The 142,434-nt window shown below is 45.1% G+C and overlaps 5 protein-coding genes and 1 non-coding gene across 6 annotated transcripts; 4 read left to right on the forward strand and 2 right to left on the reverse strand.

The window, feature by feature from the left end:
* Window positions 1–279: 279 nt before the first annotated feature.
* Window positions 280–8,886, reverse strand: DHCR24 (24-dehydrocholesterol reductase). Its single transcript, XM_068406897.1, has 9 exons — window positions 8,630–8,886; window positions 7,175–7,330; window positions 6,631–6,736; window positions 6,240–6,358; window positions 5,886–6,149; window positions 4,687–4,830; window positions 3,594–3,791; window positions 2,670–2,848; window positions 280–563 (listed from the first exon to the last, which is right to left on the reverse strand). The coding sequence occupies exons 1-9, from the start codon at window positions 8,858–8,860 to the stop codon at window positions 410–412; spliced, it is 1,551 nt and encodes a 516-aa protein (XP_068262998.1). The 5' UTR covers window positions 8,861–8,886; the 3' UTR covers window positions 280–409.
* Window positions 8,887–21,038: 12,152 nt separating this feature from the next.
* TMEM61 (transmembrane protein 61) lies at window positions 21,039–28,454 on the forward strand. Its single transcript, XM_068407151.1, has 3 exons — window positions 21,039–21,084; window positions 25,660–26,070; window positions 28,169–28,454. The coding sequence occupies exons 2-3, from the start codon at window positions 25,721–25,723 to the stop codon at window positions 28,452–28,454; spliced, it is 636 nt and encodes a 211-aa protein (XP_068263252.1). The 5' UTR covers window positions 21,039–21,084; window positions 25,660–25,720.
* A 1,576-nt stretch (window positions 28,455–30,030) lies between these two features.
* On the forward strand, window positions 30,031–32,968 carry BSND (barttin CLCNK type accessory subunit beta). Its single transcript, XM_068405738.1, has 4 exons — window positions 30,031–30,207; window positions 31,252–31,331; window positions 31,696–31,944; window positions 32,680–32,968. The coding sequence occupies exons 1-4, from the start codon at window positions 30,031–30,033 to the stop codon at window positions 32,966–32,968; spliced, it is 795 nt and encodes a 264-aa protein (XP_068261839.1).
* A 1,742-nt stretch (window positions 32,969–34,710) lies between these two features.
* Window positions 34,711–34,781, forward strand: TRNAG-CCC (transfer RNA glycine (anticodon CCC)). Its single transcript has one exon. It is a non-coding gene; the product is annotated as a tRNA-Gly (tRNA).
* Window positions 34,782–36,845: 2,064 nt separating this feature from the next.
* PCSK9 (proprotein convertase subtilisin/kexin type 9) lies at window positions 36,846–41,435 on the forward strand. Its single transcript, XM_068406631.1, is given in 14 exon segments — window positions 36,846–36,968; window positions 36,970–37,014; window positions 37,071–37,223; window positions 37,308–37,496; window positions 37,643–37,766; window positions 37,967–38,100; window positions 38,736–38,877; window positions 38,981–39,177; window positions 39,299–39,482; window positions 39,776–39,946; window positions 40,153–40,301; window positions 40,413–40,578; window positions 40,796–40,977; window positions 41,268–41,435. Coding segments are annotated over 14 exon segments (2,127 nt in total).
* A 2,724-nt stretch (window positions 41,436–44,159) lies between these two features.
* USP24 (ubiquitin specific peptidase 24) lies at window positions 44,160–109,366 on the reverse strand. Its single transcript, XM_068405772.1, has 67 exons — window positions 108,943–109,366; window positions 96,384–96,549; window positions 95,331–95,398; window positions 93,704–93,847; window positions 93,067–93,189; window positions 92,150–92,185; window positions 91,505–91,570; window positions 89,915–89,980; window positions 88,889–88,963; window positions 87,958–88,116; window positions 86,519–86,633; window positions 85,886–85,989; window positions 84,600–84,707; window positions 84,009–84,104; window positions 83,727–83,888; window positions 81,776–81,883; window positions 80,963–81,112; window positions 80,059–80,190; window positions 79,417–79,528; window positions 79,085–79,161; window positions 77,982–78,122; window positions 77,773–77,826; window positions 77,462–77,577; window positions 76,771–76,837; window positions 76,489–76,599; window positions 75,992–76,090; window positions 75,741–75,911; window positions 75,011–75,096; window positions 74,769–74,862; window positions 74,357–74,512; window positions 71,973–72,070; window positions 71,120–71,215; window positions 70,736–70,964; window positions 69,647–69,806; window positions 69,209–69,364; window positions 68,568–68,638; window positions 67,643–67,803; window positions 66,717–66,778; window positions 66,158–66,349; window positions 65,737–65,854; window positions 64,258–64,402; window positions 63,684–63,803; window positions 63,302–63,427; window positions 62,999–63,097; window positions 62,706–62,788; window positions 62,335–62,476; window positions 61,785–61,904; window positions 61,173–61,393; window positions 60,617–60,741; window positions 59,836–59,977; window positions 59,350–59,500; window positions 57,919–58,014; window positions 57,181–57,284; window positions 56,646–56,759; window positions 55,778–55,874; window positions 54,503–54,619; window positions 53,830–53,922; window positions 53,383–53,485; window positions 52,376–52,497; window positions 51,745–51,858; window positions 51,416–51,481; window positions 51,084–51,150; window positions 48,963–49,041; window positions 48,288–48,363; window positions 47,217–47,303; window positions 46,783–46,893; window positions 44,160–46,620 (listed from the first exon to the last, which is right to left on the reverse strand). The coding sequence occupies exons 1-67, from the start codon at window positions 109,249–109,251 to the stop codon at window positions 46,558–46,560; spliced, it is 7,797 nt and encodes a 2,598-aa protein (XP_068261873.1). The 5' UTR covers window positions 109,252–109,366; the 3' UTR covers window positions 44,160–46,557.
* Between the last annotated feature and the right edge of the window lie 33,068 nt (window positions 109,367–142,434).

A 142,434-nucleotide genomic window follows, 5' to 3' on the forward strand; every position in this document is an offset into this window, starting at 1 on the left:
TAACATCAAGATTAGTTTGACAACGCGTTCAGCTTTGGCACCTAGTCCTGAGCCCTCCCATTTTCAAAAGAAATGTTAAACACAGCTATAGCACACAGCTGGTGTAACCCCAGTATCTTCTTCCTTTCCAATTATGCTTGGAAATAGGTGAACTCGCTCATGTCACTCCCTTAGATACAAAGGCTAGCACTTCGGATTTCTTAAAAACAATCACTTTGAGGTTGGAAAACTGGTTTTAAAACATATGAAGAAATATTAAACATAAAATTTATAAAGCAGGAATTCATACCTTTAAACATCAACAAGAAAGAGCATATTTGGAGAGCAATAAAGCTTTTTTTTAAAGGATATACTGACTAGCTATAGGTAAATTCATCTTTCCCTGATTGCTCCACTAGATCATCCCGGCTCAGTGCCTCGCAGCTTTGCAGATTTTGTCATACACTTCTGGAAAGGCGTCCTTGCAATTCATTTGCTCCCTCAGCTTGTGGTATAACGAACCATCAAACATATCCCAGAATTCCTCACGGGTCATATAGCAATCTGCATACAGCATCTGGAAACTGGAGGGGGGAAAGAGATAGAGATTCAGTATTAGTTGTGCCACAAGATTTTAAATAGAATATTAAAAGGAAAATTCAGGGCAAGCCATGAATAGCAAATATTCAACAAACAACATCAACAATGCTTTTTCAAAACAAGCAAATGTAACTGTTCACATGGGTTACACTGGGACATTTGGCTTTTCATTAGTTTTGCTACTACAAAGAGAAAAGGAGAACGAGTAAAAAAAGTTTATAAAACGGTGGTTCATGTTTAGACATCCTAACCACGTGCAGCCAAATCTTCTGACAACTTGTATCTAACAACGTGTGTTCACAGAAACACAAGGCTAGAGAGAACTTCAACAGTTCCCCCAAATCAGGAGTCTGGCCCCTTGCACCGAAAATCACACATAACCTAAATTCTCCCTGACAAATACTCTTCTATCTGCTTTTGAAAGCCTGCTTCCCTTTTTCTTACATTCAAACCCTTTTAATTCCAGCTTCAAAAAAATGAAGTATTTTTTCTGCATGCTTTCTTATGATCCATGGAGGTACACTCACGGTGTCTCGTACCAGCCTGTGTTACAAAAAGCACTCAAGGCAGATGTAACAATATGATCTTTGACTTTTTAAGGTTTCTTTGAGTGGGACATTGAGAATATAACTGGGAAGGCAAAAGCCTGCCAAATCAGACCAGGCTGAGAAGATAAATTTAGTATAAATGAAGCAAAGTATAACAAAGGTCCATTTACAAAAATAAATGAAATCATTATTTAGCTGTGGACCCTTCCTTACTTTCATACTGTGTGCTCTGAAATGCAGCTGGCATCAGAGTACAGCAGTAAAACACAAACTGTTGCAGAAAAGCCCTATTGTTGTGTGTGATTACGGAACTGTAAGAATAAGCATTTATCCATTGTTCATTTCCCAGTGACAGGTAGAAAAGAGACAAAACTCTGTTAGTAAGGAGCTTTAAATTAAAAGCTTAATTTCAAGTTAATTTAAAAAAGCTTAAAATTAACTTTCCGTTGCTTTGTTCTCTAGCAGATCACTTATTGCAGCTAAAAGTCATTTCCACTCTCCAAATCATCTCAAAGCAGACTCACCAGTGTTACTCAGCCACATGGGATATAATCAGTTAGACTGAGAAGTAGGTCAAAATAGAAATGTGGATAAATTATTCTGACAGTGTAGAAATACCACGTAGTTGTGTTTTGTTCCCGAGAAACAAGTCTGTGACTGCTTCTCCGCTGACACTACCACAGCAAATTAGGCTGGCACGAGTCTGTGACAGATGGTGGGCACATACCTCACGCCTACTGCGGTCCTGTGGAATAAGAATCAGGGCAGGGAAAAGCAAGCTACAGAAGTACAAGTTGTGAGGGAGGAAAGACTCCCACCACCGTGCAGGGACTGCAAGGAAGAGTCAAGGCTGGCCTCCCTGTGCAAGGACACACAGCACAACGACGGGGCAGAGCCGCAGCATGACGCTGCAAGGACTGCAGGGAGCAGGACAGCCCCAAGGGCAGGCAGGGAAGCTGTCCAAACTTTAACAGCCTGTGTGATTCCTGGAAGGACTGTGGCCAACTGCGGCCAAAACAGCACTTGCTCTGCCCCTGCTCTGAACTGGCCTGAAACAAGTCAGCCTCAGTATGCAAGTTCAGTGGCTACCTTCCTGAGGGCTGGGCTAGCCAGCCTGGCTGAGAGCGGTCACTGACCCACGCTAACACTGCTTCTGGACAAGCAACTGGCCAGTACGGACTTGCTGAGGTCTTTCTGCACCTGGGTGCATGGATGTATTGTTGCAGCAGACACTCTGCTCCCAGAGCAGCCTGGAGCTGGAAGGATGCACAGGTGACCTGAAGCTACCCAGCTCCCAAATACACTGTGAGAACTTCAGCCGGTGCTCTCGTTTGTTTGTTTAGTTGGTTTTACAATCAAATAACTAAAGTGAAATCACATTTAAAAATCCTAACATCAAAACCAGACATTAAAATTAGTTTTCAATTATTGTGGTTGTTAAATTACTGCAATATTAAAGTGCTGTGGGATTAAATAACTGATTAAACCAGACAAGTGTCAATTATATGGCATTATTACTAGTCTAAGGAGTGCGATCCTTACCCATGCACACTTCTTACAAACTTTTCCATTTGCCTCATCGAAGCTCTGGCTTCAAATTGTTTCCTTTTGGGCTCTCCATAAGCTCCTATATCCACGTAGAGTTCTGCTTCATCCCCTTTTGGGTGGACCATGCCAGGATTATTGGGCAGTATGAAAGGACATAACCAAAGAGGGTACACCTGCAGAGGCAAGAAAACACTTTATCACTTATTTTTAACAAAACAATCCTTTAAGCTATCTTTTAATAAAGGTGACAGAATGAAGAGTTAAGAGGACTCCTTCCCAATTTGGGATCGAAATGTACACCCTCTTCCTTTCCAGTTCTCTTGATGTGGTTCTTAGCTCCACTTTGTAATGACCATAACACCAACAGATTGAGATGCTCAGAATATGTGCAATGTCGTCCTAGAATTACATCTCCTCCCTCTTAAATATTTGAAATGAAAAAAAGATATCCCTGACCCCAAAGCAACAGCTGAATACACATACTGAGTAAAAAGGGAATGAAGAGTTTTCTTTTCGAGGTCAGTCCAAAAGTGAAATTGCCAAGTTTGTACTTCTTACACTAAAATAAATTCAGAAACAAAAGCAAGGAAGGGAAATGAATTCGCACAGTTTGGGTTTAGTGAGACCACCAGTGATTTCAGGGGAAAGAAAAATCAGTTCAAGTTTACTAAGTGATGAAATCTTTTAGAAATGTTTGCCTTCTACTAAAAGTTGAATCTCATGGTTTTATTCTTTTTTTCAGAATGCTGCATTGATTTCTTCTGCTGCCTCGTGTCACAGACCTGCGAAGCACAGTACTCCCCAGGATACAATAACGACCTTTTACACAAGCAGACTATAATGCCTTAAGACCAACAGTCACAGTTCTTATGACACACAGTCCAAGATTCACTGCATTTTAAAAACACGTGTTCTTACGTTAAGGTCAACATGGAAGGTTTGGATAGATTTTTCAAGGGTCTTCACTGGCACCAACATGTCCTGTACAACATGGTGTTGCTCGTACAGCTTCCGAATAGCTTCTCCTTGGGTGAGTTTTAACAAAGAGATTTTTGGAGGAACCATCCAGCCAAACAGGTAACGGAAAACAGGGTTATTGCCAAAAGGAATGATATCCTTTAAAGAGGAGAGAAAAAAAGTTTGACTCAAGAATGCATAAATGAAACAAAAGACAATACTTCAGAATCCTCAGAGCAATATTAAGCCAGATTTTCAATAAGTTTAACTGCTGATACTTTGCTGAATTGCTGTAATACAAATATGAACATATAAGAGAGGCCTGGACTGACCAGCCCTGCCCTAGGACTCCTCTAGTTACAACGACTGATTTTCAGCCATATAAATCACAATGTTCTCCGCCCCAAATACTTTCAGACAATGAAGTTCAGAGAACAACAGGCTATTATCTTAACACAGCTAAGGGAGAAGTGCATGAGAAGCTGAACTTACAGAACTCTTGCAAGAATAAACACATACAGAGCAGGTCTTAGAAGAATTTTAAAGCTATAAAATTTTAAGTACTTCCTGCACAGTCAACTCCTGTTTAACTTCTCCGGGAGCTGAAGGGATTTGGTTTTGTGTAAATGCACACCACAACAAATACATTTATGCAATTCAAAGTAATGACCTTACTGCATAATTACTATTCTGAGTTTCGGCGGGGCAAATTTTCAGCCATAATTTCACATCCACATTTTTTCCACCTGTCAGTCTTTCAAAACCACTTAGTAGGTACAAAAGCTTAATGCTGAAATGTGTACTTAAGGTCTAAATTCAGAAAAGTACTAAAACAGAAATTAGGAGGTTATGATACAACACCTTATACATAAAGAAGTGCCTTTGGATTTGTTTTGCCCAAATGCAGGACTTTTAATTGCTGTAAACTTCACTGTTTTTTTCTGCCATGAAAGACAGAAGTGCTGCAAAGGGGAAGAAGGTACATCGTGCCTACACTGGGCAAGAGCAGAGTACCTTCCTGCAGATGTTATTTTCATTTTGGAACTGGTCTTACCTGGAGCTCCCAGAAGATACTGCGTGTATGTCTATGGTAATACTGTCTTGAGGGAATGTATTCTATTCCAGTCCTGTCAGCTTTCAAATACTTCTCCACATGTTTAAAGAACCACGGCTTATAGTAGTTGCCAATTCTGTTTATCTACAAGAAAACGTTCATTCATTAGCAAACACCAACGCAGGTAACAGTTGCACCTCACTAGACAACATTAAGTATGGCCCCAAATTCCTTTACTGTGAATAATCAATGTTATACCCTCGGTGACACTTTGAACAAGACTGTCACAGGAGATCTAGGGAGCCTTCATTTCTCCACGTGCATGGCTCCTTCCTACCTTTCTTGCCATTAAGGTTTAATTTACATAAGGTTTGCTAAGGCTTGCCTGTTACCAGCTAATTAAGGCACCAAGGACAAAACCGGATTCCTAAAATACCGATCTCTCAACCCATCATGAATCCAAAGTCTCATTATGGCAGAGGAGAAACATCGAGGTTGAAGGTTGCAGTCCCTCCTGTAAATGTCCCTGATGTGTTTTACCAGTATTAACTGTATTAAAAGCTTGCTGGGAAAAGAGTTACTCTGCAGTTTAAAACAGCATTGTTCTGTATATGAGAAAAGATACTTCTCTTCCTCCTTTAGGTACTGCAATGAAAAGGCTGTAGACTAAATTATTTGCTAGAATAATGAAATCAGTGGGTCATTCTCCTCTCTCCTCCCAAATAACAAATGGTAGGATGAGAGGAAACGGCCTCAAGTTTTGCCAGGGGAGGTTTAGATTGGATATCAGGAAAAATTTCTTCACCAAAAGGTTTATCAAGCATTGGAACAGGCTGCCCAGGGAAGTGGTGGAGTCACCATCCCTGGAGATATTTAAAAGATGTGTAGATGTGGTGCTGAGGGACATGGTTTAGTGGTGGACTTGGCAGTGTTAGGCTAACGGTTGGACTCAATGATCCTTTCCAACCAAAATGATTCTGTGATTTCTTATCAATTGAAGAGATTTAGAGTTCAGACTTTCTTGTAGTAACAAAGAGCTGTAATTTAAAATATTCTGATGGACAGATCTAACATTTAATCTCCTGTTAAGAGTTTGTTCCAATCTTATAATGATTCTGGGTTTATATTGGCATATAGTACAGCTTCAGCCAAACTTTGGGGATATTCTTTATCTTTGTGAGTAACTTCCCTCTAGTTACCTTGCTTTGCTCAGCTTCATCAGTCAGGACTCCTGTCATGATGACCGCTTCTTCCAAAGAATACACAAGCCCTTCCACAAAACTATTCTCCTTTTTCTTAGATTCTTCAGTAAACTTGTCACAAATCTTCCGCAGTCCTCTCACAGGCTCATAATGTATTTTGACGTATTTCTTGGCAGGAATCATTTTTATTTCTGCTGCAACCAGGAAACCCAGAGTACCACAAGACCAAGGCACTGCATAAAATAGGTCTGAATTTTCAGTCTGCAAAAAGTATGTCATACTAAATCATATATCCATACTGATAACTCTCAACAACATTGTAAATGATAGCAAAATAACATTTTGTCTTACTGGTGAACATCTCACAAGGCTTCCATCAGCAAGAACAAGTTCATAGGCTGTGCAGGTATGTTGAAAAAGTCCATAGATATGGGATGAAGACTCAATGCCAGTTCCCATGATCAGGCCACCTTGTCAAGAGAGCACATAACAAATCAAATGAAACACACTCCAAAATGAAGGTGGTTTACGAGAATAAAACCCCATTTTTAAGCTCTGGGCACGGCTTTTAAGACTACTTAAAAAAAAAAAGGAAGTGCTTATAACATAAATACCACAACAGAACATAAGGTTCAACAGAATATTTCAGGAACTTTTAAAATAATGCAACATGTTACTGCAAAAAAATCTAATGAAAATGCAGCAAAATCAGTGAGTCTCTTGTCGTCACAATGACTCTTACCTACTGTAAGATCATCAAGCTCTGGTACCACAGGAATAGTCCAGCCCATAGGATTCAGGTGTGCAGTCAACTGGCCCATGGTGACCAAAGGTTCCACACGAACAACCTAAAATGCAGAAAATCCCAATTCCCCCCACCAAACACAATTAAGTGTTCAGCATTAACAACCACAAAACATGGCGAACTGGATTGTACTTCCATCTGTTATCAGAATTCAGAGGCTTACTTTCCTAAGGGCACTACTAAAAATAGTTGAAACTGTTTAGTGATTCCTCCTCTGCCTCAACATCTTGTTGCTCAGTCCCCAAAACCATAAATCAATCTGGTCTTTGAGACTTCAGCACATAAAAGCTAAGCAACTCCATATGCTGTTTTTTTGGATAGAATGATCCAAGCACACATTGTAAAACCTGAAATCTGATGGGTCTACTGCTACAAAAATCCTTTGTTCTTTATGAAATCTAATCTCCTCTTCAGCTACCAACACAGTAAAAAAAAAGCCATAAACTTCATTATCACGAAAGCTCTGTGATGAATTTGTTACCTGTCTTTCACTGTCCACTTCCAGAACATCCATTAAGTTGATCATGATGTTCTTATGAGTCTTCTTATACTTTCCAACACGAAGTGATACAGTCAACCAGCCAGGACGGCCAGTGCACATGTATCTTTTGCTGCCTTCATTTTTCCATTCCCGAACCTGCAAGAGGTAACAAGTGAAGTGATGCTGTAAGACATACACGTCGTCAGTAATGAATACCAGAAATATTTCTCCCTCGCTGTGAAAAAGCATTCAGGAATATTGTCACTCCTCTACACGCATGTTGCCTGCAAGTAACAAAGCCTGGGTGTCTCTCTGTTTAGTAGTGATGCTTTAGAAGTCTTTCTGCAGACCTCTGAACTTCTACATAAAATACCACCAGAGCCTAGTCTAGTTTTGCAGAGGAAACATTTCTAATACTCTGTAGCTTTTGGGGTTTTTTGGAGATGGGATTCAGAAAACTTGCAAGAAACTAACAAAGTTTTACTAATCCACAGGAAAACCTACACTCTAAGGGAGGTATTATCACTGTCATAAATAATCTTAGTTCTGTGAAGGTTAATGAATCAATGCCTCTTCCTAAACACACAAAAAATGGTCTGAGCCTGCAAATGATCGGGCAAAGGGAGAAAAGTTGAGAAGGAAAATGTGTAAGCTGTAAACATGATACAGGAACTTTGCAAAGCCACAGTGGTTAACTTGGGAGAACAAACATCAATTGTAGCATTTTCTTTAAATCTCAACTGCTACTACAGCTGGTGATAAAAAACCCAACCCCAAACTCTCACAGAATATCTCTGTGCACATTAATATCCATCTGCAATGAACATAAGAGCCAAGGAAGAGAACAGAAGCAGAGCTGACAGAATTACCATTAATACTAGAGAGAACAGAAACACTGAGGACACCTGCATTTCTGGGTGGAAGAAAAGTTTCGGCTCCCCTTCAATCATCTCTTGGAACTAACAATGCTGAGAACCTGGATGTAAGTGGTATTAAAACACGGTATTAAGGCAATCATCCAAAGGGTAACATTTTCATGTTACGCACACGCACCCACGTACGTGCCTGAGCTGTGTGAGTGTACAGAGGTTCAGAGCACATCCCTAAGGATGCTGCAGCGACAGCAGCCGGACAGCCGCTCCTGCACTCGCCAGCTGTTGACGCCGCAACTTCGAGAGGAGTTTCAGACGGGGAAAAAAACCCCACAGGGGCAGAAACACCCGCTGGCTTTTATTCCTTTTGCTTTTTCCCGCTCCCTCTGTCGCAACCGGATTCAAGGCTGGATTTTGCCCCGGCTCCGGGAGAGGCAGAGGCGGGGGGGGTGGGCCTTGCTGCCAGGCCCCGGGCAGCCCCGGTGTGCACCGCTGGCAAGGAGCGGGACGGCAGACGAGCTCTCCTCCCGCAGAGCCGCCCCCCGGCCCGGGGCGGGGGTGCGGGGGTCCGGCCGGGCCTCACCTGCGCCTGGATGTGGCGGACGCGCTGGGCGTGCTGCCGCGGGGCGCTGTGGAGGCGCCAGACGGCCCAGGCGCGCAGCTGGTAGTAGACATCGAAGAGGATGGAGAGCGGCATGAGGAAGAAGCAGACGAAGACCCAGCGGTGGTGCACCAGCACGGCCTCCAGCCCGCGGTGCCGCACCCATAGCAGCAGCAGCAGCAGCCCCGCGCCCAGCGACCACACCGGCGACATGGCGCCCGCCGCCCGCCCGCGCTCCCTCACGGCCGCCGGCACCCCGCCATGCAGCGCCCGCCGCTCCCGCCTCGCCGCTCGGCCCCGCCCCGCCCCCGCCCGCACGCCCTCCCATTGGTCGCCGCCGGCCTCCGCCGTGAGGCGAGGGGAGGGGAGCGGCCAATCGGGACGCTCCGGCGAGATCGGACCAGGCGCTGAGGCCGCCGATTGGCTGCGCGCGGCGGGCCCCGCTCTCCCCTCACCGCCGCGGCCGCCGGCCCCCCCTGGCCCGCTGACCGCGCCGTGCGGTGGGCCCTGCCGTGGGGCGTGGGGGGGCCGAGGGGACCCCGGCCAGGGCTGGCAGGGGGCCCGGGGCACGGTCAGACCCCCGGCCGGGGCTGGCAGGGGTCATGAGGCGTGGGACAGGGCCTGAGGGGGAGCATAGGGCAGGGACAGGCCCTGGGGCAGAGGACCTCCCAGCAGTCAGGGTGGAGGGGGAGCATGGGGCTGGGGACAGGCCCTTGGCAGCTCTGTGGTGGAGGTGCTGTGGTGGCCTGTGTCCTTTGGGCAAGGGGCTCACCCTGGTGCCTTCGGGTTGGCGGTGCAGGAGCAAAACAGCTCTGTGAGCCTCTCTTGGGCACCCTCATGGTGGTGTTTTAGGTACCAGTGAACCTGGCAGTGCAAGTGTCTCCCACAGAAACTCAAAAGTGCCATGCAGTCCAATTTCTAGAAGGAAGAAAGAGATATCCCCCTCCAAAACCTGGCTTGCTCTCTAAAACCCTGGTGCAAAATTCCTCTCCTCTCACTCTCCATGATGGAACAGCAGGAGGGAAAATTATATAAAGTCTGTGAGGAAGATAAAGCATTTTTTAAGCTAAAATCCGTGAGGTCCCTCAAAAGGTGTGCTGTTTGAGAGGACAGTGGCAGAGCTGCCCCACAGTCAGTGACCGCTCCAGGCGATGCTGATGCAGCGCAGTGCAGTCAGGAACCCGGGAGTTCAGAGAGGAACATGGTGTTCTAGGTGTTTTGTGAGGGTGCTACCACGGTGACGTGGCACACTGACGTGTCAGATGGTGCCTCTTCCTCTTTGTCAGCAGGACAAATAATCACCTTTGTCTTTAGCTGCCACAGGAAATACTGGGGAGGGATCACTGCGTGGAGGTTCAGAGATCAGCTGTGGCAGGCAGCCACACCTTGTGGGCTCCTTCAGACAACTCGCAGGCTTTGTTTTGAAACCAGTTCATTTTTTGTCCCCCTGCTTTTATCGAAAGACTGGTCTGAAACTTCCCTGCTCTGACGTTTGAAAATGGTCCCCTGATTTCCAGCCTAAATTTATTCACGGCGAAATTCTATTCATTGCACTTGTGCCTAGTCTGCCCACTAGCTCTTTTCTTTCTTACATCTGAGTTGATGTTACCTGCTTTTGTTTACCAATTTGTCTGCTGACTGGAATTATGCATGGAAAAGAAGTTTCCCATGCCCTAAGAGAGGTTATTTTAACCTCGCTGAAGGAGATTAATAAGTATTCTTGACCTGAGCGTGTTCGAGTGCAGGGTTTATTGGATAACACCATCATTTATTCACAACGGGATATTTATACCTTCAGTGTAAATACTATTTTGAAATTGTTTTTATGAAGGCTCATTAAAATGTTTATAATGTTTTCCGTGTTCTACTCTTGTTTTTGTAAGGTCCTAGGCAGCAAGAAGGGAGTAGGTGAGCTGAAAGATTGCGTTGTGAAACCACTTTAAACTGAGGAGTGAATCACCATTAAGATGATGATGAAATCGCCTGCATACCTAGTGGGTGATGCCAAACATCAAAAACACAGCAATCAGAAGGGAATGAGGGAAGGGGAGACAGATGTTTTAAATGCTGATGTTTTTCAATTTTAGTTATTTTATGTGTGAGCAAAATTCAGCAGCCTAATTAGGCTTAGGCTCATCTGCAAATGTGGTTTGAAAAGCTAAGATTCCCTCAGTATCTGCAGTAAGACTAAAATCCTTGGTCTCTTCAATTAAATTATCATTTTAAGTGTGTTTAAGCTGTTAGTGCTTCTTAAAAAAGCAGTCCTCTTCCCTTCCTCTCCTCCCTCCCTCCCCTGCCATCCCGTCCGCCCACTCATGCTGTTCTGGGCAGGCTGTGCAGTACAAATGCTTCTGCTGTCTCTTAGTAAAACAGGTTGGAGAACTGATGTGACTGAAGAATTGAACTGGTTTTTACATCATTTTTTCTCTGCCTGGATCAGCTCTCTGGTGGAGTTCACCCCACCCATGCTTGTGTAGGTGGGGCGCAGGGAGCAGGGCAGGGGCTTCTCATTGACTGTGCCCGAGTTGCCCATCTCCTCAGTGAAAGCTCATCACAGATCGCCCTGCCGACGCTGTGCAGGACTCTGTCCATTACCAAGCAGGATTTAGTAATAACTAAAGGCTTTTGGATGAGGAAAGAATGAAAAGATGCAGCTGTTTGTCCAAGGAGACGGCTAAAAGGGACAGGATAATAATGTACAGAGCATCTGAAGTAGGCTGAAAACTTCTGTCTCCATAAGAAAAGTATCCAGAGGCATTCAGAGGAGCCAAAGAAAGGCGCTGAAAAGCGTTAGAAAGCCCTTTTTTCATGCAAGCTCTCATAGCCCTGGCACTGACTGCCACTGAGCTGCTGGTGAGTGGTACCAGCATGTCGAAAGAACGGGCATTTTAATAGTAATCATTATGAAAACTAATCAAGAATGCTGGGATGGCTGCAAGCCTTCGTAATTCAATAAACAAACCAGGCAACGGTAATGAGGGGTTAGGAGTACATTTCCCGAATGACCTACCCTCAGGTTTCCTGCATGTTTGTTTGGCAGAGAGCTGGTGCTGTCGGAGATGGTTTCAGAGGGCTGGAGGGCTGTGGTGCTCAAACTGCTGTGTGAGAAGCTCCCTCTACTGAGAAAATCAAAGTATGTTCGGTGGCCTTGAAGGAAAAACCTGCTGGGGGACGTAGGCTGGAGCGGGGCTTTCTGTGTGACGCTGGCAGGTTGGCACGTGTCGTTCTGGGTATGGGCTGAATGAATCTTGAGAGCTTTTGTACGTCCAGTAATTGAAGAAAAATGTCAAATTTTGGCTTGAAGGAAAAAATAGAGGGGAACATGATCAGCTGTTTTATAGACTGGTGTCAGAACAACTGCCAGGATATTCCAGAGGGATGACACGTATTGTCTCTGAAAGGAAAAAGTCACTTGGTGGCACAGTAAGATTTAAAGCCAGCCTGGTCTGGGGAGCGCTCTGTGCCTTTCTCAGGGGGAGCAGGGCTGCACCGTGCAGGAGAAGCACATACCCCACCTCACACCTGATAGCCATGTGCTGGAATTGGGGTAAATTTCCAAGGAATATGGGGAAGCGCAGCCAAACACTGCTAAGCCCTTTTGATAGTGTAAACCTACATGGAAAATAGCTGGTGTGATGGTCCTACCTGTCAGAAGAGCAGGGACGTAGGAACTGGAGTGGCTCCCTGTGACATTTCTCCACCTGGAGGCATATTTGTGAGGCCAAGGAGATTTCAAAAGACAGCAGAGATGTTTCTACTGATGTTTGATTCATCAAACCTGCATGCTTGTCCCTTAGAAAACCTTCTTTTTGTGGGAAGAATGTCATTTATCTTATGTTGCTCAATCGCCCGGCTTTCAGATGTTTTTTGAAAGGTCTTTATCAATAGAATATCCATTATCCAGGACCTGCTTCTCAGGTTTCACAAATATTTCACGTGAGGGAGTAGACATGCATGACGGCTTGAGGAGGAGGAGGGCAGATGGTTTAGTACAACAGCTGTAGCTGTGGTGGCTGTTATAAAACCAATCAAAAAGGGACAATGGGATTATAGTTACTTTAGAAACTGCCAGGTAGCTCTCAGGGAAAGTGAAACACCATCCAAAGGCTTAGACAAGGATCTTCAGGATGATGAGGCTATTTTAGGTGTAGGTGGACCTAATCTGATGTGGAAGGACTTGTTTAACATCTGTGATGGGGAAGGGTCTCCAGGTGGGTGTCAACCAGCCTGCTCAGCACACCTAGTCCTCAAGGTGACTTTGCTCTTTCTTCCTTGCCTTCCCCTTGTCCTCTCAAGGCTGCACTCACCCTGTTTGCACTGGGAAGGACTTCACCAAGACAAGGAATAGCTCTGGTGCTTCAAGGCAGGACAAGGAACCAAGGATGCCTGGGCTGTACCCTATGTGCTTGCATACTGGCCGTGTCATGTGCCTCCACTCTTCCAGCAATGAATTATTGTAGATAATGACTGGTGGGACCCCAGATGTAGAGAGTGAAGGGAAATCTGGAATATTAGTGAATGGCAGAATGGGGCCCATATCAGGAAAAAATTATTCACCAAATAGTTATCAAGCACTGGAACAGGCTGCCCAGGGAAGTGGTGGAGTCACCATCCTTGGAAGTGTTTAAAAGCCGTGTGGATGTGTTGCTTAGGGACATGGTTTAGTGGTGGACTTGGCAGTGGTGGTTAACGGTTGGAATCGATGATCTTAAAGGTCCTTTCCAACCAAAATGATTCTGTGATTCTATTATTTGGTGGCCGTGTGCCGTGTCAGGAGGCAAGGTCGGCTGCCGGTCAGCACGTTCGCAGAGCTGCCGAAAAAAACCCGTGCCGCAGAACGTGCGAGAGCTTTCGTGTGTTCTCTCTGACGTGTACTAAATCCAGCTTTACAACTGCCTGTGAAAAGACACACTGTCTGGGATTTATAAAAAGAATCACTTGTCAAAACAGCGAGCCGGGCTGGGAAAGGAATTCAGCCCTCCCTTCATTGTCACTGGGGCCAGTGTCCTCAGCAGCAAAAACGGGACGGCTGTGGCAAGGTAGCAGGCATGGTGAGCTGGTTGCTGAAGAACCTGGGGATCCAGCACCGAAACTGCGAACCGTGGGAGGCCACAGTCCTCATGGGTGAGCAGGGGAGGAGAGCGAGCTGGTGGCAACCATCAGTTGGCCTGGGGCTGTCTGAGAGTGAGGAGGGGCAGCAGTCGGGGAAGCAGTGATGGTCCCCTGTCTCCTTCCATCGGTGAGATCCTGGAGACACCAACTGCGCTGGGCATCAGCAAGGAGCTGCAGGCACTGAAAGACAATAAATATATTATTTCAGACTCATGATATAATGGACACATGTGCCAGTGGCCTCCAAGGTGCCCAGGGTGAACTTTGTCGTGAAGACAGTTGCGAACCACAGCTGGTGATGACCTTCTCCCATCGTTTGCGGCCAGCCTCCTCCTGCCTGGAGTGGCAAATGCTGTGGGAACATGCAAAAAGCACTCGGGGCTAACATGACGGTGAAGGCTTGCCAATGTCACCAGAGGAAAACACTGGGAGTTATTTTTCTCTACAGGCCACATTTTTCTCCCCTTTTGAGCTCCCAGCAGATCTGCATGTGTGTTTAGTCTCCCGGTACCAGATGTACTTGCGGGCCCTTTTCCTCCAAATAAAGTGAAGGCTTTCGCTGCCTTGGCCGTCACCATTCTCTCCGTCTGGTGCTGTCACTCCGTCACCTGTCTGCTTTCATTTATTTCAACCTTTTAAAAATTTCATGGGCCCACTCCCAGATGATGTAAACTGGTAAAACTCCAGGCCATGCTCCAAAAACATCAGTGTAACTGGAGGATCTCGCCCTTTGGGTTTACTTACCTATGCCAAAGAAAAATAGAGAAGCTGTAAGCAAAGCGAGAAAGGAAAAGAAGGGCTGAAAAAGAAGAGTTTAAAATGTTGGTTATGTAAGAGCTGCATAGCTATTATAGTTACCTAGTGTATCCTTTTCATGAGCGAAGCAATCGCAGCCAGATAAGTTAATAATTAAGGATGACAAAAATATACCATTGTTCCAATAATAAGGAACTGCATTAGTCTTATTGAAGAGGAATGGAGGCGTATTTCATATGGTTCAGTGCTCTGCTGATAAACTACAAATGCCCCTTTCTCACTAGAAAACTCAGTATAAAATCAGGTCAGAAGCTGCCTGACTGTATCTGTGAAGCCATTTTACTTCCCTCCAAGTCGCTCCTTTTGACAGCAGATGGGCTTTTGTGGCAGTCCACGTTGGGAAGCGACTCCCACCTGTGTGGAGCTGAGCAGAAGGAAGCTGGAGGCTTTGAGAAGAGGTTCCTGCCCCTTTCTATCGAGAGGGACAAGACGTGCTCCCGCATGTGGAGCATCTCACAGAGATACACAACACTTTCAGACTGAGGACTGAATAAAGAGACTGGTCCTCACCCCTGCAAATAAGTGATTGGCAAAGGTCTCTGCAGGCAAAGGTGATGAGGGTGTGATCACTCAGTCTCCTTTAATACAAGAGATTCCTGTAAAATTCAGGTAGGAATACCTCGTAAAATGAGACAGCAATTCCAGTACCTCCTGACACAATCAAAACCCAATATTTTTGTACCTCTTGCAAGTGCAGAAATGTGGTGGCTGCCGAACTGCGCCGATGGGGAGCAGTGGCCTTTCCCTACCCACACACAGAAATCCTGTGACTCCCAAAACAGATCTGAGAATGGGTAAAGGCACAGATCGTGTCTGCAGCTCACTTTAAAACCCAGGCGCTCTTCTCAAGCCTTGCATGCTGAGCTGTAGACTCACACATCTGCTTTCTGTCTCCTTCTGCCCTCTCCATCCTTGGCAAGGCACATTTCTTTACCAAATGCTTAAGAAAAGCATCGCGAGATCAGCCAGCAATAAACCATTGTCATCCCAGAGTGGTTAATTACCATTATCTCTAGTATCAGCTGAGAGCCTGTAACAAGCTCTGAACTCATTGCACTGAGGTGTCCATTCACATCCAGACTGATGCAGATTAGAGGGCTGGGATGAGCTCTCCCTCCAGCTGGAAGTGGCACAGTGAATCACCGAGGGAGGAGAGTTTCCTCCCTCTGGGAGGCAAGGAGTCACCCGCCAACGAGAGCTGGCAGTTTCTTGGCACAGTATTTATACCTCCGGGGAAGTGAAACTACACTCTCTCAAATGAGTAGCCAGCCTAGCTCCTAGCTAAGGAAAGGACAGGTACATTTTGGGGAGAAAGATTAACTCTCTGGGCCCCGGAAGACTTCACCGAGAGGTCAAGCCCAGAAGGCAACGTTCTCCATCAGGGATGGCAGGTCTCTGTCTCAGGGCTGCTACTTCTTACGGGCGCTTTTTCTGAGGGCCTCCCAGAGCCTGAGATGCTGATGGTAAGTCAGCTGGGTATGGGAGATAGAGACCTTTTTTTTCAGTCTGAAGGTAAGTAAATCAGGCGATGTCTTCCATCTGTTTCTTCACATGCACCTTTATACCCATCTGTTACTCACCTTCATGTCCTTCTCTTCCTCCCAGGCCGGTGTAGGGTCTGTTTTTCTCTGACTCATTGAGGGAAGAGAGAGGAGGAACCTGCTCCTACACCTCCATAGGAGAAAGCTTCTGCTACTGCTGTTTCTTTCAGGAGTAAAGCAGAACATGTTTGGATTGGGGTCTCCACAGAGCCTCAAACTACAGAGCTAATTGGAGTGCGAGCCAAATTCACCGTTGAGGGAGCCATGGCACTGCTGTTGGTTTCACTGGAGACGAGTGTTGATATCCGCGGTCAGCCTGGCTCTGACACTTCTAATGCCACTACCGAAAAGTTGCAGCCCTTTATTTCCCAGCCTCACCTCTTGTCATTTTTGCAGGACTTCAAAATTTTACCTAGAACCTTGGGAAAGAAGATGTAAATGTTCCAGGTTAAGAGCGAGGCAAGGTGTGCAGGCAGAAGTGACAGCTTTTACTAGGTCAATAGACGACACTGCAGAGAAGCTTTGACAAGATTTTGGGCACAGCAGTACAGCCAGAGCAACATCACTGCCACTGGAAGGGAGAGAGTGATGTTTGCCGTTTGAAACGGAAACCACACGGCATGGAGAAAAGAGAAGCAAGCTGAACAACACCTACCTGCTAAGCTGGTGTAAGCAGCACAGCACCTTTCCCAGGCGCCTCAGCACCTGTAACCCGCAGACACCAGGTGCTGCCCCAAATACTCTGACCTGCAGAAGGGCTTTTGTGCCTCAAAGTGTGTTCATTTTTTTCCCCAGCTATATATCCCTCAGACTAATAAAAGGTCCTCCCTCTCCTTTCAGCCATACCTTGCATATCTCCTCAGGCTGTCATGCCTGCAACAAAAGCTTTGTGCGGTTTGCTGGCAGCATAATATCCCCCAGCCACCTCCCAGCACACCACACCGATGTAAGCAAGCGCTTGTGGGCAGCCTGATGCCCAGCCAGGCAGTGAGACAATGCAGGGGGCACTGGAAAACCAGCTGTGGAGCATCTGGGACCGCTGTGTGTTGGACACCGAGGGCTTCCTTGTGGCTCCACACATAGCGGCAACAAGAGGAGCTAGTTGTCTGCTCTATCCTTCTTCTAAAAATCCATATTAATGCTGCTTTTAAGCTTCTCTTTTTTGCATTTCTGTGCTGAAAATAAAAAAAAACCCACACCATTAACTGCTCCCTGGAGACATTTAATAGCTGAGCGCAGCACAGACATGAAGACTGCACAGGGTCTCAGGGATGTCAGGGTAGCTGGAGTTCATCCCATGTAATGCTGAGTTTGCTGAAAGCAAATTTAGCCAGTTTTGTCTTTGATTATAAGTGCTTGCTACTTTTTTGATCGTCAGGATCTGGGATCAAGGCTACACAGGAGCTCCAGCCTCAGCTATTCAACGTGTGCAGCAGAGCTAACACTGGCGTGTTTCAGCAGCCAGCGCGGATCGTTGCTAGCTCTCCGCTCAGGTGTGATGAGGCACTCATGACCGGGATCAAGCCTGACTGAGGAGCCTACAAGGCTGAAAATCGATGTGTCTTCACCGTGACCCAAATGGCAGCTCATGCTCTAGCAGAGCTGCAGCATCTGCAGCGTGTAAAACGTGCGGGGTGGTGGGTTACACACGAGTTAGCACGACGGTTGTGTTCCTTCCCAGAGAAAGAAGCTCAGACCTGAAATGTGCAGAGCACACAGGCCCTCCCTAAGGCAAAAATCTCCAGGAGCTCACGAAAAGTTTTGCCTGACTAAAGATTGAGCAGAGTTGTCAGCGTTTAACTCTTTCTTTCCTCCACCCCTTTTTAAGTGAATTTCAAATCCTTTGCAGATTTTGGTGGAAAGCTCCTAGGAAGCTCTTACTGTCCCCATTTGCAACACAGAAATTTCCCTTGCAGGAAACCCAGAGCTTTACCATGCCCCTTTATCTACACAACAGCCTCAACAGGAGGTAGCGTGTCAGCCTGGTCCTCCCATACTAATACAAGTCCTGAAGGAAGAGCAGAAAGAATTTGAGATCGTTGCTCATCCATAAAGCTCTCTGTGGATGAGGGTATCGGTACTTCTCCCTTCCCAGGACTTCCCACCACAGCCACGTTCCTCAGCATGGTGCAGCTTTACAAACTGCTGGTTAGGACACTGTTACGGTCAGGTTAGCACACTGTTAAGCTTTAAAACACTCCGAGGCTTTGGGTCCAGAGGCTTGCTAGGTGATGGACACAGCTAGTGCAGAAACCACTTCAGAAACTGGTATTAAACAAGTGATGGAGCTGAATGTAGTTTATACACCTCTTGCTCTTCTGTTAGAATTCAAATCCAGTAAAAGCCACTGGAACTAAACAATAAGGTATATTATGTACAAAACGGGCTTTTGCAGTCAATGAAGTCTCAGGGCAAAAAGAATAGCTGTCCACACAAAGAGTACTTCTTGGTGAACCTGGCCACAGCAAACAACCACCGCTTTGTGGTCAGGGGGATGATCACATTTCACATCCAAATGCTGGGCTTTTCCTGCTGGAGAGCAAGAACAAGTAGTCCCAAACCCTCCAGCTGCCCATAGAGCAGAACCACGAAATGGCCAGCTGCAGGTTCAACCCAAAACCAACCGGAGGACACGGGTGAAAATCGCATCGTTTGAAGATGTAGGACAAATATTTTCAATGCCTTGATTTACTTACTGGATTAGGTAGGAGTGCCTGAGCCTGTATATCAACTAACACAGCTAATTAGGCATTTTAAGAAGATGCAAATTAAGGCAAAGATGAACAGCAGGAGGTTTCTCCCTTGCTTTATGTGTGCTGGGTGCAGGAACACCTTCCCATCTGCCCATCCTCGTGGCTGCGTGCTGTAGCCCCTTAGCAGCTTGGCAGCTTGGCCTGGGCTCCTTTTCTCTGGGCTTGGTGCCCTGGTGCACCCAAATTTACTCTTGACTTGGTGCTCTGGTATCAGCCGCCTTGACGCGATGGGGCAGAAGGTGCGTGCATGTGCGCACACACACACACACACACACACAGAGGTATTGAAAATGCGAATTTATTTAGCCTGATTATGCAGTGAAATACACTGTTTTACATGTGATTTGCTGCAGCAGCAAAATGTGGTGAACGGTGAATCACAAAGCAGCACTTTTCCGTGCCAGCAGAGTTGATCAGGCACAGCATCCTTACCTGGAGGAGGCAATTACTGGAACAATCTCTCTTTCTCCGTTCCTCCTTTGTTCCTGTTCTTGCAGGGGCTGTAACTGTCTTTTATAACTTCTTCTTTTCTCCAACGCGGTTTCACCGTGCACGGGATGTTTTACAGATTTTGCCCAGATATTCTGCCTTTATTCTGGAGAAGCCCTTTGCCCGTGCCCCGTGATGTGTTGCAGCACCTTGTCCACCAGCAGGAAAAGTTCTCAGGGAGGGAAGGCGAAGTGTGGCCAAGGTGCTGCTAAGCAGGCAGAGGGGCTGGCACTCTTCTGTGGTGGGCACACTCCACCCTCTTGTGAAATGTTTGCATGGGTTTGTGTCTGCCTGTAGGCAGCTGTCAGGGGAAGACAGAAGATCCCACCTGGTTATGGGGCTGGAGGACCCAAAGGCCAAAGCACTGAGCCACTTCACTCCCTGTAGCTCTGTGCTAGCAAGTACACACAGAGCCGTGCAGTAACACTGCCTTGAAGTGCTTCAGAAGCCATATGACAATCAAATTTCAGTTAAATATCATATCTGAGCAGGTAATGAGCTCATGTCCTTTAATGGAAGATGTCTCATTGTCCTTCAGTAGGGGAACTGGTGATTCACAGTGCCCACGTCACTCATGGATGGCAGGCACTGGCAATACAAGAGCTCACCACCGGTGTATCTGCGACAGAGGAGTCCAGATGTTCTCTCCCAGGATCCTCAGGGCCAAACTCTGTCCTGTTGAGGAGTGAGGATCACAGTGTTTGGAGGACACCTGGGATTTGTTGTCAGGGATTGGACCTTGGGGTTCAAGGACCCCTGCCCCATGCTCCTCTGTGATGGAGACAGAGAGGTGAGGAGAACTGAAGTGGTCACCAAGCCAGCTTGTGGCAGAGATCCCCCCGTGCTGCAGCGTGGGTGTCCCACCCATTGGACAGCGGGTCCCACGCGTAGGGTAGTGGTGCCCATGTGTCCCAGCCACAGGGTACCTCTCATCTCAGCCCGAAGCTCTCTCCAGGTCCCTGATATCTCCGTTCCCTGACCCCTGCGCCCCGGGGGGGCCGGGCCCCGTGCTCCCCATCCCTCAGCAGCACGGGCAGTGCTGCCCCAGCTGAGTTTACCCACCGCCGCTCAACCCAACGCAGCCGGGGCCCTTCCAGCCGTACCCACCTTCCCTCCCAGCACCCACGGACCGCGAGATTCCCCCAGCCAGCCACCTCATAGAATCACAGAATCATTTGGTTGGAAAGGACCTTTAAGATCATCGAGTCCAACTGTTAACCCAGCACTGCCAAGCCCACCACTAACCCATGTCCCTAAGCACCACATCTACTTGTCTTTTAAATCCCTCCAGGGATGGTGACTCCACCACTGCCCTGGGCAGCCTGTTTCAATGCTCGACAACCCTTTCGGTGAAGAAATTTCCTGATATCCAATCTAAACCTCCCCTGGCACAACTTGGGGCCGTTTCCTCTTGTCCTATCGCTTGTTACCTGGTAGAAGAGACCGACCCCACCTCTCTGCACCCTCCTTTCAGGCAGTTGTAGGGAGCGAGAAGGTCTCCCCTCAGCATCCCTTTCTCCCGGGGGGGTGTGTGTGTGTGTGTGTGTGTGTGTCCCTTTGCCTTTTCCTTTATTTATCTCTTTTTCTGTTGTCCCGGGGCAGACCGAGCCGGGCCGGGCCCCCCGCAGCGCTCCGAGCCCCGCCCCGCCCGCCCCGGCCCCGCCCGCCCCGCGGGCCGGGCTCCCCGGGAGCCGCCGCTCGGCCGGAGCGGGGCTGGCGGCGGCGGGTGAGTACGGCGGCGGGGCCGGGGACACGGACCCCCCCCACCAGGGAGAGGCGGCGGGGGCGGCGGGGAGGGGTCCCCGGGGTGCCGCCGGGTGCCAGCCGCTTCTCTAGGGCGGCCGTCGGGCTCGGGCATCGCCGCCGCGGGGCGGCCACGGAGGGGACCGGGGCGGCGGGGCTGGGGGATGCAGGTGATCGCTCCGCGAGGGCTCCCCTCGCTCGGAACCTGCGTTCGGGGGCTGGCAGCGGCAGGGCTTCTCGGTGCTCCTGCAAAAGCTTCGTTATTGCTATGGTTTGGATGGTACCAACCCCCTGACTAATGGTAATGATGATAATGATGGTAACAGCAAACCGATAAAGGCAGGAAGGCATCTCCCTAATGACACGCTCGCGTCCGGCGCGTCTCTCTTGGCACGTCTGCGCGTGGTTAAAGGTCTCCAGCCCGCGCGATGTGGAAGGACAGGCTGGACGTGCCGGTGTGGACGTGGGCTTCTGCTCCGTGGCGGTGGGAGAGGTTCAAAACTCTTTTCGTTTCTTGTGCGGATGGAAAAGAGTGTTTTTCTGAGTAATGCTCGGTAGACCCCGTGAATCACCATCTGCATAACTTTATATGGGGGCTGCTATTCTCAGCATCTTACTGGAACTATGTAAACTATTAACATCCGTATCTGCTTGTCCGTGCAACGTGCAAATCTGTTTCCCTGGAAAGACTGTTTCAGAGCAGGTCAAAGGAGGAGACGGGGCAGAACAAAATGTCGGGGTGGCTCGGTGGGTGGAGACGGGTGTCTGGGAGCCAGCAATTGCCGTCTTTGGAGGGGCAGCCCCTCTCTGGGAGCCTGCGCTGGAAGCGCTCACCAGGAGCCCTGATGTGTGGGATGCTGAGTGCCCCGGGAGTGGAGCCAGGAGCAGGTTTGGGCAGCGGGGGCTCGGGTCCTGCCCCAGCACCACGCCTTGCTTCCCACCCCTGCTCCTTTGGCCTCTTCTTCCAGCGGTTGGTGCACTGGGAAAAACATTGTGGGTCTTTTAAAGAGGCTCAGGAGAGCCGTGCGAACCTGGGACGGGGTTTGGCAAGGGGATGGTGCGATGGCAATGTCACCCAGCACGGAAGAGCAGCCCCCGCACACACGCTGCAGGAGCACGTGCCGGGTGGGCTGGAGGAGATTTAGTGTTGCTCCCCGCGCTGTGCAGGTTTTGTCAAGAGAGAAGAGTTTATTCTCTCAAGCCGTCAATCCGTCACCTGCCAGAGGCTCTCCGCCTTCCCTTCACGTCCGCCTCCCCCTTGCTGCCAGCGCTGCCAGATGTGCTTGGTGCTGGGGGCTGTAAAATTCCCCATGCCCGGGCAGGGGAGTCACAGCATCTCTCAGACCTCACCAGGGGAATCTCAGCATCTCCCAGACCCCCCCAGGGGAATCTCAGCATCTCCCAGACCCCCCCAGGGGAGTCGCAGCATCTCCCAGACCTCACCAGGGGAATCGAAGCATCTCCCAGACCCCCCCAGGGGAATCGCAGCATCTCCCAAACCTCACCAGGGGCATCGCAGCATCTCCCAAACCTCACCAGGGAAATTGCAGCATCTCCCAAACCTCACCAGGGGAAACACAGCATCTCCCAGACCTCACCAGGGGAATCACAGCGTCTCCCAGACCTCACCAGGCTGACCCCAAAACGAGGAGAGTGTTCACTGCGGGAGCTGAACATTTCAGCTCTCGGTGCTGTTTCAGTCCAGGCTTTCAGTGCAGAGCGACCTGTCATTTCCATGCAGTTGGATCGAGAGTTTTGCTGTAGGGCTTTTGGGTTCTTGGGTTTTCTAGTTTGTTTTTTTTTTTTCAAATAATATTGGCTGAAAATTTTCCAGGAAAATGCGATGCTCTCAAAAGGAGCTGGATTCATGGGTCAGCAGAGTCCTTGCGCTCTCCTGAGCATCTACTGCTGCAAGGCAACCTAAGCCCAGCTCGTCTGCTGTGTCCTGCTCGTGTTCGGTGGTGAGTTGGAGGATGCTGATCCCTGATAGCATCTCTAACCAGTCTCTGTCAGTCCCTTCTTTGTCTCAGTTCAGCCAAGCCTCTGCCATTCAGGAGGGAACATCTAAACATGTCCCCTCGTTATGGGGGGAAGCTCTGCCTCCTCTCAGCCCAGAAACACCACCTCCTTCCCGGCGGGTGGCTGCAGCTGCTGGTGGGACCACTGGCCACTGCCCACCCGGGCGGTGATTCGGGCTCATGATCGTGGGACGAGAGCCAGAGCATGTTGTCGGAGCTCCCAGTCCTGCAACCTTCCTGCCGGTTTCCTAAATCCCACTTCTCATCGGATTTCTTCATTAAGGGTAGATTAGATCAGGTGGTGTTTCTTTCACTACGAAGTAATTTGACTTTCCATTTAGTGGGCCCATCTGATAAGTAATGGCTTGAAATAATGTAATTCCACCTGCCCTTGGTCACACTGAGTCTGTGCTGGACTTCTGCTCCCTCCGTAGGTCTGGCTTGGCCCTTCCACATCTCAGGGTACAATCTGAGTCCCTGCTGTAGGAGGAGAGCCCTGCCTGGAGGAATGGAGACCGAAGCCACCGGTTTATCTTCATTTTACTGACATACAGGCAAAGTGATGAAGGCAGAGGTGGGGGCTGAGCATGGGTCACCCAGCTCTCCATCCACCTCTGTGCTTGAGCCACATCTCCGTCCTGGACAGCCCCCAGTGTGCAGGCTCTCCACTGGCACTGCCACCGCGAGAAGCCCTTGCAGAGGAGTCACCCAGGACTGAATATGTCAGGGGGTGCTGGTGCTTCATTCCCACATGTTTCAAAGCTTTTTGTTCATCAAGCAGTGGGAGCTGAACCTGCATCTTCTTGCTGGGCAGTGAGCAAGGCCAGAGAGGATGTGGTGGGACCTCTCTGCCTTACCAGTTGCTGGTGCTGTTTGGTTAATTGGGGACTGGGGATCCCCAAGCCCAGAGCAGATGCTTGTTGTTTGCTGGAGGAAGCAAAGTGGGAGCCTCAGAGATTAGAAACCAGCTCCCACTCCCCAAATTTTCCTGCGCTGGGGAAGGGCGCTTGCTCTCAGCATGTGACATTGAGCTGAGAAGTGCCACCCAGCAGGAATATGTGGCACTGCCTCATCTCTTTGGTAGTCAAACCAACTCCAAACCACCCTGATAGGGATGGCGAAGGTGGTTGATAACAACTGTGGGATTGATCATGCCAGGGAGCTGAGAAGGTGTGCGCCGGAGCTGAGCCAGGGGAGCAAGATTTGATGTGCAAAAGCTCCTTTGGATGAAGACTGAGCAGACTTTTCCAGCACCAGGGTATTTACCCCACCTTCAAAACGAACTGAAGCCCCTCTGTGCTTCTGGAGTGTCTCGAAATGGGACATCATAGCTGGGTCAGCAAGAGCATCATAGATCTCCGTGGTCTGTTGCCTCAACCCCCCCTGACCAGCATAGCAGAAACACCTGCTTCAGCAGTAGGTCATACCCTCTCCGAGGGTTTAGCTTGTATCCAGAACAGTCCTGACTTTTAACAGAGATACAGAGTGATTCCTGCTCCCATCCTTGCTCCAAGCTTGGTTGCGGTGGGGAGCGCAGCTATTGTGGGCTCCATCAGTCATGGGAAAGCTCTTTGGGGTCCCCACTTGCTTGGCGTCTTGGGAGCCATCCCCAGATGAGGTACCCTGCGTTGCCAGCATCTGAAATAGCATCTCTGTGGCTTTCAGAGATGGTACTTGGCCCTTTTCTGTGAGAAAGCAAGAGGCAGTGCAGCCCCGAATCCCCTGGCCTGCGGGCTTTCGAGCAGTGATGCCAGACACCTACTGTCACCGCAGGCCTGATTTACCTCCAGTTTCAGAGGAGAAAATGTGTGCGTTGATAATTCGGAAACGATGACATCTTGAATTTATGTCGCCCTCCCTAACCTCTTCCATAAGCCTTGCTTTGATCAGAAACCCAGCTGGCGTTCCTCCGCGCTTGGGAGGAAGTCTGGAATAAACCCCAAAGACAAGAGCTGTGCAAGACCCTGGAGCCGCCTCTGTAGCTCCCCTGGACGGGGTTTCCATCCTGTCTCCATGGGAGCGCTGGGTCATTTCTTGAAAATAAGGATGTTTTTACGAGGTTGTTGGGAGATTTATGGGTCCAAACTGGCGGCTGACTTCGCTCTGCACATGGGCTTCCCATCTGAGATGGTAGAAATACCCCTTCTCGTGATCAAGAAGGACGAGAGGAAATGGCCTCAAGTTACGCCAGGGGAGGTTCAGGCTGGATCTTAGGAAGAATTTCTTCACTGGAAGAGTCATTAGGCATTGGAACAGGCTGCCCAGGGAGGTGGTGGAGTCACCATCCTTGGAGGTGTTCAAAAAACATCTAGATGTGGTGCTTCAGGACATGGTTTAGCGGGCATGGTGGCATTGGGTCAATGGTTGGACTTGATGATCTTTTAGGTCTTTTCCAACCTTAACAACTCTATGATTCTAATAATAAGTAGCTGAAGAGTGTGCAACCCCCAGAGAGGTCCTAGCTCAGTGGCTTTCTCCTCTGGTGTGTCTTCTTCCATGACTGTGTGCCATTTAAACCTGGTGCCTTTCTTGTCTTGCAGGACGTGGGCTCTCTCATGCCCTGTCTCACTCTTCTCCCCTCCTAGAACCTCCTCTGGAAGGATGGCAGCCACCTCTTTACGCTACGGCGTGACCATCACTGGGGCCGTGCTGCTGGTGACGGGGACGCTGTGCTTTGCCTGGTGGAGTGATGGGGAGGTGGGCACGGCGGCCAGCAGCGGGGCTCGCCTCCTGCCTCCCCGGGAAGCCGAGGCGGTTCCTGGCTCCTCCTCCAGCACCCTGCTCCGCTCCGTCAGCTTCTTCTGCTGCGGCATCGGCGGCATCCTCCTCCTCTTCGGGCTCCTCTGGTCCGTGAAAGCCAACACCAGGGTGGTCTCCCGCCGCTACCAGTACCATTTCCCCAGGGACCTGCAGTACTTCACCGCGGAGCCCCTGGAGAAGTGGAACTGCAGGTGGGTGCCACGTCCCCACACGGCACTTGGGTGGGAAGGAGTCGAGGGTGGGTTTGACGGTCCCGTGTACCTAAGCCTGCTCTCAGGCTTGCTCGTGGGTGAGCTCAGATGAGCAGTAATGGCACCACGCTGCTCTGACCCCATCCTGTGCTCTCCTCCTGCTCCCTGAGCAGAAGCTCTTCCTGATCAGTGTCACCCCAAGTCCCCTCATCCCCCATCCCTGCAGGCACCCTCCGTGCCCACGCTGGCTGCTCCTGCGGCTGGCTCAGCCGCAGACGGCTCTCCTTGCCCTGCGGGGCCATCACTAGCCGCATCTCCTTAACAGAGCCACCGAGCAGAACACCACATTGGTTTTCTGGATTTGGGGATGGGGGGTCACCCAGACCTCTGGCTGTTGAAACCTTCCCTGGTGCCACAGGTCTGCACCGCCCTATAAGGATGAGGGGGCTTATGCCGTCTTTAATGGAAGCAAAATCTGTGTTAAAAGGGGGTTAAAAGGAAAAAAAGAAGGAAAATAATCCTTGGATTGGCATTGAGATGGGAGTGTAGGCAGAGGATCCTTCTGTCATGCCTGTTTTGGGGTGTGGGAAGACCCTTCGCCCCATCCCAAACACCACTGCTGCTTGTCGGGTCCCCAGACTCTTCCTGTGTGAGCCTGAGATTCGTTCCCACTTCTTGATTTGAAAGTTTTTTGATAAAAAGGGTTGTTTTTTTTTTTCCAGAGACTGCTGTGGAAGCCGAGCCAGGCGGCCCTTCCCAGTGCTGTTTTATGGGGTCACAGCAAAGATCTTGGCTCCAGCTTAAATCGGGCTCTGGGGAAAAGCAGCACTAAAAGAAACTCTTAAGAACATAAAACCATAACAATTCAGCCAGGGCAGGAGGCACGTTCCCGGTTCTCTGGGGGTTTCGGTGCCCAACTGAGTATCTCGGGGTGAGACCGTGAGCTGGTCTGGGCAGTCTGGGGGGGTTTCCTCCTCCCATGGAGAGCTTTGCTGTGTCCCCCCTGGGGAACATCCCCTTCCCTGAGCTCCGGGCTCCCGTGCTGCGTGGGTCGGCATTGCCCCCGCGTTGCCCCTCCGACGCTCACAGCCTCCCCGAGCATGCCTCGCTGGGTTGTCATCTGCAAAAGCAAGCGGACAGTGGGTCGCTTTCAAAGCCTCCCTGTCTCTGGGGCTGCCCCGTTTCGTAGGGTGCCGAGCGAGGCCATACACCGGGCAAAGGTTGGGCGGAGGTTTTCCCTGTACACAAGCCGTGTTTGCTCAGCAAAGCGCTGCTGGAAGTGGCACCAGGCTTGGCCGGTGCGTGGAGGGCTCCGGCAGGCACGAGGGTGGGGTGCGACTGCGTTGAACCAGAACGCCTGGATCTCACCCGGCCGCTTGTGCCAGACCGCTCACTCGGCTGGCGGCAGCCTCTGTGCTTCGGGGGGTGAGTTTGGGGGTAGGCAGATGACGAGGATGTGCTCCTGCCTGTGGGAAGCAGCTCAGGGATTCTCCAGCTGATGGGGTTGATGGGTGCTGGGATGCTCCAATTGATGGGGCACTGGGATGGCTCTGGTTGACGGGGCACAGGGATGCTCCAGTTGATGAGTACTGGTGTGCTCTAGTTGTTTGGTTCTGGGATGCTCCAGTTGATGGGTGCTGGTGTGCTCCAGTTGTTGGGTGCTGGGATGCTCCGGTTGTTGGGCGCTGGGATGCTCCGGTTGTTGGGCGCTGGGATGCTCTGGTTGTTTGGTGCTGGGATGCTCTGGTTGTTGGGTGCTGGGGTGCTCCAGTTGTTGGGTGCTGGGATGCTCCGGTTGTTGGGTGCTGGGATGCTCCGGTTGTTGGGTGCTGGGATGCTCCGGTTGTTGGGTGCTGGGATGCTCTGGGTGTTAGGTGCTGGGATGCTCCAGTTGTTTGGTGCTGGGATGCTCCAGTTGTTTGGTGCTGGGATGCTCCAGTTGATGGGTGCTGGGATGCTCTGGTTGTTGCGTGCTGGGGTGCTCCGGTTGTTGAGTGCTGGGGTGCTCCAGTTGTTTGGTGCTGGGATGCTCCTGTTTGGTTCTGGGATGTTCCTGTTGATGGGGTGTGCTGCTGGCTTTCTTCTTCTTCCCTCGCAGCACCTGGGATGCCAGCACCATCCCCACCTACGAAGAAGCCCTGACCTGCAGACCTGCCCACGGTGCCCCAGCCTACGTCCAGCCCCGGGGGAGGAAGGAGGAGCTCACGCCGCCCCTGTACAGCTACCTGGAGGAGGACGAGAGCTGGCAAGGCGGCCGCCGGCGCAGCTCCTCCGACAGCGCCTTGTTCCGCCCCAGCCCGTCCTGGCTGGAGACCCAGCACCCCGGGGAGCCGCAGGAAACGCCTCCCCCCAGCTACGAAAACATCAGCGTCCGGGGTGTCTGAACTGGCAGCGGGGGGCCGGGACTCTGCGGGTGGCTGCCCAGTCCCTCGTCTTTAAACCGAGCCCCTTCCATTGCCGGGGTGAGAGGAGGGTGGGCGAGCAGCGGGGAGGCGGAGGGGTCCGTCTGGCTTTCCCAGCGAGCGGTGCGGGGCTGTCGGGGTTGTGGGTCCCGTGGGTGATGCGTTTGGGGTGACTGGCGTGTGTGAAAGCCTTGGTGTTTTTAATAAAACCACCGCTGGTTGCAGATGCTTTGCACTCCTGCTCTGACCGCCCCTGCGGAGCTCACATCAGGCCAGGGCTGCCCGCTCAGAGCGAGAGCTGTGTGAGAAACGCTGCAGCAAGGGATGAGGAATCCGGCAGAGACAAAGCAGCTCTGTGCTGCCCCGTTCGCTCCTCTGCCCTTCCAACGCCCCTTCCAGCCGTGTCTCCATCCCTTCCACCTGCCTTCCCCGCACACTGACTCCCACCCCTCGCTTCATTCACTTTAGAGATGTTCAGTGGCTCGTGCGTGCGCTCGGGGCATCCCAGGGTATCCCAGGGCATCCCGGGGCGCTTGGCCTTTCAGGCAGTGTCCTGTCAAAAGGCACCCGAGCGGCTCACCCCGCTCCCCGCCCGCCACGCGCGGGTTTGCAGCCTTGGCCAGAGGAAAGAGCGGCTGCATCGGGGGCTGCTGCCGGCTGCTCCGTCCCACCGAAATCACGGGCTGCCCGGGGGCCCCTGCACACCCGCAGGGCTGCAGAGCCACAGCCAAATATAACGTATTATTTATAATAGAATATATTATTTTTCATAAAGCGGGTACACGCTTTCCCACGCGGGCAGACAAACAAAGGCACAAATCGAAGGCTCCTTAAAGCCACCGCTGCTGCCTGGCTGTCAGGTGTGCGGTGGGAAGGGGACACCTTCTCACACCCCTGCTCCATCTCAAGCAAACACGGGGCATGCAGATGTGATGTCCTCACTCCCCGACCCCGCTCCATCCTTCCCCGGCTGCTGCCCACCGAGGCAGCCCCGCCGGTGGTTCCCCAGCACCCGGCCCGACTGACATGGGGGGCTATTCCCAACCCACCTGCTTCCAAAAAGACCCCGGATCGCTCCTTCCTCCCCTCCTGCAGCCCTTGAACACACGCTGCGCCCTGGCGTCCCCCTTATTTTGGGGCTCTGCCAGCTTCGATTTATGGCCAAGTCCAGCTCCAGCCCCCAGGGCTGGAAAAGGCCCGCGGGCACCAGCCGCTGGCCGGGTCCCATCTGTGCCGCCGTGCCCCCCTCTCGTGCCCGGGCGTGGGGTCCGGCCCCGCGTGCCCGCAGGGAAGGTTACCCGGACACGTGCCGGGCAGCTTCACTGGAGTGTGACCGGCGGGTGGGTGTTTGCATTCATTACAAACCCGTTAAAAACTGGCTGGCTCAGCCCTGGGCAGGACCGGGCTCAACGTGCGGCTGATCCTCAGCCCCTGGCAGCCTCCAGAGAAAGAATCCACCCCTCGCCTCACCCCGCAGGTGTGCTCGGCGGGCAGCGGCCGCAGGGAAACGGGCTGCCCCGCATCTCCCCTCCTGCCCTGCCTCTCCCACCCGGCGCCCATGGCCGAGGAGAAGACCTTTCGCTACGGGTTCATCATCCTGGGGTTCTTCCTGGTGATGACGGGAATGTTCATCATGAGCGTGGAAAAACCCCAGATCTACATCACCTTCTGCGCCCTGGGCGTCCTGCTCGTAGCCGTGGGCATCGTCTGGAGCATGTGCCAGTGCTACCCGAAGGTAGGGTCCTCGGGGGGCTCGAGGGCTCAGCTGGGTTGGGGGGCTTTGGCTGCTGTGGATGTGTAGCATCAGGCTGTGCCTCAGTTTCCCCATCCGTGGGCAGATCACAGGGGAAAGCTGGCTGGGGCGATCCGAGGGGGAAGCGTTGGTTTGGGAGGCTCGTGCCCTGCTACAGGTCCCCGCTGATGCCTGCGGGATGCGGCCCTGCTCCCTCGCCCTCTGTACCCCTGCACCCCCCAGCCTGGGGCTTTGCTGTCGAGCAGGCAGCGGGGAACAAGCCCAAGGAAATCAGCTCCTGTTCATCTCTCCCATGCAAAGCCCCCCCAAACCAGCCCCTTCCCCACACCCGTGGGGGCCAGGAGCTCAGCGGGCTCCCAGCACTTCAAAGAAGGGGCTGTGGTGGCCATGGAGGTCCGGACGGGCTCGGCCCCCCCGGCACAGCCCCCACCGGCCGGTCTCCTTGGCAGAGGGCACGGCAGGGCGGCCACGCGTCCCTGCCCCGGGACACCGAGCTGGCAGGAAAGGCTTTTTTCCCAAGGAGACGGCGGCTGTGGCACCGATCTCAGTGGTGCAGGGTGGCCCGGCAACAGCTTGGCTGCACCCCAAAATGTGGGGTGGTGCATGGGACCCCCAGGATGGCTGAGACCCTCGGGACTGGGACGAAGCCAACCCCAGCTCCCTCCAAAGCCGAGCTCAGCCCTGGCGAGGAGGGAGATGTGGCTTTGTCCCTGTGCTCAGGGCTCAAGGACAGGGCACACTTGGCCATTGTCCCTGGCCACCAACCTCCTCCACGAGCCCTGAGACCCCCCCGGGCTCAGGGACACGCGTGACCCCACTGGGGACAAGGCTCTGAGAGCGGGGCCACCCTGGGTTCATTCAATCCCTTACTGATCTCCCCCAAAAGTCCCATTTCCAAGCAGGACATCCAAATGTGCTGCGACAAAACCAAGAGGGACACTCCAGCCTTTTCGCCACCAATGAGGGCCGAGGGTCCCCGAGATGCCCAGCGCAGCCCCCTGGGCTCTGCTTTTCTTTCTCCACCAGATAACCTTCATCCCTGTGGACCTCGAGGCCAAGTGGTTCCTGGACCACAAGCCCATCGTGCTGCCGGAGGGGAACACCCGGTAGGTCCCAGCACCACCAGCTGCCCGTTTCCTTTCGTGGGGGGGTTATCTGCGTGCTCTGGGGACAAGGGCACCGGGGACAACTACACCCACTGCAGTAAAACATGGCAAGCAGGGGCTGGGGGGGAGGCCAGGGCTGGCTGAGGCCCGCCGGGGCCGCAGCCTGGGCGATGCCGGGGGGTGCAAAGCATCCATCTGCATCCCTGAGGACACCCCCCTGCGAGGGCCCACTGGCTCTGCTGCTGGCGTGGCCTCGGTGGCCTCTAAAGCACCTGACGGAGTCCCATGTGCGTGTCCTCGAGCATCTCCTGGCTCCGCGGGGGTCCAGGTCCTGTTCAACACCCCGTTCCTCCTTGGCCCGCAGCTTGATTGCACCCTGCCCCAACGCCGAGGCCACCAGCACCGACGAGAAGAGCCTGCCGTCCTACGAGCAGGTCCAGGGGCAGGCGGTGGGCTTGGCCCTGCTCCCACCCACGGCACAGCCCAGACCCCGCAGCTACTCGCAGCCAGCCGTGCAGGCCAGGGCGGAGGTGCACCGGGAGCTGGGGGATGCCGGAGATCCCCCCCGAGAGCCGGCGGCACGCAGCGGGTACGTGGTGCCCGCGGGGTCGGGGTGGCACTGGTGGGATGTGGGGTGAAACTGGGAGGGTGTCAGACCCCGGCATGGGAGGAGGGAGAGGAGGCAGAGGGGTGTCTGCTGCGTGCACAGCACCAACCCCAGCCCCCCAGCCCCACCAGAGCCCAGATGGTGTCTCAGCCCCCAAATTATTTACCAGGGTGAAATCAGGAAGAAATCTGGATTGCCTTTGGTTGTGACTTACATTTTGCTTTTATTTCATGTTATAAATATAAACAATGTCCCTCACCACAATAAATCCCAAGTTCCTGGTCAGACTTTGACAGAAATGAGACACTCAGTGCAGGTCCCTCAAACCAGGTGCTTCGTGTGGTGCCCATGCATTGGTCCAGGAGACCCCAAAAGCTCTTTGCAGGCGATGGGGGTCACCGTGCAGCCTCAGGGCGTAGGACTCGGGCACCCCTCTGCCAAAACGCAGCTACAGCTGGGACAGGGCGCTCTGCTTTATCCCCGGGGTGTGAGCGCAGCCACTACCTTGTCCCATAGGCAGGAGAAAGAACCTGGCAGGCAGGTTGTCCCCACAAAGACAGGCACTGGGGGCTGAGATAGGGCCCTCCCGGGGTGCCCCAGACACCCAGCAAGGGGACTGGTGATGCTGGGACGCTGGCTGAGCAACGCCGAGCCCAGCGCCCGGTCCAGCAGCCACCAGCTCTGGGGGAAACCCCATCCCAGCTGTGTTTAGTGTAACCTCAGCCCTCTCTGTCCCTGCAGGCCCCCCCGGCTGGGCCCTGGGTACGCACCGCTGGCATCCCTCCTGGAGGACATGGACACGCCGTCGCTGGAGGGCTCCGTGCCCGGCAGCCCCGTGCCACGGGGCCAACCCCCCTCGCCGTCTGCCACCCGCTCCAGCTGCACCCCGACCAGCTCCCCGGCGGGGGGAGAGCACCCCGGTTCCCCCCACAAGGGCACCGGGGAGGAGGATGACCTCTATTACGGGCTCCGAGAGGGGCCGGACGCTCTGCTCGAGGACAGCAACGGCCTTTTTGAGCCTGAAAACTGATTTCCCGGAGAGGATGGCTGCTTGACACAGACCCGCAGACGTTGCAGCCTGGAGGAGAGGGGCTGGGGCTGCGCCCCTCGCGCCCACCCAGCCGCACGGGAGGCTGCGGCCCCGCAGAGCCCGACAGGAGCATCGCCACCTCCTGCCCCCCAGGTTCCCGCAGCAGAGGGGAGAGCCAGCAGCACGGCCCCCCTCGCCGGAGCCCGTCGGGTGGGCACAGATACGTCGGGCTGGGCAGGATCTGGGCTAAATAACGTCCTTAGGGAGGGAAAAGATTCGCTTTGCGGCTTGAAACAGGATCAGCGCTTAGGTAGGCAAAGCTGTGTTCACCCCAGGTGGGCTTCACGAGGCAGAGATGTCCACAAAGCCTTTTTCCCACTTATCAAAGCTGCCCTGGAATTAAAATCAGACCCTGAGACTCTGGCAGCAGGGCAGCCTTCACGTCCCCAGGCTGGGAGGGGGGTGATGGAGGGCACAGGCTGTGCTGTCCCCCACGTCCTGCAGGAGGGCCAGCTGCCAGCGCCGGCGGGGGCAGAGGGAGGAGGATGCGGCTGAGCCCAAACCCCAGTGACGGCTGTGGCTTCCCGAGGGCTGCTCGAGGAGGTGGCTTTGGGCAGCATTTTCTCTCTCTGCCGGGTCGGTGTCAGCAGCTGCAGCGCTGCGGGTGGCTTCACATCCCGGCGCCCGCCGTCCCCAGGCTCCCTCTGAATAATAAGCGCTCGTTTCAAGTCCCGTTGGCAGAGCTAAGCCTGGTTTGTCGCCATGACAGGGGACACGCAGTGGCTTTTGGGGAGCTGATTACAACACAGAGACGGCAGTGCCCGTGGGAGCTGCGGCCTCCGCCTGCCCTTTGGCTGCTCGGGGCTGCGGGGATCTGCGGGGCTGAGCCTCCCCGGGGCGGCTGGGTGGGGATCAAAGCATCAGCAGGTCCAACAGTGTGGGGATGCTGAGAGCCCCTCGCCCTGTTTTGGGGAAGCTGGGCTGGATGCTGTGTGTGCCCCGCATGGCCCCAGGAGGCCTGGGGGCACGTATCTGCTGCCAGAGCGGCTCTTCAGCAAATTTGTGTGGGTTGATGAGCCCAGAAGCGGGGGGAAAGCTGTCCTCTGGCACCCGGGGGGATGGAGCATGGGAACCCTGGGGATGATGCTTCCTGCGCTCCCCTGCTGCCCAGGGAGCGCTTTGCTGGTACAGCCAGGGTGGTGTAAGAAATGGCTCTACCTGGGGGCTTCGTGCTGCTGTGACACCCTCCCTGGTGTTCCTGCACCCCCTGATCACCTTCGTGCCAGTGCAGCAAGGGGAAAAGGGCACCCCGTGCACCCGGGGTGTTTATGGGCACCTGTGCCATCAGGAGGGTGGGGAACGAGGGTTGTGTTTGCTAAATATTGCCGGCAGCATTGCGAGCGGCTGTTACCCGACTGTTTACGCTTGCTCCACTCCTGCCCGTCCCTCCTGGCGGGGGGAACGTGGCGGCTGCAGGGATGCGGTTCGGACAGGGCCACGTCTCGCCGGTTCCGGAGGGTGCCTGGGACAGGACGGGGCTCTGCGTACTCAGTTTAGGACTCCCGCAGAGACCTGAAAGCTTTTGCCCATCTCACGTCCCAGAACTCGCTGCTACTTTGGGTGAAAGACACTTGATTTTCATAAGCATTTTCCTGAGGTGGGGGCAGAGGAGAGGGCTGGGCTGGGACTGGAGCTCTGCCCCACCCACTAACCCTTCATGCAGCCACTTTGGTGCCACCAGCGCACCAGTGGTGTAGTGGTATCATGCAAGATTCCCATTCTTGCGACCCGGGTTCGATTCCCGGCTGGTGCAAACTCAACATGCCTCAGTGGCTTCTAAATAATTAAATTACACCACCCTGCCCCCCAAAAATGAGGGGCTTTATTTTTTCTTGCCCCCAGACCTGCCACTGCTGCAGCCACAGTGGGATGCAGGAGGGGTTCCACAGCCCAGCATCACCCTGCCCTCTGCCAGCATCTCCCCGGGGTTGGAGGGCAGCGGGGGATTTAAGTGCCCTTACCCCCTTGTTGGGGTGTTCTCTGTTGCCTTTTCTGCTTTCTCCTTCCTCCCCCCCCAAATAGGACTTACCCCTCCACACAGACACAGCCGGAGGGTACCGCTGCTGTCAGCAGCACCAGGAATTGCTGCTAGCAGCTCCCCAGTGTGCCAGGATGGGAAACGGATCTCTTCTCGCCAAGGTTCAATTTTTTGGCTATTTCTGAATATTTTTTCGTGAAAAAAACAATCTTTCTTCAGTCTGGAGGAGAGAAGGCTCCAGGGAGACCTTCTAGCAGCCTTCCAGTACCTGAAGGGGCTACAGGAAAGCGGGAGAGGGACTTTTTACAAGGGCATGGAGTGACAGGACAAGGGGGAAAGGTTTTAAACTGAAAGAGGGGAGATTTAGATTAGATATTAGGAAGAAATTCTTTCCTGTGAGGGTGGCGAGACACTGGCCCAGGTTGCCCAGAGCAGCTGTGGCTGCCCCCTCCCTGGCAGTGTTCAAGGCCAGGTTGGATGGGGCTTGGAGCAACCTGGTCTAGAGGAAGGTGTCCCTGCCCGTGGCAGGGGGGTTGGAACTAGATGGTCTTTAAGGTCCCTTCCAACCCAAACCATTCTGATTCTATGATTGTATGATACCTCCTCCTTCCAGAGAGCTCTGGGGCTGAGCATCTTTCACACTCTGCACAGGCGTTGGGGCTGGGTATTCGTGCCAAGGCCTTCCTGGGGTTGCTCAGCAAGTGGAGGCGTGCGTGGGGCTGGGGGGGCCCTCACCGCCCCCTCTTTGGGCTCTCCCATCCTTCCCTTGGACACAGCTTGTCCCCTGTGCGAAAAGGAAGTGAGTGACTCTGCAGGGAGAGGGAGACTGTCCCTTCGAAATGGCGTTCCCCAGGCTCAGCTGCCCTCAAGGTGCCCCGAAGCATGAGCTACGTGTTGGCACGAGGGCTCAGCGGCACCCGATTAAGCTGAGCCGAAAATCAGGAGTGGGACTTGTCCCTGTGAGGCACCTGCTGGACACTGGACCCTGGCGATGTCAGCTGGACACGGCAGAGAGGGGGTGGCAAGTGGGGTCCAGCATCGCCCCAGTTACCCAAACCAGGGTGCAGGCACCTGTCGAGGTCTCATTAAAAGTAACATATATACGTCCATATAAACCATACACATCCATATAAATCATATACATCTATATAAACTATATGTATAATTATAAACCTATAGATCCATATTAAAGATGTACATCCCTATAAAACATATACATCCATATAAACCACACATATCGTTATAAAACATACACATCCATATAAAACATATACATCTATACAGAACATATAAGCTCTGAGGAGCTTATAAATAGCCAGTTAAAAAAAAAAAAATCCCTATTTCCCTCCGAAGCAGGGAGCAGGGAGGGGGTTTGCCGAAGGTCACCGGGGACGTCGGGGCAGCGTGGGAGCCCGGCGCTGCGGGAGAGGGGCTGGGAAGCAGCGGGGAGAGCCCCGGGACAGCACCCACCGTACCCCGGAAAAATGATATTTGCGCTGTGCCGGCGCTGGAAAAAATGCCTCAACACGATTAGCGGCTTTCGGGGAAACGTCTCTGAAGGGAGGCAGCAAGAGGCACATGAAAGCTTCCAGCCCTCCCTGAAACCAGTCTGCGTTCCGCTCGCCAGAGCTCCCGAAGACGCCCGGGCACCCGGGGGGATTTGGGGGGACCCGGGGGGGGTTTGGGGCTCCCCGCGGAGCAGCGGCGGGCGCGGGCAGCGCTGCCGGTTCCCCCCGCACCCCCGCGACGGGCCGCTTGCCCGCACCCCCCCCCCCTCCCCGCCCCGCCGCCCCCGCTCCCCCGCGGCCCCGTTAATGGTTAACGCGCCCGGATGGGCCGATGGGGCCGGCGGCGGTGGCGTGATCCCCCCCCGCCCCGCCGCGCCGCGCCGGGCAGAGCCACAGCCGCGGCCGCGCTCAGCATCCTCCGCGGCCGCGCTCCGGTTCCTGCGCTCCGGGTCCGCGCTCCGGCTCCTGCGCTCCGCGGGTGTGCTCCGGCAGCCCGGCGGGTGCGCTCCGGCTCCGCGGGTGCGCTCCGGCTCCTCGGCTCCGCGGGTGCGGGCAGCTGGCCGCAGCCCGGCGGTGCCCGTCGGGGGTCGGGGCGGGCATGGCCCCGCTGGCGCTGGCGCTGGTGCTAGCGCTGGGGGTGGCCGAGGAGGGGGCAGCCGCCGTCGGGGCCGCCCCGTCGGGACCCACCGCCTTCCATCGCGCCGCCAAGGTGAGGAGCGTGGGGTCGGCGGGGGCGGCCACGGACGCGTGTGTGTGTCCCCCAAAGCCCAGCCCGGCGGTTGTGTCCCCGCAGGCGTCGTGGCGGCTGCCCGGGCGCTACGTGGTGGTGCTGCGGGCGGGCGGCGGCGAGGCCGAGGTGCGAGGCACGGCGAGGAGGCTGCAGGCCCGGGCGGCTCGGCGGGGGCACCTGACCGAGCTGCTGCACATCTTCCACCTCCTGCCCGCCTTCCTGGTGAAGATGAGCAGCGACGTCGTGGACACGGTACGGGGGACGGAGAACGGGTCTCAGGGTGGTGGGTGGCGGTGGCGGGCAGCAGCAGGGGTGGGTGCTGGTTGGGGGTGGCAGCCCCAGCCTTGCAGGAACAGGAGCTTTGCCACCACACCGGGTGCTGTGCCTCCTCCCCGCAGGTGCTGAAGCTGCCGCACGTGGAGTACGTCGAGGAGGACGCCTACGTATTTGCCCAGAGCATCCCCTGGAACCTGGCCAGGATCATGCCGCTGCAGTCCGGCGCAGGCACCTACAGCCCTCCCAGTAAGCGATGGGGCATGGAGGGAGGACTGCGGGGGTTTGGGGAAGGGTCACTGGCCCCGTCGTCTCTCCTGATCTCTCAGGGATGGGGACATCCCCTGCCCCATGGTGCTGCGGGTCTGGAGCTGCCTTTTGGGAGCATCCCAGGTGGCCTGGGCTGACCGCAGCGGTGGTTGCCTTTCCCCCGGCTGCGTCCCTGGTAGATAAAGGTGATCTGGTGGAGATTTACCTGCTGGACACCAGCGTGCAGAGCACCCATCGGGAGATCCAGGGCAGGGTGCTTGTGACCGACTTTGAGAGCGTCCCCGAGGAGGACGGCACCCACCTTCACAGGCAGGTGAGCCCTGAGATGCTGCACACTGCAGCCTGGCAAGAGCATCCCCCTGCACCCACCAAACCCTGAACGTGCTTGTGGGGCTTCCCAGGACAGGAGAGTCACCTGGCTTGTGGCAAAATGCTGGGCAGGACACGCAGCAGCGGGAGCTGTGGTCCTGGGTGGTGCTGGGACCCTCGGTGTGGTCTGTTTGGGGCTGTGGCTGAGCAGGGCAGAGCTCCTTTCCCAGGGAAAGCAGACTGGGGGGGGGCATGGGTGCATGTCAAGGTGTCCCTGCAAGAGGGGCTCGAGGTCCGCCCCACACCCGGGGCCGCGAAGGCTGCCTGCGCCCTGCGGTGGGTGCTAGCGCTGCCTTGCATGGCTTCATCGGTGCGTGCGTAGGGGAGCCCAGCCTAGCACAGCCCCGGGGAAGGCTGGCTGCCTCTCCCATCCTTTCTGCCAGCTTTTCTCCTTCTGCACAGGGTGATTTTTTTTTATCTTTCTCCCCACCACAAAATATGTTCGAAGATTTATTGTGCAGTGGGATTTAGCTGGTGCAAAGCACAAGGGGTGGGGTGGGATGGGGAGGAGGAGGATGCGGCATTACAAGCTGCTTGGATGTGATGGGCTGGGACATAAAACCGTGGCGCCTGTGCCAGGCCAGCAGGTGTGACAGCCACGGGACGCACATGGCCGGGGTGCTGAGCGGGCGCGATGCCGGCGTGGCCACGGGCGCCAACATCCGCAGCCTCCGCGTGCTGAACTGCCAGGGGAAGGGCACCGTCAGCGGGACCCTCCTCGGTGAGTGACCCCACGTCCCGGCGAGGAGCGCGCTCCCTCCCACAGCCCCCCGCCGTGTCCCCGCGCTGGGAGAGCGTCCTGTCCCTCGTCTCGTCCCCCCCAGGCCTGGAGTTTATCAAGGCGTCGCTGGAGGCTCAGCCCTACACGCCGCGGGTGGTGGTGCTGCCCTTCGCCGGCGCCCACAGCCGTGTGCTGAACGCTGGCTGTCGGCGGGTGGCACGGATCGGGGTGGTGATGGTCGCGGCTGCCGGTAACTACAAGGACGATGCCTGCCGGTACTCGCCAGCGTCCGAACCGGAGGTACGGGCTGGGGGCCTCCCTGAGGTGTGGGGATGTGGGGGGACGTGCTGCCACCTCCCCAGGCTCACCTGCTTCAGCGCATCCCATCCCGTCCACATCCCCCCTGCCACTGCCCGGGCAGGTCATCACGGTGGGCGCCACCAACAACGAGGACCAGCCGGTCTCCATCGGCACCCTGGGCACCAACTTTGGCCGCTGCGTGGACCTGTTCGCCCCGGGCGACGACATCATCGGCGCCTCCAGCGACTGCAGCACGTGCTTCACGGCGCGGAGCGGGACGTCGCAGGCGGCTGCGCACGTGGCAGGCGAGCTGGGCTGCGGGCTGGCGGGCAGGGCTGGCTCTCTGCTTGCCCCGAGCGGTGCTGGGCGCGTGTCCCTGCAGGGCTGCCTGTGCTGGGGACACTTTTGCGTGCCACGGCGCCAAGGTTTTGGCACGTTTGGGCGCTGCAGCCTGCACAGAACTCCCACATCCCACGCGTGCGGATGGTGGGCTGCAGTGATTCCTTCTGTCTCTCTGGAGTTGCGTTGCTCGGGGGTGTTGTGTGTAGGTGGCTGCGTGGCCCCTGGTTCTCACCATGGCCCCGCGGGCTCTTGGCAGGCATCGCCGCCATGCTGCTCAGCGCCGAGCCCCGGCTGAGCCCCGCCGAGCTCCGGCAGCGCCTCCTGCACTTCGCCACCAAGAACGTCATGGGCATGGCGTGGTTCCCCGAGGAGCAGCGGCTCCAGACACCCAACAGCGTGGCCGGGCTGCCCGCCCAGCTGGGCGCAGGTAAAGACCTCGGCTGCCTGCTGGGTGCCTGGCAGATCTCTGCCCTTCTAGGGGGAAGAAGTGCGTGGGTGGGAGCACAGCGCATCGGGGACGGCTGAGCCCGAGCGTGGCTGTTTGCATGCAGAGGGTGGGGGAGACCTGTGCCGTGGGCTCTGGGTGCCGCGGTGGGTGCCCGCCCTGCTCTGACACCGTCCGCCCCGTCGCAGGCCAGCAGCTGTCCTGCCGCTCGGTGTGGTCAGCACGCTCGGGGCTCACCTGGCACGCCACGGCCGTGGCTCGCTGCGCCCATGCCGAGGAGATGCTCGGCTGCTCCAGCCTCTCCCGCAGCGGCAGGTGGTTGGGGGAGCACGTGGAGGTGAGCAGAGTGCGGAGCCAGGAGTGCTGCCCCTGGGGTGCCCGCCGGCCTCGGAGGGGTGTCCCCAGGCCCCCCAGCACCCGCGGTGACACCGTGCTGCCCCGGCCGCAGGACAAGGACGGGCAGAAGCAGTGTGTGGCCCACAACGCTTTCCGGGGCCGGGGTGTCTACGCCATCGCCAGGTGCTGCACGTGGCCCAGGGGCGAGTGCCGGATCAACGCCAGCTCCCTGGCGGCCGAGGGGGCCGGCTGCTCCCCACGGCACCACGTGCTGACCGGTAACGCCTGGCACGGCGGGTTATAGACCCTTGAGCCAACGCTCTGATGGCCGAGGGTGCTTTTTCCAGAAAATCTCGGGACCTGGGGGTAAAAGGGTGGGTGTGAGTGCTGAGTGGCAGGGAAGGGGGATGCGTGCTGTGTGTGTGGAGGTAGGGAAGGCTCAGGGCTCAGCAGGGACATCCCCACCCCGTGCTGGCAGCCCCTCTCCCCTCACAGGGTGCAGTTTCCACTCCCTGTCCGCAGCGGTGGGTGCCAGCGGCAGACCCGTCCCAGGACTGGGGAGCGGGCCCAGCCGCTGTGCCAGCAGGGCAGAGGTGATGGCACACGCCTTGTGCTGCCCTGCTGCCGGCCTCGAGTGCTGGGTGAAGGAGCAGGCGTCCCCAGGCTCTGCGGAGAAGGTAGGGACAGTGCACGCTCCTCTGCCGTGGTGGTGTCCTCACCTCTGCTCGTCCCGCTGCCACCCTGAGTGGGGGTCAGGTTGGCTTCAGCATCTCGTTGCCACCATAGCCGCAACCCCAACCTTTGCTGGTGTCCCGTCACCCACCAGTAATGGGACACCCCCCCCAGCTGGGGTCCAGTGGCTCAGTGTGACACCGACCACGTCACCCTGAGCCCTGGGGACCATGGGGACGGGCAGACCCCTGCCCCTTTGCTGACCTGTGGAGGGTGACCTCTTCTCCCCCATTAGGTGACGGTGTCCTGTGACGATGGTTGGACGCTGACCGGCTGCAACGCCCATTCCCAGAGCCCCGGCACCATGGGAGCCTACGCTGTGGACGATACCTGCATGGCAGCCAGCGTCACGGGCAGCAGCGTGGCCGCGGCCATCGCCATTTGCTGCCGGAGCCGGCAGTAGGGACGGGCTGAGCTGGAGACACAGCTGCCCTGGCCTGGCATGCCCGGCGTAGCAGGGACGGGTGCCTTGCTGGAGCGCCGTGTCGCCGGCTTGGTACCTTCCCGGGGCCGAGCTGCCGCTCCTGGTACGGTCCACGCTCCGACACGCGGCTGGTGATGACCTCTACGCTTGGGCCGCTGTGACAGTGGGGTACAAGCTTGTCACCCTCCCTCACACAGCGGGGCCGAGAGCCAGGGTGGCTCTGCGAGAGCTCTCCGAGCCCTGCCCCATCCCAGAAGCCATCCTGCATCCTTCCCTGCCGTGCACCGGGTCTTTCCATGAATACTCTGACTGTACAAGCCGTCTCGAGGCTGTTTGTGTTGTCACCCAGCACGTGACAAAGCCACCACCTTTAGAAAAAAATACATCGTGGTGAGGATTGCTCCTTCCTTTGCTGGTTAGTTGCTCATTAGATGTCAGCCAATGCCGCTTAGCACCCGGAAAACCCTAGTGCAGCCTTTTTTTGGACAGTTTTAGAATTGCCTTACTCATGTACCTAGGAGACTTCTTTACCTTTTAGTCAAGTGTAAGGGCTCTAGTTTAAACAGTCTGCTTGTTTAATTAGATTTTAATCTGCATTGCTACAGTCACCTGCTGCTTTGTTAGTGTTTTTTTTGTTGTCAAGTCAACAATCTGCTGGTGTTACACACTGCTTTAACACCAGGCTATAATTCCTTTTTAAAGAAAAAAAATGAAAGAAGAAAAAGCTTTCATAGTACCTTGGTTTTTACATTTGTACCTTAAATATTTATTTGAAATTTTATAAATAAACATTTTATAAATGTCTTTTAAAAATAAAATTCATAGACCAGTGCTCGGTAGATATAATCCATTGTCTGGCTTCATGTACATCCCCACGGGGAACCAGTCAGGAAGGGGGAGCTGGCACCCGTCCGGCAGGGATGCTGCTCCCCCAGCTGAGCTCTGCTTCGTTGGTGAGCCAGCCACAGCCACTCTGGGCTCTGAGCCCTGCCTCGGGTACGAGGTGCCCCTGGATGACCGCTGGCATCCTCAGAGGTCAGCGCAGACAGCGTGGGCACCCTGCCCTTGCCCACAGCTGGCCTGAGCTCTGGGACTGGCGCAGAGACCGGGGGCTGAGTCTTGTTGTCCCATGCACACGCAAGAACCGAAGTTTGTTTTTAAAACAGTGCTGTAGGACAAGAGCTTCCAGTTACGGAAACAAACCATCACCCAGCTTCGGGGAACGTGTCCTTGTGCCTTCTGTTGCCAGTAACACTGGCTTCACTCGGTAAGTGTTGAAACCCCATGAAGAAGATAAAGCAGGGATGCTCAGATGCACAGCAGCAGAGAGAGGCTGAGAAGTACCAGAAGCCACCAAAGCTGGGTCTCACCTTTTCCAGGTGATTAGCAGCCTCCTAGTACCACACTCTATAATTTATGTGGTGTTACCTGAGGACAGATGAAAAAATAAAGCTTGATAGCACAAGCACCAGGTTAACCTGTCAAACTTTGGCTGTTCTGGGTGGGGTGTTTTTCCCCATCGCAAAGCCCCTTACAGATCTGTTACTCCAGGTTTAGTCGGCAAGAGAAGACAGAGACCCAGCAGTAAGCACTACTTTGAAAGGTTTAACTATTTCTAACTTGTTACCCAAGGATGGCAAAAGCCCAACCCTAATCTAAACATGTAACTACATAACATGTATATGATTACAGCCCATAATTTTTATGAGCTATAATCTGAATTTTGCACAAAGAGGGGGAAAAGAAAAAGGGATGTTAGCCTAAGAGCTCCTGCAGAGCTTTGCCACAGCTGGTAATTTTTCAGCAGACTTACTAGGCTGTAACCTCTCAAAACACGCACCAGGTATTTCACCTCTGCTGACTTCGCTGCGAGAGGAGATGATCCTGCTGCCTGCTCACCCGCCGGCTCCCAGCAGGCGCCAGCACGTTCCACGCACGATAAGCCAGATACAGCTTTCACGGCTTAGTTCAAGCATCTATAAGCCTGATGGAAAGAAACGATATTAAAAGATTAGCCCTTGCTTAGTATCCTGTATGCGGGGAGGCAGGAAAGCCTCTCTCATTCAGGAGAAAGCAGCGTTGATCCCAGGTAGGCTGCGGACAGTCCCGTCAGCACACTGATTGCAATACCAGTGGAGAGCACAGGCTGGATCATGCTTGAGATGTAAAAGTCTTTGTCCTTAGAACAGAGGACAAAGGCACCTGTCAGGAAGGCAGAGCAGGACGGCAGCCCTGGCTCTAGCTCCTAGTTCTGTGTACGAAGTCAGTGGCCAGGCGAGCAGGGGAACGCCGGCACCGTGGCCCTGCTGCGTGCCCAGCCTTCTGCACCTCACACCAACAGAAAAGGCAGCATTAACTCAAGTCCACATTGCCTGCAAATCTTGCTATCTGACACGCAAGAGCTGGTCTAATTCATGACTGCAAGTGTAGCCAGGGTAAATCATTCTGCTAAGAAGGTCAGAAGAAACTGCACAGACACAATTCTGACTGTGCACCACAACATGCCACAGCATAAGGATATACAGCGGCGCAGCTCTCGGGGCCAGGGAGCTGCTTCGATTTACACTGGACAGGAGCCAAAATAGCAATCAGGGCAACCTCTCAGAGCTTATCATCTGCAGGAGCAGCCTAAGGAGTTTCAAGATAAGAGGATCAACAAGACAACAGCGTAGCAGTGTATGCACAGTCTAAAGATTACACTAGTTTTCTGTGAAAGGAATAACTTTATTCCGTTGACCAGGAATCCCAAGACTGTTCATCAAGACTGCCTATTTTTCCAGTGCCAAATGTTTCCGTATTAATCAGACAATATCTCCCCGAACGCTCACAGGCAGGCTGGGGCTGCTCCTCACTGAACATTTTGTAAGCTGTATAAAAACATTTTCATCCAAAAAGATTGGCAGTAAAAATTACAACATAGAAATGCATCACAATTTACACAAAAACTAGTTTTGTTGAACTCTGTTTTCCAAAAAATAATCTTCAGCAGGTTCAAATGACAGCAGCTGGAAACAAAAATAATTGACCAAGTATCATCTTATTGCAAACTATAACCATTGACTTTGTACAAGCGTGAGCAGAACCGTGAAAAAGTTTGTATTGGTTTCAAGTAGACAGTGGTGATGCGCCATCCTGCTGCAATTCTCTTATTGATGCTTCTCTGGGCCTGTGGTAATCGAGGATGTTGTTTCCATAGGAAATAACAGGAACCTGAAGTGACAAGTGGTGCCAACCCGTAGGAACACAACCAGCTTCTTCCGTCACCATCACCGCTGTGTACTGACTTCTCGTGATGATCCGTGACAAAGTATTAGGGATGGGGGAAGGAAGAAGGGGGTATCCGTAAGAAATGCTTTATTCAAAATTAATTTAAAACATCACATGTAAAATGTCCCAGCACATTATCAGAAACATTTATAAAATGCTAACTCTGCCATGTGTCTATGAAGACATTGTTTGGAAAAGGAAGCGAGATTCCCTACAATGCCACCCTTCTTTGCACACGCAGTTTGCGACAACGGCTCTCTGAACCCGCAATAAGTTACAAAGCTGTACAGCTGAAATCAGATCCATGTTTACCTCCAACAGTGAAATGACTGGTTAATGTCAATATTAGTGCACAACAGTGAAAAGCTGTCTGCTGCCTCTTGTTTCAGCAACAGTATGTAAAAAGAAAAAAAAAAAAAAGGCACTTTTTGGCTGGTTGTGCCTTTAACTTGGCAAATTCATCTATTCTGGAGGTACCCAGGCACTCCTTAAGATGTCCCCCATTTCTGTGCATGTTTGTTTATAGAATTTTTTTAAAGTAAGGCAGAATCCATAAATAAAGGCAAAAAGCAGTGCAGAAAATGTGACAAACGCAAAATGTACAAAAGATGAAGAGTTAGTTGGCACGAAAGAAGCTTGTATCCAGAGCCAGAAATCACTGAACTGCACCTGACGTGGAAAACAAAACTGTGCTCAAATCATCCCAACTGGTTTCCAGTGGTTTATGAGCAAATCAAAAGAGCTGTGATATTTTAAACGTTGCCTGGTCAAGTGAAAATACAAACAAAGCCAAATAATTCTTTCCCTGTGTTAAAATGGCTATAAAATCTGCACAACAGTGTTCCCAACTCACTCAAGGAATTATTCATCATATACAACCAATACCAACTTTCTCAGTAATTTCAAAGCATAAGCAAGTGATTGCAGATCACATGATTGAGACTACATTTTATTCAATATGTCTCCAAAGGTTAAAAAAATTTAATGAGTAAAACTGCAACAGAATTCAGTCTTAAAGTGCTTTTTTTCTTTTAACTACTCATTAACTTTTTTTTTTTTTTTAATTCACCAACATCCTTTAATAATAAACACTTGCACACCTAGGGAACAAAGCTTTTCTTTTATTGCCCTTCCCAATTGTCTGTGGTTTTCGGAACGGTACCAGAAAAGACGACCCATTCCAGAGCTCCTTGACCAAACCATTCTGTAAGGAATCACTCTCCTTCCAGAGCAATCTTGCTGATCCTTCTCATAAAGAGCTTTACTAATTAGCAGGGAGACATATTAAATACAGAAGTCCTTATGTAAACCCATTCTTTAACTAATATTTTACAATGAAATGTAAGTCATCACACATCTTTACAGAAATTTGAATATTCCTATTCAATATTATCAGAAAGATTAAAAATTTGCCCTCCATACATAAGAGCAGTCTGTTTTTTTTTTTTCCTGTATAAAAACCAAAAGAATTTTTTTGCAGCATCACAGAAAAGCAACAGTTTTACATTCACTCATTTAATGTTCACATAAAAATTCAACCACTAGCGTTTGTGTATTTGATAAAATCTTCTTGACTGTTTTTGGTGTCTGGACTGTCATAAGCTACTGCAGGTGAAGATGCAGTTTTTCAGAGCATTTACTGATTTGAAGCCTTTGTGGCTAAAAAATGCTTTTAGCTTTCAGGGAAACAACCTCCTCTGGCATTGCCTCCGATCCTCTAAAGCCACTTCTCTTCCAGACTCTTCTAACGGCATAAGCAACGGGACTCCAGTTTCGGTAGGTACCAGGCATTAAATGTTTTGAGTTGATCTGTATTTGTGTTCAACGGTATCCTCTATGGGTCAACATCATCAAGGTCACTTTTAGGCTCACCAATCATCATAGGAGACTCTGAGCCCTTTCAATACACACAAGGGATGGGGAAAGAAAGATATGGCACGTTACTTTTGTAAGGTGCACAATTATTGTCTTTACGTTCAGCGATGAGACCCGAGCCCCAGGAACAAGCCGCCTCACAGAGCAAGGCAAGGAGGAGATACACACGCCCTTATTTTGTTACCTGCTGCAGATGCCTCTCTCCGTTCTCGTTGGCTGGACTACTTTCTGACCCATTACTGCTTCCAGACTGATCTTTCTCGTTCAGCAAGGCTGTGGCATAGGCCAGCGTGTCCTGAATTGGAAACAGCCCAAGAGAGTGTCAGGGGCCATGGTGATACCTTCTTTTCATAAGTTTTTTTTTTTTTAAATTGATTCTGAAACAATATAGCTGCTGTAGTGAGATAGCTGAGCAACCACAGGTAATTGTGAGGTATTGACTAATATCATTCAAGGGTTAGTTTTTTCCAGGAACAACCACAGGGTCTGGGCTTCTAAAGGAAGAATGGTCTTAAGTGCACTGGAATATGCTAAAGTTGCCAAAACTAAAGATGCTAACTGAAAAGCAAATAAGGAAATAAACCAAGTTTAACATCATCTCCCACGACTGACACATACCTGTGCTGAAATAGTGCGCTGGAAGGTTTTTGCAGTCGATGTTTCATTGGATACGTTACTCTGTGGAGCCCAATAATGTTCAGACATCTGCATAGAAAGCCAAGAAAGCCATAAAATTGCCATATGAGTTTTACATGTGTAAAGCCTCACCCACTTGGACGGTAGATGAACTAACAAGTCTGGAACAATCTTCTTGAATCCTTTGGCAATGAGCTGGAGATCTGGGGCATAGACAAGCATGCACTTTTAATGCAGCCAGGACAGAGAGGCTATTGCCCCTCAGCTGAAAACCAGCAACCAACTCCCTTTATCTGGTAACTGTACATGTGTGCAAGTTACTGGATGCCAGCTGAAGACTGGTGGATTCAGGGTTTACATGAGCCAGTACAAAGTAAACATGGGTAGAGCAGGACTACCCAGACCTGTCAGTTCGCTGTGTTTCAAGAGAAGAGTGGCAATAAGTTGTGCCTGCTGCACTGCAAGCATCCCACTAATTCTGCTTCCAGTGTTCAGTACAGCACCAGTTTAAGTATCTGACATCTGCCTGTCAGCAGCTGTCAGGACAGAAAGGCAGCCTGGAGCTGGGATACTATCACGTTGTACACATAGTGCTGGGAGACCCAGCATGGCCCTGCTTGGCTGCAGGCAAACTTCGGCTAATTCTGCTGAGCTTTAAGTTTCCAAAGTGTCCTTGGGTATTTATTAATACCCAATGCTTCTAAAAAAACCCAGTTTTTTAAAAAAGAAAACCTTCTGCCACAGATACAGCAGAAACCTTCTACCACAAATACAGTGCCAGTGAAAGCTTCCCACATGGCAAGGAATAATCATTACGACCATTCACACTTGGTTTTATTCACTGTACACGCATCTATGCCTGAAACACACGGGAACCTACTGAAGCTCTTGCATGCATCAGATTTAGCTGCACCCAAACTGTCCTTGTAAAACATGACATAGCTTGCATTTTGTCTTTAGAGTCATCTCAGAGAGCCATAGAGAGGATGGAGATTTCATAATTCTCATTGTAAAGAAAGTGACAGTTTCTCTGTAAAGTTACAGCCAAATTACCTTTTTCTGTAGCCACTGCACAGCCCAACTCCAGTGGTGGGAATTCTCCTTGAAATAATCTTTCGCCATAGGGCACCTTGGAAATTGAAATTATATTCATTAGTCACGAAAAAGGCATTCTGGCAAACATAAAAAAATCAGAAGGCTTCTCTCTCTTTGCACTGCTGCCCTCTGTATGCACTGTTATCACTGCAAACTCTGACTTAAACTGTACAGCCCTGTTAGTAACTGAATTATCAAGAGCAAGCATGCCTAGTAAAGTTTACATGAAGTAATCTACCACACAGATCCACATATTTCAGAACTGTGCTTTATCGGGACATATGCCAAGTTCTAAACAAAGAGAATTTAGGAATCATAATATGTCAAAAATCCAGGACAGTGTCCTTACATTTATCTTGGTCTTAATGCTAGGCTCCTGCTCCACAGAATGTAGCTGACCTTTGCCTTTATAAACAGCAATTATCCGTTGTTATAAGAGAAATCAATCTCAGGTACTAATCACTAAAGATTTCGCTTCATACCGACACATGTACTATCAAGACCTGTGAGCACCACTTATGTCAGCGTAATAAAAGATAAAGCTGATCAAAAGTAGAAAGTGTAGCAGCCTAAATAGTCACGGAGGGGCCTAAGGTAAGGATGAGGTTACACTCCAAAACCTGTATTACTCACTTCTGAGCCAAAGTAACAAGGAACTTCACACACTGGTAACAACGGCTGCTGTCCACATGGTTGCTGTGGTGCATCAAGGCTGTGGAGAGAAACACAGGGATTAAAAAACACAGTTCAGATTTCTGTGTACCAGACAGTCTGAAAATATAACAAAGATGAAGCTAAAATTTTAACTTAGGTGGTAGAAGTTATTTCTACAGATGTTAGCACAAGTGTTTGTGTTAAACACGCTGCTGTATTGCTGGCAGTTTTGCGTACTTCCACAACTCTATTGGATTAAAAATAGATCAAAGTGAAAATGCAGTAATTCCTTCAAATGTGGTACCTCGATTTTAAACAGTCCTCTCCTAATGCAGTTATTCCTCCCCTACAATCCATTCCATATTAGATAATTGCTATGGTTACATCTATCTGAAGGAAAAAAAATTATTTGAAATCCCCATAAATGGGCCAGATCACCAGCTTCCACCTGGATCAAAATTTGCAAAGTGAGATGCAGCTTCTTCACACAAACAAGCATAGCAGAATTCAACAGGCATGAAACTCTTCTATGGGAGGCTTGGGCAAAACCCCAGGCCACTCCTACCAGGAAGTCTTCTGTACCGTGAATTTAACAAAATTCTTTGACTGAGGAGAAGCACAAAGATTTCCATGGAGCTGCCACAATCAGATTTGCTCCTCAAAAGTTGCTCTGTCTATACCAGTCCGTGAAGAACACTGTAGTGAAACCTCTAAAGTTGGCAAATAATTGCCAGGGAACTGCAAATTGCCAGTTTTTCTGCTGTCGAAGCACAGCAGATGATCAAAATTACAGCACTGGTGTAGTGCAAATTATGCACGAACACGTTATTGAGGACCACAGAAAACTATTATCTGCTGATTTCCTTTCTTGGGAGTAAAACTAGCCACTGCGATGGATAGGTCACGGTCCACGTGCAGTGAGACTGGATGCTGTTCAGTGCTGTTGCAAGGAAACTCCAAGGTAAAACTACAATTTTCACTCCCAAAACTCACAGCAGTTCTTGAAGCCTTCAACATAAAAATCCAACTGAATAATTGCACCTCTCCTCTGTAGAGGAAAAAAAGGTCATGTACTGCCCAAGATACAGAACAGAATTGGTCCAAGTGGGACCAATTAACCCAGAAATAAAATAAGCACTGAGCTATTGTCTTACACTGCTGCATATTTCTCGTCTATCAGTTGTACATGGAAACTACTAAACAGAAGAGCACTGAACTGTAAGACAGAAATAAAGAACAAAGCTAAATATTCAGAATCCAAAATAACTTAAGGTGAAAGCCACAGTCTGAAGTAGCTCCTCATCCAAACAGCTATGAAAGAGATACTCAAGTTGCACTAACTCAGAGGTGCTCTTTGAGCACCTTGTGGCTACCCCACATTTCTCTTGCACACAAAGCCTCTTCTCCTGATTCATATCAAGTAAGCTCTGATCACTTCTGGGACTTTTCTGTTGCTTTTGCATGCTTTAATAAGTTCACTTCAGTAGTTTCTGTATCAAATGGAGAGACGACACTTTACATGAAGAGCAACAAATGGCAGCCACCTGTGAGACTGTGAGGCTATCCTGCAGTTAGAATTAGCATCCTTCCATGCCGAACCAGCTTCTTTTTACGGTAATTAGGATGCTGACAAAAAGATTGCCAATGTCTTGAGATACATAAGAAATAAAAATTATTTTTTAAGGATACAGGATTCATAGAGATACACTGTTATGTTAATCCGAGGTACTTCCTCCCGACGCCCCACATTATGTATACACCCTGATCTGCTGCTTAAAGTTCGTCTCTTTTGCCAACCTCTTGGTTAAGGTTCCTTTTTAAGTACGTAAGTACCACTCTTCTCTGGGTTCACTGACTGCTGTTGTTGGAGATAATGAATTTTTCCCAGTTAAATTCTTTTCCAGTTTGCCATTACTATAATATTCTAATGGATTTTCTGTGAGTGTTTTTTGGGGTGGTGGTGGCTAAATCAAATGTCTCGAGTTGTTTTCCCTAAGAAGTAAAACCGTTTAGAAGGACTAGAAACTAGGAGATGATAAGAACTATCATCAACATAAGGGTCAGTAGGAGACAGGAGCATTCACCCCCTGGCTTACTTGCCTATTAATCCATTTTCAGTTTCAAAGGCAAATTTGATGCGCTCTACTTGTAATGGGTCTTCAATAACCTGTTAGGAAAGAAACAGATGAAAGTAAGTTGTGTGTGATACCTGTATCTATTCTATGGAATGGTTTTAACCACTCAACATGAGTAAAACTTGTGAAGTTTCATATGTCACCAGATTATCGAGACAGCAATTTAAAAAGTAATAAAAACTCCAAACTGGAGGATTAAAAGATACGTGGATGTTGAAATTACTCATGCAGTCCTGACTTTTTTCATTATGCATCAATACAAAATCTATCCTGTATAAGTCTTTACCTTTCACTTACCAGTATCTCATGGAGTAACTGGAATATGTTTTTCAGTTCATGAGGTGGAGCAGTTTCCAGCTGAGTCTGCATGTAAGAAATATACTTCGATAGCAAAATATGTTGATGACACGAAGAATTACAAGACAGCTTTACAGATTTTTTTAAAATTTGTTGTTTTAAACAGTAAAAGCCTAAAAAAACCCAAACCCACCAACAACCCTCCCAAATCCAACAAACTGTACTGATTGTTCTGCAGATCCCAGTGCCATTATAACCCACAAGACACAGTATAACCAAAGCTTAGAAGAAACACTAATGCAAAAAGCTTATCTTGATTATCTCCCTACCTTGATGAAGTGTAGCACAGTAAAGGAAAAGTGCTCATTACAGAAGCAGCAGTACACCACCATCTCAATGAGAACCGACAGAGATCCAGTTAGCTCTCGTAACGCATACATCACCTAATGGAAAAGCACAAACGATTTCAGACACAGCCATACAATCATTTCTAAGTAAGTTTGTAATAGAATGTTAGTCTTTTCCGGGAAGGACGTAGCTTTTTCTCCCAGCACCTGCATGGCCCAGTGAGCTGAACCCCTGCCCTCATAGCACTCCTTTCAGCTCCTGCTGCCCACCTCCAAGGGTCTGGTCAAGCATGATCCATTAAGTCAGAGCAATTCAAGTCAGCACGTCCAGCTGACACAGTAACTGACTGCACAGGCACTTACAAAATATGTTCAGCTGCCTTTGCTAACTTTGTAAACTCTCAAACCAGACCCCCAGGTTTAGGGATATACTAGAATAAGAAGGGGTCAAGAAGAAACCAAAGGTGCCTTCTTGTTTAGGCTCAAAATAATAACTACATACTCCCCAGCTGGCTTCTTTTTAATATTCAGTGTTTTTCATGTAAGGATACTTCAAATAAAACACATCAGACCAGCTTTTAGGTTCAGGCAGGGCAGAATTTAGAACAGATACCTCCATTAAGTAGGGTTTTCCCTCAGACAGGAATAACAAGGCTTCCACTTCTTCATGAAGCATCAAAAGTGGACCTGAAGCAGTGATGCTTAGAGGTGGACGCTGCTTAAAGAGACCAGGAGCTATAACAGCAAATACAAAAACAATCCGCTAATAGATTAGTTTGTTCTACACACCTCGAAGACACTGCTGCTTATTTGGCACCATGTCTAATGACACTCATCTCAACTAGCTTATAGCTCGTATGCTACCACTCCAAGTAACAATCTCTTGCACACTGAAGTGTCATTTGCTTTAGTGACAACATAGGCAACTGAACTGCAAGAAGGTCAAAGCAAAATGTTCGTATTTACTATCAGTACTTTAAGCTTTAGTTTCACTCCCAATCACTGTTGCACGTTCATCATATTAGAACATTTATCATTCTTTTACTTTGATTTTTGACCACCTCCAACTCCAGAAACTTTTAACCCTAGACAGAAATCAAGTTATTCTTTTAAAAAGACAACTTCAAATTCCTTCTTCAGGAAACTGAAGATCTCAACTTACTCCTTTATTTTATTTATATACTTCTGCCTCCTGTGAGAAATATCTAGGGGAGTATTTCATTGCTTGTTATTCAGTAGCTCAGTCTAAATACTCCCCTTCAGATTAGCAAAAGGCATAACAAATCTAAGCAAAACACAGCTGGTTAGGCTGCGAGTGTTCCAGCCAACAATGACACAGCTTGATTTACTCACATGAGGAAAGACCTTTTAGGCATATGGGGGAGGGGGGAAGGCAAAATAATGTTAATTATCAAGTTTTCTGCCCCCTCCCAGAGTGCCTGTAATACCATCTGTTTGCCATAGCCTCTTGGTACATTTATATCAAAACAAGTAATCAAATGTATGCTAACCATTACTGCCTTAAATTCAGTTATTGTATTTTCCTCACTGACATTAAGTTACTCTCAGTCAAAGTAACTGAAATGCAAAGTCACCAAAAGGCAAAACCACAATTCTTACCAATATTTCTTTGTGAGGAGACATCAGAGTGCAAAACAAGTAGTGCTACAGTATTGTGAAGATATCCAAACTCACGTGCTTGTGCTGAACTCCACCTGCGATTCTGCGTGAGCCAAAGGAGAGATTTAATTAACTTCTGATTGGTTGATTTAGTCAACTTCTGTTAAATCAAAACCAGACAATGTCCTTAACAGTCCACCACCATGTTCTAATACTTTGAAGTCGATGAAAATTTTGTTATTATCAAAAACATGACACTCACTTCTGCCAAAACAGCTATTTCCACGCTAACTACACACACGTAGACTAAGGCTTGAATGAAGTTTACAAAATAATCCAAGGATTAGTCTGTCCTACCACATGAAAAGTATTTATCCATAATTTAAGCATCATAAAAAACATAGGGATGGACAAACTACAGCACAACACATGCCACGTAAACTTTACCTGGTTACTCTGCCGGCTGGGGCCAAGGAGAAAGTTGATCATGTGCCTCAAAGCAGAGTGTCTGAGGAGAAGACTGCTAGCCCTTATACCCTGCTGTTTAGACAACAATAAAGAGTTACATTCCTGTACAGGTAAAGAATTAGCGCTCTAGGGAACAAAAGTAAAATGCATAAGCACTGCATTTTCCACTCTAAAAAGCCCCATAAATTGTCACACCGATCAATAAGGTACACAGCACATCATATAAATCAGACCAGAATCAGCATATGCAAAATAAAGGGGAATAGAGAGAAACAATACTGAAGTGAACAGTCCAGTCCAGTCAGTTATTTTGCTTCCTATAGAACAAAAATCCTGAACACTGGAGATTTTTTTTTTTTGTTTTAAGAACAGCCAAGAACAACCCCCCAAAACAGAAACCCAGAATTCAGACTCTGGAAATGACATCTTCAATTGGTATACTTTGCTGGTATATTTTTGTGTGATTTTATCCTAATCCAGTGTTCAAAGCCATTTACTCTTCAAAAAAAAACAAGAAAAAGAAAGAATACTCTAATAAAAATTCTGGCAGAGTTTCACTGTGCTGCTTAAACCTTCTATGAATATGAATAACTAGCTGCTTTACTGTTGTCCTTTAAAATCAAAATAGCATGAAAAAACAATGGTTTCTTACCTTCTGTACAAAGTTATTGAATAGCAAAAAGTACTGAGCACAGTTTTTACAGTTTTCAGGTACATCTTTATCCAGTAGAGCAAGTAGCACCTCCAGTAACTGATGCAGACTTTTTAACTGTGAAAATATTATTAATTTGAATGTAAAGAGTCACTCAAGGTCTCATGTTAGCATACTATCACTCAGCTATGCATAAAGCAATGTTAGTGTTTAGTTTTCATCAAAGCACACTAAGGGTACACACACTGGTATATAATTTATTACATCTCAGTTAACAGATAGCAACTAACAGCCAAGAGGAAGTAACTAAAAATTATCAAACTATATTGTAAGTGTTCATTTCCCTACTGCTGTATTCAGCTTGTAGGACCTCATAGCAATCTTTCCTCAAAGCACACAACGACAAACTTTAACAGAAACCTACACAACAGTAGTGCCTTCCATCCATGACACTGGATGAAAAAGAATAGATATATCCCACAAACTGGATAGAAAACACATTCTATCACATCAAATTTTAATATTTGATATATAAAAAAAAATTATTTCAGGCTAAACAAGACTTAGACATTTTAAAAGTGTCCAAGTCCACACTGACAACCTACAGGAACACACCAGAACACAGATAACGCTTCTGTCTGAGTTTTCTTAATACAAATGATTTGGTTCTGGTATCCCAAGGGAAATAAGTAAATCCCAAACATCCTACAAATGACTCCTTTTCACAAATTTCCTGCTGGGTTTTCCGAGAATATTAAGATCTGCAAAATGAAACAAAGCTGCACTTCTGAAACTTAATTGCCAAGATTTTCTAATAGAAAATTAAACCTTTAACAACAAACATACTTATGGACTCTCTCTGGAACAACATAGCTCGGTTGCTACTGCTATAAAGCTTCTGATTGATTGAGGAGAATCAGTTAAAAATTAAGCTGATTTCTGGAATGGGAAAAAGATAATATAACTTAAGAAAACACTGTTTCCAAACTATTAGAAGAATATGTGATACCAGTTTATTAGACAAGCTGAAATCAGGCAGAATTGTTTGTAAGTAATACTTTGAACTGAAATTTTGAGAATTACAGCAGCATGTTACCTCCTAGTGTAGGAACAGACAAGCATTAACCTATTCAAGAAATGAAGAGCTACAAGCATGACCAAGACAAAAGCCTTTCACCTTGGCATTTACAAATCACACAGCACTGCCTGCAAACACAGCAAGAGCCTTTAGGTAGAGACAACCAACAGGATCATTGGTGATGAGGTGACACTAACCTTCTCCTGATAAAGCAAGGCACTGTCGAGGGTTTTTTCAAGAATAGTGGCTACAGCAACTCGCACCTCTCTTACACTGCATTCCAGGAGGAAAGTCCTGGAAGATAAAAGGTGAAGCTGCAAAGAGAACTGGAATCAACGTGTACACATGGTTACTATGATTAAGGGTGGTGTTTATTATCTTAAAAAGCTAACAGTCCAGATACTTCTTGTATTGTACTTCTGTGGATAAGCTTTAACTTATTTTCCTGCACTCCTGCTTGTCACTAGAAAGGCCTATATTACTTTATATTTATTAATTCAAGTAATAAAAAAGTTAAAACTAAAAGTAAAAACTATCATAGGATCCTATCTTTCAATGCAACTTCAAAGATAAAATTTTCTTTACATTGACACATCTCCCTAAGTGTGCCAGTTCTCCAAGAATTTGTCTTAGGTGTTTTCAAAACACCTATTAGCTGATCTTGAGCTTGGTGAGAAAAATTATTTCCAGTTCATCTGTGATCTTTGTCAGGTAAGTATTTAACTTACCTTACCTCAAACACTTTCACCATGTTCTCCTTCCCACCACTTGCAGAAGCGACTAGACAAACTTAAACACATTCCAAGGCACTCCACTGAATTAAACATCTGCATCCTCCTCCACGCACACTGCCCTACTTTACCAGGTTTTCAGAACTACTCAGAAAGCTGCACAATCAGAGAAAATACTAGAAAAAAATCCTACATGATTATCTAGAGTGTCTGTTTAAAGAATGTGCACAGTCAGCTCTTTGGGAATACATCAGTATAGGCCAGATCATGTCATTAGGAAGCTTTATCCATACATGAGACACAAACCACCAAAGACAGAATTACCAGTACTTACTTCACAAGCTCCCGGCCCTCTGGACCGACAAAATATTCAACTAACCACTGACAAGCATCAATGCTTTTGGAGAGCAGTGCCTCTATGGTGGCAATCCATTCTTCTGTATCAGCCCTTTAAGAAAAACAGGGACAACTGTCAGTAATGAAAGAGAAAACCACCTCCAAAACCTAAGCCATGTTTCTTGTTTGCCACATAGAATTTTTACTTTAACTGAACATACGTTAGATGGCTTAAGACAAAAACACTTAGAAGAGTATTTTGGAACAACTTGCTGTCTTTAGATACATTAAAGCCTTTCCATGTCCGATCTGCAATGAAACACTGGACAGCTGGGAGAGGCAGCAAACTGTCAGGTTATACACGACGCTCTTTCCTCTCTCAGATTTCTTTGCGATGGGATTCCAACACAAAGCAGAAATGTATTGCTACTCCTGTGAATGTCTACACTACCTGCAGTATTTCAAGGTGCTGTTGGTACAACAAGCATGAAAATCCAGAACATATTGTTACAGTACCCAGAACAAGGCCTTACCTGAGTTTCTTCTTGGTTCGGAGATAGGTTTGGAAGAGGAATTGGACTGCCAGCTGTAAGCTCACCTTTGCCATGCATGGATAATCAGGATGCTTTACCTTAGTCTGAAAGAAATGTCCAATTTACTTCAGAGCAGAAGCATGTCTGCAGCATGTATGTTGTCTCTTAAACACATCAACATGTTCTATTCAAGTAATTTACTTCATTTGGAAAAAATAAAATAAAGCATTTTTCTGTGCTAAAATCAGCCTCCAGTGCTGACTATGCTGGTTAACAAATACACTAAAACAGGAACAAACTTGCTGTAAGGTCCACTAGATCTGTGGATTTAATAAATTTAATAAATGCTGGTTTGTTTATTACTCCATTTAGAAAAATCTAATTAGTAAACTGTATTTCCAATAAAAGTCTATCAGCTTTGAGGTTACTAACACCAACTTTTGGATCTTCCACATAGAGAGGAATTTCTGTGCCTCTAGAGCTCAGTTTGCATCGTTAAAAAAGGCGATGTTTCACACATGATGTTTCTCCCACTACTAGAACAGGAGGCTGGAGTCTGCTTTGAGACAGATGTTATCAGCATGAAAAATTATTGGAGACAATGAATTGCTCAGCTGGAAAAGCAAAATCATGTCAACCCTTCTCTTCCAGTTTTCCTGGTTGTGACCCAAATAGCTTCTGTGGCCCTTTCTACCCAACATATTCTGCATACTCTAAGATTAAAGTCTAGGTACTTACAGCATTCAGTGAAGCTAATGACAGAACAAAACTGAAATAGTCACTACTGTATACATCTCTGTTCTTCATAAATTTCAAGTTTTCATCTCTCACCATCTGTAAAAGCAGGCAAAAAAAAAAAAAAATCAAATGTTGTCAAAGTACATTTCTCTAACTAAAATTGCATCTTTTATGTAAATACGTGCGTGTTTAAAAACCAGCATCAGACCTATTCTGTTCACACTCTGCATCACTGCTTCAGTGGAGGAGAAAATACATATAGGAGACTTACAAGATTTGTATAAACCCAGTGATCTTCTTCCAAGGATATTACAAAACACAAGACAACAGATAGAGAATCCTTTGGCCATTAAGGGAAAAGAAAAAGGAAGAAGTCGCTGATAATTTCTATTTTTTGCTTGCTTTTAATAAAAAAGCTAAAAGAACATCCTTCAAACCTGAAAGGCTTGCTTAGCAAATGTACATGTACAGAGCAAGGAGCCGTGGCATAATAACAAGCTACAGCCATAATAACGTACTTAATGCCAAGCCCCTCTTTTTTCAAATGAGATTTTGCTGAAAGACTCTGAATAAATTTGAGCCAAGTTCTGCTTATTGTAATAATACAACCCTGGATACAAGAATGTCTAAAGTGACTATTAATGCCCTGATACAGCCCACGTGGAGGCCCATACATAGCCTGCAGTTTACTGTGGCTGTGTATGTGATGTAGGCTCTCTTGCACACGTGCAGATCAGCAGGATGGTGTGTGTTCAGAAGGCCAAATATGTGCAAGATTGTACCCTCTCCTGTACGGACCAGAGCTGCAGGTCCACAGACAGAGACCTTCCTCTTACGACAGCTAACCGATATCCAGGTTCTACCATACTCTCCCTGCTCTGCCAATACCATCACACCTCCATTTTCAGTCCTGACTTGCAAAGTTGCCTTCAACATTCATGTTTTCCCCTTTGAGATCATGTTCAGTATTACATAAACTAAGAGACATGAACAGAACTGAAGTTGGTTTTGGTTTCTCTTACTTCTCCTCCCCTTTCTACATTCTTGTGAACTCAAGAACTTGAGGACGACTGTAATTTGCCATCACCTCCGTTAGTCCTCAAGCGTACTTCAACTGAAGCATCTTCTCTGCTTTTATCTCTTCCTGCCTGCATGCTGACTGCTGCCATATCTCATGTTTGACTAATTTGCCTGCAGTTTCTTCCAAGCAAAGAACGATGGGTCAATTTTGTGAGAAGCGACAGCCAAACTTACAATAATGTAACACTGAACAGCTTGTTAATAACTATGTCAGAATCCAGAATTACTTTCTAGCTTTGCTTTCAAGAAGGGAATTACTTCAAGGCCACCTTCGAAGTTACTGTGTTCCTCTTACTATGTGCTTAACTTTCCTATGAGCAGGATTTAGTTGCCGCTTTCAGAGTGCTCTACCTGATATATCCGCACAGGCATTTTCTCTACAAAAAGTCCCTTTTTTTCTCCTTTTCGAACCAGCTTAGTCAAGATGGAGAGGCGGTCACTGTTGGGCCTATGGGGTCGAGGCGATGACTGGGGTGAAATTTCTGGTGAAGATGGAGCAGATCTGAAATATATGCAAGCTCAAGGTGAACAATGAAATCTACAGCTCAAGTTTAAAATATCAGTGCAGCCAGTATAATCTTAAGGCAAATTTAGATGACAGTCTAAATACTTCTTGAGGCTGTCAGTCAGCTTGAACTTCTTACTGCAACAGTGACAGCAGAATGGAAGAGGAAATTAGAAAAGCAATAAAAGACTATTCATTAAGCAGCTTAAAAACCAAAACAACAGAAGGGTCAGTATACTCCTTTATCAAAGAGGAATTACTAATTTCTTAGTTCTGGAGATAGGGTCTAGATATCAACATAACAAATTTTTATAGACCCAAGAGGAACTTACAGCGAGAGGTCCTCAGCTTCTTGACGCACAACACTCACTCGACTTTTCTTTGGTAAGACCGGAGAGTTCTGATCAGACACTCTCTGGTAAAACAGCATATAGGCGTTCCAGTAGCGCCGACGCACATCAGGGTAAGGGTTAGCTGATGGGAGAAGAGGGATTCGATGAAGGCCTCTGAAGGTTTAGTACCTTTTTCATTCCTATAGGGAAGTGAAACTGGGTGTGCAAGTAATATATACCGTGGCAGTATAAAGTTATTTGTCAGACCAAAACATCAGTCTATGCTAGCGAGTAACGAAAACCTGAATTCTAAAATATTTTTGCACAAAGTGTATGTATTTTAAAAAGATAATTATCAGAATTATAAAACAAGTGAATATTGGTGAAAATGTATTTGGAATTAAATTCTTAAAGCATTGAAAAGTTTAACTATATGATGCCACACCATGTTCTATCAGTCATTTTCCCTAGCCTAAAACAGGGCCTGTTTTGTGGTGGTTTTTTTCTTTTTTTTACTATTTCAACAAGGTGCCATTTTACTTTTGAATTTCCTCTGCTACTAAGTCTACAAAGTGCTGAACAACAGTGAATATGGTTCAATCAACATTAGGCTGTATACAAGCTGTTATGTCCTTCAGTAAAAGGACTTCAAGGAAAAACTGCTTCTGAAGGATTATTAGACCAAGACACTCAAAGTAGATACAATGAACTGAGCTCTACCTCGACTGAGAACCACTATGAATTATAAAGCTACTGTAAATCGATCTGTATGTCTGCTTACATTGATCATAGACCTTAGGTCTATACTCTCCACCAAAACATTCATATTCCAAGGTTTCATCAGTTAAATCAAATTCTTCAACAATGGTGTCATTAAATTTATACCACTTTCCTTTTCCACATCCCCTGTGATCAAAACAGAATAGAAACACAAAGTTACTTGATTGCCTAGTAAAAAAAACCAAACCACCCTGAATACCCTAGAATTGACAACCCTGAACCCACATTTGTTTTGACAGTAAATAGAAAGCTAAGTTCAATCAATGTAAAAGTTACATTTTAAAAAAATAAGCTTGGTTAAAAATATGAGAAGCACATCACCTGCAACTAGGTGTCACGGGAAGCCCTCAAACTGCAATACAAGGTACATAAGAATCGCTGCAACTTTTATGATATGGTGTCCCATATTATTGTGTTATTGTCTTAACACTCACAACGTTGGGTGTTAATAAAGGGAAGAGTGTTTCCAACAGAGCTCTGAACGGTTCACTATGCCTTCCCAAAACAAGTAGGCTTTAGACTGCTCTCAAACCCCCCACGCAAATCTTGGCCATTACCTCCTGTCCTTTATAAAGGAGTAGTAGTGCCCTGCATGTGCCTGGCCACTGTGAACAATCACACCAACAAGCTCATAGTTTTCTGTAGGGGCAACTTTCTTCCTTGGAGAACCTCCGCCTCCTTGATCTGCGTTTCTACCATTGTCCCCCACTTCCGAGGACGAGTCCTGGCGAGCCATCCCTGACACAGTGTAAGGTTCCATGTTGAGCATCCAGGGAAACTGAAGAGATATTCCAGATTAACCGAGAGATTATATTGTGTACATGCTTAGTGTAATTTTATGAGAATTGCATTAATACTTCCCACACTGGGAACACCAAAGGAAAACATGGTACTTCAACTTTTTATCCTTATGACACAGAAGTTAAATAAAATGTCTTTACAGAGGTTTTTGCTCTTGCTTTCTGAAAAGACCCTGAGAATGTTGCAGACAAGGAGAGCTCTAAGGAAAAATACTTATTTTCTGTAGCATGATCACATTTTTAAGTATACCATGTACTCATAGTCCCTGTATCAAAATGTGGAGAAAAGAAGAAAGAATGAATAGGAAGAGTGAGAGTCCACCCCACTAAGTAGTGGCATGGGGGTGGCATACAGAGAAGTTTTCTTACCCTTATTTGTTCATCATATTTAATAGAACGTCCGCTCTCCCAGTCAAAGCCAAATCTCATCAGGTGAATCACCAACAGGCTAGGTAAGACCTTAATGCATGTGCGCTTCACTGTAGTTCTCTTAAAAAGAAAAAAGAATTATCACCTCTATCTATATACCTCAAGCATTCTGTAGTAGTATTCTACAGATGCCCAATTCCAGCCACCTTGAACTGCTGTACAAGACAGCCATGTGAGGCAGGATGATCGTAGGATGACTTCAGTATGTACAGATAGGGTACTATTGCAGCTATTACAGAGTTTGTGCAGCGGGCTGGTATGTTACAGAACATTTTACTGTTCTGCCATCCCTCTAAATGTTCAGTCTACAATACAAGTTACAGGAAATGAAGAATGCTATCTGCATGGATTTATGGATTCAGCCTTTTGATTACATCTTCAATGTAGAAAGAGTAAGCAGTGTCTAAGCATGGCTTCTACGACTATGCAATGCTTCAGAAAATACCAAGCTACAGCTGAATCTTCTTTCACATACATTAAGAACCAATACCTTTTCTTTACACTTTTCACAGTAGTATGCATTGCTTCCTTCCAGAACTTCTCCTCTAACAAACTGATCCAATGATATTTCCAGACTTTGACACGAAGTCACGCCTAGGTTGAGAGCCATGAAGGCTTCCTCGCGCTCATACCTAAATTCCAGAAGAAATATAGTCAAGGGATTGACAGAGCAGAACCCATCCAACTTGCATTTACAAGACATACGCTTAGGAAAGAATATGGCATTTGTCCCATAGCTATCAACAGCTGTGATGCTCACAAAGGCACACATCTCTACCTTCTTGTGCTATTTTAACCTAAATATTTTAATAGTTACGGGAGCACATAACTTGGTAACTAATGCACTAAATCTAACACTACCTGTGAGGACAGTCCTTGCAGATCTTCTGATCAGAGAAGATTCCTTGAAAAGTATTCTTAAATATTTGGTCTCTTCCTATTTTCTGTTGGGGATGTAAAGTTAGACATCAGTTGGATATATGGCAGAGTGAAAGAACAAGCAAGCAATAGGAATTTTAAACTTCTGAATACTATGTAGATTATAAAATAAGCCGAATGGCTCTCTGCCTTCTTTTCCAAAGAACAAAGGAGAAAGAGAGAAAAGTACCAAGGAGATGCACCTGAACAAGGAAAGAAATCCCTGAGGTTTTTACCTTGAGGTACTCATCCATTTGATCTATAAGACTGGTGAAGAACTCATAAGCATCCTGTTGCTCTCTAACATAAAGTTCCTTATTCCACATCTTGAAAATCTATATAAAGATATATAAAAAAGTGGTCCTCATATACGTATCACTAAAGAAAGTGATTTTTTAAAGACATTTGTTATTTTTATGTTTTGACTTTTTGAAGTAGAACTAACTTTATCTCTAGAAATTCTGCAATAAGAAAAGGCTAAATAAATGATTACTTGTTAAGTAGGAAAGCTATGTATTCTAAACAAAAAGATGTAGTACCTTCCAAAAGTTCTCAGGTACATAATACTGTAGCTTGCTTTCCATCAAATGACCAAAAAGAGATTGAACTTGATAGAACACATTGTCATCTGGATTGTCTGTATCATCATCAATGGAAAGCAAGGCCTGGAAGGAAACAAATAACCTTATTAAATTGGTTCTTGGCAAAATTATTACCATAATCTGTCATGACACACAGCACAACAACTTATAATTTATATATTTATTGTGTGTATATATTTATGCCCACACACGTACATACACAGTTTTGTTTTTATTTTCTTTTTTAAACAATTCATTTACAAATGGTGTTAAGATGAACTTGCAGTTCAGGTGACAGTAATTCCAAAAAGAGGAGCTTACTGGATGTCGAACCAATTACCTCTGGGAGCCCAGGCTGCATATATAGCTGCTGGAAGACGGCATTCATGTAACAAGTAGCACCACCATTCTTCAGTCCCACAAATCCTGAAATGGAGCGACTATCCACTGGTGGAAGATACTAGAATGACGAACACATTTTTTGTCCCAGTAAGTTATAAAAAGCATAAGACTATAACAACATACTATAGCTTTTATAGTCACCTTTATATGAGCTGTCAAGAGCAATTTAATGGAAAACCAGGAATATAAATTCTGAAAGATTGCAAGAGCGCTATATTTGGTCATTTATATATTTAACACTTTGCACAAAAACGTTAAAAATGGCCTAAAATGTATGTAAATAAAATTGGTGATATTTAGGAAATACTTCTTTCTTATCCAGGTAATAACTGACAAAGACTCACTGGAGTATTTGCTTCTGAGTAAGACGAAATGGGTCTGCATTTACTCTTATCTGCTTTTTGTCAGTTTAAACTGAAGACAATGGAAATTTCATAAATGGAGCAGTTAGGTAGATCATACACAGTACTCTAAACCACGCTAATACAAATCAAAAAAGGCTTCCTGCTTACATCAAACTCCTTGGTAAGTGCAGGGTCACACTGGTGATGCATAGAAAGCAACTCTTTTGTAATAAGCTGGAGATTGGAAGGTGAGCTATCAGCCAGCATTACTAACACTTCATAAGCAGCTAATCGGCTATCTGCTGTACTGCACCTAAAAAGAAAACCACAGTTGAGACCTATTTTGTAGATGACTCAATTATTTCTAATTCCAGAAAGCCATATAACTCAGAACAAGTGACAATTAATGTTCAAAAGGAACACTTTAAATGATAAACACTCCTGAGACTGCAGTGTGCTATTTTTTCTTTCCTGGGGAAAGGGAACAGGGAAGAAAAGAATCAGAAGAGCAGCACCAGAAACACTCCTTTAAATAAGCCTCTCTTACTGATATGGAGACAACTGTTGTTAACATTCAGTAGCAAGGAAAAGGAGGTGCCCTAAAAAGACGACAACAGAATTGGTTTTAAGTCTGAGGACAAACAGACAGACACTCTCTATCACTGTAACACTGATGGAGACATAATGACTTATTAACAGGGATACAAGCTTGGAAAGAGCTAGATCAGATAACTAACTTGCTACAAGAGGTAACCTTAGACCTAAGCTGTGCTAGACCAGTACAAAACACTTCTACTTAGCTCTTTTCAATGGATCATCCCACACACTAGCCCTTCCTTCTAAAGGCCAAAGAAAAGGCTTTATTTACTTTAAGCAAACAAAAGAGCACGCTCGAGATGAACTACAATGGAGCAAAGCAGTAAGGTGTAGCAAGTCCCACTCAGTCCAAGGGTTGCTAAACGCTCCACTGTAGCCTTCTTTAGGGCTTGTGGAAAGGCAGTGCAGATATGCCCGATCCAACTCTTAACACCAACTAGTCAGTGTAGTATAAGCAATCCAGCAGCAGCAGCACAAAACTCCACATGAGCTAATTTACCCAGCCCTTCAGATATTGTATGGCAATAACAGAAGGCAGGTGTGACACGGAAGAGAAAGCTCTTTTTTTCCCCATTTGATATATTCTGGGTTATTAACAGCTACCTCAGGTGCAAGGAGACTTGCTCAGCATTAGCTTTTTACAAGAGGCAGTTCTTTTGAAGGGAAAGAAAATAGTGGAACTTTAGAGATTCTCATTTACAAGGGACTTGGAAAGTTAATTTCCTGCTCATGCTCCAATTTAGCCAGCTTCCCAAGCAATGATGAGCTAAAGGAGTACTCCTTGGACTCATGAAATCAGCACTCAGTTGTGCTCACAGTTCGTCATTGATCTAACAAACAAAGTGCAGACTTTGTAAGTACAGAAAAGCAAAGATTTTGGGTCACACAAGAACTTAGAAAAATGTATTTGGACACTTATGTAGAAAATGTAGAGACTTGGAGACATGCTCCAACATTTGTATTAAATCCTAGTATTCATAGCCCCAGTGTGACATTTGCGCTCATGAGAACTAGAACAAAACACAGCATAAACAAAAAAACAATTTTTACTTTGGATGAAAGTCTTGCTGACTGATTGCAGCACTGCCTGCTGGAGAATGGCTATTCAGAATAATCCTGGATGCTCGGAAGAGGAAATCATCCAACAACGGCTTAATCAAAGATGACCCTGTAACACAGTAATCCACATCTACTGTTAAATACCTAACATTATCAGTGCAAATGTCAAAAGGTGTTCCATAACAGCAAAATCACTTAATAGCACCACATCAACAAAACCCACATCCAAATATTTTATCAAATGTCAAAGGTACACCAAAGGTACTGCCAACATTACTCCTTATAGCTCTGTATCACTTCTACCCATGTATTACAATGTCTTCACACATACTGTCTACTGATCAAGTCATCTGTTAGTGCTATGCAGAATTCACACTAGTTTAGTCACTTTAGACTAAAAAGAAATACTTACCAACCATTTCCTTCTCTGCCCCACAAAGTGAAAGAAGAGTCTTGATGAGCCTCAAGTGTCCTGCTAACAGGATGTTATCAGCTTCACTGGTCTCACACTCAGCTGTGCGGTTGGGTTCAAAATTGTCTAGCCAGGTGATCTCATCTTCTAACATGGCAGCTGGGCTTATCTTTAGCTGTTCCATTTCTGATGCTGCAAAAGACAAAGAAAACCCAGAAAAATTAACAGCTCTATAAATGTAGAATATAAATACAAAGAATTTCAAACAGGTTGGTAATGGCCTAGTTCCCCTCGCAAAGTGTACAAAGTACACCTTCCACAAAGGAACTCATTTCTCTTTCCAAAAGGAGTAACCTGCTGTTACTGAAGAACGCCAAGAACAGTCCATGCCAGGGGTTAACCACACAGGACAGCCAGCACACTGGCAGGACACACTGAGTTCATGGTGTAGTAACCCCTCCGTGAAAGCAATTCTACACTTGTCTATAGAAGGAAGACCTGCTTGGAAGCTGCTGTCAAAATGACATGTGTGCCTGTACAGTAATCTAAACATACTTACATGTGAGGTCATCCAATAACTGACATCTCAGGTCAAAATATTCTGTACACTGCGACAAAAGCCTGAAACAGGTACAAACAGAAGAAAGGTTTAATTTAAAATCAGAAATGTTTTTCTAAGCAGTTGCCTTTAAGGCCTGCGTGCTCTGACCATCCAATCTAAAATAGCATAGCTGTCTAGGGATGCTTCTGCATGCACACGCTGCAGCTTTAAAACAAATTCCTTCCCAACAGCTACTTCTGAATGTTATGAATAACATTTAATCCTGCTTTCTTCCTTCACCTCATAACAATTTCAGTTAATTATCAGAGAAAGATAAAACAACATGTTTAACTTCTCAGTTCCTCCTCTATCCAGATTCCTCTAGAAATTGCTGTTTAAAGTTACCATTAAATTCAACAACCTTTGGCCAGTCAGGGACAAGTTAACAGCACTGACACCTACAGCCTTTACAGGTATAATGGGTAACATAAGCAACAAGAAGTCACAGGTCCAGACATCACTGAAAAGGCTGGAGCCTTTAGGATCGGTTTCTGATCTGTATCTATGCGATACTATCACATAAATTCAACGTTACTGTCATACATCCCATCACCTCTACGCCTCATGCAGGATTCCAGCCAGTTTCTGGCAGCCACGACAACATCCTAGAAAAAGCAGGTGTATTTAGCAACTGCCACCTCTTGAACAGGAGGTCAAATAAGCTGAACTATAAGAGTTCACAGAGGAAGAGTTGTACCTTGAGAACTGAGCTTTATTTCCCTTCAATTTACATACTTCCAGAACTACCTGGGGCGTGACAGGAGCGTCTACTTTCGACAGACTTTGAAAGTCCCTTGTGCAAGTCCCTACCTCAGAGCTTCCACAGCGCTACTCATTTAAAAATGTGATAATTTCCTTCCTCGATAAATGCGCATCCGACTTACCTCTGGTTGATTCCTCTCATGATGCTGGTTGGTGACCAAAGAGGTAGCTGGGCACCGAGAACAACACTAAGGAGAAACTGGTTTGGCTTCTGTACATCTGGGTGAGCTGATGTGTCTGTCTGGCTAAGGGTGTACAACTGGTCACAGGCAACACGACGAATCTGAAACAGTGTGATGGTCAAACGCTAGCAGTTGCTCAAAGGTTGCAAAAAAATACACTTCTGTTCTGTTAGAAATCTAACAGAAAAAAATAAGCATTGAAAAGCTTGTGTAAACCAGACTATGAGTTCTGCACCCGCCAGCCAGGGTTTCTCTATTTATAGGGATTTAGCAATCCACTGTCATCCCTGAGCTAAAAGCTCTGATGCTTTATTAAACACAGATTATAAACTCAGACAAGAGGGAAAAGATGCAATGACTTCATGCAAAATAAGAGATGAAATGAAACGAAGTATAGCATGGCTTGAAAATCCCTACATTTCAGAATATCCAGAATAATCTTAAATTAGAAAAAATGAATTTTAAAAGAGTTCTAACATTTGGAAGCATTTCTCAAAAGTTCAGAAGAGTCAGTTAGATTTTACCTGTCTTTTGAGATGAAAGTTACTTGGAACTTTCCCTAAAGTACTCATTTTACAGAATTTGTCTCACCAAAATGAGGGTATTTTCTTTAGACTAGCCACAGCACAGTACTGTGCTTCATAGATTAAAGAAGCCTAAAGAACGTAATACTTCACCATTTTCTATCAACACATCAATAAATAGAGGAATTACTAACAATTATACAAAGGTTATTCATTCAAATACAAAAAACTGTTGGAATACTTGTAACGAGCAATTTTATCTTCAGGACCATGTTAAATTATCAAAGCGCACACATTTCAGAAGTCTAACATTTAAGAAGTTTTCAGCGAAAGGCCCTCACCTCAGCACTTGGTGATCCCAGCAGTATGTCAATGATGAAATCAGCAACACAAGGCAAATTGTAAAAAGATCCTAGAACAGAAGAATACCAGGCTATCTTTTTAAAAATAATCCTTTAAAGCCAGTTACAGTCTTGCATTAAAATACTGTAGGACCTAGACGACATCCCTCATCAACACTGAAAAGCAGTAACAGCTATTTGCTTATTTCCCCATCTCCTTCCCCCACCAGAGGCAGGCACCACGTGACAACAGCATTTTCCTTCTCCTTCCACCACCACCAAGGTTTACACTTCGTCTACACAAAGGCTCAAGTACTAAACACTAGCTATGCAAACAGCAGCACTTACAGTATTTCACAGTTCAAAGCCAGTGCAAATATTTATAAACTGGCAGTAATTCAGCTTTCCCAATACATTTCACTAAGGGACAGCACCATGTGCTTTGTTTTACGCCACCTGTTCTTCAGTCCTGGAAAAAAAATCCCTGTGTTTTTTAATAAAATCTTGTGTTTTTAACTTGAGCTGTCTCAGCTTACAAAGCTAGAAGTTTCTCATGAATTTTTTGTACTTGTCTGTCTCCAAAAACCTTCCCCCACCTTACTTATATTCCAAATAGCGAGTAATCCAATTCTGTTTCATACCTAGTTGCTGACTGCGTAGCTGAAGGCAGGTTACTAAGAGAGACAAGGCTTCTCCAGCAATCAGAGCATCTTTGGTGGATACGAACTGCTGTCTAACACAGATACCAGCATGCAGTGCGGTTGGCTCTCCTTCGCTTCCTGAGCTGCAATTACTTCCTGCATTAAGAGATGAACAAGTGCTGTAATCCATTACGTTTTTCAGGTATTTTCAGCCTCTGGTCAGTTCTCCGCAATCTAAAACAACTTCTCCAAATGACAAATGAATGTACAGCATTTTTCTCAGCTTTGTGTAATTCAATCATAGAATATCCTGAGTTGGAAGGGACCCAAGAGGATCATCGAGTCCAACTCCTATGAACTCAGCTTCAAGCTTTGCAAGAGTTATATTAATAAATCAAACGCTTTCTTTAGATTGATTTAGAGACACAGTTAACCTACCTGAGCTGCTAAGTCTGTTTCGAATCCCAGCAGGAAATAAAGTGTTGCTCTCTTTTATTGGCTGACTACTTCCCACAAGGTCCAGCCGTCCTGCAGCAGCAGCCCAAGAGAGTCGCATGAAGCAAGCCACTGTGGAAGTGAAATCATTCACCTCCATAGTCTGAAGGAACAAGAAACAGCAGTTACTTCCGTGATATTCAACACCCTTAGTTAATCATAGGGTAAGAGGAATGTATCTTCTGGATCACATCAAATTGACATTTGGATTTGTTTTCCTCTCTCTCCTCTAAGTAGGTTCAAAGATACAAGAGTCATTTTGTTTCCATGGAGAGATTAGTATTGCCCCCTTAAAAGGAAGTAGTTAGTTTTCTAACTCTTCACTAGGGTAGGTATCCTTTTCAGCTATCTGGAGTTACGCATACTGATTTCAATCATATCGATCCATTTGGGAAGCACTGCCCAAGAACCTAACATAGTATACTCGTTATACATTAAGTATGAAGTTTCTTTCAACTGGACTCAACTTTCAAATGGGTTGAGTTCTTGTCAGGTTAGATTGTTTTAGTAAATAGCCAGTCTCGTATTCATTACACTGACACAACTATAAAGGGGAAAACTATAAAGGGGAAACCAGCATTTTCTTAAAGTATTGGAAGTAAAAGTCTCCTTTTTCCCCAGGGTACCATCAAGCAAACTTAATTTTTAATGAGTTATTTGAAACAAAAAACTTGCCCAAAATTTCTAATTCAAAGAAACATGGACTATAAACCACAAGTTCAAGCAGGAACCTTCTCTTTTCTACTCACAGAAGATTAACAAGAGTAAGACCTTAGAGTTAAGCGTGACTGAAAATAAATCACAAGTAAGGTTTCTGTGCAGATCTGTTTCTGGTAAGCACTTTTGGAGTGCTGCTTCCCTTTGTACTGCCAAAATAATTCCTGAGATTGTTAAATTCAGATCAAGATCTGAATAGAGCCTGGGCAAGAACCTGTATAAAGGGTAGACTTTTGATTAAAAATCCAGGAGTTGGACAGCTGTCACTGGAGATCACACTGCTATATCACCATAAATTATCAAACACTTCCTTACTTGTATGGCAACTCTTGCTGCTGGTATGATTTCTTCTACCCTAATGGAGGATCTATCAGACACAGAGAGCTGTCGGTAGGATGACTTCTCAGGTGTTCCACAAATGGACATCTGCCTACTTGCTTGTCGGCTGACATTACGGAAGGGGCGTGAGGACAATGCTTCTACCCCATCTTTAATGAAATCCTCATCCAGTAAGGTAGGCATTGTCTGGCCAACAAGCAAGAACCTACATTCACAGAGCAAAAACGTCAGGCTTATTTTTGAATGTTCACAGCAAGTGAATGAAACAGAACTGAAAGTACCAATTAATCTTAAAAATTACAAGCCGCGCTCCAAAAGCCAAGGAAGCAGCACTTTCTCTAAAGAAAGGCAATTACATACCTTGCAAGTTGCAGGCAGATGGAATAGACTCCCTGTCTTGTTTCGTAGTCTACTTCTGATGGGATGGAATCTCTCTGCATCACATTCACCACCAAACTTAAAAAACAAATCAATAAGACATACTCTGTTTGAAAACATTTTACATTAGGAGAGAACTGCAATTAATTTATCTCTAACCTCCCCTCCTCCTATTCAGTCAGCTGAGTGCCAGTTAAAACTGCCAATCTGGCATCTTTGGAGACTAACATCCCCATCTTCCCCTCCTACATCTACAGATGGGAGCTTTCAGTTCCTGCTGGAAAATGCTTCAGGATCTGATTACTAAGAGCAACATATACTTGAAATCTGACATAAGCACAAGCAGTATTGCCAGGTCTTCCAAACCACTCACGCTGTGCCTTAACTCTTTTCCAAAGGGTCTGAATTTTGGAGACAGTCAAATTTAATTTGGTTCCCCACTGCATGACCTATGCTTTGACTGCTAAAAGCATCCACTGGTATCCATGCAGGACATAGTATAACACTTGCAAATTTGAACTGAAACACTTATGTTAACTATCCAAATATCAGCTACCGTAAGTAAAAGCTACACAAGCTTATCTGTGCCTGCCTTTATTTTGGGGTTTAAGAACATACACTCTCACATTACTATGGTAGCTACAGTAGCTTTTCAGACACTGGGTAACAAAAAAAACAGCTTTGGGTGGTTTGTTTTTGTTTTGTTTTGTTTTGTTTTTTTTTTTCTCTGAAAAAGGCGACGGGTGTACTAGTGTGCTACAGTGCGGAAGTCAGAAACCACACAGAACTAACTAAATGAAGTGTTATAAATTGAGTGAAGATTGTGAAATCTAACCTCAAACCTCCTGCTCTGAGAAAGTTTTCACAGAAAGACTTGGCACAGTTTCTTGCCATTTCATCATCTGCAGTTGGCATCAGCTTGGAACTCAGTACCTAAAATAAATGAATAAATAAGCATGCATACACCCCTCTCCCACGACAAATGAAGCAATTAACAATACACTTATGTGAAGCTGCAGTCAGTAAAAAGAAATCACATTAAAAATATTCAGGACAACTATGGCTATTACAGATATTTATTCTGTACCAAAAGGTATTTTTTTCTCATTGCAGTTTACTTGTTAAGGGAAAGGATAAAGTACATACTCTAGCACATGAAATGTTGTCATCAGGCTCAGCTAGTGCTCCTTAAGAGGCCAAATCCTTCCCCCTTCTAGATTTTCAGTTGACAGTATCCCATAAAACACCCTACAGATGGCTTATTTATTGATTCATGCCTTTTGAAACATAACCATATTAGTATTATTTTACTTTTTTTAAAAGATGGTCCAGGTAATTCTATGAGTCTTATGAACATCACCACTGTACCATCCCTCCTGCTTAAGTCAGCACTAAACTTCACAGAATGCAATTACGCTCAGAAACATGGCCATAAAGAAGTCTGCAGTCTCTGTGGGTCAGATCTCATGTACATTTATAATCGATTTCACTTCATTTTACATAAGGAAAAACCAAAACAACACCAAAACAAAACCAAATCCCAGTTCCTCCCAAAACCCCAGAAAACCTGCAGAAGGTATGTTCTTGAAAAGTCTCTTTGGCACGTACAGCCAACAATGCAGCATGTGGGCAAACAAAATACATCCTTTCCAGGTTTACAGGTCAGCAGAATGGTTTACAGAGTTCCAGGCATGAAGTCTTATTGCAGCACTGCATTATATAACCCTGACCCTCTGCGACATTTAATTTGCATCTCTTGCATATGCTCTGCAAATTTTCTGTGCACATTTTTTCAGAAAGCAGTTCAGACTGGTTCCCGTATTTTCAAGAGATCACCAGTTGAAGGGATAAAAGAGCACAATATCCTTTTCCTGACAGAAATCATCTTCCAATTGGCTTGACTGGACTTGAGGAACAAGTCCACTCATATAATCTACACATCTAATCCAATTTACTACTTCTCCTTGTCAGAAAAGAAAGCAATTTATTACTTGCTTTTATTATTTTCTCTGGCATAGAAGCAGCAGATAACTGTCTTGTCATACTGTAATATAACCTGCCAGTTCAACAAGATACCCTCGCTGTGATATGCTAAACCATTTGCTTTCAGCTGTAGAATTTATCAACGTATTTCAGAGACATCATCAAATATCTTTCATTCCAACTGTACAGAAAAGGAGGGAATCCTAACGCTGCAGTGTGATGACAGTGTAGGAAGACAAAGAGTTAACATTAGACTTCAGAAACCCAAAGGAAAGCAACTACAAGAAAATTCCTACAGTAATCTTGGCACACACCAGGAATGAAAGAGAATAACTTTGTCCATTGTTTTTAAAGCTGCTGGCAACCGGTCCTCCAACTTCAAGTTGTTCAAGTCATATTTGTAGTAAGTCCTTATAAAGAGTGGGGCCTGTGAGTAGAACTAGAAACTGACCAACTTCCTAGAGTGTGCAGATTACAGTGTCCTAACAACGACACCAGCTGAACTCTTATCTCTTTTATGCTCTTGAAAATCCATGCACTGAACACTTGGAAAGAACCTTTTTACAGGGTCCAGTCCAGTGTTTTGGATAAAGAACTTACTCAGGAGAATACTTAGGGGTAAAAAAATTGTATGTATTCCACTCACTTTGCATGCACAGCTAAAACGGGCCAGAAGCTTCTGGGTAAAAGCCCTGCACATTTGGATAGCGAAAATTCTTCACAGTTGAATGCTTCTCAAAAATATTCCTCCTTAGCCTCTACAGACAGAATATAGTAGACTGATATAGAAGGGAAGTTAGCATTCTTTTTCTTTCAAATTGAATTGAGCAAAACCAATCAAACTAAACAACAGGTCCCATTAATTTTTGAAAGAGCCAATTTTTTTGTTATATACTAAAAGTGACATATTCAGAGTTTCTGGAGATTCAAGCAGGAATTTTACCTAAACAGTAAGGACTTTGATGTTTCTTTGCTCCTCTCCAGTTACTTCAGAATACTCCTTCCACCTTGCAAATCACAAGAGGGGCCTGTCTTAACAATAAAGTCTCTAAAGGGGAACTTTTTACCCCTTTCGTTCTGTGTAGAATTTATCACATACATAAAAGCAGACTATGACATGACATTTGCATTTTGCATAATGACCCTGTCACGGTGGACTCCTGCCCAAGAAACTTAGTACTACTTAAACCTTAGTGCTCAGAAATACAAGTAGAAAGTAGTAAATTTTTTTCTTACCTCTAAATTGTAGAGCACTCTGAAGGTGGACATGCCTGGAGCAAAAGACCTGAAAAGACTTTCTAGTATTGAACTAGCACTGGGCTGATGTTGGTGTTTTGAAGACAAGGATGGTGATTTTGAAGACTGAGAACTCGATTCTGATAGCAGTGTTTTCTAGGAGGAATAAGCCACAGAAGAAATATTTTGAGACTACTGCATTTTGTTGTAATTGGCAATACATTTCCTATAATCCCTTTAATAACCCTCTTGCCTCCAGCTGCTTGGAAATAAGTCAATCCTTAACATAAGCATTATTTGCAGTAGAGTTTCAAACCCTTCACAGATTATAATCTGACAGGGAATTTAAGAAACCTGGTAGTAAAATCCTTTTTGTTGAGCTCACCAAGATTAGTTATTGTTTAACCCATACCTTCCTTCCCAGGGAATCAAGCTGATCAAGAGCCTCCTGAATAGCTGGGTCAGTGGGAATCAAGAGCAGAAGTTTCCTCACTCGCAGCGTTATCCTGAAAAGTTATCACAAGTTAATTGTGCAAAACAGGGCTCAGCCACACTGTGGCCTGGTGGACGCCTACACATTGCAAAGTAAGTAGCTACTCAAACTTTGCAGTGTGAGCATTTCTTCAATATTTAATAACCGTTTAGTTTGCTTACCTCGGCTCCTCTAGATTGGCAAGCTGGTAAAGCATATCGAACACATTACACACAAGAGCCATGACTACTCCAGGGAGGGATTTCTCCTGAGAATTAAGCAGAAATACAAAGGTCTTTTTCTCCCTTCTCTGTTGCAAGTAATTTAAGAGAGCTCTTCACTGAAGCAACTGGCCCAGATGCCAATCTAGCCCATAAAAACCCCAGCTACTTTCTAGACTGAGACAACATTTGAATTTTCACATTACCCCATTTCCCTTTTAACAATCAATTTTTGAAGTCAACTGTTTGTTAGGGTTGCCGTACAAAGCAGACCAGGAGTGGCCCGAACACAATAGTTGATGCTTCTTAGTTTATTTTCATGCTGCAGCTTTATTAATAGTGGAAATCTGGAAATCTCTCCCCCAGACAAATATACAATCTCAAAATGAAATCATATGGGTCTTGTTTGTTTAAAAAACCCTGTAGAGATTAATAAACACCAAGTAGGCTACAACAGGTGACAGAACACATTATGAAGTCCAATCTGCATGCATAAGGCAATTGTGTATTTAAATGCTTTGTTTCAATTGCAGTTTGAAAGCAAAGCCAGACTACTAAAGACTGGATACTCAAGCTGATGTGAACAGCTTCTGCCTCATCTTACTGTACCTCTTCCACCCCAGCTGTGTCTCCCCCAACTATCCCCCCTCCAGGAAAAATCTGAGGGAGGTTTCAGGCTGTTACGCCATACCTGTTCCATTGCATAGGATGAACTAAATACACTGCTGCTGTTGCTGGCACTGGTTGAGGAATCTGCAGAGCTCCCTGATGGAGTCCCGCTTCCTGATGTTTTTACTGTAAGCATTTGTTCATCAGAGAAGCCCAGCTGGTGGAGGAGCTTCTGATCTTTGTTTACTGTTAGCTGCAAGAAAATATTTATCATTTAGTTCTGGAAAAGAGACTCAGTTTCATAAGAATGAGAATTCTTTGTAGTTAACATACCAGGCTGTCATTGGCAAATATCTGTATATTATCCACAGGTGAATTCAACATCTTTGCTATCTTCCACCTGACACTCCCTACAGTTTCATTGCTATGAGCCTGTAAAATTAAATGACACTGGTTCAGTAAGTCTGCTCAAGCAGTAAATTCCAAGAGAAAGAAAAATCTTCCATTAAAGTCTTTCTGCTCCTCTGCATAGGGTGGTAAAGGTATTGCCCACAAAAGAGAGTGACAGGGTAGGACATCAGTAGAAGTGCTCCATCACTGACACTAAGCAAAGAACTTCTTTTTCCCACCCCAGAATGATGATCAAAATACATTTAGTCTACAGACATTTCCATTACAGTAGCCTTATACACACTTTTAACATCTTCAAATACAGTTTTCAAGCTGACTGGAGTCCTTAAAACCAGCTTACTCTGTTCAGTCCAGGCACCAAAAAACCCAAGAGTAGCTACGTGATCAACATCACACACACATAACCTGTCCATGCGTACCTCTATGGTGAAGGTATCTTTGGTAGACTCATACGTAACATTAAGTGTTAAAAGATGACCATGGAAAGAGGCACCATGAGGTAGAATAGTTCGGGGAACAGAGTAAAGGTCCTACAGGAAGAGAAGGATGACAGTAAAAACCACCCTTGAAAACAAAAATATTTCTGTGACGGTATGTAACAAAGTTACTAGGGTTGCACAGGTTTAAATAACTTTTACTACTTGTAATAATATTGGAAGTTGTGTTCTTAGCCTCGCCTAGTAAGAAATTACATATCTTACCTCTATTGTTATCACATAACGTTCTGCCAACAGCAGCAGTCTCTCAATTATTACAAGTTTAGTTGACCTAGAGATAAACATTCAAAACAAGAGTAACTTGTCTCAGAGATTAATTTTCAGTGCCCATGGGTAACTACCATGAATTAGCTGTTTTCAAACATGAATCAAACTTGGAGTTAATTCAGTTGAAATTAACTAGGAAGACAGGTCAAGCATTACACTGCTTGAGATGTAGCTGGCTTCAGAAGAAGCTTCATGTTTCTAAAGGTCCCACCCTGCGCTCATATATTTTAGCTACACCCATTTAGGTATGCGTAAATTAAGCTAGAGGATGAAAACCCATTCTTTTATCTTCCAATTAAGAAAAAAAAACAACCCAAAACCAGACCCTGCTGCCCCAGAAATATCACATGACTAACAGGCTGGTAAAAGTCTGTGGGAGTTTTTTGGGTTTTTTTTGTGGGTTTTTTTTTGTTTGTCTGGTTTTGGTTTTGGGGGATTCAGAGGGAAGGCTTTTCAAAGACTCTTTGGAAGTCAAATTGCATTGTAATTGGAATATTCAATTGAGAAACCACCAGAATATACAACTACTAATACCAAGAATTTTAATTAGCACTCAAAATCATGTAGGAAGCAGTTGGGAGCAAATGCCTATTGTCATATTTATTCTTTTAAAGGCAGGCCTACCTACCTGTAAGGAGACTGAACTGATGTTGCTACTGTAGGCATAGCAGTTGCTGTAAGCATTTTTGTAGCTCTTGTAACAGCATGTGTTAACGTTGGACCACCGAGTGCAGAGCTGGCTGCCTAGAATACAAAGCAGAGCATAAGTGCTGGTTTACATGGACAATTAGTATTTCCTGGAGAGCTAAGAGGACAAGAAATACTTGTGGCAAGAAATTTTTTTCTTTGAATAGAATTATTGTAGTCAATTATTCTAATTCTAAGATACAAAACTGAAAAAGGATGTAGGTAAAAGAACAACTAAAATTTGTCCTTTACCTCTAACCGTGTGTAGCAATCAGCAATGAATTTCTTGTGCAGTGATACTGAATCCTAAAGATAAAATATACAAATGAATCAGAACTTAAAACCAAAATAATGGGAATTACTCATAAACCGACAGAATCCAACAAACTACACATTTTAACATGCAGAGTATCAAGGCTCTATGAATGTCAAAGCACTTTCATGTACAAATATACACCTACCTTTTTCAATCTAGGAGTTAGATTAATATAGCTGTAATTTATTATCAATTGAATAGCTTCATTGGCTATTTCTTCATCAGGTGATTCCATTGCAATCTTCCAAATGAAATCCATTCCTATTAATTCCAGTTTTTCTACACTCTACACAAGAAAGAACAACAGTCAAACATGACTGGATATCTTACACAATAGTGAGTTGAACCACAGGAACAAAACAGTCTTCCATCCGCTGGAAAAGCATCTTTTGACTGACTTAAAATTTTTCTTCTCCAACACGCTGCCAAGCTTTGGCACAGTACAAAGTGAAATCAATAGCTGCAGACTTGTATATTTATACTAGAAAAAAATAATTTGTTTACAGATGGATAAACAAGTTCCAAAGAACACTCTCAGTCAAGCCAACTGAAAAATTAAAAACTTCAAAAGCGTGGAGAAATTTAACTGGGAATGGGATTTGTTTCACAAAGATCAACATGGTAACTAACCACATAACAAACCCTTACAAAACCCACTACCATACTTGGCAAAAAATTATGCATTTGAAGTAAGTTAACTCTCTGTGATAAAGATCTAAAATGCCTATGGAAAACTACTTAACATATAACCATTAATTTAACAAAAACATTGAATGATCATGGAGTTAAAAATTGTTGTAGGTTAGAATTTGCATATAAGCCTAAATCTCTTGCAAAGAAGAAAAATAAAAAAGAAAGAGAAAGAAAATATTTCCCTGCTAGGGAGAACAAAAAATTCACACTAGAATTCACCCTAGAATTTGGCAGTGCTAGGTTGATGGTTGACTTAATGATCTTAAAGGTCCTTTCCAACCAAAACAATTATTAATAAAAAAGTAGTCCGCTCATTCCTCCTGAAGAGTTTTAGAACCGACTTATCAGCTTTCAGCTACCAATTGCTGAATTTTAGCTGTCATAATTCTGGAGTTTTAGTTTCAGAATTTAACGATGTTAATGCTAGAAGGATGATCTGCATATTAATACAAACATGACCATGTCAAACAGCTGCTGAAGAATCCTTCTCTCACCTCCTCCCATCCCCAAGATATCACAGGCAGTATACAAGACCAAGCTTGCCAGAACACTCACCAGTTGAGTTCCTTGCCTCTTTAGTCGATGGTCACACAGGTTCACATTTTCAAAGAAAGTCTTAAATAAACTAAAACCTGAAAGCGAAAAAAGGTGCAAGCTTTTTATTCAGGTCAGGCTAAGTTTCTATGTTTTTCTGAAAAAACATGAAGATATCAAATACTGGGGATGACCTTTTCGCTCTACAACTATTGAAACTCAAAATGATAGAAAAAGACCCCTTTATTACATGGATTTACAGAACTGTTTGGATATTTAATTTGAAGGCTTAGGAAGCAATTTTATGGTATATATGTCAAAAACAAATCTGTTGACCAAAGCCATTTTCTCACCATTCATGGTAATTTCATATGACTCCAGTTTAAGAATTTTCTCTTTGAAGAGCTGCTGCTGTACATCACTCTCTAGATCATGCTGTCCTTTTGTAAACCACTCAAAGCACATCTGTGAATGAAAGGCAGATGTGTTTTTACCCCTTTGTCATGGCAAATATGTTAGTTTTATACAGTATTGGCAAACTATTTCAGTTACTGCAGTAACTTATCTTACAGAAGTTTTATCTACAGCAAGAGGTTCAAAATCTAATTTCCCAGTAACCTCTCATATCATACAGGCTGCATCATAGCATTAGGGTTCTTCATCTTCATAGTCATATTTCATCCAAATAATGCTGAATGTCTCTTTTATGACTCTGCAAACTTGCATGTATTTCTTTTTCAAAACAGCACCCATAAACCTGCAACTAATCTCCTGGCCAATGTTCCTCCTTCAGTCAAATTTAACGCTAAAAGAGCATCCTAGTCATAAGTGAACATGTAACAGTGGCTCCATTAGCTTACACGAAGCATATAAATGCAGTATTAGTTTGTGTTTGCTACTTATGTTTCACATGTCTCAACAAATCCAGGTGCTCTTCATGATCCATTAAGATTCACTCTGAAACCACAGACACCAACTTTTCAAGTTTTTCTTACCTCTCGATCTAACTCACAAACATCCTGGCCAGTAACAAGGCATTCCCAGATCTCCCTGGCACGGTTCCAGCCCAAATAAAGGGTGGCTTCTTGCAGAAAAAATGCCAAAAATTTTAGATGTGCCTCCAAATACTGCAAAAGAGGAAACAAAAACTCAAGCTTAAGACTTTGCTCTCTGAAACAAGAACTCTGAGCATTCTTTTTATTTTTGCAAACTTAGTTGTCAAATAACAGTACACTTTGCAAAACATGGAAAACAGAAATTGTTGCTACAGTGAGATTTATTTCTATTTTACACAATTTTTAGCATTACTTCTTTTTGATTACCTTTCTAAAAAAGGAACACTGAAGTCCCCTTGGATTTGCTATTACTTTCCTGATACTGATTTATTTGATAGTTGTCACTATGTCGAAACTAGAAAAAATAATTATCAAAACCTTAGCAACAAACTGTTACAAGCTATCTGTGTGTGTGGCTTCCATGTCCTAACTAGCAAATCTGTTTCAGGTTTCAAGAGCTTAACACCAAATTAAAAGGTATAGTCTCTACAAGGGTAGTTGAACTGAAGCTGGTGGAGAAGCTGGAAGCTGCACAAGCCTGGAGACAGGAGCTCCTGGGGTGAGAAGATCTAGCTCTTGACCAGTTAAAGAATTTACTAAGAAACTTGTAGATTGAGATGTTTGCCCACCCTTGCTCTATAATGTAACAACAAGGCTACAACAAACCCTAATAGGTAAGTGTCAGAACTATAAATAAAGACTAGTGTAATTATTCACCAGAGAGAACATACACACTAGCGAATTCCAAAAGTGGAACATCACCTAATCTTACGCAACTTGGTCAGTGATACACTACATCATGTTTTCAGAAACCTAAGGCAGTAAGAAATTCAGGGTCCAGTACCTCCCGGTAAGTGTATCGGCCATCCACTAACGTTGCTCCAACAAGCCCTCCTGGACCTGCCACAGATGCAGCCAAACGGTGGCATGATATTAAGCTTCCTGTCACCAACTTCACTATTTCAAAGTTTTTCTTTAAATCTTGAATAATGCTCTTGGAAAAAGAAAAAAACAACAAACCCACAACACATTGAGAAAAGAGGTTTTTAAGAAAATACATAAACAGGCACGTGCACACAGCAGTCTGCTCTTCTACAGACCTGTCTCTTATCGGAAGGAGTAATGCTCCCCCCTCACCAGAGTCAGCTGTATCCCTTCCAAGCATCCAAAGCCCCCTGACATTAGTGTTTTCAGCATGTGCCAAAATACACGTGCTGCAGATTGCAAACAAAGTCCTACACCTCCACTCAGCCACTGTATAACACATGTGACTTGCTGGTATTTTAGACTGTTTTCCAAGAGTCAATGTCAATTCAATTACAAAGCAGCTGGTCTAAACATTAGCCATTGTTCATTTCTTAACAGAGACATGCTTGTTAATTATTCTACAAAAAGCTGAGAATAAAATAAATCAGTCCTGACACAGAAAACAGACTTATACATATACGTACACGTGCACACAAACTAACGGCACACAACACAGCATCTCTACTTGAACATTTTGTTTATGCTACATCACTAAACTGTACTTGTCAAAGTGTTTTTTGGTTTGGTCCCCCCTCCCCTCACTTCTAAACTCAAACTTCCACTTTCTATAGAAGCAGGGCCACACAGACATAACAAGGGCTTCAAAAATCATCTCAGCATATATTCTTACCTTATCTTGTTTTTGGTAAGTTTGCTTAATAAATGAACGTGTGATTTCATGGAGCTGACGTAATGCTGGCACCACCCACACAAATTGAGGATTATTGTGCTGGGATGACTAATAGTAGGAAAGGTAAAAACAATTACACATGTGTACATGCTCAACAACAGATTAACTTCCCTCTTAGACTCCTAGAAGCCTAACAATTTCTATTAATGCCGCTGTTTCAAAACAACAGCTACTAGGTCTAACAGTTACTTGTTCCTAGTCCCTTTCCAAACACACTCAAGGTGCCCTTCTTCACTTTCTAGAAGTAGTCCTTTGACACACACATATGCCATTTTGCTATCCTCATTATTAAGCCCGAAGTACCACCTCCTTGCTAGAGAACATGCAAATTAAGTAGACAAAAAGAACTCTGTTGCACCAGGGAAAGATGATAACCACCACCTTCGTCAATTATGGGGGATGAAGCAGGCCTGTTAGGGCATAAAAGAGCAAATCCAGTCAAATCATGTTACTTATTGCTAAAGCAAGTATAACAGAAGAAAGAACCTGAAATACTACTTAGGGTTAAGAGATGAGAGGAAATTTCTGATTGGTGCTGCAAGGAGCCCTCTGATAGGAAGCAAAGGATACTTAAGCTGCATTTTGAAAGAGATCCTACAAAGAATAACCCTCCTACCTCATTGTTAGAACTGCTCATCACTTTTCTGGGAGGCTTCATTTTCTGTAAAGTTTGACCACACAAACCAGTACTGAGGTTGCTTGTTCAGAGAAGTGATGTCTGGTTTAAATACTGACAACAACCAATACCACCTACAATGGTTAAAGTATTAAAGTAACCTGCCCATAACAGAGAACTGTCCACTGAAGACTCCCTCATGTATTTGAGAATGCTGTCTTAATATTACATTCCCTCCCAGTTTATGTCTTCATTTTCCCTAGTGAAGGAAAATAAGAAAATGATGTATTTTTAAACACTTATTGCATGGTTACCCCAATCCCCTCCAGCCTACAATGACAGCTTTCCTTTCGTGTTCCCTACTGCAGCACCTCTGATAAGGCTTTTGCCAGAATGCAATAAAAAAGAAGGTAAGAACAGGAAAGGACAAGAGAAGATCCTAAAGAAGAGACTGCAAGTTTTACAGAGATTGAGAACTCAAAGTTTGAAAACCGTATTCATAAACACACACACACACAAAATTGTGATCAATATCAAGAAGAAACATACTACGCCTCCTAAACAACTAAAATCCTCTACAGATGCTGCACAGACCAAACTTAATTTACCATGAAATAAATGAATGAAAAAAGTAAAAGCCTTTTCCTTTATTTACACGTATACTTCACACTGAAAAAAAGACGACAGGAGCATTCCTGCAGACCTCAGGAAAAACTGCCTGCTATGTGAACAGTGCAGGATAGAGTATATGCAGTCTTTTAAGCCATGCACATCTCTGCTGCTGCCAGGAAACATCTTAGCACAGGCAGCTGCAGGAGTGGCTTCCTTATGTTAGATGAAAAGAGTTGAAGTATTTTATTAAAATACAAAACTACTATGATTTAAATATAGATTTGCATTTTGAGACTGAATAGCCATGCCAGAACACATGCTTAACTCAAAGAAAACTAATCTAGGTTTTCACATGAAAGGGACAGTTAAAATACTGACATACCTTTACTGTGGTTCCATTTGCAAATTCTAACCTTGGGTCCATCCTGGTAGTTTCCCATAAACTGATCACTCCTTGTGCTGAAAATTTGCTTAAAACAAAGGCAAGAGACTTACTATGAGTCTCAAGGTCAACAGACTGGCTCACACAAAGCCTACCCCTCTCGTGGACACCCCAAGGTAAGAACTTACAGATGGGACACGCAATTTGTGCATCTTAAAAGAAAGGGCAACATCAAGGATAGATAACATTTCATTTTGGAAAAGATAAAATAATAAACCAACCCTCTTAATATCCTCTATGCATTTGATGATGTAGCTTCTCTTGATTGCCTCTTTCACTGCATAGGCATCACTGAGGATTGTCAGATGTTCCTCCAAGGCCTGCTGAATAAGACTACATGGTAATGTTGGAAGATGAGCCAGCTCCCAAAGTACCTCCAGAACCTAGAGGAAGAAATGCAGGATTAGTCAGGACCTAGGAAGTACAGAGACTAGCAACACTATGTTGAATAAAGAAAAAAAAAAAACAAAACAAGACAGGCATTTTATTTCACATTCACATGCCTTTCCAGTGGTTGTCTCCACCCGTGCTTCTCGACCAATGCGCCCTATCAGGCTCAACAGCTTCTGTCGCACTCTATCACTCTCTGTCTCCCAGCTCTGTGTGGCAAAGAAATAACGTTCACTATTACAGCAGCAAGCACTGTCAGTCTCTTAACTCTCAAGTGTACACAAAAATACAATTTACAATGGTTTTACTGCAGGAAAATCAAAATACAAACAGGTATGTTTCCACCATGTATATTTCCTTATTTTTGTTACTGGGAGTTACAGTACTAATTTGCCCAACTCTTTTTCAAATATAAACTAGAAGAGATTAAATAATAATAATAAAATCCCACTTTTACAGTACCTTAGCACTGCCTATATAATGTACTTAAAATCTAAGTCAATTAGCAGTACCAGTAGCAGATCAGGCTTTTGGGTTAACAAAAAAATCAGTATTGAAGTGTTATTTCACAGCAAATCTTATATTTATATTTTTATATAGAAAATGTAAATGTATTCAAGGCATTTGTCTTTTGGTAGGCTGGATGCACAAGTATCTCTCATCAATTCTCTTCCTAAGGAACGTAAATTCGTGTGAAAACTTACCTTTTGGATTAGGACAAATAAATGATTGAGCTGATCAGAGCTAAACTTCACAGCAGCTGCAGCAATAATGGTATGTATGTTTTCAATCACAGTGGAGGATTGTCCAGACTGAAAGGAGGAAGGAACACACATGAAGGTAGGTCTTTATCCCAAATGAGACAGAGAAAAATCTTCATGTAAGCATTATCCTACTATTTATACTAACGAGAAAGAGTAACAGCTTTTGACATGTTAGAAACACAAAAGGTAAGAATAACTGTCTCTGCTCCTCATATCACTGGCAGAGAGGTCTTTGGAAGTAATTCTAAAGCAGAAAAGAACAAGTTAGTCTGCCATTATTACAGCAGCTTCAAGATACTGCAATGGCACATATCATTGGAAGGTGCGGTGCCAGAAATACAGACATCACCATTTTTATTGCTTGGTTAAATTCATGTGTGGGGTGCTCCATCCCTGACACTCTTTAAGGCTTTACTCAAAAGTGAGCAATACAAAACCTCCTCCCACACTGATGGGAGCACCATGGTAACAGCCAGAAGTGGGGAGGAAGTATTGCCTTTTATGAAAGAACAAAAGTGCGCAAGCTAGAATCATACTTCAGCTTTACCAAGCATGCAAGACATGCTCCCATGACCGCACATACTGCAGGTCTGACAGCATCCACTGAGTTTAGTCTAAAACTTCATTTGGACAGAGAAGAAAACCATTTCCTGCAGTGGAAGATTACGTTTCTGGTCAAAATTTCCACGTGTCATTTGCATTAAGCAGTCAAACCACCCTTCCTGTGCAGAACTAAGTTGAATATACATAACGTGAATGTGAAAAGATGACTTGTCAGTCAATTATATGTATGTACAGGAAGTTAAATGGGAATTTATACAGTTCGAGCCCACTCTCTTTAGTCACACTATGAGCTGCGCTGAAATTTATACCTCCAGCCACGAAATTAATACCCTTAGGGATGGTCTTTGGTCTAGGCAAACACTCTATCACCTATTTCAGGCTGACAACCTCTTATTCCAAGTCAAATATTTTTGCAGCCCCTTAATACTTGTTGCAAAGAACTGAACTTCATCATAAGATTTAACAGCTGTGTTACAAGAAATTGCCAGAAAATGGTAAAGGAAGAAGTAGAAGAAAGCCTTTGCATTAATTACGCTGTCAAAATCTCAACACCTCCACTTTGCAATAAAGAGATGCCTATACTATAAACCAAAAAATCCCACCACTAGAATGTCTGCTTTTGTAAGACAGTCTAAGAGCACCTGCCTAGTTTTGGTGCTTACCTGAATTCTCCAGATTTTAGTGAGCTCGTCTAAAGATAATTTACTGCCCAGCAGTTCAATAATTCCCTTTATACGATCACAGTATTGCGCTTGGTCTATATTACCTATGAAACAAAGGCAACTAAATTAATATATTTAAAACAGTATTAGATACATTAACTGCATAAGAATAAACAAATTATTTTAAAAGAGAGAATAACAAAGTTAACTTCATTTGAAAATTCTTTCTTTACTGGTACAGACAAATCTATCAGTTCAAAGAAAAGGCTTCTTCCATTTTTATTTTATTTTACTTCATACATCTGATAGCAGTTCACACCTACAGGCCCTTACTACTTGGAAAAAAACCCAAAAACCTTTTTTTCTCTCTTTTCTAGGTGATAACAATATACAAAGACAAACTGAGAGTAAAAACCCCAGGCAGAGCAGAAGATATCCACATACATGTCAAACAGAGGACTGGATGATAGTAGCAGAATTTGCAGGGTTTTCCTTACTCTATTTCGAAGATGACAAAAACCTTGAACTCCTTTGTTAATAGTGTTCCATTAAAACGCATTAAAAGGGACAGACAAAATTTTAAAATTTAAGACATTCAAAGCACATGCCAAAAGTCTTTGTGAAAGTGCTTACCTTCTAGAGCAATCGACAGGACAGAATTTTCTACTAGCCAATTTAGTAACCTGTCTGTATCTATTGCATTCTTCACTGACTTGGATACAGTGCTGTCTTCTATTAATTTCGTTACCTAGAAATTGTAAAATGTGAGATTCTAACAATAACTCCCACGTGCGTTATACATGCACACAATGAAATCTATTCAAAAGGCTTACTGTGAAGCTTAAGCGAAATCCCAAAATACTTTGAGCACAGGAGGTGTTTGTGGTTTTTTTTTTGGTTGGTTGGTTTTGGTTTTTTTTTCCTCGGTTGTTAGGTTTGTTTGTTTGTTTTGTGGGGGTTTTGTTTTGTTTTGTTTGTTTTTGATTTTTTAATAAGCTGTTTAAAGACAATTCCTAACCAGAAACACCTCCTTGCCATCAGTCTCTGATGCAGTAGATTCTTATTCCGTGTGACACAGAAAAGCTGGCCTGTGCTGCCAGGTATATTTCTACAGATACACCACAAGTAGGTTATCTCAGGCTTCTGCTTGTTACACTCAAATCAGTGTCCTATTTTTTACCCAATACAGAACCGATACGGGCTCCTCACTCTAGGGAGAAAGAGTACATTTCTGCTAAAGCCTTCAAAAGCTGCACTTTATAACTTCACCAAGGATACAGAGCATTTACGATTAAGAATCAAACGGCAATGAGGTTTAACTTCTCAATTTCCCCATAAATAAAGAAGCAAAAAGCACAAAAGAGGGACTTTAAAACACCTTACAACATCTGCATACTAAAAAAATGCCTTTTTTGGGACACTTAAATTGTAGAAGTTCTGGAAGGAAGAGATGAATGAACAACTCTACACTTAAACCACAACGCCCACGAAAAATAAAACTCTTTTCTTCGTCTACTTAGATATAAGATTCTAGCACAAAGAGCTCTAGTCCATAAGCTCCAGCTCCTTGGTGCTACTACAGTGTCCACATACAACCATAATAAAAAAATAAAATTACATAGTGCAATGATCTGATATACCTGGACTGAGAGACCAATCTAGGATTAAGTCCCACGAGGTTTTTTTCCCCTTTTCTCTCAAAGACAAGAGGAGAGACAAGGGATATCCCATAGGATGCTCTGAATCATCAGGGTTATCTCAGAGAGAATCCTCAATGAATAGCACCGACCATTGCGTATAAATCAATCTGAAACTGCAGTTCTTAGAAAAGATTCAAACTATGTCTAGTTGTTTTCTAATCAGGAGGCCACAGTCCTCGCAGTGGCTACTAATATTACAAACAACTCTTGCCATATTAACTTGTTTTGGTATTTATTATGAACTAAGCTTTTGCTCAGGCAACATAATTTGTCACGAAATATTGCACCATCTCCTTTTTAAGGTTGTGGTTTCAATGACTTACTAACAACCCGTCCCACCTACACACATGTACACACAAAAAGCAAACCTACTTCTTTGAGGGAATTCATTTTTGCACTGAAGTGGGGAGATTTTAACATGCGCAACAGAATGTCCAGCCGTAAGTCATCTACTGCAGTTACCAAATCAGGTTGGAAGCGCATACACAGCAGTTTGATACCAGACAAGAGCTCAGGGATACTGACTAGTCTCTGTTTAAAACAAACAAAAAAGGACAATTAGAAGCATTGCTATTTTTGCTATTCTTTTTCAGACTTCAAGGATTCACAAAAAGTAGGTTTAGTGATCCAATACAGACTGTTTAGTCTATGAAATGCAGTACCACATACATCTGAAAGTATTACTTATACACTACAAATTCTAAGACAACAAAACCTTTGGTTAAAGTGGACTCTCCTGCTACAGATTTGGTACACTAAATTGCTCCTCTGTAGTTACACAACCTATGCATACTTTCCAGTTTACAATTAACAATTTAAGTCTAAGGAAAAAGTCAACACTCAAAAATTTAATAGAACTGAATGCCAAATTCAGGGTAATACAGGAAGTAGTCACAAGTTACATGGACATTTTATCAACAGTTACCAAATTCTCAGAAGCAAACAGCTAATGCAACAGTCGTATGCACACAAGTTGTAGAATTTAACAGATTGCAAGACAGTAAGCATCTTCAAGTCAGTTAGAGACATGAGCATCCCGTATGCTTCAGAAGGGGACAAACAAAACCATAGTTGATAGCAACAGCAGCAAAACATTTTAAAAAGGGTCATGACATCAGATACCTACTGAAAAGAGTACTGAATGGAATTGGATAAATGTATTTTGTTCTATGTCATTCAGTCAGAATTCAGAACAGGCTGTATTTTTGCCAGTGAAAATAAAGCTATTGTTCTAGTCTATGCTGCCAGCATTTCCAAGACACACAGTAAGTTCTTCCTAAATATTTAATATATAAAACATTACCTTGTCTTTCAAGTCCTTCTCTTCTACATTCTGTACATACTTAATCATTTTATGAATGATTGGATCCAGCATGGGCTAAAGAACATGAGAAAAGGCATGACAATCATTTTGTGTTTCCTGACATTAATTACATTACTCAGAAGATCTGGCTGCAGTAAAGTGAAACACGTAGCTGAAAGCCCACAATTATCTCAGACATAAAGCACACCTACAACATACATAAAACTAGCCTGCTAGGTGCGTCCAGAAAACAAAGCAATTAGAGTACGAAGCCATTTCAGACCACCATAATACAGGTTAAAAAAAAAAAAAAAAGGAAGAAACAGATCTTTCAAAATGCATCAGTTATTAGATCCATATGCCTGCCTGACTCCCAGTGGCTTCTAAATTACTTCCTCTTCAAATAAAGACTTTCACTCACTTATTGAATCGATAGTTTTTGTTAGTGAGTGCAGGTGTGAAGCCTGGGGTATATCTGCATGCACAAATATATCATGGTGAATTTTTTTTTCCTGTACCACAGTTTTTTCCCGTGTAAACTCTCATTTCCATGTGTTTGATCTCAGTCAGAAAGTTAAATTTAAAACAAAATCCATCCATCCAGCTAGATTCTTTTCCCACACGCTTTACACTGATGAAGTTTACTAATGGCAGTGCAAAGCTTTTCACTGTTGCAGATGTAGATAAGTGACTAAAGATCACTGTGCTTAGAAAATAAATCTGAACATTGCCTGAGCCCTCTATCCATCACCCTCAGGATGATCAAAACGATTCCTGTACTTTACGCAAAGGGAGTTTTGAAGGGTTTTGAATTAGTCACCAGTTTCACACCAACACAGCTGTAAACTAACTTTCAGTCCTCTGGTTTTCCAAATTCCTACATGTTCTCATGTAGCTGTCTGTCTGCTATCATACTGCCCAAGATCTACTTTAACACAGAGAGCGCCATCTAAATTTGAGCAAACTACTACAATGATGTTTCAAGGCTTTACTGTTTGCTGAAAAGAACTAACAAAGGCATTTTACCTGTACTACAGAAGAGTTAAGATATTCTGCACAAACTCCAAATGGTTGAACTAATGCAGAGATTGCCTGAAAGAAATACAGCAAGCATTTAGGTGCACATATGAGAGATCTTTTCAGAGCTAGTGATCTACACCTTAAAAGGCAAATGAAGGTGAATAAATATTATTCATCTCATACAATAATTTCCAGTCTTTTGCTACAAATTGATTTTGGTGTGCAACTCCTTTACAACACATGGTTCAGGAAAGAGATTTACTCTACGGCATACAGTATGTGTTATATATTTTTGCTTGAACTAAAAAATGCTGTCCCAGTTTTCACTAATCTTGGTCCTCTCATCATTCTGTTCAGTCTTCTCTGTCTAGTCCTGTTTCAGCCACAGAAGTAAATAGATGGAAAGGGACACATCACATTTTGGTTGCTGTATACAGAAAAGAGAAGTGTGAATGCAAGTCTTAAAGTTAAAGCCATATGGCAAACTTCTTCCCCAACACATTAAGTGGGAGAAAGCTTTTGTATATGTGTCATATACATGTCAAGATCTCTACAATGCACGATTTTATTCTTATTTACTTCATACCCAAACTATATAGCTATACTACCCAAACTATTCTATGATTCTATGATTTTCAAGTGATATCTATCATCAAGAAATCAAGTATAAAGACTTTTGTTTGTCAATAAATAATAGCAAATTTGTTTTCTTCTCACAGTGGATCAAGAATTCTGAAATTGAGTGTGCACCACTGCAATCAAAGGCCTAAATCAAGTGATGCTGGACCAAACTTCCTTCCTAAGCAAGCAGTTATTAGTCATTAAGAAAGTAAAAGTTTCTATTGCAGTGTCAGGATTTAAATTGAGTTTCCTTATTCTTCTGTTATGCTCATATATGAACCTATCTCTTTATAAGGTAGCAAACATCAATACCCCAAGAAAAGAAGTTGAATTCTCTCCAAATGGAATTTTGCTGAAAGTAGACTGACTTTATACTGCGGGACAAGATTCTAAATGACATAGTTTTCCCTTAGCCTCCTTGTTCTTCAAAGCTTAAAAGACTATGAAGTCTCCTAAATATAGGTTAGGAAGGTAAAGCTAAACAAGCTAGGGTTTGTCACCAAAAATAGTTTAGAACTGTTGAACCAGTCAGTTTTTAGATACAGCTCTTGAAAAGTTGCTTAGGATTAGACAGTGTCTGTCTTCCTAAGGAATTTTTTCCTTAAACAATGATTTCTATAATAAATGACAGAAGTCAATTCACTTGCAGCTAAATGCAGCTACAGCTGAAGTAAAGAGAAAACCAGGGACATACTTGTGAACTTACAGTGAAACTAGACTGATTGATGTCTTACTGGAAGGCTGAATGTTAGCCAGAAAGGTACACTAACCCTTCCTCTTTTCTGTGATGTCTCAAAAGCTCTTCAGCCAGGATTCTTATGCACAACCTCATTTGACCTCCAGTCTGACAGCACTTCTCCAGGGCTCTGTGGGAATGTTGCTCTGGTACCAAAGCACTGCTAAAAGGGACGTGACTGACTCTACATGAAGTGTGTAATGGAAAGGGAGAAGTCTTGTGATAGAAGGTGAACTTACCCCAAGTTCAATATCTTCTGAATTAAGTTTGGACTGAATTGCTGAAAATCCACCCAACTCTGCAAACTGAAATAAAAAAAATCAGTAGTGTGTTAGTAAACTACAGTATTTTATCTTTTAAATAAGCTATTATAGAAAATACTCCACTGAGAGTTCCTGGGATGCCAACAAGTATCCTTTACCATGGAACATCAGATTCAACATAAGCTTTATGTTTTCATGGGAATTCAGGGGCACACTGGGGAATGCAATTATACCTGGTACCAGTTTAAACATCACACTAGGTAAAAATGGATATAGGGAAGAAAGCTAGACCACATATAGCAACAGCTGACTGGCCTAGCACGTTTGGCTGGGAAACAGCACTGCAGCCTAAGCTGAGCTTTCGACTTCCCTCTAGTCACAGCTATCATGTTAGGGTAAAGGTGCTCAAGGGAGAAGGCAGCAACTCAACAAGATTTATTCAGCAAGGCCCCTTCCCTATATGTAGGCAGGATTAAAGTCTTAAACTATTTTTTTTGTGGTTGTCACAAAAGTGAAGAGTGGAAAAACAAGTCAGGAGGGAGGCAGGAAGAAGAAATTATCTCTGAAGCCCAATGAATTCAAGTGACAAATTACAATTCTGCTTGGTTTACATATACCTACCCTGTTTACCAGATCCACCAGCCACCCATGAGGTTCCTTAAACAATTAAATATTAACAAATTAGTAGCTGCAACAATCAATGCTAAACATTTGTCTTCTGAAACAGAGATTTGAACGGACACATTCAGCCCATTAACCCACACCCCAAATGCATGCACTAGTATTTCAAAGAAAACAGTAATGTGTTTGTAACAGCTCCTTTACTAAGCATGTAGCTGGAGCTCTGGGAGGTTCTCATTAGCATCATCCTTTTTTGGACTCTGCTTGACATCACTGACCACGTGCTGTGGCAACAGTACGCACTGTGGCTGCTGACTCACAAGCAACTATATTTATAGCACATTAGCAGTGTGGAACATTACTAAAGAACCTTTCCCAAATCAGCAGATGTAGATTTTTCTTTCTATGGCCACAAACTTGTTTCGTGAAGGAGAGATCTACACCTCCGAGGCTCCTTTTTTAGACCCACCCATCTGGAACAACTGCGACAAGACGGCGCAAACCTCAAAAACTGCCTCCTTGTCAGCGTGTCTGTCTTGAAGATATCCTATCCTTGGCTGTCAGAAAAGCATGAATTCTCTGCTAGAAGTGTACACTTTGAGTTATCCTGGTCATTTCACACTCAACAGCCAAACAGTTGTCAGTCCTTAGATACAACAGATCTACCCGTCTGATCGTTGCGATACTTTAGACATGAAGTACACAGATTTCTAAATCCAGCCTCTAACAGAGAACTGGGACAATTTGAGAGGGCAAATTTATTTCTACAGACCAACATATACTGAAGATCTATTTGCTGTAATTCTTGGTGACACATTTAAACTTTCTTGCATTATAAATACCTACTAATCAAACAATCTTTTCTGAAACAAATGCATCTGCTCTAAAAATAGGTTTTAGGGCATGGCCATGCTCACCTTCTGAAAAGTGGATATGGGCGAGACAGCATGCATGTTCCCCTCCCCGAAGACTTCTGCCCAGTTTCTCTGGCATACCTTCATTCGATTCTTGAAATGATACTCATTGTCGGGGTTAAATGCCTTGAAAGAAAAGCCCGTGGCAATGAACAGCATGGCTTATGCCAGGCTCAAATCTTATCTTGATAATGTCTTTTTCAGTTGAGCATTCTCCTGGTTGACAGTTAAAGATCTAGCAAAAGATAAAGTTTAACAGAAGACCCCTGCTCCTGCCTCTCAGTTCTCACTGTATAAAGCATTCTGAAGCTTCCATTCTGTATAGAGAATATCCAATAGCCATGTGAGCCAGACATCTGTATAAAGGGGAAGATGAACTCGAAGTACCAGTTTTAAAAAATAAACAGTGAAGTGACAGCAGATGTCATTTTTTTTTTTGAGCGTGCTAGTTTTCCAAAGTTTTGAACAGCACTCACCCCTTTATGAATTGCATACTGGATGTTAAAAACCTGCAGCAAGCAATGGCTGCAGATTGTAAGACAATATATATCAACTTAACATAGTTAGAAAAAGCAGCAGCAGCATAAATATGAAATGCCAAATACCCAGATATTAGAAACTGCATCAAAGAGTCAAATACCATTGTAAGTACACCGAGCAGGCCCACAGGAATAGGATCTTGTTTTACTCTTTCTGCAACCAGGTCCACTAGCAGCATAAGCATGTTGTATATTCCTTCATGGATTTCAGTTCCCCATTTGTGAACAGCACTGGATGTCAACAGCTTAAAAAAAAAAAAAAAAAAAGGAATTTTTTGAAGTTTGAGCATAATCACAAAATAGGAGAAGTTTATTAACCCCTCAGACTGTTTTCAGAGCAAATGTTTCCCTATTGTGTATTTCAGATGCTATTCCTGCACTAATGGCTTAAGAGTTAATTAAATTTGTAACTTTGTTGAAGAACACCTTAAATTACAGTTTATGACAGAAAATAAAAAGCAAAGGGAACTGTTTTCCATTTCCATGTACTAGTAAAGGCTGTGACCTTTGCAAAGAACAACTAATATGCAAATAATTTTTTTGCAGATTGAAGACAACTATTAAATCTTGAAGTAAACGTGCCACAAAGCTGCACTGATTCAGCTGTAATAACCATTTACCAATTCACACTTTTTGAGCAGTTTCTATTGGAAAACAAAGAGCACGTACCATGAAGAGAGAGGTATTTAATGCTGCTTTCCCACCTACTGAAACATGTTCTTTAAATCTGGTCTAACGTGGTTGTTCATAAAGGACATTAAGCTTCCATCTGCAACTTGCTGCTAACTGTGTCTGAACACAAGCAGTTAAAAAGCTTAATACTTTAAATACAATTACTTTTTGTATCATTTTAAGAAACAAGACAGTTTCTTGTAAATATTTCAGCAAGTTGTAATTCAGCACATTCTGAACTTAGATTGCTACAGATTATCCTTCTGGAGGATCAATCTATGCTGTTTATTTAATATGCAAAAAATACCAAGTGATTTAAATCATTATATGGAAAGCTATTACTCTAACAGCCAAATGGAAAAATAATTTTTCCCTTAAACTTTTATCTATCTTCCTTAAATATACTTACATTCTCAGTATTTTAAGATTAGGAGTGAGTAACTTTTTAAAAGGTGTATATATGTTTTTATACATATGGTCTAAAAACTGGGCAAGAAATTTAGGCAGTATCCAAAATGGAGAGAATAGTGGGAAGTAAATTGGTTTGGGGAGCCCTGTAGAGAAAACTCACAATAACCCAGAGAAAAACAGCCAGAGAGGCACATTAGGCATTAAGCACTGAGGGGAAAGACAAATTCTAAACAGATCATGCAAAGAGGTAAGAAAGAATTTAGCAACCCTCCAAAGAAGGAGCAGAAAGAATAGAGTTAAAGGAAATCTGATTCTGAACTTGCCATTAATGGCTGTATCCAAACGTCTTTAAACCTGTCTTTAGGCTCCACTAATTACTACAGAGCTCTTCATTTAAGAAAGAAAAAAAAGGAGAGGTGGGGGGGGCAGGGGGGTGGGAAAGAAAAGCTATGTGGCAGAATTGGCCAGAGTTGCACAACTGGGATTTTGTATGATTTTCATCTACGTCTATGTATGATTTAATCTACAAAAATAATCTGACTAAGATTTCAATCTAAGAACATACTCACTAGTTACCATAATTTTCACTATTTCCACCACGAACAATGCAAAGAAACATTGAATTGGTCTACTGTACCTACTTACCTTCTTAAATGCTTCAGGCATGCATCTGTCCATAAATCTCTTGCAATTCTCATCAGAATCAGAAAGACCTTTACAGAAAGGAGAGCGCTTTTTTAAAGCATTAAAAAAAAAACCCAAAACTTTTTAAGATTACCTCAGGGAGCTCGCTGCAAGTTTTTCGCAACACCAACCTAACCCAGCAGTAATAAACGTGCTACTGTTCATTCATAACCAGCATGCTTGTTCAGCCACAAAAAAAAAAGTGTGAGTCAAGAGAACTTGCCTTTTAGAAATAAGTTTCCCAATGTTTCACCTTTTACAACTTCTTTAAGCATTATTAGCACCATAAGTATTTCTCCCTTCAAAGTTTAAAACTTACACTAACTTCAGATCATTTTTGATGCTTCACAGCCTCTACCCAACCCCAAATCTAAGTATACCCTTTTAACACAGGTTAGAAACAAAGCAGCAAACCAGAACCACCTAACAACTTCCATTCTTCCAAGGGATTATAACTTCCTTTTAGTCTGCCATCAGGCATGATGGAAAAGCTGTCTTGCACTCTTATTATATACCAGTTGTTGGGCATGATGCCTCCATAACACTCTTAACCCCAGCCAAAGTACTGAATACAGAAAACTCAAATTCAGTTCTAATGCAGTATAAGCATTTCACTAGGGAAAAACAACCAGTTATACAAGCGTGGTACAGCGTGGATTTAGATGACAGCTTGCTTTTACGAATGGAAAATAACCAGCACAATGAAAAAAAGAGTCAGTAATTCAGCCCTGAAAAAACGTAATTCCTACAATCATCAGAACATAAAGAAACATGTGCTCCACTTTTTAAAAAAGCTTAAGTAAACAAATTACTTTAGAGGAAAAAAGAGACCGACATTCTTTTTACAGCATTGGGTAGAATAGTTCACTGTTAACCACTTTCACAGAGATGTGATCATTCTGCAGGGTGCTAAGCAAACAACTCAAGATTAATACCAAAGACATAATTGCCCACCATACTGTCTATGAAACCCTTTGAACAGATAATCTTTATATGTGTAGAAAGAGAACTTACCCAGTCTTGCCAGATAGGTGGATGCAATTAGGCACTTGCCTAGAGACTCCTCCCGCTTATAGGGTATGGACCAGTGATCTGTTAAAACTCTGCTCTCCAGTTCATACAAGTTAGTTGTTGGAAACTCAATACCTTCACCAGAGCAATTCCCATTTTCATCATTTTTCTGTGAATAAAAAGAAAGTTCAAGTGAAACAATTTTTATCTCTCTCCTAGACACTTTAAAGGATTTAGTAGTTTCAGAAAAAGCAGCTCTGCTTGTAACAAGCATGTCAAAATTCTCAACAACCCTGAGGCTGCTTCTGTTTTTCAAAGAGGAACTTAATATTTCAATTTGAATTGAAGGGATTACATACCTTTATGTAGTTCGTGTAGGTGATGATTACTATGTTTACATAACTAATTGCTAACTAATTGCCTATTTAAGTGGCAAATCTTGTTCCTTAGCATATCAGATCCTAGAGCCAAGTGATAAGTACTTCCAGTCCCTGTGAGACTGTAGAGTACAAACCTTGATCTTCATAGATCTGCATAGTAATCCTCTGTTCAACAACCGCTGTAGAATACGGAATAGCTTATTCTAAGGGAGGCCAATTTCATCACCCTCTCACCCCATCACATTAAGAAAGACAGGACACTAGTCCATCAGAATTTTTTTTTAACTAGCTAATTATCTAAAGAAAAATTTACATCTCAAATATAGTTGTCCAACAAGGAAACTACAATTGTCCTTCTCCTGAAGTCAAAATGAGTTACTAGAAAATATTCTGGAAGGCATACAGAGAAAAAGCAAGCAGATATCTGCAACTAAGCTTTACAGGTTTCATTGCTAGTGCCACTAAACAACAGCTATTTCTGTGTACAGGCAGAACACAGAATTAGCCCCATGTTCTTTGCTAAGTGCCATATGAGGTAACCGCCTCAGGAGCGCCAAATGAAAGAGTAGAAAAGTTATCCATTTATTTTCTTTTGTTTATTTTTTAACCTCACATAGACACTGGCTACCCAATGTGTCAAAGAGTTCACATGGACTAACTTTCCCTGCCTTCCCAAGAGCAGACAACTCAAGCAGGAGAAAGGCCAGAACGTCTGGATCAGGCCTGGCAGCAACCAGGAGCAACTGTCAGAGACAGAGGAAAACACCAGTGCAGTGATGGTAACAAGATCCCCCCGAGAGAGAAGTCAGGGACATGTAGGGAGGAAGGACAAGCAGGAAACACATTCAAGAGTTTAAAAAACAGTGTCAGGAAAGTGAACGGAACAAATAGAAAGGAATAAACCAAAAGAAAGAACTGAACTCAGGAGGACATGGTATACGAAGAATGAAATCAATGTACGCAGACAAGCGTGCCTCCAGCTCTCTCCCTGCACTTGCTAGTTGCAGGATTAGACCTGTTTATTAAAAAGTAAATGTGTCATATTCACTTTCAAATGATTCACAAAATATTCACAAAAATATTAAGCCAAGCAAACAGCAATTCTATAGAGTTTACCCTTTCACTGTTCACTGTGCACGTGATGAGAGCACACAGTGGCTGGACTTACTACCAGGTTCAGGAGAGCAGCAGTAAAGTTTATAGGATTGGAACACAAAATAGCACTCAGAAAAAAAAAAACATGTCAGTGTTTCGGAAGTCAGGTGCCTGCCACCTTCCCCAACCCTCTACTAACCATTTAGTCCTAAGTTTGTCATTATCGGTAGTTGTACTTTAACAGACTGAATATCAACTTTGAAACTGTAGTCATCTGATCTAGTACCGTGCACACCTAGAAAATCATGCCCTGTTTAAATACTTCACGTTTTGGAGAAGAGATCTTTGAAGGTCTAAATGAAAAGACACAGAAAGCATCCAAAAGCAAGCGTTTTCTAGGAAATATCCTGTTGTACTGATTAAACAAACAACAGTTAAGTTTACAGCTTTTGTAAAGGACACCCATCCAGAACACCAATCCATTTCCCATAGAAAATAAATGTGCAGTTATAAAGAAAGCCCTTGCAGTAACAGTATGAGATACAACGATTAGTCTAATAAAGGTAGACTGACCATAATCTAAACACCCAATTGCTAAGTCCCACATTTCAGTCCAGCCTAGACTTGTAGCAAAGGAAAGCAACATTTCAACACATGATTACAGTAACTGAGCTACAGTTGCTCCATTCCCTGGTGGAAAGTGTTCACGTTAAATAAAAATATCCATTGCTAACACTAGTTTAAGAGGTGTAGTCTAACAGCAGCGCAGGCCTTCAACTTGCTGAAAAACTCCACCTGTTGTTCTGCTTCCCCATCTGCATCTAAGCAATATTGCTTTTTATTTACCTCTTTCCACACAAGTGATTGCCAGTGTCTGTAGTGTCATGGAAACTCAAAAGGAAAGAGTGAAATAACACGTTCTTCACCATACACTCAGCACCCACAAATAAGGCCATTGTCATAAATTGCGCTAAGGATACGCCTGGCCTATTGCTGGATTGAGTCTGCCAATAATGTAGTGAAAAGATGTTTTTTTTATACAAGAAATAACAATGGGTGCAGTACTGGGAATATTGCCCTAATAACAAGGGGAACTATTTTCACTGAAGAAGCACATCTTTGGCACATTCCACTAATTAAAGAGACAAGAAGTCTTCTTGCATGTCAGTTTTCTGCTACTAAAACCCTGCCCAGAAAGTATCAAGTTTAATTATTTATTAATTTTAGAACCTATCACATACAAATAGCTTCTCAGCTACTGTGAAACCTGCAACAGTCTCAAATAAATGCCCACGTAGTTTAAAACTCAAATTCCCCTTCGAACCATTAATAAATTTAATACCCTGCATTTTTTGGAGATTACTGCTATGTTTAGTTTGTATCACTGCAGACAGAGTCTTGTTTCTTACAACATATCTAGTATGAGTAACAGTCTCTTTAAGGCGTATTGCTGCTCTTTCATAATTAAGTGTCCTTCTGTACAAAAAAAACCCCCAAACTGTTCACATTCCAACTTTTAAATGGACTTGTGTGCAGCTCTTTAAAGTGAGTGATTTATTAATGGCAGCTAGCAGCTGCTGTAGCAGGCTGCAACGCCAGCTCGGCTCTTGCATAATGTTAAGTTGGCTCCCTCACCGACACAGGCTGAAGATCTCACTTGCTCTGTCGACACTCGCAAACGCAACGCATCACAGCTCTGAACAGGTAGCCACAATTAACATTTTGTAACCGAGGAGCTAGGAATTGTCACTACAGCCTCTACTGACATGGGTCCGCAGGTGAAACAGAAGCTTTTAAAGAAAGAGTATGCTAGACATGAAAATAAGTACTACACAAGGCCACGTCAGCCTCCCAAAAGGTGGTTTTCTAGATCTCTTTGCGGAATTACATAAATTTTTTTTGTAAATACATACAGAAACTCCCTCCCTCCCCTCAAATAGATGACTTAAGAATGGTGTTTGCCAGTTGATGATGACCAAAATCAGGACTATGCAATTCTGGCTGAACAGACTTAATACTGGACTGGCACCTGACACGTTAAGGATTTGTAGGGATATTCTCCACCAATAGAATAGTAAAAAGCAAAGAAACTATTCCTGGTAGCCAACAGGTCATCCAAAGATAAACTGTTTAAAAGTCTCTAAGAATAATCTGTTTTCCAAGACAGGAAATCATGGCGCACATCATACATCCTGTGACTATTCTTCATTCTGCAGCCAATATCTGAGACCAAAAACCATTTGCTGGCAAACCTTCAACATCGTTTTCCATGCCTTCTGATATAGCTCTTACTACACAAAAGCCCTGAAGATTCCCTCCCCCATTCTAACAGCACTACTTGACTCTTTTGCCTTATTTTCACGGAGTGGAAATGCGGTTATGTCCAAACATACACACACAGGCTCCCAAGAGAAATAGCCTCACATGAATAGTTTCAAGCACTGATTCAAGATTCTCACTCTGGGGACCTGGCACCTCTCAGAGCTGTTCGCAAGGCTGAATAAACAAAAATCGTTAAATATCTGATCAATAAAGCATTGCGTAAGTCTGTAGTATAAAACCTTCCCTGGAAGACTAACACAGAACAAAGATTAGCACTCACACAAAAAGTGAAACATAAATTCACTTTAACTGCCAAAAGGTCACAGTTCAAAGCTTCAAAATGTATTCCTGCAACATTCAGCTAATTAACTCAAACACTGTTTCACTAAAACCACTGATGTTTACCACACGGTTCCCTTTACATAAAATAACAAGGAGTTTAAGAAAGTGTTTTCATACTAACTGGCAGTCTTGGTAATGAAATTACAGTCAAATTATAATTTAAATTTGTTAATTTGATTTTGATAGAAGGCTACCAACAGAATTTATTATCATCAGAGATAAGTCACATTACATGCTCTTGACTCTAGTGTAACTTATGAAACAGAGCCCCCAAGTCATGTTTCTTTCAACGAACAACAGGATCAGACTTCCTAAGATACCAGCAGACCAAGCAGTTCCCTTCACCCTCATGCCTCTCTAATAAGTGATTTTCACAAAACAACCATCATTTTATAGCCAAGAAAACAGATTTTTGATGCTTCACTGTATTGTTAAAAAAAAAAGAAACTGCATTTTGTTACTATGTACCTACACACAGGACCAAATTAAATTGCTCTGAGAAGCAGTAATGAAAAAAAAGCTTAAAGCTAGAATTAGAAGCCAAAAATTCTAGGTCCACCTTTCAGTTTTTATCACACAGATACTAAGCAATAACAAGCAAATAATTTTTCAGTGCTTCTGCTTTGAAAGTGTCCACAGTGATACCTCCCTCTGCCCCAGCATGCTGATGGGCCACTCACCAGTGTCTGCAAAGTACTGCAAGATGCTCAGGTGGAGGCAGCGTAAGAGAAAGACATCAAATACCCATAAAAACAGGCAGAGCATCTCTCTGCTCTCTGATCTATTATGTTCATCAATTTGTGGGAGAAGCTATGAATGCTGAAGTCACAATTTGACAGTTCCTCTATCTGCCAGACTGATTAAAGCAGCTTTTCTTTCACACCTGGATGTGAATTCTTTTTTCTTTTAATTAACTCCTAAAAGGAGAATATTATGTTACCTAGAACTGAATCACAGGGGTAAGAATTACAAGGCTTTCAAATAAATCAAAGGTACCACCTTGCACTCACACTTGAACACCCTAAGCATGAGGCATTGAATGTTTAAAAAAATTGTTACATTTTCATACCTGTAATCTACTTGCTTTTTATAAACTGGTGCTCCAGGAGCTTAAAGAACTTCTTCAAACTCATGTGAAGTGGCAGATGTGGGAACGAAATTGAAGAGTATTTCCCAGTTGCCTGTTCTTGCCATCAGATCAAAATCACTCAACCCACGTTGCTAAGAGCAAGCTTGGTATCCTTTTATGAACATGACAATATCAGTAAGCCTCAGAAAATGGTGTCATATATGGAATTTCCACATTATGTTTCTTATTTGGCAATAAGAAAACCTACTGTGATTTCCTATATGTTTTACTGACAGACATTTATTTGCGAAGCACAGTACCAGTTTTTAACTGTTCTAAGTCCTAAACAGATACAGCATCTTGCCCTTTCATTTCCATACACAGGAAAACATCTGTGTAAAATTTCTGAGTACAGTGATAGATAGGAATGCTTTTTGTTATTTATGTTCTGCTAAGAGAAAGTAAGCTCACTGGGGAGATATATGGATGTTTTATTCTTTTTGCATAGAAATTAAGATCTTTAGTTCAAATTTTCCCTACACTACTTTACACAAGCAAATGTAGTCTTGTCATAAGAAAAAAATATCAGTATTTCATCATGTTAATACAAAGGAATGATACCAGTGTATAACTAAAGGAAAATAAATCCTATCTTACAGTCTCCATCTAACTGAAGCTGATTTGGAGTCTCACCTCACCATAAAGACGTTCTAAGAAAATTCTGATTTATTTAGTGAACATTCTCACAGAAAGTTTTGGACACTGACCTTAACGGAGAATAGTACAAGTGCATTATCAAGAAGGCATGGTTAGACTAAACCCTTCTTAGTAGTTGTAAGGGATAACAAATCAACCACAAAAACCCCACGGCTCCCCCCCTTACCCCCATCTCTCACAACCAAGAACTGTACAAGACTGGCAGACAATATGGATTTGAAAAATAATAATTAAAAAAAAATCAGCAAGGCTAGAAAGTAACCAGGATTTTCTAAAAACATCGCTTGCACTCATCTCCCTGATTTCCAAGGTGATGGGTGTGATGTTACTAAGCAATATTCCCCAATGTACTTGCCTAGCAGTTCAGAGATAAACACCGTACTAGGCATTACAGCAAAACAAAATCATCGGGGCTCTATACAAATCACATTTAAATTAAAAGCTTCATTTAACTTAAAAAAAGAGGAATACCTTTGCCCTTTTATACTACTATTACCACACTATTTACTGGAATCAGAGACAGTCTTGTTACAACCACTTCTGGCAACGTCTTTTAGAGTTTGATAACTAGTAGGTGAGGGAGAGGTCATGGAAAGCACTGTTAAGAATGCCATTCATAAGGAACCAAGGAAAACACAATTCTCTTGCATGTGTTTTCAGTATTGTCTGTGGATATATTTTAAAAAAAACCCCAAACTTACCCCATAACTACAAACAGACAGACTCTGAGTTGATACCATTATTCCTCCCAACGCTTAAGCTTTCAGAAACACAAACCCCCATGCTTATTTCCAAATAACTCAAAATAACTGTGTGGTATCAGATAAACATTGTGCTTTAATACAATAAAACAATGAATCACAAATGCTTAGCATTTCAGTACTTTAAGTCAACACTTCTATTTCCCTTTGCCAAAACACCAGGCATTAATAGAGAAGTACACTAGATAAAGTATTTATTATAACATTTTAGTGACCAAAGGTCAGGCTCAGGAAGAGAGAATTAGAATTAATTCAGTAACACTGCTAAACACTGATCTATACTTCTGTTCTACAGATGCATGCTGATGTATAGTGAGACAGAAACCAGAACTGAGAAAGCACCTGAAAGAGTTCAAATTCGAGTTCTACAATATATCACTACAAAATTGTGATTAACTAATATGAAAAAATCTTTAAATGCTTCTCGAGAGGCATCAGAACAAGAGGAGTCAGAACTGCTGTAAAGCAGTGAGCAGGAAGATCAAGTGGCAAGAAACATTGAGCACACTGGCTTTTTAAAATTTGTTTTAATTTGGCCCATGAAGCATAACTGAAACATACATAACAAAAGACTATTCCTATGGCAGCACAAATATATGTTTTTTTCAAAATAAGAGCTTACAAAAGAAACAAGCACTTCCTTCCATCTTTGCCCTCCTCACACAAAGAGCTACTGTTCCTTAATCCAAAAGCAATCCAAATGATTTGCTGGAATTAACTTCTAACACTGACTAATTTGTTTTTATTCTCATTCTTCCTCAGTATTTCACTTCCTTATTAAACAGCTGCCACAGAATAGCACTGTAAACTGGGAAGATGACCAGAAAATGCCTCCAGAGAACATTACTATATCAAAGACGCTTCCTGCCCAGCTGAGAAATTGGCTATATAGAGTTGCCTCCTACCTCCACTGACCCCACAGGCATCACCTTTACTGATGAACCAGTAATTATGAAGTGCTAGTCTCAATCCAAAGATTGCTCTGACAATCACATTATATGAGTTTATAAATTATTAGAAACAAAGCTTACATTTAAAATTAACCAACTGCACCTCTCAGCATTACCCCTATTTTCCCTAACTTCACATAGCATCTCTAATAGTCAGTGTTACATCAAGAATGAAAACCACAGGGTATTTTCTTTCAAAATCCAAGAAAGCATTAACATAACCAGAACCTAAATAGAGGTTCTACACCAGAGCCACTAATTTTTGAAAACAGTGATGCCAAAAACCAGAAGTGCTAAAATACTAATTCCACTTGACATTCTGATGGCATCCAGCCAGGGACTGAATGCCAGAATCCACCACAGAGCTTTATTTGATTGCTTAATTGTTTTACAAGGCCAATTCTTAGACAAGCCACACTGTAAAACTTCCACATGAGAATGCCAGAAACACTCACTTTTGCAAAGCTCAACAGTACTTACAAAACAGGAGGCTGACTTTAAATTTATAAAATTGTAATGTGAAATTAATCTCATTTGCTTGAAGGCTAAATACCTTTTTTTTGCCTTTAAATAAATACAGCTCCTTCCATTCAAGGATTAAAGAACTTCACAGGGCTAACATCCGTGGTACTCCTAATAAAGCACACACCATTATCCTAATTTTACACACTCAAAGCTAAAACAGAAGTTAAGTTACACACCCACTGTGACGCAGCGCATGTGTGGCAGAACAGCTTTCAGTACGGAGCTCTAATAATGAGAAGAGATAGGGTTTTGAACACAATAGTTCTGCAGCATGACTAGTGAGAATGTTCCTGGCACTGTTCCTCACTACAGTCGCTGGCCTGTTTCTTTTATAAAACCCGCTTCTCTTGAAACCAAACAGCACCTCTCAAAGCAATCTTGGACAAGTTTTATTATAAACCTTATCTAATAAAATCTGGCATGTATGAGCTTTTGATCCAGTTCAACTCAAAAAACCCCAAAACAACAAAAGAGCATATGCTAAAGGAGACGGGAATAGCTAGAAGGTAATATAACCCGTTAATCACAATTTATCCAAAAGGTCATAGTACTGACTTCTCAGAAGCTGTTTAAAACCAAATCAAGATTATTTTACTAAAGGTTATACAAACTGCTGTTACATGTTCAATACTTTTAGTCTAAGCGGATTCCTACCCCTTACTGCACTGTTAGGTTCTCCGGTCACAACCCTCACATTCATTTGGCCTGCTCTTCTCCATCCCATTCCTCCCCAACTTGTGAAAGTCAGCACTTGTGGCACTCATGGCAACTCACGGACACACGGACAGACATTGTCATCACATTCATTTATAGTCTTATCTTACAAGGATTTAGCAGCAGCTCATAAAACAGCTTATCTGTCAGTCATATAAAGAGATGAACATACCATCCTTCTACCCCGCCACTCAGCAAAGAATCACACTGTAAAAATCTATGTTGGATAAGGAATAAACACAGAAATCCCAGATTCTTGCCAGAATGCACTTACCAGATTTACTTCAGCCGACAGACACAAACATAGAACTTATGTTAAACAGGCAAAGTTACCTCTTGTAAAAGCAAGTGATCTCAGCCTATCAAAGTGGTTTGGCACTACACAAGTCAAAACTTTAAACCAACTGTAAATCTAAAGTTGAATTTCCTGATATTTCAGGAAGACTGCACAAATGAATGTGAAGCCCCTTTTGTACTTCCAAATTTGTTTGGCCCTTTTTCTTTTCATGAGTTGAGCATGGTCACGCCAACAGCATCAACTCCAGAGGCACACCACAGCTATGAACGTAAAACTGAATCAATTGTATGCTCTTTGGAAGACATTTACGTATGTCTTCATCTCAAGTCTCACATACAAAGCATAGAGGGCATGATGAGCCAGCTCATAGCAGCTGTCTTGCTTCTGGGCCAGTTACTCCTGTAACACTTCCAGACACCCCTGAAGACCAACAGTCTGGACCACTGAAAGAGGATTCACACTGGTTTTCTATCTTATCTAAAGAAAACATGTTTTCACTAGTATGATATGTATCTGGTTGCTGTGCTATTCTCAAAGAAAACCAACTGACAAGCCTTTCTTTGATCTACATGCTTACTGAACAGAACAGATTCTAACATTATGTAATAGAAACCAAATAAGCATATGCAAACATAACGGATTCGTTACTGATTAGGGAAAATGTAAAGTCTTTAATCATTCATAAATCTTCTCATATGTATGGTAAACTGTACTTTGCCAAAAAAAGAATGTAAATACAAAGCACAGACCTGTTACACATCTTGGAGAACACCTAAAGCTTTCTTCTTATTTTTAAATTAAAAAAATCCAATCTTAACTTTTGCTCATGAAGAAGACTACTAGACTGGAAAATTTTATTTAGCGGAACATTTCTAATAAATGTGCTCTTTTGATTTATATATTCATGTACATTGCTGATATGTAAAATCCAAAAATCCACCCAAAAATCTATACACACCACTACATCCCCACTAAACAAAAGTTAAAACTGGTATTATGATGAGAAGGAGGAATACACACTCTAAGAGCTACTAGAAAGAGACATGATACTGAGAAGAAGAAAAACAGAAATAACATCTGAATTACCACAAACTAGCATGGGGTATAATATGTTTCAACATAATGTATATGACTACAATGAATAATATAGCTATTTGTGCAATGGCTTTCTGTACAGCTTCATATGCCATAAGCTTGTGCTGAATGGAAACCTACTTACTGATTAACCACATAAATAATAGCTGCAGTTTATTAAATGTAATTCTAGATTACATTTGAAGACTAAAAAGAACAAGAACTCCTCATATATTTTTTTCCTCCCTTTTATAAAATATATGTCAAAAGCTGCTAGGTTGTACTGCAATATTAGACAAATAAGCACAGGCAACAATCCCAAGTCTTAAGATTTTTACAGGTATGACTTGTATTACAAAAATACTGGTTTGCATACATGTGCAGGAGTTGACAGATGTATGACAGACATATGCAAATGAATCTAACTACTGAATTGAGGCCTGAATTTATATAAAGTTTTATGTAGCAAGACACTTCAATCTTCTTGAAATGCCTACTTTGTGGATTTGCAGTCATTTGCCTATATTCAAATGTTTTGGTTTCCCTCCTGTGGGTTAACAAAAACACAAGTCAAAGCAAACAAGAACATGAGTGTCAAAGGAAACTGAAGTGCAAGAAAGTTCGATGAGATATATGAGCTGAAATAACAGGGGGCAAAAGTCCTCTTAGTCAGAGTTGGCAAAGTTTCATTTGTAATAGGAACAGGAGGAGGGAAAAAGTGCTTCTCTGAAGTTTACACTGACAGCTTCTCTTGAAATGTCACACTGACAACCCAGACTGTCCCAACCATAATTATATTTGTAGTGTTTAAGGCCAGGCTGGACGGGGCTTTGAGCAACCTGGTCTAGTGGAAGGTGTCCCTGCCCATGGCCGGGGGGCTGGAACTAGATGATCTTTAATGTCCCTTCTGACCTAAACCATTCTTTGACAGAAAAATCCACCCTCTTGATGGCTACAGAGATCTTAATGCAAACAAGCAGAACTCTCATTCACTCCCAACCCTTCAAAGCAAATGTTAGAAACCAGTTCCCTGTTGCTTCAAACAGTGAAGTTAAAGAGCGGCTCCTCTTCTGCACAGCACACGTGCCATCCCACAGATCACCTTACTCCACGAGCACACATCATCAGCTTATACGAGCTAAGGATCTAACCCAGTTAATTCAGTGAACAGGATCATGTATCTTTATCCTGCAAGACTGGACTTCAACATACCGAGGCTATAGATACAGATGATCTGTGCAAGTGTAGCAATGTACAAGAAGATATGTGCATGTATGCTTCATATATATACATATTCATAGATACATATGCACATACACATAAAGATACCACTTCTGGTGCAGGGCATCCCCAGGATACTGTTCACTGAAGCACAGAGTTTCCCTGGTTTTATTCACGTGCTTAGCCATCTGCTATTGGCCACTTCTTGAGACAGAAACTATGCAAGGTGGCCCTTTGGTACCGCACAGCAGGGCTGTTCTTCTGCTCTCATCCCCATGGGTTCCATAGTCTGGACACTACTAATGGTCTCCTTTCATATGAGCACTCTGGGATGTTTTGGAACAAAGACCTGGAGGAGGAGAAGGCTTTACAGGTAAGCACTACAAGACTGTTCCAGGCAGCATGGAAAGCGCCATGAGCGTACCTGCAGGCTGAGGAGTTCAGAGTTCTGGAAGAGGATGGAAAAGAGAAAAAGGCAGACAAGAAGGAAGAAGAGAAACTGGGAAAGGCTGGAGTTCTCCAGCACTTCTATCTACTTCAGGTCCATTTTAGAACACAGCTATAATTTACATTATGAGTTAAAGCCTTTGTTTTGAAAATATTTGAGCTCACTGTATTTCTATTTCTGAATTTACGCTTCGCTTACCCAAATAAAACTGTATGCAAAGTAATGCCCAGACTGCACTTTCCTTCACATTGTGCAAACAGTTAAAAAAACATTAGATAGTCATTAGTCACTCGGATTATGCAAGAAGGCACAAGAGGGTGAGAAAAAACAAAAAAAAAAACCCCTACGGTAGCCACACATTCCTGGAATGCCAAGGAAAAGCCTGGGTGCTCTTCACCTTGCAGCCACCGCAACGCACAGCCGCGGCACTGCCCCGCACCGACCGGGAGCAAGCCGGCAAACGGGAGCGCGGTGGGAAGAGAAGCCCCCGGCCTGTGGCGTGACGGGGACTCCCTGGGGACACCCTCCCGCGGGACCCACGCCCCGGGGCGACGCCTGCCCGCCCGCATCTCCGCAGCAGGGAGGCTCCCGGGGAGCTTCCACTCGCCCTGCGGGGAGGCCCGCCCGGGGCAAGGCCGCAGCTCACCTCGGTCTCCACCACTTCGTGGTAAGCGGGCGGCGGGTCGAAGCCACCGCCTCCGCCGCCGCTGCCGTCCCCGTCGCCGCCGCGGGGGCCCTGCCCGCCGCCGGGGGAGCCGTGCCCGCCCGGCGGGCCCTGCCCGCTCTCCATGGGCTCGTAGCCGCCGTAGTGGAGGCCGGGCCGCTCGTTGGTGAGCAGCGCCACGGCCTCGTTGATGTCGTTCTTGGCCAGGCGCAGGGCCTTGCGGATGGCGGCCGCGTCCGAGAAGCCCATGCAGAGCAGCGTGGTCATGTGCTGCTCCTCCTCGCTCTCCATGGCGGGGCCGGGGGAGAGGAGGGGGCCGCGAACCGAGGGGCGCCGGGCTCAGGCGCTGCCCGCCCCGCACGCCGCCATGTTGACGGGCGCGCCTCTCCTCTCAGCCGCCGCCGCGGCGGCCGCCCCCCCCGCGCGCGCCCTCCCTCACACACGCGCCCCCTCCGCCCCGCCCTCAGCCCGGAAGCGGCGGCCGAAGCCCGGCTGGGGAGCGCACGCGGGGCCCGCGTCACGTGAGGCGGGAAGGCAGCGGTGGCGCGCGGCGGGGAGGGAGGGGCAGCGCGGGCATGAATGGACGGGCAGGGGCGGGGCGGGAGGAACGCGAGGGAGCGGGTGGGCGTGGCCGGCTGTGTCACGTGAGGGGGGCAGCGTTGCCAGGGGAACGGGCCCCCTGCCGGCGGGCCGGGCCTCGCCGCGGCCCCGCGGTGCCTCAGCGGCCGGGGCGGCCCTCCGCCCGGCGGGAGCTGGGCTGCCGGGTGTCCTGCCCGCTGCCGGTAGTTCCTCCTTTAATTATGGCTCTTACTAGTGATTAAGTCCCGCCGGGGCACGGCCGGCGGGGCGGTGACTGGGCTTTCCCAGCGAAACACGAGCAGGCCCGGGGCGGGGGGGCTGTGAGGGGAGGCTGCGCAAGGCGGGAAGGCGGGAGGGCGCTGAGGGGCCGGCGCAGCGGGTGGGTGTCTGTGGCAGGGAGCGAGCGGCGCGGGCAGGCGGTGGGCAGGTGTCCTTCTCTGAGGTGATAAGGGTCGGGTTTAAGGTGAAATGAAGTCCTGGCCCTTGCAAAAGCTCCTGCCCTGCCTGCACTTGTGGGTGGCAGCTGGACAGCGAGCCCTGGGATGGAGGAGGTGAGCGGTGGCGTTTTGGGCCTGCCCGAGGGGAGGTTGTGGTTCACAGAGTGCACCGAGAAGTTACTGGCTGACCGCAGCCTGAGTGCTGCCTTCGCTGCCAGCTTCCAGCTTATTTCTCTGTAGAAATGTGTTCTTCAAGCGTATAATATAGCAGAGATGCAAATCCACACATAAGTAGAGTGCAATCAGATAGAAAAAAATTTTAACAATTGCTAGTGCACAAAGCAGAAAATAAGTTGTATGTATTTCTTAAACACACTTAGTGAGCTCTGGTATTGCATGAAAGTCAGTAGATCTGGATTGCCTGGCAATCTTCAGGCAAAATTTATCACCTTGTTTTAACAATGACTTATCTATGTCCAGAGAAGAGGAGGAAGGAGGAAACAGATAAAAAAATTGTCAGGATTAGTGCTGGTATCTGCATATATACATTTGTCTTTGGAGGCTTGTGTTTTTTGGCAAACTATTTTGTGTTAACAGTGGCTGACATCAGTGAAAGCACCAGGGTTAGGAATCTAGGAACAGCTCTCTGAAGTCTCAGATACAAATCACATTCAGTGTAAAGGAAACTTTCAAGTGTATGGGACACCAACAATATTTAGGTGTCTAACCTACATGAACTTTCAGACCTCAATGTCTGTCTCTGCTCCTGAGTTTGTCTGTAGAAAGAGACAAACTGGTGGATCAGTCTGTTGGACTGGCAAGGTTTCGGGTTAATTTTTAGATTACAGTATGCCACCAGTGGTCTCATATTTGTTATATACTGACCCAAAAGGTAATCACAGCTCCTTATCTTGCTCATTCATCTCTGAGTTTTTTCCTGTAGGCTGACATTCAGTGGAATGGAGGTAATGTGCATATGACTGAACTTCAGCTTCTGGATCTAAGGAAGGTCTTTCATTCATGCTGATCTCCAGTTATAAAAGAAACTGTTATGGCTTAAGCTTGGCAGGCTTCAGAAACATTCCAGTACTTCAAATGCATTCAATTAATATACTGGATATTGACTCACTGCTTGCTCACATGACCAACACTTAAATTACACTTTCTCATTTTTGAAGCATGTTATAAATAGTGGTTTAATCCTCACAGCCTGATGAAGTCAGTTGGCATCATTTTCCCCTACTAGTGGAAGAAAAGTTTGTAGGAAAAAGTAATATCTTTTATTAGATGTCATTATTGCTTTCAGATTTATTTCAAGGAAGGGCTCCTGTAAATTGACGCTGAGCTAACTAATGAAAACATACCAGAAGTAATGGAGGAACTGATTGTAATCCCAGGTGACTAAGAAAGGAGAGAATGCTTTACCGTTGTTACCTATGCTCTATAGTCCAGCTGTCCTGAAGGAAGTTTGAAGGGAATTTGAATTTACCAATATGTAAGGGCAACACTTGGACGCAGCAACTCAACATAACTTTGACAGTGAGGTGTACTGGCCCTAAAGTTAGTTTGTACAGACTTCCCCGACAGCATCTCTCTTGAGACTGCTTAAAGGACAACATTGTATATTCCAGCTTAGTGAAGGAATGGGTGCATCTTTTTCCAGAAGTTATACAGCCTGGAAGTCCCAGTTTGCAAATGTTTTTCATGTATTGTCACCTCAAGAAAAGTTGCAGGGAGAAGCACAGGAAACTTGTCTAACTGAGAGCACGAAAAACAGCAAGTGAGACTTTCCTGATGGGGCACCAGGAGGTGCAAGGAGACAAGGCAAAGAAAGAAATGGAAGTGGGGAGCAAATACCCTCAAGCTCTGCCTTTGGATAACTTGGAGTTTGTGCCTGTGTAGTTGCCAGTTTGCCATGGCACATGTTTACCAGTTATTTGATCGTGTTACTTTATGGAAGGTAGTTACTTTCTACAGAATGCATTATACGTGTATCCTGAAGCATGTCTGGACACGAGGAACCTCTTACAGAAAAGAGACATTTTGGAACAGAAACAACTGTTTTGGTGAGTGGTCACACTGTGACATAGAACATGGCTTTTTGGGTTGACCATGGAGTTGTCAGGTAGCCTAAAAGTAGAGTTTGATGGAGAATTGCAATGACTTCTGCAGAGATGTTACGGTAGGAGTGTTCAGTTAATTTGTGTTTTTAACTGAAAATGCTTTTATGCTTTTCTTCATAAGCCTGTTTTAAAGCCAGTCCCATGTTTACAGCTCACTTACTTTTTAAACAGCGAATGCAGCGTTTTCCCTCAAAGAGAAACAGCTGTATTGTTCTGGTGGAACATACGCATGCAGCCAAACTGAGAGGTGACTCTGGCTTGTTGAACTTGAAGGTTTCCCTTGTTGTTTACAGCTGTTGGGGAGTTCCAACCAAAATCTCAGATGTAATTGGAAAACATCCTTTGCCACCCTGTTTTTGTTTCCCTCTTTGTTGTACCTTCCTAGCCGTGACTGTTACATATATACTTAGAGACTTTGACAGAAGGGAATGTAAAGTTTGTTATGCTGCCACCAAATCTTTTATTTCATGTGTGTTTTACTCAGGATAAAAGAGCATCTTTCTCATATTTTGTTAGGAGTACCATAGGAACATATTGCCAAGGGAAGCTTTTTACAAACTAAAACTTACTGTGCATAAATATTTTATAAATAATGACTAAATATGGGAAATCAGGACAAAATTTAATTACAGGGCTCCACTACTATATGGTACATAAGCACAGAAGGAGTTGTATGAAAACTGGAGTTACAGGAGCTAGAAGAAATCCCTTTGCAGTTGTTGCATGAATGAGGAATGTGTGTGAGTCTGTATGAAACCCAGTTCTTTCATTTGGAAGGGAAGAACACTCTTTTTCTTACTGATGATAATCGTTTGGGATTAGGCACCTAATATAGTTGGATCTCATGATGGTAAGAAGAGGCTTCTGTCCTATCTGCCAGATGAACATAAGCACTCTCCACAGTCTGCAGGGTAAATGGTTTTTTGTAGGCTTGAAAACAGGCAGCAAAGCAAATGGCATCGTCTTGCAAGAAATCTCATCACTCAATGAAGACAAGAAGGTAACTTGCTGGTGAGAAATATCCTGTCTCTGTACCTCTAAACATACCAAGCACTGACAAGAGGAACATGTTTACAAAGGTTTCCCTAATCTTATGGTTTGGATGGGCAAGGCACTTCTTGCTTTTTAGTGTAGCTGGCTGCTGGGGCAAAGGAACTCTTTACTACCTGAAGGAGTATCTGAGATATCGTAGAAACCAGTTTTTGTATAGTGTTGCAAAGAATTAATTTAGGTTTTCTGGAATTACTTTATCTTTCCTTCCTTCCTTCCTTTTATTCCTTGTCCCACCCAGTCTCTTCCAGTTTCCTGCTTCTGCTTTATTTATAGTTAAATGCAATAGGTGGGAGTTAAGAAAGTGCCCTGGGGACCAGATAGTGAAATCCCTCTGAAGGGTTGAAAATCACATTTCCTATATGTAGATATTGATGAATCATGTTTGGTTGCCTTTAACAGAGTGGTTAAAAGCATTTGTGTAGTGAAAAACTATGTAAACTCCCTGAAAAGTACAGTTGCAATGGACAGATAACAAAATACATTTGACTGCTTAGGTAGCTATGCAGCTTCACACAAAACAAAGATTTTAGCAGACACAAGAAGTGTGTGAGTCTATTCACAAGCACTAGCTAACAGATTCATGCAATATACTTTTAGACTTCGTCTACACTAGGAATTTTTGCTGCCTTCACAGCTTTTGGCCAGCTAGAAAGGAGGTTTGTGCTGGGGTAACTGCCAAGGCAAAGCCTGCTTTCAGCAGTGATTTGCAAAGAGGCAGTTTACCTTGGTTTCACGCTGGGACTCATGTACACTAGTAATCATAATTACAATATTTAGCTCTAATACAGTGCTTTTAAGATGGGTATCTTACAAGCCTTTTAGGGGGATGGAGGGGTATCATTAGCTCTTCAACATGTATTATTTTTTACAACTGCTACAAACAGGAGTGGGGCTGAAAGGGAAAGAAGAAAGGTGAACAGATCTCGTGGTGTTGATGTGCCTCCTCCAGCAAGTCTGTCCCTCTTGTTATTCTAGTGTCCAAAGGGAACAGGAGCTGAACCATGACCATTTTTTCTGCAGCAGAAGCTGAGTACCCGCTGGTCTCCTGAATACAAAAATGAAGCTTCATACTGTTTCCCTTGAATGGAAGCAGCATGACGTGAGTGTGAAAAGAGTGGAACAGTGTGTTAAGGGAAACACGACTGAAAGGAGAGCACAGCTGGCTCCAGGGGCTCAGCAGATCTGCCACCTCTGCTTCACTGTGTGGGTTTGTTTTCAGCTCTTCAACTCAGACCGTCTCATGGGTCTCACAACACATCTCCACAGCTCTGGGCTGGAAAATGAAACAATAGCAGGGGGGTTGTTCATTCTTCCTGAAACAAGCTTCACAAGCTGTGGAAAAGGAAAGCTAAGGCTGAGCTTTAAAACAAGCTGAAAGCGCTAAGATGCAGAAACGCAGAGTGAAGCCATTCGATAGAATCAGATTTGGAACAGAGCCCTGAAAAAACCTGCAGTTATGACTAATCCATTTTTAATGTGTGGTTGTAGGTAAAATCACTTCTTTTAAAGATCATTTCTCTCCCCGTGTTGCTTACAGTTCTTCACTGTCATTTTAGATAAATGACGTGTTGACATGTGAGTTCAGTATCAGATGAACTGCAATGACAGAATTATTTCTGATGCTGGAGTGGCCCTGGCTGAGCTGCTGGCGGAGGGCAGAAACAATACAAACAGGATGTTCAGTGTGAAGCTGCAGCGGCACCCTGAGAGACCCACCCAGAGGCAGGCACTTGAATGCTCACTCTATCCTTCAGCCAAGTTAGCTGAGGAAATTTGATGTAGTAGCAGACTGTACAGCTCAGTTTGTGCAGGGACAAACTCATGCTGTGACATTTTAGAAGCGAACCAATCTGAAATGGAAACTTCTGGTGTTCTTGTTACACTGAAAAAGTCTGTGAGGCACCACAGTTTTACAGGGTAGCCTTCGGGTGCTTTTATTTTGTCCTCAAATTGTGCCAGCCTTCCTTGCTGATCCCTTCTCAGGGATCCCTCTGATCCTGTGATACAGAGCCACCGAAGTTAACGCACTGCTGTAGGGAGGGGACGTGTGGTATGGCACTGTTTCAGCATTGTGGCTGTTGTGATACCGATTCAATATTTACAGACTTTGCAGTCATCCTATAATCAGTAGAGCTGTGAATAGGAGTATGAATTACAGCATCACAGAAAGGTTGGGATTGGAAGGGACCTCTGAGGATCATCCAGTCCAACCCCCTGCCAAAGCAGGTTCCCCTAGAGCACGTTGCACAGGGTCATGTCCAGGTGGGTTTTGAATATCTCCAGAGAAGGAGACTCCACAACCTCCCGGGGCAGCCTGTTCCAGTGCTCTGTCACCCTCAAAGTAAAGAAGTTTTTCCTCATATTGAGATGGAACTTCCCATGTTTCAATGCAAACAAGCAAGAGACTGTGGAGAGGAACAGCGTGGAGACTCTGTTTAGGCAGGTAGGAAACAGTACAGTGAATCCAACGCTGACGGGATATGCTTGACTTATGGACTACATCAGTCTAGCTAAGGGCAGTGCAGTGTGGTGACAGTGCTTGTAGTAACACGCAGTACTCTGAGGGTGAAGGCTCTTTGCTGTAGTGCCCGTGTATCTGATATCCAGGAACAAAAGCAGTTGGCGTTTCCCTGGTGTAAGCTGAAATGTGGTGCAATGCGATAGAGCAACAGGGAACTCCTTGCTGGCTTTTTGCCCTGCACAGATTCCTTTCGAATTAGGTTTTGACCTTTAAAGCAAGACCTGCTTCTTCAGTTTCTCGTTGTCTAAATTCTGCATTGAAGCTCGAGAAACAAGTCTGTGAAGCTGGAAGATTTTTTAAGGTCTAACTAGTAAAACACAGAATAGGTAGGAAGGAGTCTGCTGAGAGGGAGAATCACCAAATGGAAACTGTTTTACAGGTCTGGTGCCTTTTACTTTTTATTTCACTCTGTTCCACAGCAACACAGGCCTGTGTGGTGCTGAGCCTAAAAGAGAACAAAAAACGGCTTTATCTTGAAGACTGGTCCACAACTCCTCTTCTGCTCTGAAGAGTCACCTCTGCCTCCTGATCAAAACACCACCTCATTTGCCCTCAGTGATGTTGAAACCTGAAGTTGTGTTCTTGCTGCCAGGGTTTTACACTAGAGCACTGCAGCTCCTTGGCATCAGCAGCCCTGTGCAGGAGTTTGGAGGTGGGAGAGGTGAAAACCACTATCCTGACTAAAAATCTGGGGGTATTTAGGCAGAGGGGCTGTGATGGAAGAACCTCTTTCCTTTTTGAATTTCTTTAACATTACCATGAAGCAATTTTCACAGGTTTTCTCCATTTCTCATTTGGACAGATTCTGTCATTTAATGCAGATTATTAAGTGCAGACTGAAGGGCAACTGAAACTGAAACTCAAGCTTTGGGGTGGAAGGCAGCAGCCATTCTGTGTCAGAGGACGGTCTTGGTGCTGTGCGTAGGGATCTGCTGGTGGGATGACAGGGGAGGTGGAAGCATGTGATTATTTTTGGTTCAAACACAAGGCTTAAGTTTTCAGAAATACCAAGAGGTTCTTCAAGCCTGTGAGAGCCTAAAGCCTTGGATTTCTCCTGCCTCATCTGCCTGCTGGCACGCACAGCCATGTTGTCCCTTTCACAATGCGTTTGATCTGTCAGTGAGTCATTTGAAGGCTCTCCACCAGCAAGGTGCTTCAGGGCTGACTCGCACCTATGTATCAGCTCTGTTACTGTACCCTGTTATCAGCTGCTCCTTTCACTCCTAGCGTGCTCCCAGCCTTTGATCTGTTACATAGTGCAGCAACAACTTCCCCTGTTTTTTAATGCTGCGTTACATTGTGCAAGGCCGTCATCAGCCCACAGGTGCTGCAGTCTCTGCTGCTTGTGCGCTGCTCTCACTAGTACATCCGTGCTTTTTCTCTAAAGCATGAAATAAACTCTTGTTCCCCTCAATCCTCAAATAATCATAGTGGAAATCAATTTACTACAAGGTGGCAGTTTCCATCAGACACTACACGGAGGTATAATGACATGGTTAATTCTTCCCTTCCTTTTCCCTGTTGCACTTGTCTGGCTGCTGCTTTTAAAAAACCTATGGGGCAGGGGCTGTTTACTCCATCCAAACAACACCTGGTACTGTGGACTCTGACTGGTCTGTAAATCCTAATATTACTGAGCAATGATGAATCCTGTCCTGCAGCAGAAAGTCCCCTTCTGCTGGCCAGGCTGGGTCTTGTTTAATTTGAGGTTGATTCTGTCAAAGCTAGAGACCTGAGTGGGAAGAAAGATGCTGTGTGTGCAGCAGGACTGAAAACACTTTCTGTGTTTTACAGTTTTTTTACAGTGAAAAATAGGCAAAAGCAGAGACAACACAATAGTTTAAAACTTACGTGCTTAAAATCAGGTGAATTCCTAGTAGTGTTGGAAGCAAGACCAGTAGCAGCATCTGAGCCGGTTCTGCTGGAGATGGTGCTTATCAGATGACCCAGCAAAGCCTTTCTGACTTGTAGGACTTGGGGCAGAAACTCTGGCGTAAGAAGCCCATGCCATCTCCCAGCCTACAGAGCAGTCAATTCCTGCTGTTGTGCTGCAGCTCCGTGATCCAACTCAATCCATCTGTACGCTCAAGGGTGGGCCTTGCCTGAGCTACGGGGTGGAGGGCATGTTTGCTACACTAGGTCATGCAATACTGAAAAGGCTGTGGCTACCTAGGTGTTTGTCTCCTAATGGGGTCCAGCCAAGTGGCACAGCCCATACCTGCAACACATGCTTAACTCCAGGGAGTCCTGGCCACAGTGTGCTGACCCTAACATGATTTAATAGTGATGAATCACTTTCCTTCTGCTGGCCAGATTGGGCTTCTTTTATTTATGCCTTAAAACCTCTCCTCTCTCCCACACTGTGATCTGTGCAAAACTGTTTGGCAGGTTAAAAGCTCTGCCTGGTGTGTGGGCAGGAGAAGGGCCCCAGCCTGGTGCATGTGAGATGTGGTTCAGGCTTGTGGGGAGAATGAGGCGGGAACCAGAGGTGCCAGTCGTGTGCTCAGTTCATATGACTTGCCCAGCCTGTTTCACAGACTCATAGCTACTGCTCCTTGTCTATATTTCAGGCCCAGCCTATGCTCACTAATTGTCAGTGTCCTGGGGCTTCTTTCAGGTTTTCATTGTCCCTGTTAGTATGATAGATGCTGGAAAGAAGGACACATTGGGGAAAGGTGGTAGTGTTTTCACTGCTGCTGTCGTCGTTGTTGGGGCTGCCCATTAAAGCTGCTTACTGGCATTTGCCCTCCTGTGAAATGTGTAGGTGAGCTATTTATAAATGTGCAGAGGGATCCCACATCTCTAGCTTGTGCTCCGATTTAAGGGTAATCCCCACCAGGAGGGGAGAATCTGTCCAGGACTGCAAAGGAGGTTAGTGACAGAGTTGAAAATAATCCACTTCTGAGCCTCAGCGTTGTCTTTACGATGGGGTGGATTTATGGGAGCAGGAGCGGGACTGGGGAAGCAGCACGCCGTTTCCCCATCAGCTCTGCCTGTTACAGCAAGATCTCCCATCTTCAGGGTGAGAGAAGCACTTTTCCTGCTGCACAGCCCCCTCTCCTGTCTTCCCCTCCCTCTGCACAGCAGATGCACGCAGCTCTGTCCTGGGCTGCATTCAGCCTTAGTCTTCACTTGCTTTTACTCTTCCTGCCTGGAGTGGGTTCAGCCTGGTGTGCAGCGGTTAATGGCTCTTTTCCTGGAGCAGTCCAGTCCCAGGCACATGGGAGTTAGTCTCTTGTACAGACATAGCAACTTGCTTTCATTATTCCTCTCCTGTAAGGTGCAAATTACCTCACTCTTTAAAGCATGCAGTTTCTTGAACAGCAAGATTAATATAGCTGGATTTCTGGTGTATCTGATTGTCTTTTACCTTTCCACATGTGAATTTGCTGACGACTAATAGCAGACAAGCTTTTCAGCGTGTCCTCAGTGGGAACACGATTCTTCTGCTTGACTCCCAATTTTTATGAAGCTGAGGGAAATTATCTACCTTTGAGGCCTGCACCTCAGTGTCCAGCTTGGTTAGGGCTGACCAAAGGACTTGAGTAGGATTAGACAGACACAGATGCACCCCAGATGAATAGTGTGAGCCTAACTGCCATAAGAAACGGGGCTAATGTTATGTGGTTGCAGTGAGGAAATGAGGCTCTTGCTTCTTTCCTTGAGACCTCCTGGCATGCTGGCTGTATGTGCAGGACACACCGCCCACTCTCAGTCCTAGGTGGGCTCTGGATCTGGGCTGAGGAACCTGCCCTTCCTGAATGTCCGGGTGGCCAAGGGACGATTGCTGGAGCCTTGTGGGGAAATCAGGTATGTGCTGTGATTTGTAAACTTGGTCAGAGTTACCGACTTCGTAGGTGACTCCAACATCCCCTCCAGGACCGCATGAGAGGGTTTATATGGAGCTTCAGCACTGTGTGAAATCAATTGTGGGAAAAATAACTTAGGAGTGATTTTATCATTGTATGCAAGAAAGCGATGTAAGAAAGTGAAGAAATCTGCTGGCTGGCTTCTTGAACATGTGGTGGAAGACTTTCATTTGTTTTTTCTTGTAAATAAGAGTTTTATGTAAATGTTGAAAAATCATAATTATGACATAAACATTTCAGAGAATTTACACTTCCAGATGTAATGGAGTTGTGGGAGCGATCTGGGAACAGAGACTTGTTTGAAAGAGACATCTCTGACTTGATCTCAGCGGTGCCCTTTGGGGTTACGCTAGCGCAGAGCCTGTCCCCTGGCTGCTGCCCAAGTGATTTAGTGTGAAGCTGAGCACTGGACTGCTTGATACAGGTATTTTAATAAGTAAGATGTAATAGTTTCACACTGGCACATTTCTGCTACATGTTGTGCTTGTTCCTGCCCTTGTGTGGGTTATTTTGTACTGGCAGTGTCTGACATTGTATTCAACCTTTTTTATGTCCTGGAGAGCTTCATTAATCTGCAATATCTCCTTTTTGGATTACTGAAATTTCATGTGAACAGCAAGACAGGGCGGGGGGGCTAGGAAAAGTTAGCTGTTTTTCAGAGTGATTGTGTTCTTTTGTTTTGTCTTTTATCAAAATAATTGTTATCAGCAAGAAAACCCAATGTGTCTTGGCAGTGTATGTACTCACTGCACATACTCCTGAAAGAGCAACAGATGGGAGTACTAGGCAGTGCTTGGGTCAGAGCGCCCCAGAACGGTGAGCATCCTGGGGCTGCACAAGCTGATGGATATCTCCCCTTTCATTGAAATACACATGAAGCCACAGAGCTAGTTTAAAAAAAATAAAGAAAAAGATACTGTGATCCCGAATATCTCACCTCTCTTACCTGTCCTACTTGAGGGGTCACCTCCCTTCACTGTGCACCTCCCGTGTGGATTGCAAATTGCCCTGTGTGCCTGTAGCTCTGTCTCTACACCATCCCAGTACTGCCGGCCCTGCGCTGTCACTGTCTGGCTCCCCGCAGCTGGAAGTCCCCAGGGCTTATGCCCACCTCATCAGTCAAACCCTAGGCAAAGTCAAAGTCTGCAGACCGACACAGAGAGTGGGAGAGCTGGGCTTTCTGCATTGCAAGGGAGTTTCTACACACCTCCCAGAAACTGCTTGAAACCATGAGCTGCCAGGGAAGGCCTGGGCAGGTTGAGGGAGGGCTTGGGGCACTCTCGCTGGGAAGCAGAGGGGTAGAGCGGGGCAGAGTTACCCACGAGAAAGCCTCGTGTGCTTGGACAGGAGGAGCAGGCTCTGGGCTCTGCTCTCAGCACACTTTTGCTAAGATCCAGAGGAGACATCTCTGTTTTAGGAACCCACTGTCCTGGGGCACAGGACACCCCCTGAGTGCTCTGCCAAGCTGGTACTCTTTCTTATGCTTTTATAAGAAAAAAATCACTTGTGATGCACAGTACCCCACAGCAGGGAGAGCCTGCCCTGGAAGAGCATTCCCAACTCCAGATGTAAAGAAGCCTGACAGCAGAGTATTCAGAGGAAGGGGCATCCAAATGATGTCTCTGCTTGCTTGCCTTTGCCAGTTCCCACTCCAAGAAATATATTTTTTATGCTGACAGGACAAGGGGCAATGGGTGCAAGCTGGAACACAGGAGGTTCCACTTAAATATGAGGAAAAACTTCTTTACGGTGAGGGTGACCGAACACTGGAACGGGCTGCCCAGAGAGGTTGTGGAGTCTCCTTCTCTGGAGACATTCAAAAGCCGCCTGGACGCGTTCCTGTGTGATATGGTCTAGGCAATCCTGCCCCGGCAGGGGGATTGGACTAGATGATCTTTCGAGGTCCCTTCCAATCCCTAACATTCTGTGATTCTGTGATTCTGTGATTCTGTGAATGCTTACCAGGCATGACTGAGGCGCCTTATTTGGAGTTCTGAATGCTGGGGCGGCCTATAGGTGCAGAGATACATTGGGTTAACATGCAGCTGGTTACCTGACCAGCTCTTGTTTTCCTGTGACAGCTAAAACACAGCATTAGGTGGGAAAACATACGCTGTCTGACAGAGCTCGGCTGATGGCTGCCCCCATACTGCTGGGGAGCAAGGCTCAGCCCCAGCCCCAAAGCACTGGGGTTTCTTCTGTGCTGCTCAGACGGATGACACATCTGGCGTGTGGGTTTGGTGAGCAGGAGAGAAGCCCCATGCCCACTTCTTGAGCTTGCCTTTTCCTCTGGCAGCCCATGGGTTTCCTCAGGCCATGGGCTAAATCCAACTGTGTTGACCTGTGGACCACCAGAAGTCAGATTATGGTGGGAAGAGTTGGGGTGCCAGGAAGGGAAACCTTTCCATGAAAAAAATTCAGTGCGGATTTGCCATCATGGGAAGAAATGGCTTCTGTCTTGCTGCATCTCCCCTGCCTCTGCTCCTCCATCCCTGCTTTCAAGGGGGCGTGTATGTCACCTCTGTGGTTTCTGAGGCCTCTGAGATCTTTTTTGGGAGTCTGTCACACAGTGAATGCTCATGTGTATCGATGGTCTGCTGGCTGTGTTCTGATCTCCTCACTCCTGTGCAGGTGGGAAACCAGCCATCTGAAAGTGCAAAGTTCCTGACAGTGCCCAGCCTCTCTCCTTTCGTGGCCTTGCAAGCTCATGCTAGCAGTAAGCTGCTCCGTGCTGGTACTGGCTGGCTGGGCTAGCTCGAGGGAAAGGCACTCTCCAAGCCTAACTGAGGTCGCTCCAAATCTCCACTTGGTATGTTTATAGTGATTTACACCTTTCTGAGGTCAGGCCTTTGAACGAGAATTTTCTTTAAACCAAAATAATGAAAAGAGAAAGCTGGAAAAACGGTTTTTGTTGTTTTTTCCCCAAAGCAACAAGCCAGGTTTTGAAGACAGCCCCGGGTTCCTGCTGGCCAGCTGCACCAAAGGCACTGTACGTGTGGCAGCCTCCTCGCTGAGTGATTCGCTTGGGCAGGTCCGGCTGTCGGTGACCAGTCTGGACAGCCCGCAGATAGCCACGGGCAAGTCCAGAGCAGGAGCGTGTGCATTCATAGAGACAATTTGTTTTGCAGTTCTCACGCTTCAGCTTGAACAAAGCCATGCCCTGACCTTATAGCTGCAGGCAAGATCCAAATTACTTCGCAACTGTTATTTATCCACTGACATTAGTCACTCACGTAATTAGACGATAAAGAGACCTGCGTTTCACGCGGCCGTGGGTGACCGGGCAGGAGCCCTGTCACGGCGGCAGCCTGTGGCCGCTGCCACCAGGGGACACTGTCGGATAGTCTATGGACCCCTCCGGCACGGCAGGACGCCTTTCCCTCTCTGGTTTGTCTCAGCTTCATCACCCCGCACTCCCGGCCTCAGCCTCCCTCCCTCCACCACGTTCTGCTAAGCTCTCTGTCCTTGGCACTCCTTGCTCTGGCACTGGTTTCTTTAGAGCTATTCCCTGCAACCCCGGCTATTTGTTTTCCTCGGGCAATTTTATCGCCCAAGGTCACCGTGTTGCAGTATCTTGCATTTCATTCTGTCTCTCCTCCCCAGAGGCAGGTAGCCAACACACCAGTTTGCTGGGAGCGTGTCAAGGACCTGCATGGAGCTGCAGGACTTGGCATGCTCAGGACCACGAGACAGAAGCCAGATGCAACCTACCCTGAGGTGTGGAAGCACTCAGCGTAGGGATTTGGGTTTGGACCTGTTTAGGAGGTTAAGTTCAGTCTGGGTTCAGACCACTCCAGTTTCCCGTGTTAAAAAAATGGCCTATAATTCTATTCCCTGTAATAAGAGTGAAGTGTAAGGTTCATTGCTTTTGAAGTTAGTGCCTTGATGGTTTGTGCAATAAAAAAGACAAGTCATTACTTGCTTGAAATAAAAAAAAATAAAGTCAGGTTGCTTTTTCAGATGGAAGGAGGCATTCCTTAAGGAGCCTGAACAGGTGGGCATGTGAGTGATGTGGGTTCCTGCAGGTTTCCTTCTGAGAAAGGCAAGCCGAATAACTTGTGTGTAAAAAGGGCTTCCCCTTAGGGCTGATGGCTGAGCCTGGGCTTCAGGCGAGGCACAGGGGCAGTGGCCATCACTGCCAGTGAGGACTTCCTTTCGGCATCCCACACCAGGGAGAGCAGCTTGGCTGTGCTGGTGCTCATACAGGCAGCCTTGGGGATGGGGGAATGGAGGAGAGACTGTGAGCCTTGTCTGGGGGCTGTTCACTCATGGGGGAAAAAAATGGATTTTGCTCCTTACAAGGAGAGGGCTTCCTTTGGTCCAAACTCAAATGGACAAAATCATTCTTGATTAATTCTCCATGGTTAAACTCACAGTTCACGCTTTCCCTGGGGCCTGCTTGGGTACTGGCTGCCCTGGCCTCAACTTCTCTAGGCTCTTGGAGTCACTTAGCAAACTGATGGAGAATTGGACCCTGGCCCAGGCAGCACAGAGACATTTTGCAGGGCCTCCTTCTGAATGTAGAACTGCTTAGTCTGTGAGAAGTTTAGGGATGTTTACCATTTTGGAGGAGAAACTCCTCTGTTTTAGGATCCTCCGTGGCATCACGTGTCTTCTGATTTGCAGCATTGCCTGAAGATCAGGACAGGGTTGTTACCATCTGCTGTTATGTCTTTCACTGCTAACACACAGATTTAGAGGAAACCCGGATCTATATCTCTGCTCATGTCCTTTGGCATAGCTGCCTTGAATTCAATGAGTTTAGTCCAGCTGAGAATCTGGTCCATCTTGTACACACAGGGCCTTGTTTTATGTACTGGTATTTCTGCAAACATCTTTGCCAAGTGCTAATAGTGCACCAGAGAGAAAGTTCACGCTTGTGCTTTGGTGAGAACTAGTGTGCCGAAGAACTCTGTGCTTTGTGGTTAGACCAACAAACAGGGCTTCAAACACCTCTGTGATGGGGAAGGATTTTTAGGTGGCAGTTTCCTTTCTGTTCAGGAGATGAAGTGCCCGCAACAGTTACTGTAGGAGAATTTAGCTGGTCAGCTCACGAATGCTTTTATATTTGAAGTGTTTAGAGAAGGGGATGGTGATTTCAGAAGTGAAGAGTGAAAGTGGTCTGGCAGTCAAGTGATGTTTAAGGATAAATGTAGTGTAGGCAGTGTTCCCTTGTAATATGCCAGGAGGCGGGAGGCAGCAGTCTGTGTTAATTACGCTTATGGTTAGCAGCCAATGCCTGTGCTTCAGCCGGGACTAACTGTGCTGATTATGATTGATTGGAATTGCAGAGAAGACTCAAACTCAGTGTGTCTTCTCAAAGGGGTAGATAAGTATGCTGAGATGATAACAATAATGCATTAAAGTTTTATATTCTTTATGATGCTTTGTCCCCTGTGATGGTAGAAGCATTTCTGTAATTCAGAACATGTTGGAATATTCCTGGAACATTTCTTTCCTAAAGAGTATTCTCATTCAGAAGACTGCTTCAGCTCACTGGGAATGAAACTTTCCTGCAGAACCGCAGATTTCATGTGCATGTGGCAGCCTGGAAATTGATGGAAAGAAAAGGAAGGTGCTGAAACTCATAAGAGAAAAATCCCTGCTCCCCTCCATCCCACGTTGCTTCTTGAAGTGGCTGAGGAGTTTGGCAGGGTCTCCTGGTTCTCATAGAGACACTGAAGGGTCTTCATGTCACCGAGGTTTAGGCCATGTGTTAGATAGGTAGTTTCCTCCTATAGTTGAGGAAGAAAGAGGTATTCTGATATGAGAATGGGGGTCAACATTTCACTGCCATGTCGTACCCAGAGAACAGATGGGATCTGTGGCAAGAGTGAATGTACTTGCAGATGAGATGGCTTTATCCTCTTACTTTTGCTGCAGGGAGACAGCAAAGTCCTGATCTAACATAGAGCCCACAATAGCAAGAGGTAAACTGTGAATTTTTGTTGGATCATCACTTTTACATCAGGTAGCTCCGTCTTTTTTTGACCCAGTATTAGGAGTCCTAGAGTTGGGTTTAATATTTCAGGGTACAATGGCTTGGACTGCTCCAGTTCTGAATCCTTTTCTGTGGAGCCTCTTTTTTTCCCACTGACTCTTGGATTGGCTACATTGCTGAATAGAGTTTGAAAACTGGGAGTCAGAAGTGGTCTGCATACACTCTCCTGCCCCTGCCCCTGAAACCTCTCTGGTATAGCAGGGTAAACCAGGAGCAAGGGTGGTTTTTTGCCAGTAGTAACCTGGGATCTGAATCTAGTTTTTAGATCCACTGATTTCAGTGGATTTCATTATGTATTGAATCACCCCTTTATCCTGGTTGGATCATATACCTGCTAATAGGTCTGGTCTGGTGATAAACTTCTCTGCAGGGTCGACTTGGAGTTAGCAACCATGCTGCGGAGGACAGGCACCCCCCACCCCTTTTTTTAAGTAATGCTTTTTGTCTGAATTTACCTCTTGCAAATATCTTTGTAAACAAGTACAACATATAGAGCAGGAGAGACCGGCCTCATGGCTGGGATCTGGGGCAGAGGAGCAGGAGGACACCAGTGATCTGCTTTCATGGAGTGAGCACATGGAAGCCACTCGCTCTCATGCCTCAGTTTCCCCCTTTGCAAACAGGGGGACTTGGTAACAACTGCCTTGCAAGATGACTCCCACAGCGGGGCATCGGCACCTCTGTAACACAGGGCCCCAGCAGAATAGCTCTTGCAGTAAGATATGATTTAAATTATTTAGGGTGTTGTCATGTGATCAGCACTGATTGAGTTCCTGTGGCTTAACAAGTTGCCATCTGTTATCATCCCCATTATGAATTATGCATTAGCTTAAATCAAGGCTTAAACCAAAGGAGTTCAAGCAAAGTCCTCACCCCTATGATACCATAAAACTGTCTTTAGGGCTGTTAGTACTGGATCCAAAACACTGCAGCCACACGAGAGCATGCTGGTCCAGTACAAGCCCTCTCTGCTGGTTCAAACCATCCTGGCAGATTCCCTTGGTAGCGGCAGGCTTTGTGCTGGGCCGGGTGTCATCTGCGCTCCTGGTGTAGGCTCATAAAACTGGTGAAAACTCCATTGCCTGTGTCCTGGCTAAGTAGACAGAAATGAGACTGTGGGCCCATACCAGAGTCCAGTGGGCTCAGGATCATGTGGTCAGGGATCCGAGGCTGAAGAAGGCACAGTGACCACGTGCTGAATTACTGGCTAACTTGATGTGAGGCTTTGTGAAGCTGTCGGCTCTGGAAGTGCCATGAGCCCTACTGTAAAACCTGGCAGTGTGCGTGTGTGTGGTGGTGTCAAAGTGGCCATTTGCAGTAAAACACTTCAAGCCCAAGTTAGACATTCATCTGAGTCCTCCATGACCTGGAAGTGTCATGGCCAGAAAGGAGGCTCCTCCAAAACATTCCCATTTCTCAAGGTGATCTACAGTGCATCAGCTAGTCAGTGCACTTGCCCTGTGAAGGAGAGGTGCCTCGAGCCGCTCCAGCTATGTGTATGGGCTACCTCCCTCTTAGGACAAAGTGCTGTTGCTCCTTCATAGCTCAGGAAGCTCCTGCTGGCCAAGCTGTGAAGTCCCTCCCTTTTGGTTGTGTAGCTTGTATTGGACCTGCAGTGGTGAAAGCAATTAGGGCCTGCTGTCCTTCCAAGGGTGCGATTCCCTGATGTCCCATCACCTCTCAGGTCCAATTTACAGGCCAGGCTTTCTCTGCCTGTGATATACCAACACAAGCTGGCCAGCTTGGCAGCCCAAAGTGGTTGGGGCAGGCTTGGCTCTTACTGCAGTTCTGGGGCTGGCTGAATTTATACATGTTTTCTGGGCAGCAGATTGGGTCAGCGACCTTGTTCTGATGCAGAGGCAGGTCATTTGTTACCATCCGTTTGAGATCAGAGCCTATAAAATAGACATTTCTCTCTGTGGGAACAGGCAGCAGAGATTACTGTAGCTAAATCAAGACTTATTTGGCGAGTGTGCATAGTAGGGAGCGCAGAAAATTCATGGCATCCACAGAAGCCAAGTGCTTTCATATGGGATTGCGTGGCTGTCCTGAGGAGGACAACTGGGATTTGTGAGCCAAACAGGATGGATAGGCAGGGGATGAATGTCTCCTGCATCAGCAGTGGTTGCAATGATAATTCCTGTTTGGATTTTGGGTCATAAATCTGTTTACGTCTGTAAGGACACTTCAGTGGCTCCAGCTTTATCCCAGTGTTCAGAGCTATTTTTTTACAGCCAGAGGGTGTTTGTTCCATCAGCTGGCACAACGGCTGACTCTGTGGCTCCCAGTTTCTGCCCTTGGATATCTGAGGGCAAAATCCTTTGACTTCAGAGGCAGTTACTCACACAATGTCCCTGCCAGAAATAGAACTATGTCCCTCCTTTTTAAAGCAGGGCCAGATTCTCTGTCTTCAGCTTGATGTGCAAAGCCCTTCCCCTGGGAGAGAACCAGCCTGCTTTTTCTCCCAAATTCACAAGTGTCGATACTCCTTGCAGTTTTACAGAGGGCTGAGCAGTCTCTGCAACTGAGACAGGAATTCAGAGTCTTCCTTAACCTTCTTTGGAAAGAGGGAGGTGGGTAGGAAAGCCATTGCACCACCGTTAAGGTTTGTGTAAACTGAGTTGGTCAGATTGGGCATCTTCTCTCACATTTTGTCCTGATGACTTCGGAGTCTGAAGATGAAGAAAAAGAATGGTGGAGCTCTGGCTGCTGGGTCTGTAGGGGATCAGGGAGAAAGGAATAACAAAGCAAAGGAGAAAGAGTTGGGATTTAGTGTGGACCACCAGGACGGGAGAAAAGTGAGACAAATTCATGGACTAAGTCTTAAATTGCTCCAAACCTCAGGATATTGTGCTTGGGGGAGAGGCAGGGAGGGAATGGTTGTGCAATTTCATCCTCAATCATGCAAAGGCAAATTATTGGACAAAGGGATCGTATTAGATATATTGCAGTTGGAGCCTAGTAGAGCATTTGATACAGGGTCTTACAAGATCTCGCCCTCCCTCCAAAATTGTTTGGCTTGTCTTGGACAGGAACTCAGTCATGTGTATTAGTAGAAGTGACAAATGATACGTGGCTCTGATCATGCAGGTTTTGGACCAGTGTGACTGATGCAAGTTGTTGGTGCATCCATTTTACTGAGGGCTCCTCCTGTGCGTTAGCAAAGCGGAAAAGAGCATTTTAATGACAGCTTTAGGTGCGATGTTTCACAAACATTACTGAGTACCTTGTACATGACGCATGGCAGAAACCAGGAAGTTTGGTAATTTTGGTGGGATAAAAAGAATGAAAGTGGTGCAACATTAGAGGAGGAAGAGAAGATTTTCTGTCTATCTGAGAAAAACATCTGAAAGCAAAATTCTTCAGGAAGGAGGAACCCTGAAAGCTTTAACGTGAGAGACAGCAAAGTGAGCAGTGTATAGTTTGGGCTTGCATACCTGGATGCATGTGATAGAGTAACAACAAGGTAACTGAAGTCAGGTTATTGGGCCAGACTGGGAACTGGGATAAGCAGCATAGCTCCATGGAAATCTATAGAGATTTGGCAGTTTATCCCTGCTGAAGATACAGTTGGGGTAGAATTTACGGCTAAGATTTCACTACAGGCAGGTCATGAGATTTTACCCAACAGTCTCACAGAAGAAGGAATTACTCTGCTCTGTAGTAGATGTGAATATTGTCTATCCCAACCAATTGTGGCTCAATATGGGATTTTCTTTCAGAAAGCTGCCCACTCGTGATCCAAGGAGTCCACTTATGATGCCTTTACCATTAATGCATAGTCCATACTCAGCTCCTGTCCTTGGAGAGATGCATGCATGCAGGTCATTCACATACTGTGGCCAGTTCAGGAAGAAACCTGTGTGCCTCAACAGTGTGTTTCACCATCCAAATTACATCCCATAAAGCTCTGACCACCTGGTTGGAGAACAGGAATATTTTGTTTATCGTTCTCCCTGCTGCGGGTGAGTTTCCACCTGCATCATCTGCAACACTTTAAAACACAGTCAGCATTGTGAGAATGGAAGGGCTCAACCTGAAGCAATCCTGCATCACTGTGCTTGGCTTGCTGCTCCTGGGGCTGGGGAAGGATGAAGGGTTTCCTCATCTGATTTCCACAGTTTGGATCAAATGCTGCCTGGGCCCTTCTCAATAGCCACCAGTGAGGAAATTGCAACTTACTGCTACTCTTCAGTACATTTTACTTGAGGTATGGCTTTTTATCTTGCTTTATGTGGCATTTGGCGGTTTAGTCTTTTGGAGCATCTGCTGACAGCAGTGTGAAACAGTGACTTAGGCATTAGAGCATTCAAAATGATGGCTAGTCAAAGGATGTACAAAGCTGGTCAGACTATAACCTTTGCATTATAGGCAGTAATACTAATATGAGATGCTTTCAAGTGTGAAAGCCATTCAGCTGAAATCCTCTGATCTAAGCAATTGGTAGTTCACAGCATGATCTTATACTGCAGCTTCAAACTTCTGTCCTCATGGCATTACCTACCGTGTATTGAATTTTAGCTACAGCTAGTTGTCCTTTGGCCCATCTGATGTGAACTTCAGGGGCTGAGTTCACATGGTGGAAAGCAGAGTTCTGTTGTTCCTCCCTTCAGTCTCTCTGCAGCTCCACTACTTGTAGTGGCATTATTCCTGGGTTACACCAGATTCAGGCTCGCTATCTTTGATTTGATAGTAGATCAAGGTGAAGAGGAGTGACTGATCACTCCCCAATCTATTTCAGGAGAGAGCTGGGTGGTCAAAAGGGTACTTTTTAAAAAAATATTTAGTTCTATATCTTCATTTGCTCCTGTCTTTGTGATTTCATTCTGTGAAAATAGCTCTGGGATTGTTAAAGGCTGTTCTTTTAGGTAGTGGCGTACAGCAGAAAAGGCAGCACGCCTTAAGCAAGGAGTAAGCAGCTAGGTTTCAAACACTCACTGAGCTTGGTCCTTCAGGCAACTCTTTAAGAGTTTTGCGCCAACAGAAAAGGAGAGAAGAAAGGGGAAAGTGGAAGGGAGTGTTTATATTGAAATCTTTATTTAGTTACAAAAGCCTAGAGCAAAGCATCAAAACACAGAGTGCCTCGTACAAGCCGAGACAGGGAGTTAAAGTTCCATTTTATTCCAGATGAGAAGTAGGTCTTGTTATAAAGGGTTTGGGTGACTAAGCTAAATGTACTTTAAATTTCTACTCCAATCTATTTTTAATTGTTCATGTGTAGATTCTTTTGTAGGGTTAACAAGGAATTTGCCATCAGCCAGCCCACAAAGGCTTGAGTTGTAGTTTTCCAGCAGACATCCTGAAAAAAACACTGTCACAGGCAATCAGCATCCTTGGGGAGGTGGCCTGTTAGCAGGGTGTTTACTAATTGGGATCATTCTGCAGCGGATAATTGTTTGTGACACCCACGCTGATTGGACCCACAATATCTTCCCATCCTGCAAATGGTCTGTGACAGTTTTGATGAATTTGAAGTTTGGAGTCTGAATAAATCTATGGAAGGAAAAAAAGTGCTTCCACTGGAAAATACATGTAGAAGAGCAGAGCTCTGCCCTGGGTCAGCCTCCAAGAATGGAGCCACATGAGCACACAAAAGGAGAGGCCACTCAGTGGGTCTTGTCAGACTTTCTATTTTTTCCTCTTGTGTTTAATTAAGAGACTGAGGGAGGACCAGCCATGCCAAATTAAAAATGGGAGAGTTGGTTTAGCTTGCGCAGGACAGGGATGTCCTCACCAAGGACTTTTGGGTTTACTGGGAAACTACAGATTTGTTGTTGAAATACCCCTGGAATGAGTTCAGATGCAGGTCAGGCCTTTTTGCTGGCAGACAGTAGTGAAAGTGATGCAGACGTCTCCAGCAAAGAGACAGTTCTCTGGGCTTGGGAGCAGTATGTAAGGGTTGCAAGCATCATTTTGCAGAGGAGCTGTAAAGATTTTTTTGTTTCTGGGGGCTGGACCAAAATGTATTTTACATGTTTGCTACATTAGACTGCTACATTGATATGTGCTAGAATTAAGAATTCCCCAGAAAGCTTCTTTGTAAGGCTACAGGTTGGAGCACCTGGTGTCAGATCAGTGCTGTCACAGCCAAACAGTGAAGCGCTCAGCAGGTCCCAGATTACGCTCTTTTCTCAACTGGGTCAATGTTTCAGCATTTTCTTTTTCTGGAGGAGTAACTTCATCCTGGCAGATTTCAGGTCTAATAAGTCATCATGTGTCCACAGCACTTTGTGGCCAGACTGAGGATAACGGAACTGTAAGAGCGTTCTTGCCCAGTCCCCTGCTCAAGCTTATTTGTCCTTCTGGCCCAAGCATAAATTGTGTAGCCAGAATAAGCACCGTATTGTGTATTTTCACTATTATGACAGAAATGCGGTTGTCCTGCTTCTTCTGGTTTGCATCTGTACTGCCCCAAGGTGAGCTGGAGATGTGGCAGGTTTAGTCTTTGCAGTTAAGAGATTCTGTAAGCTCCACGCAAGTGTGCAGCATTTGCTAGATTTCAGACTGCGGGTGAAGTTGCAGGGCTGATCTCAGGCCATGGATCAATGATATGATATTCTGGGCTTCCCTGCTCCTAAAAGGTCCTAAGTGGTCAATATTTTTTCTGTACATGTTTCAGGAAGACTCTAGCAGTTTTAGTACTGGACATATATCAGGTCTAAGAATCACTGCTACGATTCCCACATCCACTGTCTGGACCTTTTTGTTGGGAAGTAAAGAATTAAAGAAGCATTACTCTTGAATAAGCTTGGCAAGCCAGGAGAGTTATTAGTGCTGTTAGGATAAACCTATATTCATGTCCTGGAATCATAAGGCTAGTAATGGCTAAAGGATAGGAGACAAGGATTCAAAGGTGTCCCAAGGCAACAGAGTTCATATTCCTGTTCAGAACAAAGGTCAGTCATCCTCCTGAGCCAGAAACTATTTCTGGAGACAGAGCTTTCCTTCTTTAATAGCCTTGCTCCATTCCACAAGCAAATGATACTCCAGATGCAAATTGGCATGGAAAATTATGAGAAGCCATCTAGATCTGAGCTTTGGAAAAGAGGAACTCTTTATATCATCTCTCATTTCTTCCAGATCCTCCCTGCCCAGCCCAGTGAGAAGCATCCCATGAAAGACCAGCTCACTGGACACTTTAATGATGGTCCTTGTAGAATTAACCATAGCAAGCTGAGCGGTGGTATGTGATACTAATTGCAAATCCCTCTTCCCAGTGGTCTTATCAAAATGCAAACAGTTCTCTGAAGATCTGGCTGGATACTGAAGAATGATCTCAATAAACTCATCACCCTGGGGCCTGTGATTACACTGCATGCATTCAGTACTGATTGGCTGAGTTAGATGGTGGGAGAGAAACCAGTGTCTTGTCTTTGAGGCAAAGCTGATGGTGCTTCTCAGGAGATCGAAATCGTAACATAGATTAAAAGTGTCAAGGCACTGAATTGTGCAGCTTCATTGTTTATGCAGACGTGTTGTTCAATCCTATACAGAGTCACTAACGTAATGAGAACTCCATCAGGCACAGCAGGAGGCTGGATGAATGAATGAAAATGCACAGGACTTGCAGATGGAGATCCATTGCCACAGAAAGGCAGGTAGTGCATATCGGATACTGGCCGTTTGACACTCTATATTTAAGATTTATCCAGGGAAACCCTCTAATTAAAAATAACTATATTCCCTAAAATAAAATTTTCAAGTATTTCTCGGCACCTTAGTTAATCTGGTGTTATGTTGTGGTAAAGTCAGAAGACTTGCCCAAAGCCATACAGAGAATGAAAAAGTTCTGACTGGAAGTGTCCAGGTGCACTTTACAGTTGCCCCTTTTATATAACGAATGGGGTTAATAAACTGTTTCTAAAAATACATTAAACCTTTCCCCAGCAGTAAAAGCCAGGGTACTCTTCTGGTCATGCAGCATTCCATCAAAGCCAGCAGGATCATACAGGAGTGGTGTGGTCCAGCTTTCTGGCTCCTATCAGAGGATTATGACTTAAATGGGATCAAGGACTCAGTCTTTGCGTCGGAGCACTGGTTACAAGAGATGATCATTTTTATGACTCTTACCAGGGGCAACCCGTCTCCTCAAACCCAGCAGCCTGCACATTAGCTTAACTCTGATAATCTTCTGGAGCTTTAGCAGATTCACAGGAAGGGGTGGACCTGGAAGGATTCCTGGAGGCTGTCAAATAAGTATCCAGCGTTTCAATTGCAATGAGCTCCAGTGCATCTTCTTTAAATCTGTTTCAAGTTGTTTTTTCGGGGTCAGTGGAACACAGTATAAATCCTGGCTCGCTCAAGTCCTTCAGGCAGAGAATTTGGGGAATACATATGGAAATACTTTTGTCTGGTGTTCTCTACTCTGCACCCCTCCTAAACAGAACATACATTTGTGTTGCAGTATAAAAGGGAAAAACCTCCAAGCTTGGAGTAATGTATACAATTCAATAATACATGAAATTCAAAGCCACACATTAATCACATTCGTGTTTGACTTTCAGATTTAAGACCCTGCAGGTTGGCTGGCCTTTGTTCTGCAAAGTGGAAGGGGGCATTCCAGCCTCTCCATGCAGAGTTCAAAAGCTGCCTCGGGTAACAAGTGCAATTGGCTTTATAGGCCTCATTGTATTCTCCCTTCAGGGCATAGTGAGAAGCTACTGCACAGGTTGGCCCCTTATCAGGCTGTTCAAAGGAAGAAAAGTTTGGATAGCAAAGGTTTGGCAGGTCACTGCGAAGGGCTGCCTGCAGGTTCAGGAGGCCAAGACAGGAAAAGTGATGATGCTGCAAGTCAGAATCCAGCTGCCTTGGCAGGTCTGGGCAGGAGAAGCAAGTTATACAACAACCTCTCCTTTCCTCCTGCCACCATCCAGTTTCCAAGCCCCTTGTTTTCATTAGTGTTAGCTCATTTGCAGATTTTTGTGAACAGCTTTTCATGTTGGAGTGCTTGTTTCTGATGTGCCCCTGTGTGTTGGATTATTATTAACTGTTCTCGGTGGCTACCTTTGTCCAGGATTCACTCACTCATCCCAGTGCTGCAGCTTCCTTGCCTCTGGCTGTTCAGACCCCCATTCTCCCCTCCTCTTTCAGTCTACTCAAAATGCTGTTGCAGTATGCCATTCTCCTACCCCTTTCCCAGCCAGCCTGGCTTTCTGGGGCTCCACACAGGCAAATTAAGTCACAGGGGAAAAGACAATTCCACTGCCCTTTAGCAGCCTGCTGCCATAGGAACCTACCTACTTGCTAATATCTGCGTTGACCTTCAACACAAGTGGGGTGCTGTGGCTAACCAGAGAATAAATTTATTTGTAGTAGCAGGTTTGCATCAGGGTTACAGTCTTGGGTGGTCCAATCATAGCAAGATGCGACGGTAGAGATGGTTGTGCTGCGGCTGCAGATATACAGGAAATAACTTCAGGTGAACCAACTTGGGTGGTGGTAGTAGTCCAGCTGTGGTATTGTGGAGAAGGTAGCAAAACCCTCACCAGAAACCTGGTAAATGGCAATTAATCTACAATAATTTGGCCATTGATTAGTTTAAAATGCATCCACAGAACTGTAATGACATATCCTATGACATATCCTCCAGCTTCCAAATCCCACTGTGTCATCCCGGGTAAGACCTGAGCTTAAGATGTTCTGTCTGAATGTGGGAGATGCAATGAGCATCCCAAGAGTGCTTACAAACATCCCAGAAAACAGGATATGGGACAGACTTTTTAGAAGTAAACACACCGGGTGACTCAGTGAGACTACCCATCGCCAGCAAATGAGCCTGAACTTTGAAGTTAAATGGTCTAAATTCCAGAGAGTCCAAAGGTTTTTACACAGTGGAGTGAAATGCCAAATTCCGCAGGCATGTTAGAGGTATAGCACTGGATTAAAAGCTGTATATATAGTGATGACCTCTTGCTGGTGGGTCATCCAAGGACATTTTCTGAGCTAAACTCAGCTTCTGATGGTGCAAATCATTAATGGCCATCAAAGTGGTAGAAGAGTTTGATCCTGTGAGGTCCTCTGCAAAACCTAAAGCAGGAAAATAAAGAGGTCTTTTAAGAGGGGGTGGAATTCAAATGCCTGTTAAGATCAAGTAGTAAATTCATCACTCTCACTTGCAAAATTGTGGGCTGACAAACAGAGCCCACCACCCGACGAGAAAGACAGCATGGACTGAAAGACTTTCATATAGGATACAAATGTAGAGGTGCAACAGAGGGCATAATTTTCCTGTGCTGTCAACTGGAGAGAAAATATTTTATGCAACAACACTGAATTTAAGTTGCAGTTATAAAGTATATATTGTTCTTGTAGGGCCACACTGGGGTTTTAATGAAGCAAATAGCAAAGATCCCATTGACAGGGTTTGGCCCTCAGCAACTTCAGCTCGGGTAGTTATTCTTTTATGTATTATATGTAAAAAGAGAAAGTTTCCAACCTATCAAGCTTTGATACAAACAATTTTTCCTATTTATGTCAAAACGATGAAGTGTGTCCTGTAAGCAGCAAGTAAAAATTTCCAAAAGGCTGGATTATTGAACAGTTCCTTGGAGTTTTAGTGAGAAATCACACAAGTGACTTTCCAAACTTACTCCCCATGCTTCTGCTCTGTCCAAATACATGGCCAAACCTGGAGCAGGCTTTTCAAAAGCATTAAACACCCCACCCCCATTTTAAGGGCTGTATTAACTTGAAATTAATATAAAGCCAGGTGTCTAACTTAGGCAGGCCCCAGCGTTTCATAGTTAAAGGTTGCCATAAAGAGCAGTGTTAGTTAGGACATAGTGAAAGATCTCAGAGAAGTTCTGTTGACTTAAAAGAAACAGGACTCAGCTCAGCTTCTGATCTAAAGGGTTTGACACACAAGCAAGCATTTGTCAGCTGCCCAGTAATAACTTGCTGTTGGTATATTCTGACCCTGTGACAATCCACAATAAATAGAAAATAATTAGATTTAGTGTTTTTCTCTTTAACTCGTGGGAAAGCTACCCCATATTTGAAAAAAAAGGTCCCCCAGGGATACGAGCATGCGTGTGGACTGAGAGAAGCTGGTGTGTGGTAGTTTGTAACATTGCAATCACTCATTTCTGTGTCAGAGCTCTGTGATACAGCAGCTTCTAATTTTTTTAAACTTCTCTGTCTTTTGTGCTGCTTCCTTTCAATTCCTTTCAAATGCTGTTTTCCTTAACAGAAAGGAGAAGAGATTTCTGTCATGGCATTCATGGTCCAATACTGAAATTGTAAGTTTGATGCCCATATACTCTTTCTTCTGTCTGTTCTCCTGACTGATGGAGATGAGCTGTATCTCATTTCCCTAAGGGAACAAGACCCACGGTGGTGTTTTGCCGCTGTTTCTCTCAGCTTAGAATAACACGATGCAAAGCGCAGCTTTTCTTTACATCTGTAAGGGTTAGATGGATGCTCACTCAGTCACTGGAGGCTCCTGTCCTTTAAGGTGGGTTATACCTGGAAGATGTCTTTATGATCAGATAGATAAACTGATCCAACTTCTGAAAACCTGCCAGGCACCTTCTGGTTCAGGCTGTGGAAAACACTCACGCACAAATGGTGGGAACGTCCAGTTCTTTCATATCTCTTTTGCTTATAAAAATATCATTTATTCGTGTAAGGAAGATGTCAAGTTTGAAGAGACACCTGTGCAAACAAAATCCTGTTTGCGATGTTGCGGAAACTGTGGTGGCTCCTGGGGAAGCCCAGGAGGGATAAAGTGTTTCTAGAAGCCTGGGAAGAGCAGAGGTGGCTGGAATGCCTACAGAGAGAAAGGACTGGGTGTCCCTGCCTGCAGTGCTGGGCATTGGAGTGCCTACTAAATCTTCCATTAAGTGGAGTGGGACTGGCCAGTGATGCAGCCTGTGTCTTTTATCTCTCACAATGCCTAGTTAGGTGTCAGAGGTTTTCTGTGGAGAACCACCTGCCTGGTGAGATCCACGAGGAGCTCACATGGCAGGGTGTCCTGGATGGAGATGTATTCAGGGTGGCCGAAGACACTGTCTGCTGTAAGCATTAGCTCTCTGTGCTGGCAGTAACTAGCTATTGGATGAAAAGGCAGCAGGAACTGGCACATTTGGTTCAAAGTTTACAATTAGGGGACTGTAAAGAGGAGTACAGTTCCCATCACATGAGGGGAAACTCAAAAAATAACATTTTTTTGGTCCAAGGTGTGGGAAAATGAAACTCCTGGGGCATTCTGGAGAGGAGAGACCAGTGGGTCTGTGCTTTACAGCAAGACAGAGGTGACTTATACCACCTAGAAAGCTGTGTAGGGCCTTGCTTGGGTCAGGCTCAGCTCCCTGGCTTCCTGACAGTGCTCTGGCAGAGCAGAAGATTGGTTCCCATACGCCAAATTTTTAAAAATAGAGTTAGGAATACTCTTTGAGAGAGCCCGAAGTTAATGTGGGGCAACAGGTTGTATCTAAAAGGACTTTTTCTTAGTCAGCAGTGTCTGACGAAAGGCTTGCAGTCTCTCTTCAGTTCATATGGTGTCAAAAAAATATTTTAGCTACACTGGAGGCAGCCAGATAGTTCATAAAAAGACTTAGTAACTTAACATGATCTTACTTGTATAGAACTTGCTGTTGTTTGATCCAACTAACTCAGTCCAGGAGGGCTTTAAAAGGAGAGAAATAAAGTGTTTCTAATTAAAAATTTGAAAAAAGTTTTCAAGAAAAAAGAAACAACAGAAGAACATCAATTGTAGAATTATTTAATTTAAAAAGTTTCCTAATTCTCTCCATGTTTTGACATGAAAGGTGGATCTGTGGCCAGCTTGTTAAATGGAATCGCTTGGCTACTGGCCCACACACATGGGTAGCAAGCCAATTTCTGCCTTACCTCCTCACTGTACCGCTGATGTGTTGCAGCGTGGCAGGAGGAGATGGATGGACGTGAGCAGAACACTGCAGAATTGTCAGAGTCAGCAGTTGATTGGATGCCATATTTACAGCTGTTGGATGTTTGAATTTGGGAAAGGAAAGCCAACTCGTGATTTTAAGACAAGGATAATTCCAGTCTTTAGGGCCTCAAAAGGGGAGTGACCAGGAGTGACAAAGTCTTTGAGATTTTGCAACTTGTGTGCATGCTTCTCCTTGTCAGCTTCTTAAGGTGACAAATTAGGAGAAAGTCTTCTTTTGTTGTTAAATCTTTGGGGGGAAAAGCATGTATGATATTTCCTAACTAGGTTTAGGTCAGGGCAAAACTTATTTGATCTCGAGTTTCACTGCAATTTCGATCATTCTCTCTGGCATCTGGTGCCCATTTATAAGGTACAAAATAAGGAATCACTTAAAAGCATGCGCAAGCAAATGTGAAATTTGTGCTCAAACAATGCACTTGGGGATTTTAACACAATAATTGACCCCTTCCTTGTTTGTCTGTCTAATGCTCACTTTGTTCTCTCTGGATCTCACAAGATATTGAATTTACTGGCTAGAGAAGGGCTGCAGACTAGAGAAAACAGAAAAATTTGCTGAGAAAGCAGAAGGAGAGGTTAGTGGAAAATTCTTGTTTTCTCTGGGCAAGTAGCACTTATTCTCCTTGGGATCAACATCAGATACTCGCCGGCAATGGTTTCTTGTTTTTCACTCCACCCTGAAAGAGTTCTTCTAACCAGAACTGTTGTGTTTTACTGGTTTTACAGTTTTGATAAAAACAATTCAATGCACCATACAATCCATTCGAGATAACAGCAGATCAGTACTGAACACCTTCCACCTCACAAATTCCCACCTACCAAAGAGATTTGGAGACAGTGGTGACAGCCCTAAGTTCACTTGCTCTTGTTCTGCATGTTTGTCGTGCAGGAGGCTTTTTATTTTTTGCAGGTAGATCTTAAATTTGTAATGTAAAAGAAAACTGGTGAGTGTTTTGTGGCGAGCAGGCTGGGAGGGAGAAATGGCGTCAATCTGACTTCTGGGTGAATCATTGCGCTCGGTGCAAAACAAATGGTCAGTACTGCAAACCCCCCTGTGCTTCTCTGTGGCATGGACACTGTGAAACCCGCATACTGCCACCACGGTTTGAAGTGCTCGTTCTTTGGCCCAGAATATACAACTTTTTCTGGTAACCAAGGATTTAGAGTGCTCCCTATGTGTCTGGTCCCATGCCTCAGCGCCAGGAGAGAGCTGCTAGTGGACTTCACTGAACTGTTCTGAAAGAGGAAATGGGGGCAAGAGCCACAGTTTCAGTGGCATCTTTTCAGTGGTGTCTCTTTGTCTGCATCCATTGCTTGTGTCCAGTCATCCCAGCCTCTTCCAGCCAGATCTCCCTGTTCTGGGTGAGACTACTTCCATCAATGAATGCAATGATTTCAGTATTTCCTATTCTAGGTCTTGGACTCATGCTTAGGTCTCCAGCCTCTGATTTAGTTCCTTGCTTCTCAGATGCCAAGCAGCTATGTGGATCCTGTAACCAGGCCTTCCTTTTGCTGGCAGAACAAGTTACCAGCGTGGCCTCATTCCTATCAGGAGGCATGCTTCATGTAGTCTCTTTGTTTCTCGGCCTGTTCATTTTACCGGTCCCCAGGAGCAAGCATTCAACAGGGGAAGGATTGCACAGCCCGGCCTCGATGCAGGACATCCATTTCTCTCGCTTGGAAATCATGAGTTTTGAGGTCTGATAATTAAGTGTTTCATTAAGCCTGATGCTGCGGTGGAGCTTGGAAAAGTATATGTATTGTGTGTCAGAGCACTTTCACGTGCCGGAGCACAGGCCTCTCTGCTAGAAACAACCACTGAGGGAGAGTTGCGGCTGCTGCGCCGGATAAGGTGTTTGAAAGGATCCAGCGGGTCTCCGAGTGAGGAAGAGGTGCAGCTGACGGCAGCATGTCCCAGCGACACTGCACCACCTGCGGCCTCTTCCCCAGGAACCTCCCGGGCGGAAGCAGAACCGGCCGAGAAGAGAAGAGAAGAGCTGTCCTTGGGGGAGGAGGAGACAGAGGAGGATATTGAGGAGGGCCAGAAAGTCCTGGGGAGCTGGAAAACTGTCAGAAGGGAAAGACATGACTGGAAGAGTCCCAAAGACATTAAATGTGGGGAGGAGATTTTCTCTCCTTTAGATGAACTGGAAGGCATTTGAGCATGGCTAGTTCCCTGTCAGCTCCTTATCACCATATTCAGGCATCTCTCCAGAGCCTGTCAGGAAAAAGAGGTTTCTCGATGAATCATTTGCACTGAGTAGTTCTGCTACAGACACCATAGGTGCAAGGCACTCTTTGGTCCTCTGGTCTGATGAAGCTATACTGATCTACATCACATCTCCACTCAAAATCGTTTTTGTCCTGAGAGAGATGCTGCTCATCATGATCAAAACAGTCGTATTTTAGAAAGAACAAAATGAGAATTGAATGGCAAACAGTTCCAATAAATGGAGTTAAATCTTAGAAAAAGACTTATGGCCCCAGGGTACCTCGCTGCTGTCAGATTGTGCTGCAGTCAGTCATGTCAGCATTGCATTGGCCAGTCTGATTTTCCCAAATGCCAGCTGGGTTTATAGGTTGTACTTGTAAAAGAAAGAAAAACCTTGTATGCTGCTGAGAACTCCCTGTTTAGGTGCCGGTGCATGGACAGAAGATGTATACAGTCACAGTTAGATAAAGGGTATTCTGCAGCTGGAAGAAAATGTGGTGGAGCATTTCTTTTACACAAGTGGGAATGACCTATGGTCTCTGCTTTTCTATTCAGCCTGTTGTTTATTGCTCACAAACAATGGAAATAGCTCACATTTAAAGTGTTTGCTCATCTTGAAACCAAGACTCAATCAAAAAGGAACTCTTTGAAAGAAGTTTTCAGCAATAATTTACTTCACTATAATATGAACAAGTTTGAACTGAAACTTTTATGACCTATGACTTGTCAGATTTTTCTTTACAGACCTTACCCTTTAGCACATTTTTCATGATAATACAAGCCAATCTGTTTATTATTTTCAATTTTAAAAAGTAAAAAAATATTGCATCCTCATGAAAATTGCTTCATCGTTGGGCTGTTTGAGTGGTCAGTGTAATATATCATTGTTTGATCTGGCAGAACCATCTATTTATAAGCTAGTATGTGTCAAACTATTTTTTTGGCAAAACTGGGAAGACACCTGGTTTAGTTTAGATTCCTCGCTATGTAATTCCAAACATCGCTCAGTCCTCTTGGATTGAAAACGCAGGCTAGGATCCAGACTAAGAGTGCTGCTGTCATTCACAAGATGCTCAAGGGCCTCTGCTCTCAAGGTTCATGAGATCATAAATTCTTTTTTAATTTTTCTTTTTTCATAGTTCAAGTCTAGGCACAAACCCAAAGTAGGGTACATATGAAATGTAAGTGAGGCGCAGCCAGTCCTGTTCACTGCTTCAGAGAGCGTTGCCTGGATTGACCAACAGAGGTAGCAGCAAGGCAGTTAATGAAAATTTGCTGATGAGATCGAGTGGGTCATCTTTGCAGAGCTGTCATAAAACTTGGGAAGCCAGCACAACCCCAGGCCATGTTTGGGAATGGGAATTAGAAACCTTGTATTTCTGCAGTTAAGAAGTTTAAGGGAGCTGATGACTGACTTGCCGTTGAAAGGCTCTATTCATTAACAGTGCAATAATGCCTTTACAGAGGTGTCTTTGTAGTTCACTAGTTCGCTCTTGTTAGAGCTGATATACAACATACTGTATCAGTACTGTTTTTTAATACAATTCCCCTTTTGAACTAGCTAGATTGTGCTGTTAGACAAGATTCAGGATGTACACGTCACTGTTGCTTGGTTGTAAAGTTCAAGAGCTTATATTGATGGATTCATATGCATTTCAATTATAATTGTTTACAGGTCTCATAAAGGGCACTGGGATCATAACTGTCAAGTGACTGGTATGATGAGAGTTGTAGTTTGCAATACTGTGTGC

This window comes from Nyctibius grandis, chromosome 8 (assembly GCF_013368605.1).
Source record: "Nyctibius grandis isolate bNycGra1 chromosome 8, bNycGra1.pri, whole genome shotgun sequence".
NCBI lineage: Eukaryota > Metazoa > Chordata > Aves > Nyctibiiformes > Nyctibiidae > Nyctibius > Nyctibius grandis.

Coding starts and splice junctions, on each gene's coding strand:
- TMEM61 (XM_068407151.1), top strand. CDS start 25,721: ATGGCAGCCACCTCTTTACGCTACGGCGTGACCATCACTGGGGCCGTG. Junction 26,071..28,168: donor CTGGAGAAGTGGAACTGCAG/GTGGGTGCCACG, acceptor CTTCCCTCGCAG/CACCTGGGATGCCAGCACCA.
- USP24 (XM_068405772.1), bottom strand. CDS start 109,251: ATGGAGAGCGAGGAGGAGCAGCACATGACCACGCTGCTCTGCATGGGC. Junction 83,889..84,008: donor TGGAGACAACCACTGGAAAG/GCATGTGAATGT, acceptor TTCTTCCTCTAG/GTTCTGGAGGTACTTTGGGA. Junction 57,285..57,918: donor CATTAGCTTCACTGAATGCT/GTAAGTACCTAG, acceptor CATTTCTTTCAG/ACTAAGGTAAAGCATCCTGA.
- BSND (XM_068405738.1), top strand. CDS start 30,031: ATGGCCGAGGAGAAGACCTTTCGCTACGGGTTCATCATCCTGGGGTTC. Junction 30,208..31,251: donor TGTGCCAGTGCTACCCGAAG/GTAGGGTCCTCG, acceptor TTTCTCCACCAG/ATAACCTTCATCCCTGTGGA. Junction 31,332..31,695: donor CTGCCGGAGGGGAACACCCG/GTAGGTCCCAGC, acceptor CTTGGCCCGCAG/CTTGATTGCACCCTGCCCCA.
- DHCR24 (XM_068406897.1), bottom strand. CDS start 8,860: ATGTCGCCGGTGTGGTCGCTGGGCGCGGGGCTGCTGCTGCTGCTGCTA. Junction 6,737..7,174: donor AAGTGGACAGTGAAAGACAG/GTAACAAATTCA, acceptor TCTGCATTTTAG/GTTGTTCGTGTGGAACCTTT. Junction 3,792..4,686: donor GTATCTTCTGGGAGCTCCAG/GTAAGACCAGTT, acceptor TCCTCTTTAAAG/GATATCATTCCTTTTGGCAA.